Raw genomic sequence first — 144,179 nt, 5'->3', positions numbered from 1 at the left:
ATGAGTCAATCAGTGAAGAGCTTTTGGATTGTCCAAATGAGCACAAGATGTTCCTTAAGAGAATTGCAACTAGTGATGAGACGTTGGCCAACAATAGGTTGGGAAATGTTCTGTCAGACCACAAAAAGTTCATCATGTGTGGTCAAATGTCAAATATGTGCTGATAGTTTTCTTTGACTATCGGGATTTGAGTGGCACCTGAAAAAAATGTGAGAAGGAAATGGCCTGAAATGTGGCGAGACAATTCATGCCTCTTGCATCACAATAATGCACCCTTACATTCATCCCTGTTGGTGCTTGACTATTGCACAGAAATCGAAATCACTGTGCTGCCTTATCCTCTCTACTCTCCAAATCTGGCTCCTGTGGACTTTCTTTATTTCCAAAGTTGAAAAACCTCGTTAAATGAATGGAGATTTGCGATAGACAAGATAAAAGAAAATTTGCAGACGATGCTTCACGTGATCCAGCAAGAGGCGTACCGAGACTGCTACCAGAAGTGGGAACAGCACTGGGAGCGGTGATTGAGGAGGAGAGTATTTCCAAGGAGACCATGCACAATAAGTGAAAGGTAAGCCTAGAAAAATTTTGTGGCCAAAATTACAGAATTTTTTGAACAGACGTCATAAAACCTGTAGTTTGTGCATGACACAGATGTCATCAATAACAGAAGACCATAAACAGTGACAATCACAGAGCACATTCAGTGTTCACCCTTCTGCACTTGCACACGTTATCAGTGTTTAGCACGTATGCACTAATTCGTGGGTGTTTAGAACTGCTGTCTATTTCCACACGGGGATAATGTCTCTGGTAATTCCCTTTGTTCCATCCTGTCTACCGCCGGGTGGCTGTTGGTCTATACTTCTGTCACTCTTGGCGGATTGTCCAATAATATCTGGTCAGATGAATAAATCTGTAGCACCCAGTCAGCTTGAGTTGACAGTTCCTTATGATGACATGAATCATGAATCTCTGTGAAAGACAGCAGTTGCTTAAATGCTCAAAATAGATGATTTGTAAGTTTCAAATATTCCAATTTCTCTTAAACTGCTATGTGTGTTTCAAAGATATAAATGGAATTGAATTCATTTCCATTAGAACCACAATATTAGTAGCAGAAATTATTGTAATGTAGTTACAGTTGAAAAGCTGAAATTGACTTAAGGATCTCTTTAGTTTAGTGAGGACTTTTACACAGTTCATATGGATGGAAACTGAAGCACAATATCTTAAAACAGGTTCAGAAATATTTGACATGAACAGCTTACCTGAATCACGCTGTATATTTCCTATCGTGTGATATTGCACTGTTGTGACAAAGCTTTATGATGCAGTTTTTCTGTAGTTCTACAGTATTATCCCCAATGGCACAGAGGACGACAATAAAACTGGAGGCAGTGGCAGTCTGGTTACCAGAGTCAGTCTCCCTGCAGAAATGGGCAACACCACACAAGGCACCATCAAGCAGGAAGCATCTTGCGAGATCAACAGCAATTCACAACATTTTGAGTACAAGTGCAATAACTGCAAAAATACATTTGCAAGAGTTGAAGGAACGCAAACATGTGGAGGTTCATGATTTTCTGCATTCATGCAGTGTGTGTCACACAACATTTACAAGTAGTGTTGACTTGAAGAAGCATTCATATGTGCACACAGATAAACATTCCTACAGATGTGGACTGTGTCACAAGGTGTTCATGAGCCTTAATGTGCTGGAGATTCGCGTACAAGTGCCCACAGGCTCATATACGCCATACGCTTTTTGTGTGTGTCCCGAGACATTCACACAGAGAAGCCATCTCAATGCTCATTTACAACAGCACACAGGGAAAATGCCCTTTTCTTGCACCATTGTCACTAGCAGTTATGGTATAGCTCTAGTTTGAAGATCCATTTCCATGTGCACACTGGTGAAAGCCCATATGTCTGTGAACCTGCCACAAGACATACACACGAAGTTCTGCCCTTAAGGCTCACTTGAGAATGCACACAGGGGAAGAACCCTACATTTACAGACTTAGTCATGAAAAATTTTCAAGCAAAAGCGGTGTGAAGAGTCATTATCGTGTTCACACAGAGGAACGCCCATATAGTTGTGATTTGTGTGAGACAAGATTTACGAGAAGTGACTGCCTCAGGCAACTCTTGGCAAGTCACACCACTGGCGAACGCCTGTACAGTTGTGATGAGTCAGAAGAGATTCAAAAGCAGACGCGGCCTCTGGATATGGTGTCTGCCGCAGTACATACTCAAGAAAGATACAAGCCTGATGCGACACTTGCTCCCACACTTGAGATAATGCCCTTTTGGCGGTGACATATGTCATAACAGGTTAAAGACCAAACATTGTATTAAGACTCCCATGGAATCTCACATCTAGAGAGGTGGAAGAGCTCATTTCACGTCTTGAAGTACTATGTAACTTATTTGTAAAGATTTTTCCAAGAATAGCTCTTACTTGCATCTCACATAAGGAAAATAAATGTTATACTAAACTATCTGATTTTTGGACTTCAGATGCAGAGCAACTGAGTCATAAGTGTCCAGTCTATTTGCTTTAAATAGAATGAATATCACAAGCTGTTGGTACCACATGTTTATCAAAATTCTAATGTACAGCAGCACAGCAACTCACTTTTTATTCTGTATTCATTTGATACGTTAACTGTTATTTGCAATTAACTGTTAACTTGAATGGTTGTTGCGTGTACTGTCATTATTATGCATTATAAAACAAGAAACTGAAACTATATAAAGTTATATTCTGCAAAATATAAATACAAAATGTGTGAACATTTTACGTTATTGATATGAGCATCTTCCAGGTACAAATTTATCATTTTATATTATTCTTTAACGAATGTCCAGTGCTCAATGACATATTCCCTCTCAACTCAGGGTAGTGGGGAATGGCCTTGTGCCGTGGTGTGCCTGTCCTTGCCTCACACTGGATCAAAAAGTAATTTGAAAGTACAACAATGCCTGATTGACCACTTACCCAAACAGGTGCTATTCTAAAAGATGTTTACACAAAACGTTTACAGCTTGTTTGTACATTCTCCTGACAAAGAAAGTTTATTTATAGAGACATCAAATAAAATTTTTACTGTGGTAATTTGCAGTTGCATTATTGTATGTTACTCTAGTATTTTCTATGTTATGTGTTGGGTACTAGAGTAACACAACACATAGCACGAGACTCGTAAGGTATCACAAGTGCACAGCTTGAAAAGGCAACAAAGCAAAACTATGATTCATGTGTGAAGCCACTAGTATTACATTCAACCCCCCAACCCCTGTTGTGCCATGAATTTTCTGGACTCACGAAAAAAGACATGAGAAAGTACTAGCTTATGGTAGCTGATGTACAAAAATTTCTCGAAATATGCCAAAACTTTTTGTATTGGCTTTGTCAATTTTGTAAATGTAGAACTTCAGTACCCGTATAAAGTCACGAAAAAAATTAAATACAGATATTATCCAAAATATATTACATAAAAATCTGTGACGTGCAATGTTTTGTCCTGAATACTTCGTGAAAACTTTATACATGAATGAACAATTACTCATGAGAAATTATTCTTTACTGAGTCTAACAATATGAATAAAATACGTGCTTAACAATTTTCTTACTTATTAGTTTACCACCATTTAAACAACCTCTTCTTAAGCTTCATAAATTTCAGTTTAAGTAGTTAACTGAATTTTAAGTCATCATGATAAACTCTACATTCATTAAGAGTACTCTAATTAAATTTTTATTTTGCAAATTCTGACACTTATGATTGAGGAGCGTTTGTAATAAAAACTGAAATAGTTGATCCAATAAATTTCTTGTACATAAAATACTCTCGCTCAAACCTCTTCCATTACCAGTACTTTGTATCCCACACAAGATTGCGTTCTTTCTTTTACACCACAAAGCACGTCTGTTTCCAAAATAGCTAACAAAACACATTAATTTCTTTGTCCTTGGAGTCTTTAATGGCAGTGTGCCTGGATAAAATCTTCAGTGGCACTTTTCCCCTTATACAAACGCAACTGCAGCATCTGCCACTCTTGATATAAAAAGACAGATTTTTTAACGCTTGTAGGGCAGTGACAGCACCAGTTACAAAAATGGCGCCAGCCCCTGGCACCACGTGACACTACAGGTTCCACAGGAGACTGTAACTGCTGTGTGCTGCACTGCTCGCCTTACATGCGGGCATTATTTTGTGCCTCTCAGATTGGTGCCAGATGCTGCAGTACTGCCAATGTAAGTGGAAAACAGTGCCAGCGCTGGTTCAAATGGCTCTGAGCACTATGGGACTTAACTTCTGAGGTCATCAGTCCCCTAGAACTTAGAAATACTTAAACCTAACTAACCTAAGGACATCACACACATCCATGCCCGAGACAGGATTCGAACCTGCGACCGTAGCGATCACGCGGTTCCATACTGTAGCGCCTAGAACCGCACGGCCGCCCCGGCCGGCCCAGCCTTGGTTATCTGTGGTTTCTTGCCCATGACAACAATGGGTGAGACAGCTGTAGAAAGCTGAAGTGTTTTATTCAAAATGAGTGGCCTGAAAACTGACCCCTTATTTGCTGATTTCACATCCGGCTTCAGCCTCAAATCACCGCCGATAGGCAGCAAAGCTAGGCCTGCTGCGGCAGGAAAAATCCTGTCCCACACCACCAATACTCTTAGTACCTCCACAGCAAGTAATAATCATGGCGAGTCACCCATTATCATGGCTAAGTTTATCATTATTAAAAAGTGCAAAATTCAACATACCAACTACAAGAACGCAAGGACAGTCGGGAACAAAAGCTTTTCACCTTCACTTTATTTTTCCTTGAACCCAGTAATAAAAATTCTAAGTCGCACACCACAGGAAACTTACCGCTCTGAGTTGCGATACACAATCCAGCTGCTACTTAAAGAGATGCGCAGGGCGCCTCACACAGAGAGCATTCGTGGGTGCTCCTGAGAGCTACAACACCAACAGACTTCTCGGCTTTTGGCAAGACCGATGTGTAGTTTCTTTTGCGTGGGGGATCAGAGTTCTTCATTTATGATAATATACAGTCAAATCACCAACAAGGCATACATACTCTCAAAACCTCCACAGCGAGGAGTAATCATGGTAAGTCATCCCTTATCATGGCAAAATATGTTATTATTACTAAGACTTGTTGATGATCCCCCTCCCCCCCCCCCCAACAAAAAAACGACTCATCTTGCCAAAAAGTGAGAAGCGATTCTTGGTGTTTTAACTCATAGGGCAACTGGGAATGCTCTCAGTGTGAAGGAGCACTGTGCATCTCTGTGAGTCACAGCTCCGTTGTGTAGCACATAGTCCTATAAGATTTCACACACATTTGAACAATTTTTTGAGAAAATATGGGAAATTAGAAGTCAGATTTGCCGATAATCATTTTTCCCACGCGCCATTCGCGAATGGAACAGGGTAAGGGGACCTGATATTGGTACCAGAAATACCCTCCGCAATACACCGGAAATTGAAATGCAGATTACAGATCTAGATGTACACCTGGCTCAAAATGACTTACGAGTACGTGACGCCCTCCATCGGCAATGCTGGAATTCAATATGGTGTTGGCCCACCCTTAGCCTTGATGACAGCTTCCACTCTCGCAGACATACGTTCAGTCAGGTGCTGGAAGGTTTCTTGGGGAATGGCAGCCCATTCTTCACGGAGTGTTAAACTGAGGAGAGGTATCGATGTCTGTCGGTGAGGCCTGGCAAAAAGTCGGCGTTCCAAAACATCCCAAAGGTGTTCTATAGGATTCAAGTCAGGACTCTGTGCAGGCCATTCCATCACTGGGATGTTATTGTCGTGCATTGTGAAGTGCTGCCCGATCGTGTTGAAAGATCCAGTCGCCATCCCCGAATTGCTCTTCAACACTGGGAAGCAAGAAGGTGCTTAAAACATCAATATAGATCTGTGCTGTGGTAGTGCCACGAAAAACAACAAGGGGTGCAATCCTCCTCCATGAGAAACACGACCACACCATAACATAACCGTGTCCTAATTTTACTGTCGGCACTACACACACTGGTAGATGACGTTCACCAGGCGTTCTCCACACCCACACCCTGACATCGGATTGCCACATTGTGTACGGTGATTCGTCACTCCACACAACGTTTTTCCACTGTTCAATCGTCCAATGTTTACGCTCGTTACACCAAGCGAGGCGTAATTTTGCATTTACCGGCGTGATGTGGGGCTTATGGCAACCGCTCGACCATGAAATCCAAAATTTCTCACCTCCCGCCCGTCATAGTACTTGCAGTGGATCGTGATGCAGTTTGGAATTGCTGTATGGTCTGGATAGATGTCTGCCTATTACACATAACGACCGTCTTTAACTGTCGGCAGTCTCTGTCAGTCAACAGGCGAGGTCGGCCTGTACGCTTTTGCGCTGTACGTGTCCCTTGACGTTTCCATTTCGCTATCACATCGGAAACAGTGGACCCAGGGATGTTTAGGAGTGTGGAAATCTCAATATATATATATATATATATATATATATATATATATATATATATATATATATATATATATGTTCAAATGTGTGTGAAATCTTATGGGACTTAACTGCAAAGTCATCAGTCCCTAAGCTTACACACTACTTAGCCTAAATTATCCTAAGGACAAACACACACACCCATGCCCGAGGGAGGAATCGAACCTCCGCCGGGACTAGCCGCACAGGAAATCTCACGTACAGACGTATGACACAAGCGACACCCAATCACCTGACCACATTCGAAGTCCGTGAGTTCCACGGAGCGCCCCATTCTGCTCTTTCAGGTTGTTTAATGACTACTGAGGTCGCTGACGTGGAGTACCTGGCAACACAATGCACCTAAGATGAAAAACGTTTGTTTTTGGGTGTGTCCGGATAATTTTGATCACATAGTGTAGATGTAGCTATGTATATGAGGCTATATGCCAAGAAAAACGCGAGTAGGTTACTTGCTACTAAAAGAAGAAACTGTAGGTTGCAGCTGTTAAAGATTAGAGAATATGTAAACCATGTTACACTGGGCATCAGCTTAGAAATTTTTGTTCTTTAATCGGTCTGCCAGCGTACCCTATAAAATAAACGGAATTAGTCGTGTAACGGTCCTGATTTGCTTTAGAAGTTAGTGCACTCATTTTCTGTGCTTTCTTTTCATCCGAAAATCTGATTCGCACGGCCAGTGAGTATTCATTTCATGCTAAGAGGTCCGGTTTAGTCACCCTTTTGCGCAAAAGGACTTGCAGAACTTTCAAAAAAAAAGTGGCTATTTTTCGAGGGAGAAGACAATTACAACATGTTACATTCCAATGAACAAGATAAGAAGCAAATTATAATAAATAAAATACCGGAAAACAAACACCCTCAAGGATAAGTTCATTCTATTAACAAGTGAGGTGACAGGTTGTTCATCACTGTAGGTGTTATATCCTAGCCAGTAATGCCACCCGAGCCCGCTGCCAAAAAGGTTGGCAGCATCAAAGTCCGGACGCCGTCCTCATAAGCAGCGCCAGCGAGACAGGAAATCGCCGCAAGTCTGCGCGCGCCACCGCTGGCTTCTGGTTTCTTAAGCGCTGGAGTCGCGAGCGCTAGGACAGTTCTGTATTCGCCGCTCAGTTGTATACTCGCCACCTAATTGTGTACTTGCTAGTCAGTTGTGTGTTCATCGCAGCAGAGTTGTTGTTTGTCGTCAGCCGACGCTGACCTAGCCGCTCCGACTCGAACTAGACAGATTTCTGTAGACACGGAGTTCACTACTGTGTTTCTGTATCTTCGTTAATAAAGATAAGTACCGACTTTTATTTAATCAGAGCGTTTGGGTTTTCATCTTTCTGTTCACTGTTCCAGCGGACCGGTCAGCCCGCTATTAAAAGTGTGGCGGTGACTTCGTAAGCCGTTTCTACAGCGAATTGCTTGTCGCTACGAACGCCGCCACAAAAGTAGGAGTACGTGATATCAAATCCGGACCAAATGAAACACACGTGTCACGCAAAAGGCTGTCCAAGCAGCCTCTCCTTTTCACACCGTACCCCCGTCCCCCATCAGTGTTGGCAACTCAGGCATGTATTTCAGCATACAGGCGATCACAAAGGTGCCGAGTGACGTCCTGTGACAGACTGACCCAAGCATCTTGCGCTTCAGCAGTTCTTCTTGCACGCCCTGGAGAGCGACTTCATTTCCCGCTCCATCGTGTCCCGTATGCGTTCAGTTGCAAACACCTGGTGATCTCGCTGGCTAGGCCAGCCGAAGAACACGTTTCTTTGCTAGAGCTTTATGTTGTTGTTGTTGTGGTCTTCAGTCCTGAGACTGGTTTGATGCAGTTCTCCATACTTCCCTATCCTGTGCAAGCTTCTTCATCCCGCAGTACCTACTGCAGCCTACATCCTTCTGAATCTGTTTAGTGTATTCATCTCTTGGTCTCCCTCTACGATTTTTACCCTCCACGCTGCCCTCCAGTACTAAATTGGTGATTCCTTGATGCCTCAGAACATGTCCTACCAACCGATCCCTTCTTATAGTCAAGTTGTGCCACAAACTCCTCTTCTCCCCAATTCTATTCAGTACCTCCTCATTAGCTATTTGATCTACCCATCTAATCTTCAGCATTCTTCTGTAGCACCACATTTCGAAAGCTTCTATTCTCTTCTTGTCTAAACTATTTATCGTCGATGTTTCGCTTCCATACATGGCCACACTCCATACAAATACTTTCAGAAACGACTTCTTGACACTTAAATCTATACTCGATGTTAACAAATTTCTCTTCTTCAGAAACGCTTTCCTTGCCATTGCCAGTCTACATTTTATATCCGCTCTGCTTCTACCACCACCAGTTATTTTGCTCCCCAAATAGCAAAACTCCTTTGCTACTTTAAGTGTCTCATTTCCTAATCTAATTCCCTCAGCATCACCCGACTTAATTCGACTACATTCCATTATCCTCGTTTTGCTTTTGTTGATATTCATCTTATACCCTCCTTTCAAGACACTGCCCATTCCGTTAAACTGCTCTTCCAAGTCCTTTGCTGAATATGACAGAATTACAACGTCATCGGCAAACCTCAAAGTTTTTATTTCTTCTCCATGGATTTTAATGCCTACTCCCAACTTTTCTTTTGTTTCCTTTACTGCTTGCTCGATATATAGATAGAATAGCATCTGGGAGAGGCTACAACCCTGTCTCACTCACTTCAGAACCACTACTTCCCTTTCATGTCTCTCGATTCTTACAACTCCCATCTGGTTTCTGTACAAATTGTAAATAGAGTTTCGCTCCCTGTATTTTACCCCTGCCACCTTCAGAATGTTAAAGAGAGTATTCCAGTCAACATTGCCAAAAGCTTCTCTAAGTCTACAAATGCCAGAAACGTAGGTTTGCCTTTCCCTAATCTTTCTTCTAAGATAAGTCGTAGGGTCAGTATTGCCTCACGTGTTCCACCATTTCTACGGAATCCAAACTGATCTTCCCCGAGGTCGGCTTCTACCAGTTTTTCCATCCGTCTGTAAGGAATTCGCGTCAGTATTTTGCAGCTGTGACTTACATGGAATTGAATTGTCACGCAGAAATGCACTTCAGTTTCCTGTCGAATAAATGGCAGTATCACGGGGACTACTTTCTGCGCAGTACAGTGGCTACTCTGTAGGAATAGGAATATGACCGCGAGGTGGAACTGACTGGCCTCTACACCGTGTAGCCTGGAGTCCGACCTCTGTGTTGTGGGCGAATGCTCTGAACAGGCTGCTCACAGCTCTACACCATACAGTGCTCGTCCCTCACATGCGTACAGACAGAACCGACCCTCATCACTGGAGACAGCAGAGCGCCATTACACTCTCCAGTCAGCTCTCTCAAGACATCACAGGAGCCGTGACTATTCGTCTAGTCAGTGGTAGCCTGGCCAGATTGACACATGTTGTTAGTCCTGATGCAAGCAGACGGTTCCGAGAGGTCGCTGATGAGGCAGCAGGCGGAACACGTGCCCAGGTTTTGTCCCTGATGTAAGGTTGGCTACGCTGTTCACATAGTGGGTCGATCTCGAGACGCGTCAGAACGCAGTGCACAGCCGTGGGAGTGTTCCACAGAGCAGCGCCGATACGTCGTGTTCCATATAGGCAGCACTCCATCCATATAAACTACTGGCCATTAAAATCGCTACACCACGAAGATGACGTACTACAGACGCGAAATTTAACCGACAGGAAGAAGATGCTGTAATATGGAAATGATTAGCTTTTCAGAGCATTCGCACAAGGTTGGCGCCGAAGGCGACCCCTACAACGTGCTGAATGAGAAGCGTTTCCAACCAATATCTCATACACAAACAGCAGTTGACCGGCGTTTCCTGGTGAAACGTTGTTGTGATGCCTCGTGTAAGGAGGAGAAATGCGTACCATCACGTTTCCGACTTTGATAAAGGTCGGATTGTAGCCTATCGCGATTGCGGTTTATCGTATCGCGACATTGCTGCTCGCGTTGGTCGGGATCCAATGACTGTTAGCAGAATATGGAATCGGTGCGTTCAGGAGGGTAATACGGAACGCCGTGCTGGATCCCAACGCCCTCGTATCACTAGCAGCCGAGATGACAGGCACCTTATCCGCGTGGCTGTAACGGATCGTGCAGCCACGTCTCTATCCCTGAGTCAACAGATGGGGACGTTTGCAAGACAACAACCATCTGCACGAACAGTTCAACGACGTTTGCAGCAGCATGGACTATCAGCTCGGAGACCATGGCTGCGGTTACTCTTGACGCTGCATCACAGACAGCAGAGCCTGCGACGGTGTAGTCAACGACGAACCTGGGAGCACGAATGGCAAAACGTCATTTTTTCGGATGAATCCAGTTTCTGTTTACAGCTTCATGATGGTCGCATCCGTGTTCGGCGACATCGCGGTGAACGCACATTGGAAGGATGTATTCGTCATCGCCATACTGGCGTATCACCCGGCGTGATGGTACGGGGTGCCACTGGTTACACATCTCGGTCACCACTTGTTTGCATTTACGGCACTTAACAATGGACGTTACTTTTCAGATGTGTTACGACCCGTGGCTCTACCCTTAATTCGATCCCTCCGAAACCCTACATTTCAGCAGGATAATGCACGACCGCATTTTGCAGGTCCTGTACGGGCTTTTCTGGATAAAGAAAATGTTCGACTGCTGTCCTGGCTAGCACATTCTCCAGATCTCTCGCCAACTGAAAACGTCTGGTCAATGGTGGCCGTGCAACTGGCTCATCACAATACGCCAATCACTACTCTTGATGAACTGTGGTATCGTGTTGAAGCTGCATGGACAGCTGTACCTGTACACGCCATCCAAGCTCTGTTTGACTCAATGCTCAGGCGTATCAAAGCCGTTATTACGGCCAGAGGTGGTTGTTCTGGGTACTGATTTCTCAGGATCTATGCACCCAAACTGCGCGAAAATGTAATCCCATGTCAGTTCTAGTATAATATATTTTTCCAATGAATACCCGTTTATCATCTGCATTTCTTCTTGGTGTAGCAATTTTAATGGCCAGTAGTGTATCCATCCAGCTTCCCACAGGTCCACAATGCCGTCAGATTCAAATGTCTGAAGCTGTTCAGCGGAAGTCTGTACTCGTCGTAGAGGCAGGGTTTTCTAAACACAACGCAGTTAATTCATCGAGTGTCGAAACAGAGGAGAGCCCTCCTGAGCTCCACCTGGTCGCCGATGGACGTCCCAAATGAATCACTAACGTTAAAAACCCTCCGTATGCACATATAACAAGCTGCTACTACTCAACACACTCTTCGAGTGCCTCGAATTTTTTCGGCAGTGTACAGGTGAATTCTAGCTCCTGTATTTTGGTAGTTTCAAGCAATGGACTGGGGCAGTTTCTGCCACCACAATACTATTTCCTTGTTTTTTAGCAACATACTTGACAGTTTTACCAGAATTCGCCAGCTATACATTTAATGTTCTCGGCCATACACAAAAAGAATAATTTAAAAGAAAAGGTAAACGAAAATGACGTTGTTTGGTATCAACAAATGACGATATAGCTCTAAAACTAAGTAGATATATCTGTCTGGTATAAATAATCACACTACTCAGACTTCGCTCACGTGACCCATGGGACACTGGGATTATAGTTCCTAGTTTCAAAATAGATAGAGCTGTTCACATGTGCCTAAAGTTATTAATTTGCACGCAGTACTACTTGACACATAACGGTACATTATCACACAAAATATTTCAGTAGTGTTCAATTAATAAGTCATTTTTTCATCAATATTCTGAATGGTTTGATGCGGTCCACGACGAATTCGTTTCCTGTACTAACCTCATCATCTCAATGTACCGTTGCAACCTACGTCCTGAATTACTTGCTGGATGTACTCCACTCTCTGTCTTCCTCTACAGTTTTATTCTCTACAGCTCCCTCTAGTAAGCTTTTTAACACACAGCCCACCGTCACGGCTCTTCTTCCTGTCAGTGATTTTCACTTCACCAGTTCGACGGAGTTTCTCCATATCACGTATGTTACAATTCCATGTAATTTTAAGCATCCTCCTATAGAACCACATCCCAAACACTTCGATTCTCCTCTTTTCCTCATTTCCATCATTCGATGATTGACCTCAACGCCATGCTGTGCTCCAAATATAAATTGTCAGAAATTTCTCTCTCGAAGAAAACCGAATTTTGATACTAGTAGACTTCATTTAGTCTTCTTCACCTGTGCTATTTAGCTTGTTATGTCCTCCTTGCACCGTGGGTCATCTGATATTTTGCTTGCAAGGTAGCGCAATTCCTTCAGTTCGTATTTTTCTTGGACTCCTATTTATATGTTAAGTTCATCGCCACTCTCCCTCCTGCTATTCCCTATAACCCTCGTCTTTCTTCGTTTCACTCTCAAATGTTATGCTCAATATACTCTCCACCTACCTGCTCTATCCTCGGAGTTTAACACTGCTATTCCAATTGCGCTCTTAGTATTGATGTCCTTGCTTTTAATCTGACAGAGGATTATTATCTGCGTGCTGATTTAGTGTTTCTGACGACCGTTCCTTTTTCGATTTCTTCCATTTTCTTGCATCCATTTCACCTTGGCTTCCCTGCTATCCCTAGTTATTTCATTCCAAAGCGATTTATATTGCTGTACTCCCAACTTTTCCTGAACATTTTTGTAATTCCTTCCTTCTTCAGTCAACTGAAGCAATTCTTCCGTAACCCAAGGTTTCTTCGCAGTTACCTTCTTTGTGACTATGTTTCTCTGTTCAACTTCCGTGATTGCTGTTTTTATTGATATACATTCTTCTTCGACTTAACTGACTACTTTGGTAGTAAGTATGGCAATTTCTAACGTCTTACAGAGCTTTAATCATATATCATTGTATCTCAGTGCTCCAGAATTCCTTGCACAGTGATTCTTCTAGATGATTGTCTTAAATTCAGACAACTATCACTAAGCTGCATTCCGAGTCTATATCAGATCAGAAAGCGTTAAGTTCCAATATCTGATTTCGGGATTTCCATCTGGCCCTGTTACAATCCAGCTGGAATCTTGCCTTGTCTCTGGGTCTTTACAAAGTAAACATATTCCTCTTATCTTGAAAATACGAAATTTATTGTAGAACTCATTTAGCCTTTCTCGTTTCTCATTCCTCCCAGCAAACCCATAATCTCCTGCGTCTCCGTCTTCTGCTTCTTCCCATACTATTCTATTCCAAAACTCCATATTTATTTGATGATCATCACCTTTACGTGCTGTATTACCTGTGCAACATCCTCATATACTTTCTCCATCTCTTCATCTTTTACTTGCGACGTTGCCATATGTATCTGAAATATTGTCGTTAGAGTTGTTTTGCTGCCGATTTTGTTCAGAATGACCATATCACTCCACTGTTCACAGTAAGTGGCTCTCTGGCTGTCTTAAAGTTTTTGTAAGCTCTTCATTTCCTTTCTTCATGAGCTACGAAGTACGTTCTTTTTTCAAAATCTATCAGATTCGCTTCACCGAATTAGTCGTCTGCGAATAAATCTCGTTTCTGCGGGTTCTAGTGGTTCTACGATACAGTTGTTATGCAAAAGTAATTGACTCTAAATTTTGTTGCTCTGTGACGGCTCAACCGCAAGCCTTGTAGTGTCGGATAGATTGGATATGTTTGAGATATATTTAATTCGTCGTCTGGGAGAAATTTTTCATCAGTACAGATTCAAATCGGAATTATTATGATACTGATCTTTCATTATTTTGCGTGTGTACCTGGGAACGTGTCACAAAATTGTGATTACCAATGTCATCGACAGTAGGAATCACAAGTAGCAGGAAATCTAAATTACCGTGGCGCAAGCAGGATAGAAAACGGGAAGCAGTCGTTCAGCCAATACGACGCACAATCGCTTCGAGGAAAACACTGTTCAAGCAAGAGGTTATCTCGGGGTCGACGCTGCCAAATACACTCAGGGTCACCTCCTGCCTCTCCAGCGGGAAACTGTGGGACGCTTTTTACGCGCCTTACGCTCGACTAGTAAGTGTTTCACGTAGTGCGATCTACCTCTACATCCACATGTACGTCTCCACTCTGCAAGTAACCTGACAGTGTCCAGCGGAGGGTACTTCTGCGGGGTGCGATTGTTCTGGAAAGCATGTAATTCTCAGGGCATTACGTTTTATCTGAATCACAAATTTTAAAATGTTTAATATTTGAGAGAATCTTATTTATATGAATATTATTCCGTATAAACTATCAGTATTTAAAAATGGTTTATTGCTAATGTACCTCAGCTGAGAGGAAAAGAGAAGTCGTTATCGTGGAATGCTCCCCATCCCCTGTCACTCATCATTAATTTATCAGGACATTCTTCTTTGCATTTTACATTTGCGAACGGCGCTTTAGAAGACTGAATGTCGGTAAAAGTACGTACTAGCTCTAATTCCCCGGGTTTTCTCGCGGTGGTCATTTCGGAAGATGCTTTTGGGAGGACGTAACACGTTCTCCTAGACTTCCTGGTACGCACTCTCTCGGAATTTCGACCGCAGTAACACAGTATATCCGTGATGCACAACGCCTCTCTTGCAGCATCTGCCAGCGGAGTTCGGTAGGCGCCCCGCTCCGACCAGAAGACACCGTGGCGAAACGCGCCGCTCTCCGTTGGATCTTCTCCAACTCTTCTACCATTCCTACCGCGTAAGAGTCGCACATTGACAAGCAGTATACAAAAAAGCGTGAACGAGTTACATTTCCTTAAGATTCACGCTGTGAATCTCAGTCCGCCATCTGCTTTTCGTACTATTTGTTTTACGCGATCATTTCACTTAAGGTGGCTCTGTTACTCCTAGGTATCTTACGGTTGACACTGTTTCCAACAACTTGTCATCAGTGTTGTCGTACAGTCAGGGATTTCTTTCCCTGTGTATACGCAGTACGGTACACTTATATACGTTCAAGGTCACTGCCAGAGCCTGCACCATTCATGAATGTTCTGTAGGCCATTTCGGAAAGTGATATTCTGTTTTTGCGCTGCTGCTTTCTTATAGATAACCGGATCGTGTGCGAACAGTCTTATAGAGCTTCTGATGTTTTTTACTAGATCATTTATATACAATGCAAACAGTAACAGTCCTATTACACTTTCTTGGGCAATTCTGGAATTTACCTTTACATCTTTCGATTTTATTCCGTTGAGGGCGACACACTGAGTTCTGTCTGCGAGGAAGTATTGAATCCAGTCACAAATCTGGAAACCTGGTCAGATACTCGGTGAACTCGTTTCCCGCTAAAGGGCAGTGTGGGACGGCGTCAACGTGAACGCTGGTGTGTACAGCCGTGTGGCTCTCACAGAGGAACACAGCGAACTGAATTTCGCAAGACGGCGTTGACTTTTATAGAGGAAATATATGTTCTTCGAAAACGACGTAATATTTGAGCCTGGAACACGTTCCATAATTCTACAAGAGATCTAAATTTATTCACGTCTCTGGTCGAAAATTTTTTGTCATCACACTATCGGTTTCGGTCTGTAATGACCATCTTCAGGTCTATTTTATAAAAACACGTCCTAATATACATCGTCAAATGCTAAACACAAAAGCAGCGGCAGCATCGTCAAATGCGTATAAATAATGGTATATACAAGAACCATCTCGTCAACAGCCCTACTGTTTCAAACCAAACTGCCCAAAGGTATATAAATAACAGTATATACAAGAGTAATCAAAAGCACTTCTGTTCAAAGCAATCTGGGCAGTTCGCTTTGAACAATAGTGCTGCTGACGAGATGGCTCTTGTATATACCATTATATATACACATTTGATGATGCACTGATTTTTTGTTTAGCATTTGACTATGCTGCTATGGCTCTAGGGTATTAGGAAATGTTTCCATAAAACAAATCTGAAGATGGTCATTATACAACGAAACCGACAGTCTGGTGACAAAAAATTTATGACCGTAGACGTGAATGCATGGAAATTTATTCTAATTTCGGGTCGCTGTTCAATTCGCGACTACGTCGCAGCTTGTGCTACAAGAGATCTGCGTCAGCTATATAGGCCTATAATTACGTGCATCGGTCCTACGACCCTTCTCGTATAGCGGAATGCCCTGCGATTTCTTCCAGTCACCGTGTGCCCTTCAGTGCTCCAGCGTCCCGCGATACGCTGCAGATAGAAGGGGAAGAAGTTCTTTCACGTAATCTCTGTAGAACTCATAGGTGTCGTGTCGGACAGATGCATTTCGACCACCTATCGATTGTAGCTGTTCTTCTGTTCCACGATCACTTATCACAATATCTGCCACTTCCTCGTTGATGTAGTGATTGAAAGAAGGAACTGTTTTACCGTCTTCCGTGGTGGAACAATTCTGGAAGACCGAATTCAGTATTTCGGACTTGCATGGGCAATCTTCAGCACGGTGACTACGTGACTAGGCGACTGACTAGACTGTTCAGCCCCCTTACTGATTTTACACTACTGGCCATTAAAATAGCTAAACCAAGAAGACATGCAGATGATAAACGGGTATTCATTGGACAAATGTATTATACTAGAACTGACATGTGATTAAATTTTCACGCAGTTTGGGTGCATAGATCCTGAGAAATCAGTACCCAGATCAACCACCTCTGGCCGTAATAACGGCCTTCATACGCCTGGGCATTGAGTCAAACAAAGCTTGGATGGCGTGTACAGGTACAGCAGCCCATGCAGCTTCTACACCATACCACAGTTCATCAAGAGTAGTGACTGGCGTATTGTGACGAGCCAGTTGCTCGGCCACAACTGACCAGACGTTTTCAATTGGTGAGAGATCCGGAGAATGTGCTGGCCAGGGCAGCAGTCGAACATTTTCTGTATCCAGAAAGGCCCATACAGGACCTGCAACATGCGGTCGTGCATTATCCTGCTGAAATGTAGGGTTTCGCAGGGATCGAATGAAGGGTAGAACCACGGGTCGTAACACATCCGGAATGTATCGTCCACTGTGACCGAGACGTGTAACCAATGGCACCCCATACCATCACGCCGGGTGATACGCCAGTATGGCGATGACGAATACACGCTTCCAATGTGCGTTCACCGCGATGTCGCCAAACACGGATGCGACCATCATGATGCTGTAAACAGAAACTGGATTCATCCGAAAAAATGACGTTTAGCCATTCGTGCACCCAGGTTCGTCGTTGAGTACACCATCGCAGACGCTCCTGTCTGTGATGCAACGTCAAGGGTAACCGCAGCCACGGTCTGCGAGCTGATAGTCCATGCTGCTGCAAACGTCGTCGTTGTTGTCTTGCAAACGTCCACATCCGCTGACTCAGGGATCGAGACGTGGCTGCACGATCCGTTACAACCATGTGGATAAGATGCCAGTCATCTCTACTGCTCGTGATACGAGGCCGTTGGGATCCAGCATGGCGTTCCTTATTACTCTCCTGAACCCACCGATTCCATATTCTGCTAACAGTCATTGGATCTCGACCAACGCGAGCAGCAATGTCGCGATACGATAAACCTCCTTACACGAGGTATCACAATAACATTTCACCAGGCAGCGCCGGTCAACTGCTGTTTTTGTATGAGAAGTTGGTTGTATACTTTCCTCATGTCAGCACGTTGTAGGTGTCGCCACCGGCGCGAACCTTGTGTGAATGCTCTGAATAACTAATCATTTGCGCATCACAGCGTCTTCTTCCTGTCGGTTAAATTTCACGTCTGTAGCACGTCATCTTCGTGGTGTAGCAATTTTAATGACCAGGAGTGTATTTAGGACCAAACTTGTTAGGACTCTCGGCCAAATTTTATCGGCGAACTCATTAAGCGCTGTCACGGTCACGTGACCCCGGCGTCTGCCTTGTGAGGCGTCGAGCAGGAGTAGTTGGCACGTCAGCCGCGTGGAGAGGCGGCGGCGGTGGCGGTGGGGACCGAGGGGCGGAGGGGTGGAGCACGTGGGGGGCGGTACTCGGGGCTCATAGGCACCAGCGCCAGCTCAAGCACCAGCAGTGCACGGGCAGCCGCGGCGAGGGAAGTGTTTGGTGAGTGGAGTCTCTGCGTGACCTTCCCCTTGTCACTGTTACCGTATCTTGACAGCGGTGGATGCAAAGGACCAAGTTTTATTCCTCTCTCTTTGTCTTTAAAGAAAGATCGCAACACCGAAAAATAATTAACGCAGATTAATGAAAAATATGCGTCCATTTTGTCGTACCAGTGCTGGATGTTAGTTTCATCCGGGTCTCTTGCACTCGATCGATCGATAAGGGAACGGTTAACGCTGGTTTTGGTTAACGCTGGAGTTTCGTTTGATGGTGTCTCACATGTGGTCGACTGGAGACAGGTCTGGTGACGGTGTAGGCCGAGGCAGCATGTCAACGCTGTACAGAATATTGGGTTACAACAGTGCTATGTGGGCGATCGTTAGCCCGTTGGACAACACTCTGCAGAAAGCTGTTCGTGAATGGAGGCACAACTCGTCGAATCGACAGTCTGACGTACGAATTTGCAGTCAGTGTGAGTGGGATAACCCCGATAGTGCTCGTGCTGTCATACGAAATCGCTTCCCAGACCATAGCTCCAGGCTGGTTGATTGATTTGGGAGAAGGGACCAAACATCGAAGTCACCGGTCTCATCGGATTATGGAAGGATGAGAAGGAAGTCGACCGTGCCCTTTCAGAGAAACTATCCCGGCATTTTCCTGAAGCGATTTAGGGAAATCACGGAAAACGTGAATCAGGATGGCCGGACACGGGTTTGAACCGCCGTCCTCCCAAAAGCGAGTCCATTGTGCTGACCACTGCGACACCTCGCTCGGTGTAACTCCAGGTGTAGGTGCAGTGTCTGTAGCACGTAGACAGGTTGGTTGCAGGCTCTCAGCACACGGCCAGCACTCACACCGAGGCACAACCAGTTTTCATCAGAGAACACAACAGACCTCCACCCTGCACTCCAACGAGCTGTCGCTTGACACCACTGCAGTCGCAAAAGGTGGTGGTTCGGGGTCAGTGGAATGCACACTGGTTCGGAGCTGTCCTTGAAGTGAAATATAACAGTTCCTTGTGTCACTCTGGTGCACAAATTGCTGCTGCAGATGCATCACGACTCGACGAGGGCCATACGCCGAACACGACCGTCTTCCGTCTCTGCACTGCCATGTGGACGGCCGGAGGGCAGTTTTCGTCTTACCGTGTTGTTGTTGTTGTGGTCTTCAGTTCTGAGACTGGTTTGATGCCGCTCTCCATGCTACTGTATCCTATGCAAGCTTCTTCATCTCCCAGTACCTACTGCAACCTACATCCTTCTGAATCTGCATAGTGTGTTCATCTCTTGGTCTCCCTCTACGATTTTTACTATCCAAGCTGCCCTCCAGTACTAAATTTCTGATCCCTTGATGCCTCAGAACATGTCCTACCAACCGATCCCTTCTTCTAGTCAAGTTGTGACACAAACTCCTCTTCTCCCCAATTCTGTTCAATAGCTCCACATCAGTTATGTGATCTACCCATTTAATCTTCAACATTCTTCTGTAGCTTCACATTTCGAAAGCTTCTATTCTCTTCTTGTCTAAACTATTTATCGTCCATGTTTCACTTCCATACATGGCTACACTCCATACAAATACTTTCAGAAACGACTTCCTGACACTTAAATCAATGCTCGATGTTAACAAATTTCTCTCCTTCAGAAACGCTTTCCTTGCCAATGCCAGTCTACATTTTATACCCTCTTTACTTCGACCATCATCAATTATTTTGCTCCCCAAATAGCAAAACTCCTTTACTACTTTAATCGTCTCATTTCCTAATCTATTTCTCTCAGCATCACCCGATTCAATTCGACTACATTCCATTATCCTAGTTTTGCTTTTGTTGATATTCATCTTATACCCTCCTTTCAAGACACTGACCATTCCGTTAAACTGCTCTTCCAAGTCCTTTGCTGTCTCTGACAGAATTACAATGTCATCGACGAACTTCTAAGTTTTTATTTCTTCTCCATGGATTTTAATTCCTACTCCGAATTTTTTTTTGTTTCCTTTACTGCTTGCTCGATATACAGATTGAATAGCATCGGGGAGAGGCTAAAACCCTGTCCCACTCCCTTCCCAACCACTGCTTCCCTTTCATGTCCCTCGACTCTTATAACTGCCATCTGGTTTCTGTACAAATTGTAATTAGCCTTTCGCTCCCTGTATTTTACCCCTGCCACCTTCAGAATTTCAAAGAGAGTATTCCAGTCAACATTGTCAAAAGTATTCTCTAAGTCTACAAATGCAAGAAACGTAGGTTTGCCTTTCCTTAATCTTTCTTCTAAGATAAGTCGTAGGGTCAGTGTTGCCTTACGTGTTCCAACATTTCTACGGAATCCAAACTGATCTTGCCCCTTAGCGTACATTCCCATTAGCATCTCTGCCAGCGAATGATGTGCAGTGGCTACATTCCGCCACGTCTTTCTACAATATCACAGGACGAAGGTCCGGCTTCTCGTAGTCCAATTACAAGACGTCGTACAAAGTCAGTGAGGCGTTGATGATGTTATCTTTGTCACCTTACAGGCATTCTTGACTAATATCATTTCACCACGTCCAGTCTGTAAGGTGACAAAAGCTCATGACAGTCAAGGCGTGTATTTAAAGCAGACGTTATTTGCATCATCATAGCGACGCTTCTAGCGCCACTGTTACGTGAATGGCACGAAATATGAACGGACGTCATCTACCAGATGTACAGGGTGGCGCACGAAATGTGTTACCAATTGTTTCTTTCAGAATTTACGACAAACATTAGCAGAGCTTGGAAAATCAAATGAGTTACGAAATGACGTTTAATTCACGATACTGCCGCTAGGAGACTAGTAATCAGCAATGGCTGACAATGGAAGACTGACGACACAGGAACTATCGGCAATTGTGTTACTTTTTCATGAAACTAAAAGCCTTGTTGCGACTCAGAGGAGTTTTCGACAATAGTTTAACACACGATGGGTCCCTCGCAAGAAGACCATCCACAGGTTGTACGATAAATTTGTACAGGAAGGAACAGTATTGAAAGCGCAGCGACCTCGGCTTAAGCCTGTTTGTTCGCCTGAGAATATTGAAGCGGTACGAGTTGCTGTACAGAGAAGTCCCGGGAAATCGTGTAGAAAGGCAGCAGTGTAACTGGGAATATCCAGACGCTCCAATCAACGCATTCTTAAAAGTGACCTTCATATGTACCCATACAAGATGACTTGTGCACAGAAGCTCACTGAAGAACACAAGCAGCAGAGACTACTGTTTGCGCCGGCCGCGCTGGTCTAGCGGTTCTAGGCGCTCAGTCCGGAACCGCGCGACTGCGACGTCGCAGGTTCGAATCCTGCCTCGGGCATGGATGTGTGTGATGTCCTTAGGTTAGTTAGGTTTAAGTAGTTGTAAGTTCTAGGGGACTGATGACCACAGATGTTAAGTCCCATAGTGCTCAGAGCCATTTGAACCATTTTTTTGAACTACTGTTTGCTCAGTGGGCGGAGGATAAAGAAGAAACTCTCAACAACGTTTGGTTTTCAGACGAGGCGCATATTCATTTAGACGGTTAACAAACAAAATGTACGCTTTTGGGCTACTGAAAACCCACAAGTACTTCATGAACGATAACATTACGCTCCGAGGATTACAGCGTGGGCAGCAATTTCCAGTTACGGACTTATTGGACCCTTTTTCTTTGAAGAAACTGTGAACAGCGAGCGTTATTTGAGCACGCTTCGCAATAACTTCATTCCACAGCTTCTTGCTACTGCATTGCCCTTCCACACGCAGTGGTTCATGCAAGATGTTGCAAGGCCACATACTGCAAACACTGTGTTGGAGTTTTTACACGAGCATTTCGACCTGCGAATCATTTCACTCAGGTTTCCAGGTCGCTTCAATGACGGACAAAATTGCCCCCCCCCCCCCCCCAATAGTCCAGACCTCAATCCATGTGACTTTTGTCTTTGGGGGTACCTAGAGGAAAAAGTTTTCCCGAAACGTCCATGTGATTTAATGGAGCTCAGAAGACTTATTCTTCAAGCTTGCAGTGAAATTACGGAAGATATGTGCCGTAGGGAAATCACTAACTTCAGTGTTCGTTTAAAGGAAGTTAGGAAACGAAATGGTGGACATATTGAGCATGTGCTGAGTTAGAACAAATCTCCATGGACGGCTCTTCATTGTAGTATATGTTCCTTTCAGATTGTACTGACAATAAAGTTTATATTCACGAATAAAATGGTAACACATTTCGTGCGCCACCCTGTAGAAACACGCCTACCTAGTTTCTTTTTTATTGTGAGTCTCCTTCTTGGTGCTGCGATTTTTTCCACCGTCAGTGTATTGTCCGTGACTTGTGGAGCAGCAGCTCCTCCGAGGCATCCCTGTATCGTCCTGGGTGAGGTCTGGTGTGGCCTGTGCCAGCCTACTGCGTCTGACAGCTTAATTAAAGTAATATTACTGCTCCTACATACTTACTATTGTTACATCTTGCGCGTTTTTGAAACAGGTTCCTGAACGAATGTGTCTCTTACTGTAACAGTAGAAACAGTCGGGACCGCTTCGTAAAGAAACCACGTAAATGAGCTGTATTTGCCAGTTGGCAGAACACCTCGTACAAAGCGTTCATCATTGTTTTTGCTAAATAAGTAAAAATGTGGAAGAAAGTTTGACATTGATAGTATTACAGTGTACATGGTGACACTCAAGATTGCGCACAAAGTTGATACAGGTCTTAAAAGACAAGCTTGGGGGGTAGGAATTTAAGGTATTTGAAGCAATCCTGTCACAGGGAAAGCTTTCGATAGTCAGGAGCCACATAGACAATCACCATATGCGCTCCTCAAGCTCAGAAAAGATAATGTATTGCTTACTGAACAATTTTGACGTTCCAGGAAGTTTTCATAATGGCGACTTGGTGGAGCGCCTGCACACTTTTCTTTGCGTGTTTGAAATCACGTAATGTGAATCAGTGCCCAGTACATATCGTTGTGGGGCCTCATACGTTAGTTTCAAGCCATACTGATGTTAGTTTCGTGCCTGTAACATCCTGTGATTTCTGTTATGAAGTTGAGGCTCCATCTGTGGAGAAGGGGGTGCATTAATGCCAGAACTCATTAGTTTGCCAAGTGGAATAATGTGATCCACCCAATCAAAGACTCTGGAAAGGTCACATAATATACGAATAGTGTAATTTATCTTGCTTGGCTCTGCAGCCGCTTAATTTGTGAAGTGCTGTACTGATTTCTCTGTAGAGAAATGTTCACGAAAGCCAAACTGTGAGGCATTTAAGAAGTTTTGGTCATTTAAATGAGTTAGTATTCTGTCACAGCTACTTTCTCATAGGAGGAGTTAAATAAGTCTGCAATTAAAGATATTTTCCTTACTTGCAGTTTTATAAAGCGCTGTTCCTACGCACATTTATATCTGTAATCATGTCATATGATATCTCTATGTATTAGTCGTTGCTAAATCTATATCATAATGTTTGTATACTGCCCTAGTGCTTACATTGTACGATGCCAAGCTACTGTCTGTATGTTAGCTGTTGACGGGGACTGTTTTCCTTAACACTACATTTGAGGGATCTTTGACTAGCGTAAACACTTGTGTGTGTCTGTAGTTGCAAAAGTCTTTCAAATAGTGGTTCACAAGTTACCGTTGTATAGATAAAGTAACGGAAATCGCTCAACAGAGGGAAGGCCACTGCATTGGCGGGATACCAATACGTATCTACGTAGAGTATGCGAATGAATCCATCCCTCTTCTAGCAGCACTCTGCCGTAGGTCTTTGGAGCAGCGAAGTGGTTCTGACGATTGGAAAAAAAGGATAGGTGACTCCCATTTTCAGGAAGTGTCGTCAAGAAGACACACAAAACTGTAGGCCTATATCTGTGACGTCGGTCAGCTGTAGAATTTGTAACGTGTTTTATGCTCGCGTACGAGAGTAGTTTCAAAAGTTCTCGGAACAGAATAGAAAGAAAGTACTTAGATCACTGGAACTTCTTCTGTTTTTTAATGTAGTGTGCTTGTAGATAAATGCACTTGGTCCAACGATGTTCGAGTGCCTTGATCCCATCTCGAAAATGTGTTTCCTCCAGGCCTGCAACATAGTTGTCAACTCCGGCTATCAGTTCTTCGTCTGAAGTGAGTCTTCGGTCACCAAGAAAAATTTCAGTTTTAGGAAGAGATGAAAGTCGGACGGAACCATATAAGGTGAATAAGGTAGGTGTGGCAACAATTCATACCTTAGTTCGTGTAATTTTGCCATTGCCTTGCTAAACGTGGCTTTTTTTCCCGTATCTTTTGTTGCAATTTGTCCAGGAGTTAGCATAGTATTCTCCAGTAACTGTTTGGCCAGTGGGGAGATAATTTAGAAACAGAACCCCCTTCGCATTCCAGAACAATGATGCCACGACCTTTCCCGCCGAAGGAATTGCCTATGCTTTCTTTGGTGGCGGAGAATCAACATGTTTCCACTGCTTTGACTGTTATTTTGTCTCTGGGGTTTCATCTGTGGTCACAAACCGGTGTAAAAAATTTTGTTCGTTTCTCCTAAAACGGGCCAAAAATTGTTCCGATGTGTCCATTCTCAAGCGTTTTTGTTCCAGCGTCAAGAGTCGCGACACCAATATAGCAGATTTTTTCATTTATAAATAAAATATTTGCCACCTTTTTGCTGGTCGTCGATCACAGAATCGAGACGCACGCACTGCAGTATTTCTCAAACGATTTTACAGAAACTATAAAAAAAAAGTTTTTGTTTCACTCATAGCTTTATATGCAAGGATCATTATGATGATGCGCCCATCATTTCGTTAACGGTCATAGTTATTGTGATACATGGAAGTAACACACTGCGCGCAATTCGAAAAAGTTTGCAATGAAAAATGGGGGTCGCTATGGTTTTGCGTCTTGTAAAAATTACATAATATATTGCTGCGTATGAAATTTCGCTAACATATCGAATTCTTCTTAAGACTTGGGTGGAGGTCTCTATCTGTCACGAACCTCTAGAAAGTTGATCTAATGTAACACAGTCATTTGCGATCGCACCGCGTCTGCGATGAATCCAGAATGAAATATCCACAACATTCTTCATATTTCATAAACAGTTTCAAATGCTCCAAACGGCTCTAAGCTCTGTGGGACTTAACATCTGTGGTCATCAGTCCCATAGACTTAAAACTACTTAAACCTAACTAACCTCCATGCCCGAGGCAGGATTCGAACCTGCGACCGTAACAGCAGCGCGGTTCCAGACTGAGGCGCCTAGAACCGCTTGGCCACATGGCCCGGACATAAACGGTTTGAGATATCGAAATGAGATTTTGGCAAATGATAGCACAGAAAGAGGAAGGTATTTTTTCCATTCGGTTATTGTGCAAAAGTTCATTCTCTGCCATGTTATTCCACCAACTACAGACTTACTCGATGAAAGAATGTAATGTTTAGGGGCCATCAATAGCTGTTGAAACGAGAAATGCTATGGGCTTTGGAGCAACATAAGTCTCTATACGTATATTTTTTTCGAGAACGTGCTTTTTCGATAAAATATTGACATTACTTTTCCTCAGTTCCACACTTAAACTTAATAAGTCACTGTTTTAGAATTCTCTCGCAGTTGCCTCTGTACATGTTGGAGAGATGACACTGTGTATACTACGCTGTGTTGTGGCAAAATAAGCAAATTTTAACATGGCAACCAGAGAAACGTGTTAAGTTTTACTCAAAATTCGCTTCTGTGAAAGGTACAAATGATTAACAAGCCAAGTGAAAATAAATCGCTGTGTTTTCAGGGGAATTCTTTTTAGAAGCAGACTTAATGCACTACTGGCCATTAAAATTGCTACACTACGATGATGACGTGCTACAGACGCGAAATTTAATAGACAGGAAGAAGATACTGTGATATGCAAATCATTAGCTTTTCAGAGCATTCACGCAAGGCTGGCGCCGGTGGCGACACCTACAACGTGCTGACATGAGGGAAGTTTCCAACTGATTTCTCATACACAAACAGCAGTTGACCGGGCGTTTCCTGGAGAACCGTTGTTGTGATGCCTCGTGTAAGGAGGAGAAATGCGTACCATCACGTTTCCGACTTTGATAAAGGTCGGATTGTAGCCTATCGTGATTGCGGTTTATCGTATCGCGACATTGCTGCTCGCATTGGTCGACATCCAATGACTGTTAGCAGAATATAGAATCGGTGGGTTCAGGAGGGTAATAAGGAACGCTGTGCTGGATCCCAACGGCCTCGTATCACTAGCAGTCTAGATGACAGGCATCTTATCCGCATGGCTGTAACGGATCGTGCAGCCACGTCTCGATCCCTGAGTGAACAAATGGGGACGTTTGCAGCAGCATGGACCATCAGCTCGGAGACCATGGCTGCGGTTACCCTTGACGCTGCATCACAGACAGGAGCGCCTGCGATGGTGTACTCACCGACGAACCTTGGTGCATGAATGACAAAACGTAATTTTTTCGGATGAATCCAGGTTCTGTTTACAGCATCACGAGGGTCGCATCCGACATCGCCGTGAACGCACATTGGAAGCGTGTATTCGTCATCGCCATAATGGCGTATCACCCGGCGTCATGGTATGGGGTGCCATTGGTTACACGTCTCGGTCGTCTCTTGTTCGCATTGACGGCACTTTGTACAGTGGACGTTACATTTCGGATGTGCTACGACCCGTGGCTCTACGCTTCATTCGATCCCTGCGAAACCCTACATTTCAGCAGGATAATGCACGACCGCATGTTGCAGGTCCTAACGGGCCTTTCTGGATGCAGAAAATGTTCGACTGCTGCCCTGGCCAGAACGTTCTCCAGATCTCTCACCAATTGAAAATGTCAATGGTGGCCGAGCAACTGACCCGTCACAATACGGCAGTCACTACTCTTGATAACTGTTTTATTGTGTTGACACTGCATGGGCAGCTGTACCTGTACACGCCATCCAAGCTTTGTTTGACTCAATGCCCAGGCGTATGAAGGCCGTTATTACGGCCAGAGGTGGTTGTTCTGGGTACTGATTTCTCAGGATCTATGCACCCAAATTGCGTGAAAATGTAACCACATGTCAGGTCCAGTATAATATATTTGTCCAATGAATACTCGTTTATCATCTGCATCCGCCTTAACATTCACAGAAAATGTGAGCCCAGGGTAGAGTTTAGAGCGGCACTTCCCCTGCGGCGGCTGCCGCAGCCCCACGCGTGCCCTGCCCACTGCACATCTGCCGGTCGCGGTACTCTGCGCGACGTGTTCCACTTGTGAGGCGCAGCTGACACCACGAAAAGGGCAGCACTACTGACAACCAACAAACAACAAAAGCGTAGATTTCGTAATGGTCAGCCACTTGTCCGCGAAAATTCACTATTTGTAGAAACAGTACAAGGAAATTTGCAATTTTTCATACCTAGCGTGTATTTAGATATCACTGTAGGTAGTGGGGCCGGGCGTGGTAACTACGACGATAAACCATCACTCGCACTTCTGCCACTTACTATGAATACTTTTATTCTCACAGCGTATGCGCAATGCGTCAAGCAAAGAGCGCGTACTTCAGAGAACTGATCTGGCAAAGATACAGCTGTTCGTGCTGTGGTAGAGCAGCCATATTGTTGGGGGTAGGGGAGGGGGGGGGGGGGGTACAGCCAGTGGTACTACGTCCCGACATCACAAAATCCATCAAAGACGAACTGAGAAAAGCTGACGCCGTGGCAGCGTATAATAAAGCAGTTTGCCGTGCAGGATTAGCCGAGCGGTTTAAGGCGCTACAGTCGTGGACTGTCCGGCTGGTCCCGGCGGAGGTTCGAGTCTTCCCTCAGGCATGGGTGTGTGTGTTTGTCCTTAGGTTAATTTAGGTTAAGTAGTGTGCAAGCTTAGGGACTGATGACCTTAGCAGTTAAGTCCCATAAGATTTCACACTTTTTTTTTTATATATACTCAAAGAGACAGTGTGGCGGATTGGAGGCGCTAGGACTCACTCGGCAGACAGAACAACACTAACGAGAAAAACTTCACACAAGCGACGCTGCGGCAAGTGAAATAAACAAGAACCTTCGTGCCCGGCACTCGAAGCGAAACTGTGCTTATTAGACAGAAATGCCAAACATTACACCACCGCAGCACTACAGTCAGTGTTGCTGACGAACGACAGAAGTCCATCATTATCGTAGATAAAGATGAGACTTAAATGTCTCGGGGAAAATCGCTGTAAGATCAGCTACGGTATACGATTTTCCCATTACGTCCAATGTCGGGGTGCTATTCCAATTATGGAGAGCCCTGTACGGGGAAATTAAGATGAAGTATGAACTGAAGTTTGTGTTGGAGAGGGCAGTCGACTTGACTAGTTCGTGTAGAACTGCTGGCCATAGCGCTGTGGTGGGGTAATGGTTAGCATCTCTGCCTTAGTAAACAAGGAGATTTGGGTTCGCGTGCCGGCCGTGGCAAGAATTTCAGTTCCTTTCTTCAGCTTCCGTCATTATCGTAGGGAGACCTTTTTCTTTCGAATTTGTTCAATTACTGAAACGTACATTTTCTTCATGTTGTCAGAGAGGAAAACTACGTATTTCGTTGATTTTTGATGAAGCACTTGTTTACATATACGAAATGATCATTCACCCTAGCAATTTATAGGCTGGTTAGTAAATTATTTAAAAAATTAGTTGAGTTAATACATCCAATAGGAATAGCAATGTTTACTAGTGCAGTACTATTGTAATTCGAATGTAGTAAATGTTTATTGATTATCTGCAAATATCACTACGAAAGTGCACTTGAAAACATCCGGACTCAAGAAGCACTGAAACTTCCTGTCATATTAAAACTGTTTGCCAGACCGAGACCGAGACTCCCGAGTTCGAGTCTCGGTCCGGCAAACAGTTTTAATCTGGCAGGAAGTTTCATATGAGCGCACACTCCGCTGCAGAGTGAAAATCTCATTCTGGAAACATCCCCCGGGCTGTGACTAAGCCATGTCTCCGCAATATCCTTTCTTTCAGAAGTGCTAGTTCTGCAAGGTTCGCAGGAGAGCTTCTGTTAAGTTTGGAAGGTAGGAGACGAGATACTGGCAGAAGTAAAGCTGTGAGTATCGGGCGGGAGTCGTGCTTGGGTAGCTAAGTTGGTAGGGCACTTGCCCGCGAAAGGCAAAGGTCACGAGTTCGAGTCTCGGTCCGGCACACAGTCTTAATCTGCCACCAAGTTTCATATCAGCGCACACTCCGCTGCAGAGTGAAAATCTCATTCTGTCAAGAAGCACTGTTCCTGCATTTAACACGACGCCGGAGACTGAGACATAATTTACACTAGCTACTTTCCTTTACATCTTGTTGAGAGGAAATGAGTTGTATTTATTCACAAAATTACAGGTTGCTCAAGAGCGTGCAAATGCTGAAGATATTTGGCGCGATCAATGACAAACAGTTGTAGCAAAACTGTCTACGTCCATTGCTGCATCGCTTCTCACAATTGGAAATTTAAATTTCATATAAGTTGGGAAGGAAAACATAGGTACAAAGAAGGTAGCTGCGAAGAAACCATGGGTAACAGAAGAAATACTTCAGTTGATTGATGAAAGGAGGAAGTACAAACATGTTCCAGGAAAATCAGGAATACAGAAATACAAGTCGCTGAGGAATGAAATAAGTAGGAAGTGCAGGGAAGCTAAGACGAAATGGCTGCAGGAAAAATGTGAAGACATCGAAAAAGATATGATTGTCGGAAGGACAGACTCAGCATACAGGAAAGTCAAAACAACCTTTGGTGACATTAAAAGCAACGGTGGTAACATTAAGAGTGCAACGGGAATTCCACTGTTAAATGCAGAGGAGTGAGAGCAGATAGGTGGAAAGAATACACTGAAAGCCTCTATGAGGGTGTAGATTTGTCTGATGTGATAGAAGAAGAAACAGGAGTCGATTTAGAAGAGATAGGGGATACAGTATTAGAATCGGAATTTAAAAGAGCTTTGGAGAACTTACGGGCAAATAAGGCAGAAGGGATAGACAACATTCCATCAGAATTTCTAAAATCATTGGGGGAAGTGGCAACAAAACGATTATTCACGTTGGTGTGTAGAATATATGAGTCTGGCGATATACCATCTGACTTTCGGAAAAGCATCATCCACACAATTCCGAAGACGGCAAGAGCTGACAAGTGCGAGAATTATCGCACAATCAGCTTAAAAGCTCATGCATCGAAGCTGCTTACAAGAATAACATACAGAATAATGGTAAAGAAAATTGAGAATGCGCTAGGTGACGATCAGTTTGGCTTTAGAAAAAGTAAAGGGACGAGAGAGGCAATTCTGACGTTATGGCTAATAATGGAAGCAAGGCTAAAGAAAAATCAAGACACTTTCATAGGATTTATCGACCTGGAAAAAGCGTTCGACAATATAAAATGGTGCAAGCTGTTCGAGATTCTGAAAAAAGTAGGGGTAAGCTATAGGGAGAGACGGGTCATATACACTATGTACAACAACCCAGAGGGAATAATAAGAGTGGACGATCAAGAACGAAGTGCTCGTATTAAGAAGGGTGTAAGACAAGGCTGTAGCTTTTCGCCCCTACTCTTCAATCTGTACATCGAGGAAGCAATGATGGAAATAAAAGAAAGGTTCAGGAGTGGAATTAAAATACAAGGTGAAAGGATATCAATGATACGATTCGCTGATGACATTGCTATCCTGAGTGAAAGTGAAGAAGAATTAAATGATCTGCTGAACGGAATGAACAGTCTAATGAGTACACAGTATGGTTTGAGAGTAAATAGGAGAAAGACGAAGGTAATGAGAAGTAGTAGAAATGAGAACAGCGAGAAACTTAACATGAGGATTGATGGTCACGAAGTCAATGAAGTTAAGCAATTCTGCTACATAGACAGTAAAATAACCAATGACGGACGGAGCAAGGAGGACATCAAAAGTAGACTCGCTATGGCAAAAAAGGCATTTCTGGCCAAGAGAAGTCTACTAATATCAAATACCGGCCTTAATTTGAGGAAGAAATTTCTGAGGATGTACGTCTGGAGTACAGAATTGTATGGTAGTGAAACATGGACTGTGGGAAAACCGGAACAGAAGAGAATCGAAGCATTTGAGATGTGGTGCTATAGACGAATGTTGAAAATTAGGTGGACTGATAAGGTAAGGAACGAGGAGGTTCTACGCAGAATCGGAGAGGAATATGTGGAAAACACTGATAAGGAGAAGGGACAGGATGATAGGACATCTGCTAAGACATGAGGGAATGACTTCCACGGTACGAGAGGGAGCTGTAGAGGGCAAAAACTGTAGAGGAAGACAGAGATTGGAATACGTCAAGCAAATAATTGAGGACGTAGGTTGCAAGTGCTACTCTGAGAAGAAGAGCTTAGCACGGGAAAGGAATTCGTGGCGGGCCGCATCAAACCAGTCAGTAGACTGATGACCAAAAAAAAAAAAAAAAAAAAAAAAAAAAAAAAAAAAAAAAATAACTGCTCAAAATCGCTCATTGAGGCAAACAGTTGTAGCAAAACTGTCTACGTCCATTGCTGCTTCGCTTCTCACAATTGCAAATTTAAATTTCAAATAACTGCTCAAAATCACTCACTGAGGCTGCGTTGAGAGTATTTGTAATCCTGCTGAAAGCGACGATGTGAGGCTGAGCTCAGTTGAATTACGCCAAGTTCGACGCTTCGCACACGGGAAGCGCTGCTGTCACTCGCGGCCCAGACACTGTCTGCAGGATTACCGCGCTTCAGCTCCCCGGAATGACTCGCCACCAGGAGACACCCCTGCCGAAACCCGAACGACGGGAAACACGGAAAGCGGAGAGGACGACGGTGTGCGGCTGTCGCTGCCCTCCGTCACGTCTCACACCGCTGCGTCCCAGTTTGATCCGAGAGAAACACTCAGAATTAGAGCTTTCCTCAAGTATGCATCACATTACAATAACTTTACATTCGTCACTGTCATTTTGTGGCCTCTCTAGACGTGAACTACACAATACTACGTAAGGTATGAACGAGAATCTTGCTCACATTCGGTTTTTAGCACACAGAAAGTACGCTAAGTAAAGTTGTTGTTGTTGTTGTTGTGGTTTTCAGACCAGAGACTGGTTTGATGCCGCTCTCCATGCTACTCTATCCTATGTAAACTTCTTCATCCCCAAGTACCTACTGCAGCCTGCATGTTTCTAATTCTGCTTAGTGTATTCATCCCTTGGTCTCCCGGCCGGCCGGTGTGGCCAAGCGGTTCTAGGCGCTTCAGTTTGGAACCGCGCAACTGCTACGGTCGCTGGTTCGAATCCTGCCTCGGGCATGGATGTGTGCGATGTCCTTAGGTTAGTTAGGTTTACGTAGTTCTAGGGAACTGATGACCTCAGATGTTAAGTCCCATAGTGATCAGAGCCATTTGAACCATTTGAATCTTGGTTTCCCTCTACCATTTTTACCCTCCACGCTGCCCTCCAGTACTAAATTGGTGATCCCTTGATGCCTCAGAAAATGTCTTACCAACCGATCCCTACTTCTATCAAGTTGTGCCGCAAATTCCTCTTCTCCCCAATTCTATTCAATACCTCCTCATTAGGTACGTGACCTACCCATCTAATTTTCGGCATTCTTCTGTAGCACCACATTTCGAAAGCTTCTATTCTCTTCTTGTCTAAACTGTTTCACTTCCACACATGGCTACACTCCCTACAAATACTTTCAGGAAAGACTTCCTGACGCTTACCGTAAATCTATACTCGAAGTAGCAAATTTCTCTTCTCCAGACAGGCTTTCCTTGCCATTGCCAGTCTACACTTATATCCTCTCTACTTCGACGATCATCAGTTCTGTTGCTCCCCAAGTAGCAAAACTCATCTTCTACTTCAAGTGTCTCATTTTCTAATCTAATTCTCTCAGCATCACCTGATTTAATTCGACTACATTCTATTATCCTCGTTTTGCTTTTGCCGATGTTCATCTTATATCCTCTTTCCAAGACACTGTCCATTCCGTTCAACTTCCCCTTCCAGGTCCTTTTATGTCTCTGATAGAATCAAAATGTCATCGGCAAACCTCAAAGTTTTTATTTCTTCTCCATGGAATTTAATTCCTACTCCAAATTTTTCTTTTGTTCCCTTTGCTTCTTGCTCAATATACAATATACAAATAAAGTCATACGAATACATGTGGCAAGCTTAGAAAGAGCATCCCTCCGCCCTCCACTCATTTGTGCTTTTAGATTTCACATAGCGTGTAGCATTTGATTTTTATTTAGCAATTTTAGCAATCCCCATTTGCATAAACAATGAACTAATGATTAAATACAATTAAACTTTCAATATTCGTCATCTGGAATAGCTAGTAACTGAACTGGATAACTCATACTGCCTTTCTATTACATTCAGACGTGGCAAATTCAGAATAATGACACATTTCCCCTACGATACTGTTATAAAATCGGCTGTACTTTAAGATTAACTAATAGAAAAGAAATGTGACTTCTATAATTTTTAGTGACACTCTCAGCTTTCATGTGATAGCCCATATTCTATGGCAGTTAAAACAGTAGCCATTAATTTTCTATTGCCTGTCACAATATCCATAATCACAAATATTGGTAACTCTTCTCATATTTATTGCAAAAGAAGTTCGTATCGTCGACACAATTTCCGTCGTGTCTTTGTTTCTGTTTCTGTGTATTTAGAGGGCGGCAACAGTCGTACTAGAATCAGCTCTCTGTAGCTGCCAGTATATGCCTCAGGCCGTAGTTTCCCCCACCACTTTGCGCTGTTCTTGCCTGCTCAAGGCTCGCTGCTGCTTTAAGTAAAGCACACCAGCATCCCCTCATCAGCTCGTAATTTCATTTAAGACAATTTCATTCGATGTCATTTCCTTTCCGAAATACTTGAGGTAAACGGCTTAGCTGAGGCAGAAACTATGTATTGGGTAGAACGAAGTGAAAATTCATTTTTGAAACAGATATTATCCACTATAGCTTGATAGATTAATTTACACTAGCCACTTTCCTTTATAGCTTGTTGAAATAAAATCTCATGTAATTGTATTTGTTTATAAAAATACAGGATACCCAACAGCGTGCACGTGCCGAACACATTTCGACGGAGAAGACGCTTTTTCTCCTCCATCATGTCTTGCAGAAGCGCTAGTTGGCTCATCCGCGTCTTTATGGTAGTAGCCATAGCAGCTGACTACAGTGGCTTGAAGTCCACGACAGGTAAAAAATTTACTTTTTTCAATTGATACACACTGAAGCGCCAAAGAAACTGCTATACGTATGCGTATTCAAATACACAGATATGTAAACGGACAGAATACGGCACTGCGACCGGCAAATGTCTGGTGCAGATGTTAGATCGGCTACTGCTGCTATGATGGCAAGATTTAGGTGAGTTTGAACGTCACGTTACAGACGGCGCATAAGCGATGGGGCACAGCATCTCCGAGGTAGTGATGACTTGGGAATTTTCCCGTACGACCATTTAGAGAGCGTACAGTGAATATCAGGAATGCAGTAAAGCTTCAAATCTCCGACATCGATGCGCCAGGCAAAAGATCCTATAAGAACGGGACCAACGACGACTGAAGAAAACCGTTCAAAGTGACAAAAGTGCAACTCTTTCACAAATTGCTGCAGTTTTCAATGCTGCACCACCAACAAGTGCCAGCGTGCGAACCATTCAACTACACATCGTCGATATGGTCTTTCGAAGCCGAAGGCCCACTCGTGTACCCTTGATGACTGCACGACGTAAAGCCTTACGCCTCGCCTGGACCCTTCAACACCGACATTGGACTGTTGATGACTGTAAACATGTTGACTAGTCGGACAAGTCTCGTTTCAAATTATATCGAGTGGATGGACGTGCACGGGAATGCAGACAACCTTATGAGTCCATGGATCCTGCATGTCTGCAGGGGTCTGTTCAAGCTTTTGGAGGCTCTGCAACGCTGTAGAGCGTGTGCAGTTGGAGTGATTGGGACCCCTGATACGTCTAGATGCGACTCTGACAAGTGACACGTACGTAAGCATCCTGTCTCATCATTTGCATCCATTCATTTCCATTGTGCATTCCTATGGATTTGGGCAATTCCAGCAGCACAATGTGGCACCCTAGACGTCCTGAATTGCTACAGAGTGGCTCCAGAAACGCACTTCTGAGTTTAAACACTTCCGCTGCTTCCAAACTCCCCATACATGAACATTTTGGGCATATGTGGGATGCCTTGTGACGCGCTGTTCGAAAGAGATCTCCAATCCCTCGTACTCTTACGGATTTATGGACACCCCTGCGGGATTCATAGTGTCAGTTCCCTCCAGCACTACTTCCGACGTTAGTGGAGTCTAGATGCGATTGTGACAAGTAACACGTACGTAAGATTCTTGCTTCAGAACTCTGCGTTCTCACAGGGGCTATCTACAATATTAGTAGCAGTTTCTTTGGCTCTTCAGTATATATCCCGGTATGATAATGATTAACAGATTTATAGTAAATGAAGCTCAGCTTGGATTCAGGACAAATGCAGGAACCCGCGAGGCAATACTGACCCTACAGCTTCTCATAGTAGATACGTTAAGGAAACGCGAACATATGTTTAAAGCATTTGTATAGTCAGAGGAAGCTTTTGACAATGTTGACTGAATGCTCTCTTTGAAATTCTAAAGGGGGCAGGGGTAAAATACAGGCTGCGAAAGGCTATTTAAAATTTGTACAGAAACCAGATAGCAGTTATAAGATTCGAGAGGCACGAAAAGGAAGCAGTGGTGGTGAAGCGACTGAGACAGGGTTGTAACCTATCACTGATGTTATGCAACCTGTATGTTGACCAAGCAGTAAAGGAAACAAAAGAAAAATCTGGAGTAGGACTTAAAATCCATGGAGAAGAAGTAAAAACTTTGAGGTTTTCCGATGGCATTGTAATCAGATGAACGGAATGTACAGTGCCTTCAGAGAAGGATATAAGATGAACATCAACAAAAGCATAACGAGGATAATGGAATGTAGTCGTATTAAGTCAAGTGATGCTGAGGGAATTAGATTAGGAAACGAGACACTTCAAGCAGAAGATGGATTTTGCTATGTAGGAAGAAAAATAACTCATGATAATTAAGCTACGAAGGATAAAAAATGCAGACTGGCAATGGCAAGAAAAGCGTTTCTGAAGAACAGGCATTTGTTAACATCGAGTATAAATTTAAGTGTCAGGAAGTCCTTTCTGAAAGTATTTTGAAAGGAATGTAGCAATCTATGGAAGTGAAACATGGACAATAAATGGTTTAGACAACAAGAGAACGAAGCTTTTGAAATGTGGTGCTACAGAAGAATGCTGTAGATTAGACGGGTAGATCACATAACTGATGAGGAGGTACTGCATAGAGCTGGGGATAAGAGAAATTTGTGGCACAACTTGACTACAAGAAGGGATCGGTTAAAAGGATACATTCTGAGGCATCACCAGTTTGGTACCAGTGGAAAGCAAGGGGACGGGGGGGGAGGCGGGTAAAAATCATAGAGGGAGACCAATAGGTGACTACTACAGTAAGCATATTCTGAAGGATGTAGGTTGCAGTAGTTACTCGAAGCTGAATAGACTTGCACAGGATAGAGTATCATGGAGAGCTGCATCAAACCAGTCTTTGGACTGAAGACCACAACAACGACAGCAGTAAGTGATATAATACAGGTCCAATATTTTCTCATTGAGATTTATGTGAATTTCTTTTTTAGGATCAGATCATGCGGTCACAGTCAATAGTTTAAGAATCGACAATCCTGAGAAGTATTTACTCTCCATTTTTCTTAGAGACATTTTATGGTTCAAGATATTCATTTGATGCTGACTTATCTCATTAGGTTAGTCTTACCTCTTGATTTAACGACTTCTTTGCCTACAGTCTAATCACATTCTAAATGTGAACGAACTGTAGAACATCATTCACTTTCAGTATATCACTGCTTTTGATGCTGTACACTACACTACCTGGGATGACATTTACTTACTCGTTGTATACAATTTCCATAGATCATTACAGCGAACTCGTCACTGAGAATTACGTGTACAACCGATGTCAGTATAGAACGTCAGCAAACAATAACACTGAAGACGCTACTGTCTTACGAACGCAGTGCTAACATTCATGCATTGCGAACTCTTCCAACATTACGGTTGCACATGTATAACCTATGCAGTGACCCCATAATAAGCACCTTAAGTACACAATAATTACATAGCCAAATTGAAAATACATAGCTGATAACGGCAATAATTTATTTTGCACTGTTGTTGTTGTTGTGGTCTTCAGTCCTGAGACTGGTTTGATGCAGCTCTCCATGCTACTCTATCCTGTGCAAGCTTCTTCATCTCTCAGTACCTACCGCAACCTACATCCTTCTGAATCTGCTTAGTGTAGTCATATCTTGGTCTCCCTCTACGATTTTTACCCTCCACGCTGCACTCCAATACTAAATTGGTGATACCTTGATGCCTCAGAACATGTCCTACCAACCGAGCCCTTCTTTTAGTCAAGTTGTGCCACAAACTCCTCTTCTTCCCAATTCTATTCAATACCTCCTCATTAGTTATGTGATCTACCCATCTAATCTTCAACATTCTGCTGTAGCACCACATTTCGAAAGCTTCTATTCTCTTCTTGTCCAAACTATTTATCGTCCATGTTTCACTTCCATACATGGCTACACTCCATACAAATACTTTCAGTCGCGACTTCCTGGCACTTAAATCTACACTCGATGTTAACAAATTTCTCTTCTTCAGAAATGCTTTCCTTGCCATTGCCAGTCAATCCTCTCTACTTCGACCGTCATCATTTATTTTGCTCCCCAAATGGCAGAACTCCTTTACTATTTTAAGCGTCTCATTTCCTAATCTAATTCCCTCAGCATCACCCGACTTATTCGACTACATTCCATTATCCTAGTTTTGCTTTTGTTGATGTTCATCTTATATCCTTCTTTCAAGACACCGTTCATTCCGTTCAACTGCTCTTCCAAGTCCAGTGCTGTCTCTGACATAATTGCAATGTCATCGGCGTACCTCAAAGTTTTTATTTCTTCTCCATGGGTTTTAATACCTACTCCGAATTTTCCTTTTGTTTCTTTTACTGCTTGCTCAATATTCAAATTGAACAACATTGGGGAGAGGCTACAACCCTGTCCCACTCCCTTCCCAACCACTGCTTCCCTCTCATGCCCCTCGACTCTTATAACTGCCATCTGGTTTCTGTACAAATTGTAAATAGCTTTTCGCTCACGGTATTTTACCCCTGCCACCTTCAGAATTTGAAAGAGAGTATTCCAGTCAACATTGCCAAAAGCTTTCTCTAAGTCTACAAATGCTAGATACGTAGTTTTGCCTTTCCTTAAATCTCTTCTAAGATATGTCGTAGGGTCAGTATTGCCTCACGCGTTCCAATATTTCTACGGAATCCAAACTGATCTTCCCCGAGGTCGGCTTCTACCAGTTTTTCCATTCGTCTGTAAGGAATTCGCATTAGTATTTTGCAGCTGTGACTTATTAAACTGATAGTTTGGTAATTTCCACATCTGTCAACACCTGCTTTCTTTGGGATTGGAATTATTATATTCTTCAAGTCTGAGGGTATTTCGCCAGTCTCATATATTTTGCTCACCAGATGGTAGAGTTTTGTCAGGACTGGCTCTCCCAAGAATGTCAGTAGTTCTAATGGAATGTTGTCTACTCCCGGGGTCTTGTTCCGACTTAGGTTTTTCAGTGCTCTGTCAAACTCTTCATGCAGTATCATATCTCCCATTTCATCTTCATGTACATCCTCTTCCATTTCCATAATATTGCCCTGAAGTACATCGCCCTTGTATAGACACTCTATATACTCCTTCCACCTTTCTGCTTTCCCTTCTTTGCTTAGAACTGGGTTTCCATCTGAGCTCTTGATATTCATGCAATTGGTTCTCTTTTTCTCCAAAGGTCTCTTTAATTTTTCTGTAGGCAATATCTATCTTACCCCTAGTGAGATAAGCCTCTACATCCTTACATTTGTCCTCTAGCCATCCCTGCTTAGCCATTTTGCACTTCCTGCTTCATTTACTGCATTTTTATATCTTCTCCTTTCATCAATTAAATTCAATGTTTCTTCTGTTACCCAAGGATTTCTACTAGCCCTCGTCTTTTTACCTACTTGATCCTCTGCTGCCTTCACTACTTCATCCCTCAAAGCTACCCATACTCCTTCTACTGTATTTCTTTCACCCATTCCTGTCAATAGTTCCCTTATGCTATCCCTGAAACTCTCTACAACCCCTGGTTCTTTCAGTTTATCCAGGTCCCATCTCCTCAAATTCACACCTATTTGCAGTTTCTTCAGTTTTAATCTACAATTCATAACCAATACATTGTGGTCAGAGTCCACATCTGCCCCTGGAAATGCCTTACAATTTAAAACCTGGTTCCTAAATCTCTGTCTTACTATTATATAATCTATCTGATACCTTCTAGTATCTCCAGGCATCTTCCATATATACAACCTTCTTTCATGATTCTTGAACCAAGTGTCAGCTATGATTAAGTTATGCTCTGTGCAAAATTCTACCAGGCGGCTTCCTCTTTCATTTCTTACCTCCAATCCATATTCACTTACTACGTTTTCTTCTCTCCCTTTTCCTACTATCGAATTCCAGTCACCCACGACTATTAAATTTTCGTCTCCCTTCACTATCTGAATAATTTCTTTTATCTCATACATTTCATCAATTTCTTTGTCATCGGCAGAGCTAGTTGGCATACAAACTTGTACTACTGTAGTAGGCGTGGGCTTCGTGTCTATCTTGCCCACAATAATGCGTTCATTATGCTGTTTGTAGTAGCTTACACGCACTCCTATTTTTTTATTCATTATTAAACCTACTCCTGCATTACCCCTATTTGATTTTGCATATATGACCTTGTATTCACCTGACCAAAAGTCTCGTTCCTCCTGCCACCGAACTCTGCTAATTTCCACTATATCTAACTTTAACCTATCCATTTCCCTTTTTAAATTTTCTAACCTACCTGTCCGATTAAGCGATCTGACATTCCATGCTCAGATCCATAGAATGCCTGTTTTCTTTCTCCTGATAACGACGTCCTCTTGAGTAGTCCCCGCCCGGATATCCGAATGGGGGACTATTTTACCTCCGGAATATTTTACCCAAGAGGACGCCACCATGATTTAACCATACAGTAAAGCTGGATGCCCTCGGGAAAAATTACGGCTGTAGTTTCCCCTTGCTTTCAGGGGTTCGCAGTACCAGCACAACAAGGCCGTTTTGGTTAGTGTTACAAGATCATATCAGTCAATCATCCAGACTGTTGCCATTGCAACTACTGCAAAGGCCGCTACCCCGCTTCAGGAACCACACGTTTGTCTGGCCTCTCAACAGATACCCCTCCGCTGTGGTTGCAAATGCGGTACGGCTATCTGTATCGCTGAGGCACGCAAGCTTCCCCACCAATGGCAAGGTCCATGGTTCTTGGGGGGGGGGGGGGAGGGGAGGGGGGGCGGTATTATGCACTCGTGTTTACAAATTTACGAATGGAGTACAAGAAGCTATCATACAGGAAGAGTTGCATTTAGGTAATGCCTTCTCTGTTTCTGACACATTTGAGTCCAGTCGGTACAGAATTGTGGTACCATTACATCTAAAGTCTTCATTCACCAGCGGCAGATTTTCGTGTCTGTAGTATGTGCCGTTACTGTGGCTCACCTGGACTTTTATTTCATATACATCAGAGTTCGTGACAACAATCCTGATAAATTGTGAAACAATGTGAAGAATTCTCAACTGTTAACAGAATCTTCCGTCGATTCTTGGTAGAACTACATTATAATAAATGAAAAGCACCAGTTTGCTTTTGTTTATCTGTTCTTTTATAGAACAGAAGCAAACTGCTGCTTTTCATTTATTAATTCTCAACTGTCTACACGATTCGCAACAAGAGGTCCTTGGACTTATTTTACAAATTATTCTACTCACTATTTTCTACATAATGAAGATTATTTGAAAAATAAAAGTTTTTCCTTAAAAATTATTTAAACACTACACAGTGGAATGCACACTTTATGACTCCCTGATCACTAACGATATAAAATCAATGAAAAAGCAAAATCCATCACCTATCTTGTTCAGAATGTGAAGTATGATTTGTTTCCTGTTTTGTTTTTAACCTGATGAAGTTTTTGCGATGACCTTACCGTACGTAAGTTGTGGTGTCACCGCCAGACACCACACTTGCTAGGTGGTAGCCTTTAAATCGGCCGCGGTCCGTTAGTATACGTCGGACCCGCGTGTCGCCACTATCAGAGATTGCAGACCGAGCGCCGCCACACGGCAGATCTAGAGACACTTCCTAGCACTCGCCCCAGTTGTACAGCCGACTTTGCTAGCGATGGTTCACTGACAAATTACGCTCTCATTTGCCGAGAGGATAGTTAGCATAGCCTTCAGCTACGTCATTTGCTACGACCTAGCAAGGCGCTATTTACCAGTTACTATTGATGCTGTAAAACATGTACCGTCAAGAGCGATGTTCACCTATTATGGATTAAAGTTAAGTATTCTACCAGATTCCTCCTTTTTTCTGAAGTCTAAACTCCTTTAACTGTTCCAGACCTCACGCCAGCCTGCATGCGCTTAAACGCGTCCCTTTCGGCTTCCTGTCATAGTGGATTGGCTGTCTTGCCAGTCCACAACATAAGTTCTTCTAGATTTTTCTTGCCAGGGAGAAACTGAATGTCGTTGATGTGACTTATGTTGGTTGAAAGGGAACTTACAGTTAACATGATGGAAAACAGGGAAAGGAAGTTACTGGTGTACGCATCTGACACATTTTTAATCACCATATTGGTCTCATCTGAAAGGAAATAATTGAATTCACAGTTTCATAAGGTTGCTGTGAGCGGGTTGCTACCAGAAATTGGAAACAAAAGGGAAGACAAGACGGAACACAAAAATACATAACTCCCTTGTCTGATGCCACATAGCGTCGGTTTCAGCGAGACGAGATGTCAGAAGTGTAGCTGATGAGCCACTGACGCTATAGTGTTGAGCGTTTGCTAGTAGCAGTTCATGACCAACACAGACCGCCAGTCAAATCACACCATGTACCTACTGCCAACCAATCTCTGGTCAGGATCTCTGAGGTATCATTCACAGCTGTAAAGACGAACATCCTTAGGAAAGCCAAACTGTCTTTTTCATTAATTATTACAAAACATTCTTCTCGTATGAATTAGTCATTCGATTAATTTTGAAAAGATATTAAGAATCGAGACGAGTCGGTAATCGGAGGTCCACATAGGTGTTGTACTTTTCGTGTGGTCGTCTTGCGAAACCCGAGAGGTACTCAGGAGTAACACTGCGTTTATTGTCTCAGTGAGGTTCAAACGCTGATTATGATGTGTCGGGATATCACTTCTTCACGCACTGATTGTTGCTGATGTTTCTGTTAAACTTCAGCCTACTCTTCATGATTACTAAATTGTGGTATGAGTCCATCTGCTCCTGACTATGCCTTACAGGCCAATAACTGATTCGAAATTACTGCCCCACAGTGACGTAATCCGGCTGGTGTCTGCCCGTGCCTCCAGGGCCTCCCCCAGTATACATGTCTGTCTTCTGTACTTACAGTTACTGATTGAATTTTATTGCAGAACTCAGTTGGTCATACCTCTGCTCTCATTTCTGCCAACAAACCCGTATCCTTGTGTAAGTCTGTCTCTCGTTCCTTCATATACTCGTAGTATTTCGCTCTAATCCCGCTCTGTTACAAATGTTGCATGGTCCTTCAGACACGCAGTTACCCGTTCAGTATCCTCTTAGACTCTCTCCACGTCTTCATCTTCTGCCAGTGATGTCGACACGTATAGCTGAACTATCGTTGTTAGCGTCCCCAGATCACTGTCGACTCTGATGAAAGTCCTGTCTCTCAACTGCTCACAGCAGCTCACTCTCTGCCCTAACTTCTTGTTTGTAGGGAGTCCTGCTACAGCTATACCACTTTCTATTGCAGTTGACGTATCCTACATTCATCTGAGCAGAAATCTTTCCTTTTCTATTGTCCTTTACTGAGCCCCGCTATAGCTACGAAGGTTGTTCAATAAGTAATGCCGCACATTTTTTTAAAAAAAGCTATTAATAAACATAGACCAACGTTCTTGTTGGTTCTTCACATTTGATGTTTGTTCTGTGCGCCGGTGAAATTTCGCACCGTTGTGGCAGGTGGTAGGGCCGTACTACAGCGTCAAAGTGGCGTCTACATACGACTCACGTTACATGCAGCGTGCTGTTATTGAATTCTTGTGTATAGGAAAATAAAACCATAGTGAACATCCAAAAACATTTGTGTGCAGTATATGACGATGCTGCAGTTGATAGGAGTACAGTTGCCGCGCAGTATGAAGCGCGGTTTCACGCATTGTGCGGCCCCTCCCGCCGAAGGTTCAAGTCCTCCCTCGGGCGTGGGTGTTTGTGTTGTTCTTAGCATAAATTAGTTTAAGTTAGTTTCAGTAGTGTGTAAGTCTAGGAATCGATGAGCTCAGCAGCTTGGTCGCTTAGGAATTCACATACATTTGGACATCTTGAGTACAGTTGGGCGACAGGTAAAGAAAGTTACAGTCTCAGGAAATGAAGAAACAGATCAGCCACGCTCGGGACGTCCTGTCACAGCCACTGCTCCAGACGTGCTGAATCGTGTGGATGCCATTATTCGTGCCAACCGGCGCATCTCAACTCGACAGTTTCCTCTACAGTTGTCGGCCATCGTTGGAAGTGCGTCTGAAATGATCGAGACTCTCGGATATTCAAAGAGGTGCTCACGATGGGTTCCACGAATGCTCACAGCGGACTACAAGATTCATAGAAAGGCCATTTCATCTGCATTGGTGGAGCGTTTTGAGACCGACAGAGAAGCTTTTCTGTCACGGATCGTTTCGGGGGACGAAAGCTGGGTGCACCACTTTGCACCGGAAACAAGAAATGAGTGGCATCATCTTCATTCACCACAAAAGAAGAAAATTCAAGACAATCCCCTCTGCCAAAAAAGTCATGGTGACATTGTGATGACATTCTCGTGCATGTGATGCCAAGAGGGTCAACCATCAATTCAGAGGCACACGTGAGGACTCTGAATAGACTCAAGAACAGTTTCGGACGTATTCGATCGGACAAGAACCCATCAGAAATCTTGCTCAAACACGATAATGCACGCCCACACACAAGTCTGAGATCCCGGGAACACGTCGCCAAATTGGGTTGGACATCACTGCCTCATCCACGCTACAGTCCAGTCCTGGCAACCTTGGACTTCCATGTTCGCGCCGCTTAAAGGTTCTGTACGGGGAATACACTTTGAAGATTCGAGTGTGTTAGTCACGCAGTAAAACATGGCTACGCCTACAGGACAAGAGTTTTTACCACCAGGGAATACATGCTCTTCCACAAAGTTGGCGTACGGCCATAAAACGTGATGTAGACTACGTAGAAAAATAGGAAATGGACGAAACATATTGATGTATATTGTCAAAAAATTCTGACTCTTACCAATAAATGTGTTCTCAGAAAAATGTGGTTCATTATTTATTGAACGACCCTTGTAGATCGCGCCCTTGCATTTCCCTTTTCAGATTTTCTAGCTTCACTACCGCATTAACATTTCTTACATTCTACGCTCCGGCGAATAACCATTTCGTTGAGTATGGTACTCGATGTTTTTCTCATTGTCACCGTGTGATTGGCAGTCCACTACCAGAGAAAGGTATGGAGAACTAATCCAATATCTTTTCCCAATGGAAAGTTCATCACCATGACATATGTGTGACTTACACGTTACGTGACTTTAATGCAGTGGTTACCACTGCCTCCTGCATCCGCATGCCGTTACTCTTTGGCGGCTGGGTACGGGTTTGACGAACCTGGCACCGCTGAGCTACTGCCGCCACTATTCCCCTGCAGTCCTGGGCCCTGCTCTGCCAGAGCGCAAAACGCGCTGGGATGTTGGCGATCGTACCTCAGCTGTCTGAATCTGTAGGACGACACAGTCCTCTGTTACAACCACGTACTACCAGTTCTGCAGCATGCGGACCGCTTCAGCGTAGACAGTGTTCCCTTTCTATAAAGAGGTGACTAATATTTCGCCGGGTGAGCTTACAAACAAAATAAAGTCAAATGGAAACAGTACGTGTGACGTTATACGCGTATTTTTGATCATGGTAGCACAAATCAAGAATCTCACTTCGCTGAGGCAAAGTATTTGAAAGATCTCCAGATATTATTACTAATAATTACTAATTAACAGAGATATTTAGGTTACGGTCAAAAAATACGTTTCGTCCATAGCAACGATTACACGTCGATCGCGTGTTTCCAGTTGAACTCTGACTGATAAAAAGTGCTACCCTTCCAACAAAATATCGCCACAGCTGGTTCGAAATGAGTGTCTACGGCTTCAATACATTAGTATTAGGGCTTATCGATAAGAACACTGTCGTACTATCTTTGGAGCGACCGCTAGTATTTCCGGGTTGTCGTGTTTGGCGCGTTCCGTCGGGACGGAGCAGCAGTGCGGTCCGGACAGCCATGTCTTACTCGACCGTTGCTGACACGCGACCTGAGTGGGGACGACCTCGGTTGGTCGTTCGGTCGGTCGTCTCATGGGACGACATGTATTTGGTCGCCGACCGCTTCTGGGTTCTCTATGTGTATCGACTTGTGATTCGTCCTTGTTGTTCCACAGTGACTGTTTTAGTATTCTTCGAGTTCTTCAACTTTTGTAGTCCTGTCTTCCTCAGTTGCGTGTAATGTTACGGTATATTGATAATTTTTACTTATGGACCGTCTGACAGCAACTGAGTAAAACACAATTTTAGTGCCATACGCGTATCGCCTTTATTTTCTGCAAGGCATCATCAGTGGCCTGGAATATGTACATATGTTAGCTATTTAATTTACATTTTTGTCACTGTGCCTATAGGTTATAAACAGTTCTGGTGGCTGGTATTTCCTATTAAGTAGTAATTTTTTGAACTGTACTTACAGGCTGCGTGGACAATTTCTTACATATTACGCTCCTGTTGCATTTTTGGTGTTGTTCTTCTTCTTATGAACGCCAATTTGCGGTTTTTTCCACATTCCACAGCACTAGGCACTGAACGCTTGTTTTAATGCAATGTTTTGGTTTCTGTTGTCGACTGTCAAATGTTTTAGCCAAAGACCGAATGTTATTGCCAAACTTATGAGTGTAACTATTAAAGTATCTGTGGTCTGTTCGTGTATGCATTTGTGTGTGTGTGTGTGTGTGTGTGTGTGTGTGTGTGTGTGTGTGTGTGTGATATAATTTTTTTGTGTGTGTGTGTGTGTGTGTGTGTGTGTGCGTGTGTGTGCGTGTGTGTGCGTGTGTGTGTGTGTGTGTGTGTGTGTGTGTGTCTGTGTCCAGATGGTGTGCGGAAGACTTTTTTTGTTTTATGTTATCATTTCCTTTATTAAGTGTAGTAGGGAGCCTGTGCTGATGTGTGTTTATTCATTTATCACATGTTTGTTTTCAGACGGTCCATAAGTAAAAATTATCAATATACCGTACTAATTCTTCGAGTTGTTTGTGGAAGTGTTTTCGCGCAACTGTGTGTAGCTTCTGTGGTTTTGCCTGAGCAGTTATTTTAATGCTGTCTGTGTGCTGGATTGAGTCGGTCAGTTAGGACAGAGCAGCAAGTAAGTCTCCACGGTGCGGGGTCAGGCCGGGACCACTGGCGGCGTGCACGCGCGGTCGGATTGTGAGGCGCTAGCTGCGAGAGCTGCAAAGATCGTTGCCCACTCAACCTGGACACTGCAGTTGAGCGATCAGTTAACCTGTAATGAAACCTCAACTGCTGCGACATATCTTTGAAACTGATAACGGCCCGCTGCACAACCATAACCTGATCTGCTCTATCCTGCGAAACCAGATTTCACATTTCTCTATTCCTAATGTTAAAGAACGTATTCCTCCCCTGGTTCCTTTGTTTTACCAGAAGCCAAACTGATTTTCGGAATGCATGATGGCTTTCACTTTTTGAGGACAATCGAAATTATTGTTTTAGGATGCATTCACAACTAGACCGAGCGTTCTGTAATTTTCGCGTTTTAAGATGTTCGAATTTTTGTGGATGGACGCTTATGGTTCCTCAAGTTTTACGGAATTACTTGAGATTAATCTATTGAGATGAATATTCCAACTACTGATGTTGTCTGATATAAAGTAAGTACAATAAGAGAACAGTGATTTAAACTCTTATTTAAAGAATAACCGCGACATTTTAGATGTTGAGTGTGCACTGGAGGAAGAATTACACCATATAACTGGGAACTGAAAATTTTTTTGGAAATGTGTGCTATGTTCCTATGGGGCCAAAGTGCTGAGATCATTGGTTCAAAAAATGGTTCAAATGGCTCTGAGCACTATGGGACTTAACTTCTGAGGTCATCAGTCCCCTAGAACTTAGAACTACTTAAACCTAACTAACCTAAGGACATCACACACATTCATGCCGGAGGCAGGATTCGAACCTGCGACCGTAGCAGTCACGCGGTTCTAAAGTGAAGCCCCTAGAACCGCACGGTCACCGCGGCCGGCTGATATCATTGGTCCCTAGCATTACACACATCTTAACTTAACTTACACTAAGGACAACACACACACCCATCCCCGAGGGAGGACTCGAACCTCTGATGGGGAGAGCCTTGTGAACCGTGGCAAGGCATCTTGGGATGCCTGTGAATGGTGCGAAAATTGGCACTTCACCCCAAATAACATAAGGGTGAAGACAACCACATGAGTGCTAAAAGGAATCCATTAAACTTTGGTTACATCATAATCAGTCAAATCTAAAGGCCGCAGATTCAACTAAATACCTAGGTATTACAATTACGAACAACTTAAATTGGAAGGAACACACAGAAAATGTTGTGGGGAAGTCTAACTAAAGACTGCGTTTTATTGGCAGGACACTTGGAAAAGTAACAGATTTACTAAGGAGACTGCCTACACTACGCTTGTACTTCCTCTTTTAGAAAGCAGCTGTGTGGTGTGGGATCCTTACCAGATAGGGTTGATGGAGTAAATCGAAAAAGTTCAAAAGAAGGGCAGCATGTTTTGTATTATTGCGAAATATGGGAGAGAGTATCACTGAAATGATACAGGATTTGGGCTGGACATCATTAAAACAAAGGCGTTTTTCGTTGCGACGGAATCTTGCCCTTCACGGGCAAGCGCTCAACCGTGAGAGCTTCTGTAAAGTTTGGAAGATAGGAGACGAGGTACTGGCAGAAGTACGGCTGTGAGGACGGGGCGTGAGTCGTGCTCGGGTAGCTCAGTTACGCACAAATCGCCGGGGCCCGACGGGTTCCCGTTAGAGTTCTATCGTACATTTAAAGATCTCATGATTCCACGATGGACTGCCATGTACTGCGAATTGATGTCTCCCGACGTGACTCTTCCACCCTCCTTCGTGGAAGGAATGATCATCCCCATCCACAAACCATCTGGCGGCACAGGGATACAGGCCTACCGGCCACTGACCCTTCTTAATTGCGACTACAAGATCTACGCCAGGATCCTTGCAGCACGCTTTCAACGCGTGATACGCCAAGTGATTTCACTCGACCAAACCCAGCTAGGAGGAGCTAGCAATATACAAACGGCACTCAGCGACTACCGCGATGTTATCGCACTGGCTTCGACATGTCGTCTCCGGGGTGTATTGGTATCGATAGACTTCGATCGCGCATTTGACAGGCTGAGTCATGCTTATCTCACGAACGTGATGACGAAAATGAAGTTTCCGGAAAGTTTTGTCACCGTCGTCATGAGACTACTCCACGGAGCCGCATCCAAAGTGCTCATCAATGGACGCTTGGTGGGGCCCATCACCATCTCACGATCGGTCAGACAAGGGTGCCCGCTGTCAACGATATTGTATGCCATCGCTGTCGAGCCGCTGCTTTGTGGGCTCCGGAATCGACTCCAAGGAATGACGATAAGGCACAACACGTTTATATGCCGAACATACGCAGATGACCTAGTGTTTTTAGCAAGGTCAGGCGACGAGGCAAGAGTGGCCTTGCATTGGATTAATTTGTATTGTTTGGCTACGGGCAGTCGCCTGAACATGGCAAAGTCAGGAGCGATGAACATCGGGAGGGGACTCCCGACAGGAAGTGTAGCACCATTACAGCCGATCAACAAGATGAAATGCCTAGGAATTATCTTCACTACAGACGTTCGACGCACGGCGGCACTGAGTTACAGACATCTTCTGCAAACAATTCGTGCGAGTGTCCGAAGTCACAGGTTAAGGGCACTGGATATGATACAACGGGTCACCTTTGCCAACACTTATCTAGCCTCTCGCATCCCCCACCTGGCACAAGTTCTTCCTATGCCGGTGGTGTTGGCCCGCCGAATCCTGGCGGCACTAGGATATTTTGTGAGCACAGGTCTGCTTTTTAAGGTAGGATACGAAACCCTCACCCTTCCTCGTAGTCGTGGAGGTCTTGGACTCGTCCACGTACGCGACCGCGCAGTGGCTATTTATGTAACCACAATGATAAAGATGTGGACACGACACCAGACAAGTCTGACGGGCAGCTTGATAGACGAACTCGCTCCAACTTCTCTTTCGGCTCCGGTAGCGGTGGCTCACATCTCACCATCGCTTGCCCATATGCGAACCTTCTTTGTGGAACACAGTTATGTACATATGGAACTACCGACTTCCAGGACGGCGACGGCACGTGATATATATCACATCTTGACTCGACGACGGCCGAATAACGCCGTAGAGTGCCGCCAACCAACAGTTACGTGGTCAGTGGTATGGCGTACAGTGCACCACCCACACCTTGATACGGGAACGCGCGCACTGTGGTATCAGGTGGTAAATGGGAAATACGTGACTCGTTCCAGGTTGCATAAAATTCAAATGGCGGACGAGCCACTGTGTCCGCAGTGCAATGTTATAGACACTGAGGAGCATCGCCTGATATGCGGTCCTTCGGCGGACGTATGGTGTTTGGTCAAAAAAATGATCGCCTTCCTCCTTCGGGTGGGGCCGCAAACAATAGAACCACGCACACTACTTCTCCCAGGTAGGACATATTATCCCCGCACGAAGACAAACGCAGTGACTTGGATTCGAGGTTTGGCTGTGCGTTATCTTTTCCGAGACGGCAGTAAGAATGTGCTTGACTTTTGGGCCTTACTACAGGAACATCACTCACAGCTTATGAGACATCCGAGATATCGACCATATTACGCCAATTTTTTAGGGAGTGCCTTGCTTGATCCCCCACCCAGTTGGGGTGTCCCGGGTAGGAGAATGTAATTATTGTCTATATAAGTATCAGAACACGAAAGGACCAGGACAGTGGAGAGGATCCACAAACACACGTGAAGACGTACCCGACACCAACGCGAGGTATGACGGGATTAGTGAGGTACACGCCTAAAAGAGGAACGTAGAACGTTATTGTTTTGTACTGACAGAAGAAGGATATTTTATTTTATTTTTTTCACTATTATGTAAAAAAAAAAAAAAAAAAAAGAAGTCCACTTATTTACGTTTCCCAGCAACTTTTATTTTATAAAGTTATCGTCTTACATATTTAAAAACAAAATGCTAGAAGCAGTTTATGTTTGTATTTAAAAAAAAAAAAAAAAAAAAAAAAAAAAAGTTGGTTGAGCACTTGCCCACAAGAGCCAATGGTCCCGAGTTCGAGTCTCGGTCCGGCACACAGTTTTAATCTGCCAGGAAGTTTCATATCAGCGCACACTCCGCTGCAGACTGAAAATCTCATTCTGGAAACCTAGAGCTTTTCGAGCAAACAAGCAGTAAATACAATAAACGGTTTAGTTTAAGATTTTGCAGCTGTTCGCCTGTGCCACCTGTTTAAGACATAGAAAAGATATCACACACTTACAGCACAGAGCAACTTTTGCTAGATGTTGATCTGCCTGTGGCTCGAGCAGGTGCAGAGGGCACACACACGTCCGGGCCGTGTCAGGGCCGAGCGTCGGACGAGTGACGGCCGTGCTCCGGACCGTTCCTGCAGGGGCCACACATGACTGGGGCACGTCCGTGTCTCTGTTGTTCCTTGTAGTGACTCGGACGCGGTGATCTGGGTTTCTGTTTGTGAAATCTGTAAAACATGTTCACTAATTTTCGTAATAGTGAATTAGGACTAGATGGAAAGCACATAACAATACAGGCTCCAAAGAACTCAGGAAGTCTCTATTGGAATTACAAAAACACATATTCCATTGTGCTTCTTGCTCTGGTTAACCCATGTTATAATTTTATTGCAATAGACGCGGGAGCGTACGGAAAAAACTCTGATGGAGGCATTCTAGTAAATTCAAACCTTGGAGAGTCATTGGAAAACAATACACTTAGTGTCCCAAAGAGTAAAACCTTACCCGGAACTGATGTTGAACTTCCAATGGTAATTGTAGGCGATGAAGCTTTTTCTCTCAAAACATACTTGATGGGATCATATCTCGGCAGGAACTTAACAAATGACAAGGCTATTTTTAATTTATCGTTTGAGTCGGGTAAGAAGAATATCCGAAAATGCATTTGGTATATTGAAACAGAAATTTCGAATATTTAGAAGAATCCTTCAGGGAGATCCTAATAACCTTACAATGATTGTGACGGCTGCGTGTGCACTGTACAACTTTATTCGAAAAATGGAAGGTTGTAGGGTGCCCGAACAGATGATGGATCTAAAGGAAACTGCTTAGGGATCCAGAAGATCATCAAATCTTCGAAACCAACCTGGAATTCGTGGGAGATCAACAGACGCTGCATTTGCTGTACGAGAACAACTCAAAAAATTCCTGAATCATCCACAAGGGACTGTGGAATGGGAAGAACATGTCACCTTGGCGATATAACGATGACATAAACCAAACATCTGTTTGTAAAATAAAAAGTAAATAAATTTCTTTCGGGTATTAAAACTTGTATAGTTTTTTTCTTACCTTTGGCTTTTAGATCTGTTGCAATTGTCTTCCAAACTCTGTCTTTGTACTCGATATTCCTGTAGTTTTCACTTCCCTGATCGTAAAGTACAGGAAACTTACGAACTTGTTCTATTAGTCGTTCCACATCCATGTTTTGTACACAGAACTGTCTTGCGCAGTTGCACAGCTCACAAGACAATTCTACCGTCAGGCCGTGTCCGTCACTGAAAAGTTAAACACGGCAAATCCCGCCCGGCCCGGCTCCGGCCCGTTGACGTTCCCCGTGCACGGCCCGGTCAAGTGGGGCCCGCTACATTCGTTTTAATGATGTATTTCGTTGTCCAGGTGACGGCCGATACTCGGACGTGTCTCGGTACGGACACGGTCCGGACATGTGTGTCCCGACCTTATGGGAAGAGAGCTGCTCAGTGGCGCCGTGTTTCAGACTCGTCCACCGTGTCAGCAGTCGGTGAGGACGGGGTGACGGCGGCCGCGGACCTGGCTGACCTGCTGGACGCGAGTAGCGGCGCTGTGGTGACTCTGGTGGCGGGCGAGACGCGCCTGGTGGCGCACAGGGCTGTCCTCGCCGCCAGGTGCCCCGTGTTAGCCGCCATTTTTGTCCACGACGCGCCGAAGGCCAGCGGCGGCCAGGTCAGCGTCGCGGACGTGGAGGGCCCGGCGCTGCGCCACCTCGTGGCCTACTGCTACACCCTCCGGGCCCCCCAGCTGCGCGGCACGGCCCACCAGCTGCTGGCCGCCGCTGACAAGTTCGGCTTGCCAGCTCTCAAGTCTGCCTGCGAGCAGCAGGTGGCCGCGCAGCTGTCTGCGGAGACTGCGGCGGCTGCAGCTGTGGTCGCAGTCAGGCACGGCACTGACAGCCACAGGCAGGCCGTCGTGGCCTTCGTAAAGGCCCACCTGCTCCACGTGATGGCCACCCGGGGTTGGGCAGAGGCGATGCGAAGTCACCCCGAGGACTTGCTGGAAGTGATTCGGCTGATGTCTCGTCCGTCAAACGAGACCGAGTAAGTATCCGACGAGCCACCCTTCTGCAGTTTTACAGATGTGTGCATTTCCATACCTACAGTTTTTGCTACTAAGTTTCCCCAGATGAGCCAGTGCTCTAAAATACACCACCATAGATCATTACGGTTTTATCGACATTTCAGTCCACAGTTCGTGGTCTAGTGGCTAGCATCGGTGCCTCCGGATCGGAGGGTCCCGGGTTCGATTCCTGGCCGGATTGCCGATTTTCTCTGCCCAGGGACTGGGTGTTTGTGTTGTCCTCATAATTTCATCATCATTGTCATCATTCATGACAGTAACTAGAATGGATTGGGTAAAAATTGGACTGTGCAAAAATTGGGACTGTGTAGTTGAGGGCCCTACAAACCAAACATCGCCACTGACATGTCGTAATAAGTTCATCAAATGTCTGAACGGAGCAGTGTTTACCAACAAATAAGTTATCAACTGTTTTGATCTACATCTACATCTACACGATTACTCCGCAATTCACATTTAAGTGCTTGGCAGAGGGTTCATCGAACCACAATCATACTATCTCTCTACCATTCCACTCCCGAAAAGCGCGCGGGAAAAACGAACACCTAAACCTTTCTGTCCGAGCTCTGATTTCTCTTATTTTATTTTGATGATCATTCCTACCTATGGAGATTGGGCTCAACAAAATATTTTCGCATTCAGAAGAGAAAGTTGGTGACTGAAATTTCGTAAATAGATCTCGCCGCGACAAAAAACGTCTTTGCTTTAATGACTTCCATTCCAACTCGCATATCATAACTGCCACACTCTCTCCCCTACTACGTGATAATACAAAACGAGCTGCCCTTTTTTGCACCCTTTCGGTGTCCTCCGTCAATCCCACCTGGTAAGGATCCCACACCGCGCAGCAATATTCTAACAGAGGACGAACGAGTGTAATTAGTGTAAGCTGTCTCTTTAGTGGACTTGTTGTATCTTCTAAGTGTCCTGCCAATGAAACGCAACCTTTGGCTCGCCTTCCCCACAATATTATCTATGTGGTCTTTCCAACTGAAGTTGTTCGTAATTTTGACACCCAGGTACTTAGTTGAATTGACAGCCTCGAGAATTGTACTATTTATCGAGTAATCGAATTCCAACGGATTTCTTTTGGAACTCATGTGGATCACCTCACACTTTTCGTTATTTAGTGTCAACTGCCACCTGCCACACCATACAGCAATCTTTTCTAAATCGCTTTGCAACTGATACTGGTCTTCGGATGACCTTACTAGATGGTAAATTACAGCATCATCTGCGAACAACCTAAGAGATCTGCTCAGATTCTCACCCAGGTCATTTATATAGATCAGGAACAGCCGAGGTCCCAGGACGCTTCCCTGGGGAACACCTGATATCACTTCAGTTTTACTCGATGATTTGCCGTCTATTACTATGAACTGCGACCTTCCTGACAGGAAATCACGAATCCAGTCCCGCAACTGAGACATTACCCCATAGGCCCGCAGCTTTATTAGAAGTCGCTTGTGAGGAACGGTGTCAAAAGCTTTCCGGAAATCTAGAAATACGGAATCAACTTGAGATCCACTGTCGATAGCGGCCATTACTTCGTGCGAATAAAGAGCTAGCTGCGTTGCACAATAACGATGTTTTCTGAAACCATGCTGATTACGTATCAATAGATCGTTCCCTTCAAGGTGATTCATAATGTTTGAATACAGTATATGCTCCAAAACCCTACTGCAAACCGACGTCAATGATATAGGTCTGTAGTTCGATGGATTGCTCCTATTACCCTTCTTAAACACTGGTGCGACCTGCGCAATTTTCCAATCTGTAGGTACAGATCTATCGGTGAGCGAGCGGTTGTATATGATTGCTAAGAAGGGAGCTATTGTATCAGCGTAATCTGAAAGGAACCTAATCGGTATACAGTCTGGACCTGAAGACTTGCCCGTATCAAGCAATTTGAGTTGCTTCGCAACCCCTAAGGTATCTACTTCTAAGAAACTCATGCTAGCAGCTGATCGTGTTTCAAATTCTGGAATATTCCATTCGTCTTCCCTGGTGAAGGAATTTCGGAAAACTGCGTTCAATAACTCTGCTTTAGTGGCACAGTCGTCGGTAACAGTACCACCGGCACTGCGCAGCAAAGGTATTGACTGCGTTTTGCCGCTTGTGTACTTTACATACGACCAGAATTTCTTCGGATTTTCTACCAAATTTCGAGACAATGTTTCGTTGTGGAACCTATTAAAGGCATCTCGCATTGAAGTCCGTGACAAATTTCGCGCGTCTGTAAATTTTAGCCAATCTTCGGGATTTCGCGTTCTTCTGAACTTTACATGCTTTTTCCGTTGCCTCTGGCTGGTTCAAATGGCTCTGAGCACTATGGGACTTAACATCTGTGGTCATCAGTCCCCTAGAACTTAGAACTACTTAAACCTACCCAACCTAAGGACATCACACACATCCATGCCCGAGGCAGGATTCGAACCTGCGACCGTAGCAGCCGCGCGGTTCCGGACTGGGCGCCTGAACCGCTAGACCACCGCGGCCGGCCGTTGCATCTGCAACAGCGTTCGGACCTGTTTTGTGTACCATGGGGGATCAGGTCCATCTCTTACCAATTTATGAGGTATGAATCTCTCAATTGCTGTGAAACTTCCTGGTAGATTAAAACTGTGTACCGGACCGAGACTCGAACTCGGGACCTTTGCCTTTTGCGGGCAAGTGCTCTACCAACTGAGCTACCGGATCACGACACACGGCCCGTCCTTACAGCTTTCCTTCTGTCAGTACCTCGTCTCCTACCTTCCAAATTTTACAGAAGCTCTCCTGCGAACCTTGCGGAGGCCCTAGTCACACGACATATATATTTATTTATTCCTTTCCCTCAGCCCATATTCACCTACTACTTCTCCTTCTCTTCTTTTTCCAACTATCGAATTCCAGTCCCCTAGCATAATTAAATTTTTGTCTCCCTTAACTATCTGAATAATTTCTTTTAGCTAATAGTATGTTTCCTCAATCTTCTCCTTATCAGCGGAGCTAGTTGTCATATAAAGTTGTACTATTGTGGTGAGTGTGGCTATGTGTCAATCTTGGCTACAATAATGCATTCACCGTGCTGTTCATAGTAGCTTATCTGCATTCCTTATTCATTATGAATCGTACTACTGAATTACCCCCATTTGATTTTGTATTTGTAACACTGTATTCGGCTGACCAGAAGTCCTGTTCTTCCTGCCTCAGAACTTCACTAATTCCCACTATATCTAACTTTAACCCATCGATTTCCTTTTTTAAATCATCTAACCTACCTGGCCAATTAAGGGATCTGACATTCCATGCTCTGATGAATAGAACGCCAGTTTTGTTTCTCCTGATAACGACATACCCCCGGTAGTTTCCCCCCCCCCCCCCCCCCCTCAAGAGATCCGAATGGGGGTTCATTTGATCTCCGTAACATTTTACCCAAGAGGATGCCATCATCATTTAACCACACAGTAGAGCTACATCCCCTCGGGAAAAATTACAGCTGTAGTTTCCCCTTGCTTTCAGCCATTCGCAGTACCACCACAGCAAGGTCATATTGGTGGTTTTAACAAGGCTAGATCAGTCAGTCATCCAGATTATTGCGCCTGCAACTACTGAAGAGGCTGCTGCCCCTCTTCAGGAGCCACACGTTTATCTGACCTCTCAACAGATACCACTTATTTGTGCTTGCACCTCTGGTATGGCTATCTGTATTGCTGAGGCACACAAGGATCCCCACCAATGCCAAAATATATGGTTCATGGGGAAGATAATACACTACCTAAATTAAATAGAGTCCCTTCAGTAATTCCTGATCGTCATCTACTTCATTGCCTCAGGCTTCACAAATTTTTGAATGGTCAGCTTATTGTAAAAACAATTTCTCATACAGCTTCTGTTCCCATCTTCAGGATCTACGTGATAGGCTTCATTTTGAGTCAATCGTAAATTCATAGCACAATAACGTCCCACACCTTCAATACCATATGCGAATGTCTCAATTGGTTAGTGTCATTAAATATTGCTTCTATAGTATTCACACAACTTTTAACTGTTTATTTTCTTTTGCCATGACTATACTGCTTCATTATTAGCTCATTAATGAATTATATGTTTAATTATACTATCATCCACACTCCTCTCACAGTTGTTTCTACTTGTCACAACATTACATACAAACTTCCGTCAAGTGGCTTACGTAGTATAGCTCCCGTGTCAAAAATTCCTACTGTGCTTTTGCACTGCACTGAGAGAATAACTGCCAGTCCCATACTTCGTAACGTCTTACCTCGAGCGCATTAGTAGCATTAATTTAGTAACTACTGATACAATATATGTCGTCTACTGACAAACCTACAGTAGTCACGTGACTGAGCACACAATATGAATAAACTTATTTTTATATACCCTTACAATAGCCACATTCAAATGACACGGGTGAAATGCTGACCTTCAAAGTGGAACTCGAAGCTGCAGCAATTCACGTCTGCAGACAACCCACAGAGGCGACTACACGACTAAAAGGAAATCGCCTATTTTCGACGTCAACGTGCAACACCCACGCTGCGGCATAAGCTGTGGAGGGCAAATGAAACGTGTTGAATGAACGAGGAAACAGTACAGTCGCTACCACAGTGTAGAAAGGGAGCGATTTATCTGACGTCCAAACAAGCACGAGCATTGGCTTTCCGGCCAAGAAACATTTTCGAAACTGCCAAGTTTGTAAACTGTATGTGTGCTATCGAGTTATTATTTCCAAAAAGGAAAGTTTTCTCTATTGTGGGTAGTGCTCTTTAGTGGTAATGGAAAAATCCATTTTGATAAGAGGAAATTAACTGGAGTGCCATTAATTAAAAGAAGCAGCCAAGTAAAAAGAATGATATGACAGCAAACGATGTGTACCACAGTCTCGCAGTTCTCCTAACTGAGACATAGACAAGTTGGCAGGCAAGGCTAATGTTGTTGAAATGAAACATTGGTTCATATACTGACGATACCTTTACATAGATAAGTACTTTACACACCTTGAAAATATCTTTCAAGTTCAACTGCCTACCACAAAATCATTCGAGAGAGCGACCATTAAGAGCGATCGACAAGAGCGGAGACACCGGAAGAGAGCGGGCCTCAGGAGAGAGAGAGATATCGAGAGAGACCGATCCAGACTCCGATCGTGTTTATATACAAATAGACAACTGAAGGCAACTCCACTGTCATTCTTACTCAGTCTCTTACTGCTCTGGAAGTCTCTTGCGGGGGAAAATGTTCGAGAGACTTCGCTGCGCACCTTTCTGGTGCGACCGATCGCACCAAATTTGGTTGTTGACGCCGCTTGCGTTGCATTTGATGCATTATTATCAATTAAAAAATACAGTTGCTCTCTTTCGCTAGTTTTGACATCTGTATGCTCTCTCACATTTAAGAATTAATTGCAATTTTACATTATAAGACAACTTAGAAATAATACGCGGAATTCATACAAAAATACGACCTTTCTGACGTAGGTTTTCATAAATTATTCAGTTTTGGGACTGAAATTTATTTACAAATGAAAAGAAACATTTCACCGTCCTGGTTAAAGCACAACCTGCGTGGCATAATGGCGCAATCAAAAACAGGTCCGGGTTCGATTCCCGGCGGGATCGGGGATTTTCTCTGCCTCGTGATGACTGGGTGTCGTGTGCTGTCCTTAGGTTAGTTAGGTTTAAGTAGTTCTAAGTTCTAGGTGACTGATGACCATAGATATTAAGTCCCATAGTGCTCAGCGCCATTTGAACCATTTCCAAAACAGGTGCCAAGGGAACTGTGGTGCATTGCGTGTCATGGATGACAGTGGTGAATGATGGCTGCAGAGACGTGTATGAGCTGACAGATATGCAGCCATTGAGCAGTTGACTGCCCAGATGAACTAAGGGGATATCAAAAGTGCTTATTCAATGATCACTCAGCGAATGTTGGTGCATATGGTCCTGCTGTTCATCAGTGACAAAGGATGGAAGTAGCATGGGAGCACCAGAACTAGGTGTACACTGAATGGCGACAGGTGGCTATTTCGGAGAATGTTTCCGTTGCACTCATTGGATGAACTCGTCATTCTGGAAGGCACAAAGGATCGGCACAAGTATGCATCTACCCTTGGGGATCATGTCCACCCCTACAAGCTGTTTTTTCTTTCCTCGTCATGATTGCATCTACCAGTAGGACAATGCAACTTGTCACACAGCTCGCAGTATATCTACATGGTGTGAAGAGCATCAGGGTGAGTGGCCTGTAATCCCCTCGCCATGAAACTAGCGGATTTCAAACCAAACGAGAATGTACGGGACCACTTTCATCAGACAGTCTGTGCCACGGATTGTCAACTGAGAAACTAAGCACAGACGGCCACGGCATGACAGCAAGTGTCTCTTGGAGCCTTTTGGAACGTCATTGGTTCTCTTCCTGCATGTCTCGCAGTTGCCCATGCGGTTATTTAGCCTATTCAGTGTTTTGACAGGTGATCATATTAATGTAACTGGACAGTGTTGCATGTATATAACAAAGAGTTTAGGGGTACGACTGCAAACATTTTTATTGATGACTGAGGTTAGTGAATGCACAATATTATGCGGTATTTAATTCATTTGCAGTCTAATAATAACAAATATTAGGAATAATATGGTTTTAGGTTGGTTAGTATGTCCAAGTAGATGTGTCAAGAGCAGCAAGTCAGGTGCTGAAGTGTGGTCATGTGGATGCAAAATGTTTAGTCTGTACTGGCAAGTGTAGTCCACTTAATGGTGCAGCAGTTGTGGCCATGCGAAAACATCAGGAAGTACATTATGTGACTTATTTTTGGGAATACTGTTAGACACAGAGGAAAAATAACTAGCACACAGGAGTGGGTAGACGTTAAGGTATCAATGATCACAATATCTGCTCTTTATACCCATTTCCAAGCGTAAATGTATATATGCGTTGTCTCTGTTTTCTTTACTGACCTTACTCAGACACTTTGCAGTCAAATGATATTCAACATTCGCCTGTTCATTGAGGGTGCTCGTTGGCTAATATTAATCAAATACAGGCTGTTGTGTACATAGTTCCGTGTAGTCAGCGCGTACACAACTTTCCCACTTGAGCGCGCCCCGCTAAGCACAACAGCGCAGGCGCAGCGCTCGTCCGTCTCCGCACTACAAGATGGCGCTGCCATAGAGATGGACCAAATTCTGCGTAACGCATCCAGAACCAAGTTAAGTAATTTTTATGCTTGTTATTATTTTAATAAATGTGTGTGAAAATTAATCAAGTTCTGTTTAAAGTTGGTCACTGTCAATCTGCTACTCCAAGCGTACAGGTGGCATTACATCGTCGGACCTAACGGCAGAAGATAAACACGCCACGATAAGACAACGAGACATATCGCTGACACTCGCCTGCTTCGTTCGAGCTACTAGTCAAATAATTTGATGGTGTGTGTACTGAAGGTATTACAGTACGCACACCACACAGGCAGTGGGAAATGTTTCAATTTCTGTGATAATAATTCTTGCAACAATTAAATGGTTTACTGGTATGGCTTCATAATATCGCTAATTTTGTACCCCTTGCTTCCCTGGACGCCCTCCCCACTAGTTCAAAAGCTGCTCTCCTCGTTTTGCACCTGTGGCTTTACAGCCCGTCCGTGACACATGTGCTGGGAACGTCATTCAGTGACTACAGTGTCCAGTCAGTTTATTTAAAGTTGTTCCAGTTCTAGTTTCTGTTTTATTGTTGTTTTTATGTATTCAAACTGTGCTGTACAATAGTTATATCACTCTACGATAACTGTTGACCCTTGTATATACCTCTCATTTGCATATTATGTTGTACAACATGTATTTTGGTATGCAACGGAATTGTTGTGAGAATCTGAGGAGAAGCAGTGTGTGAAGTAGAACGATATTTTCACTCTGCAGCGGAGTGTGCGATGATATGAAACTTTCTGGCAGATCAAAACTGTGTGCCGGACCGAGACTCGAACTCGGGACCTTTGCCTTTCGAGGGCAAGTGCTCTACCAACTGAGCTACCCAAGCACGACTCACGCCCCGTCCTCACAGCTTTACTTCTGCCAGTACCTCGTCTCCTACCTTCCGGCACACAGTTTTGATCTGCCAGAAAGTTTCGTATGAGCACACACTCCGATGCAGAGTGAAAACCTCATTCTGGAAACATCCGCCAGGCTGTGGTTAAGCCATGTCTCCGCAATATCCTTTCTTTCAGGAATGCTAGTTCTGCAGGTTTCGCAGGAGAGCTTCTGTAAAGTTTGGAAGGTTGGAGACGATGTACTGGCAGAAGTAAAGCTTTGAGGACGGGGCGTGAGTCGTGCTTGGGGAACTCAGTTGGTAGAGCACCTGCCTGCGAAAGGCAAAGGTCCCGAGTTCGAGTCTCGGTCCGGGACACAGTTTTGACCTGCCAAAAAGTGTCAGTGTCTGAAGTGATTAGCTCGATGGCAAGGCACTCACCTTTGTGGTCACACTACAGTCGTTGTTCCATTGTTAAGAATGACAATCCGTTAGCAGTAGTTCTTGTAGTGAGGTGCCCCCCGGCCTCCTCGCTAACACGGTGTCTCCCTCGGCCCAGCTCTCCAGCCACTGGAGACAGCAGGGCCACGGCGGCTACCAGCTCCAGCGAGAGCAGCAGCACTCCCATGGCAACCACGCCACCAGTGGAAGCCTACACCACTCCACCTCCTGGTGACGCTGAAGTCTCTCGCATGAGGTGAGTTCCGTCGCGACGTCTGTACGTTTTCCACTTTAACAGGGGGCGTCAGCCAGTAGTTACAGACAAAAAAATCTCACTCCATTTTATTGCATTTTTTGATAAGGGAGATGGGAGACTCTTAACAGTACTTGTTTCAGTCGATCTCTACATACTTCTTTGCGTTCACAGAGTCAGTAGCATTCAGCTTGAAGATTAAATGTCAACCTTTGAATAACCATGTATATTTCTCAATTCACCATTAGATTAGATTAGATTACATCCGTAATTCCGTGGATTCTGTTAAACGCCTTGATAGCTTCAGGTTGGATGAGTCAGATATCATGGTGAGTTTTGACGTCGTTTCCTTGTTTACGAGGGTACCCCTGCGAGAGTCACTAGAATTGATTAGTCAGACGTTTGACGAGAAGACCACTGCACTTTTTAGGCATGTCTTGACTTCCACGTATTTTCTTTTTAATGGAGAATACTGCGAACAAACGGAGGGAGTCGTCATGGGTAGCCCACTCTCACCGGTGGTAGCGAATTTGTACATGGAGAACTTCGAGGAGGAAGTCCTGTCGTCATCCGAATGGAAACCTACTTGCTTTTTCCGTTACGTGGACGACACGTTCGTCAACTGGCCACATGGTATGGATAAGCTCCTTGACTTCCTTACACATCTAAACTCCGTACACCCCAACATCAAATTCACTATGGAGACTGAAACGGAGGGTAAATTACCTTTCCTTGACATCTTGGCCAAGAGAAGGGCTGACGGCACCCTAGGTCATGGGGTGTATCGGAAGACAGCGCACACTGATCCGTATTTGCATACAGACAGCTGCCACCACCCTTCACAGAGGAATGGGGCACTTAAAACTCTTGTACATAGGGCGCGCACTATCTCCGACGCAGAGAGTCTACCCCAGGAATTGGAACATCTGAGAACTGTATTTCGAAAAAATGGGTACTCAGAGTGGCAGATTCAACGTGCTCTCCGCCCAACCACTACAGCACAACCTGTGGAGATGGATGAAATCACGAGGAGGAGGTAGGCACTGCGTTTATTCCATATACAGGCGCACTCTCGGGGAAAATCGCTCGCATTTTGAAGAAACACCCGGTCGGAACTGTGTTTTGTCCTACGAATAAAACTCGTGCATTGGTGGGGATCGCCAAAGATGACCTCTATTTGAGGAAGGCCGGCGTGTACCAGATTCCGTGTCAATGCGGCAAGTCGTATATTGGTCAGACGATGCGTACCGTCGAGGATCGATGCCGTGATCACCAGAGGCACACTCGACTGATGTATCCGAGCAAGTCGGCGGTCGCTGAACATTGTTTGTCGGAAAATCACGCTATGGAGTATGAACGCTCGAGGATTCTGGTACAGACGTCGAGATACTGGTACAGCGTTGTTAGAGAGGCCATCGAAATCGCACCAATGACGACCTCATAAACCGTGACTGTGGCTATAATCTTAGCAAGGCTTGGGAACCAGCGATTGGGTTAATCAAGAGTAATTCGAGCAAACGTATAGTTGTGACGACCACGGCGGACAGAGCCATTACTCCGACGTCATCTCAGACGCCGTCGCAATCTGTTCCACCGCGCGAACGTGGCGCGGGGCGCGGACAGCGGAGGGAGCGACCCGCGGGAGGAGGGTATTTAAATCGGCCGCCGCCGCGACCGAAACCGGTTCCCTCCGAGGAGTCATAGCGTACGGATCTCCGTGCCGGCACGTTCACAGGTGCTCAGTCCGTCAGTTCACCTGATGATGGAGACATGTATGATCGCCGAAATATTGTGCCCGTTGGACACTAGACCGTCAGTACGCCCGTGGATATTTTGATTACATTAGATTAGTACTTGTTCCATAGATCATGACTACGACACTTCGTAATGATGTGGAACGTGTCAGGTTAATAAAAGGTGTCTATACAAGATTTTACATTAGACAAAATATTGCATGACACTCAATATTTGTAATTATTTTTTGTTATGGGGTTTGGGAAATTACCCACTTATTATATCCAAAAATTCATCTAATGAGTAGAAGGAGTTGCCATTAAGAAATTCTTTTAATTTCCTTTTAAATGCTATATGGCTATCTGTCAGACTTTTTATGCTATTAGGTAAGTGACCAAAGACTTTTGTGGCAGCATAATTTACCCCCTTCTGAGCCAAAGTTAGATTTAACCTTGAGTAGTGAAGATCATCCTTTCTCCTAGTGATGAAGCCATGTACACTGCTATTACTTTTGAATTCATTCGGATCGTTAATAACAAATTTCATAAGTGAATATATATATATATAATGTGAGGTTACAGTGAAGATTTCTAGCTCTTCAAATAAGTGTCTGCAGGATGATCTTGGATGAGCTCCAGCAGTTATTCTGATTACACGCCTTTGTGCAATGAACACTCTTTTACTCAGTGATAAGTTACCCCAGAATATGATGCCATACGAAAGCACAGAATGAAAATAGGCGTGGTAAGTTAATTTACTCAGATGTATATCGCCAAAATTTGCAATGACCCTAATAGCATAAGTAGCTGAACTCAAACGTTTCAGCAGATCCTCAGTGTGTTTTTTTCCAGTTCAACCCCTCATCAATGCATACACCTAGAATATTCTACCTAAGCTGCCAATTTCTGATCGAAGTCTATATTTATTAATGGGGTCATTCCATTTACTGCGTGGAACTGTATATACTGTGTTTTGTCAAAGTTTAATGAGAGCCCATTTGCAGAGAACCACTTAATGATTTTCTGAAAAACATCATTTACAATTTCACCAGTTAATTCTTGTCTGTCGGGTGTGATAGCTATACTTGTATCATCGGCAAAAAGTACCAGCTTTGAATCTTCGTGAATATAGAATGGCAAGTCTTTAATATATATTAAAAACAGCAGAGGACCCAAGACCGAACCTTCCAGCACCCCATTCTTGATTGTTCCCCAGTTTGAGAATTCACCAGTTTTTTGCATATTATGTGAACCGTTTATTTCAACTTTCTGCACTCTTCCAGTTAGGTATGATTTAAACCATTTGAGCACTGCCCCATTCATACCACAGTACTTGGGCTTATCTGGAAGTATTCCATGATTTACACAATCAAAAGTCTTTGATAGATCACAGAAAATCCCAATGGGTGACTTCAGGTTACTCAGAGCATTTAATATTTCATTTGTGAAAGTATCTATAGCATTTTCCGTTGAACAACCCTTCTGGAAACTAAACTGACATGTTGTTAAAACTTTATTTTTACAAAGGTGTGAAGCTACTCTACAATACATTACTTTTTCAAGAATTTTGGATAAGGCAGTCAGAAGAGAGATTGGGCAGTGGTTGTTGACATCAGACGTATCCCCTTTTTTATACAGTGGTTTAACAATGGCATACTTCAGTCTATCTGGGAAAATACACTGCTTCAGAGAGCTATTACATATGTGGCTAAGAATCCCACTTATTTATTGGGAACAAGCTTTTATTATCCTGCTGGAAATGCCATCAATTCCATGTGAGCTTTTAGTCTTGAGAGAGTTTATTATCTTCCTAATGTGGGTGTGTAAATTGCCTCCAAAAATGTTCAAATGTGTGTGAAATCTTATGGGACTTAACTGCTAAGGTCATCAGTCCCTAAGCTTACACACTACTTAAGCTAAATTATCCCAAGGACAAACACACACCCATGCCCGAGGGAAGACTCGAACCTCCGCCGGGACAGGCCGCACAGTCCACGACTGCAGCGTCCTAGACCACTCGGCTGATTCTGCGCGGCAAATTGCCTCCCCTCTGTTGTTTTATAGTATGCAACGTTTGTAAACAACATCAGGTCTTGACAGACCATGTTTATCCGTTGCCTGGTCCTTATCCTCGTGGGTCATTAAAGTACCAACACGAAGGAAAAAGGCTTGCTACAGCCAGCTATTGCTTCAGTGGCTGAAACTGGTGGAGGCTGAAAAACTGGCCATGGATGGAAGGTCACTGAAACATAATTGTTTGGTGTTATATTGAAACGTCCCCTTAGAAAAATTTATGAATGACTGTGCTGATAAACCTCTTACGTTATTTGATTTTCAAACAGCTGAGCAGAACTGAAAGTACTCAGACATTTCTCTCTTCACTTATTCTGATCAACACTAAACTGACACAATATTTTTAGCGCAACGCAGTCTGACTTTCAATAATCCCTACAAAAGAATGGCCCTGACTAACATTAACCTATATCTTTCACGAATCACTTACCTCACAAAAATCTTAGTTACTCGAACTACTGCAATACAGCGAGCGCCACTACTGCCAGCTAAACAAAAGATTCTAACTAATGAAGGCACTAACTACTGATAGGCACACTCAGCAAATGAAAGATTTTGATAGAGAACAAACAATGTATTTACCTTAATAGTGTTCAAAAGTCATTATATGCTCTCTCTGATGGACACACGTCCAGATCATCTGCTCCGCCACCTCACCCCCCCCCCCCCCCCCCCCCACATCCACCGCTGCTGGCGGCTCACCTCCAACTGCGCAACGCTACGGGCTGTTAACAGCCAACTGCCCAATAGCGAATATTACAACGATGCCAACCAGACACAGATTGCACAAAGCACAACCAGTGATTTTCATACAGAGCGCTAGGTGACGTTACCAACATAAAAAAACCTAAACAGCCTACTTACAATATATCTGCTTCTAGAGCAGGACAATAGATTTTTTGTATTCTAGGATATGTAAATTGAGTCTTTGTTGTTGTGGGAAATGAGGCACAAGTGGCTGGACAGAAATGACACGTTGGATGGCGCCAGTGTGTTTGGCACGAAAGCAATGGCTCCCGCTGTGCACGGACATAGACGTCACCTGCTTTTTGTGTTGAGTCATCTGGCTGGCCTACTGACGCCACCTGTGCAGCCTCTGGGTTGTTTGTCACACATCCACATCACAACTCGGTGTCCGGAATGCGTGGCGTTTGGCGCTGCCGCCATCTCGGTTCCAGGGGAGAACTGGCTGCAGTCCCAGTGTGCTCTCTCGGCACGTAGCTCTCGCTGGCCGTTTCTTGGGTCACCAGTAGTGTCAGGAAGCGACCTCACACAACATCCTATCACTGGTACAATTTACCCATTCGTATTCTTATTTCCCATTTTTTTCGTAGTTTGTATTATTTCGCAGTCTTTCTTGCATCCTTCTACAGCCCGGTTCTCGATAGAAGCTGCAGACACCATCGGAGGATCATAGTACCACTTAAGTACCTCTAAAGGTTCTTGCCGGTCCACCGTGACATTGAATGCCGCGTGGTGGGGTTGAGAGCACATGATGCGGTAGCAAAAGTATGTAAGCAGAGCAGACGCGGAAGGGGGAACACACCAGCGACGATAGGGGCTGCAAATGGGAAAGTCCATTGAGACAAGCGACTTTGACAAAGAGCAGATTAAACTACTGGCCATTTAAATTGCTACACCACGAAGATGACGTGCTAGAGACGCGAAATTTAACCGACGGGAAGAAGATGCTGTGATATGCAAATGATTAGCTTTTCAGAGCATTCACACAAGGCTGGCGCCGGTGGCGACACCTACAACGTGTCGACATGAGGGAAGTTTCCAAACGATTTCTCATACACAAACAACAGTTGACCGGCGTTGCCTGGTGAAACGTTGTTGTGATGCCTCGTGTAACGAAGAGAAATGCGTACCATGACGTTTCCGACTTTGATATACGTCGGATTGTAGCCTATCGCGATTACGGTTTATCGTATCGCGACATTGCTGCTCCCGTTGATCGAGATACAATGACTGTTAGCAGAATATGAAATCGGTGGGATCAGGAGGGTAATACGGAACGCCGTGCTGGATGCCAACGGCCTCGTATCACTATCAGTCGAGATGACAGGCGTCTTATCCGCATGGCTGTAACTGATCGTGCAGGCACGTCTCGATCCCTGAGTCAACAGATGGGGACGTTTGCAAGACAACAACCATCTGCACGATTAGTTCGACGACGTTTGCAGCAGCATTATCAGCTCGGAGACCATGGCTGCGGTTACCCTTGACACTGCATCACAGACAGGAGCGTTTGCGATGGTGTACTCAACGACGAATCTGGCTGCACGAATGGCAAAACGTCATTTTTTCGGATGAATCCAGGTTCTGTTTACAGCATCATGATGGTCACATCCGTGTTTGGCGACATTGTGGTGAACGCACATTGGAAGCGTGTATTCGTCATCGCCGTACTGGCATATCATCCGGCGTGATGGTATGGGGTGCCATTGGTTACACGTCTCGATCGCCTCTTGTTCGTATTGACGGCACTTTGAACAGTGGACGTTACACTTCAGATGTGTTACGACCCGTGGCTCTATTCCTCATTTGATCCCTGCGAAACCTTACATTTCAGCAGGATAATGCACGACCGCATGCTGCAGGTCCTGTACGGGCCTTTCTGGATATAGAAAATGTTCGACTGCTGCTCTGGCCAGCACATTCTCCAGATGTCTCACCAATTGAAACCGTCTGGGCAATGGTGGCCGAGCAACTGGCTCTTCACATTACGCAGTCACGCCCCAGAACGTGGGGCTCGGAGGCCTGTCTGCTCTGTAAAGTAACGTAGATAGCGATCTGTGGCATCTGTGCCGAAAGAGCACAATGCAGGCGTATGCTGATGTGCTTCGGAGTACACCATTCATGATACATTGTTGGACATGCAGCTCTGCAGCAGACCACCCCTACGTGTTCAAATTTTGACCCAGCTACATAGTCAATTACGATAGCAGTGGCCACACAATCTTAGGAATTCGACCGTCGATCAATCGAAACGAGTCGGCTCTTCGGGTGAATCACAGTTTTCTTACACTGGGTCCCTGGTCGTCTCCATTAACGCCGTCTTCGAGGTGAACGGCGGCTCGAAACGTGCAGCGCGCTACGGGCGCAGGCTGTTGGCAGCAGTATTACCCTGGTCTAGGAGTAGCGTCTTTGATTCATAATAAAAACGTCTTCGGTCCCGGGTTCGATCCCCGCCACTGGCTAAATGTTGATAAATAATCAGCACTGGCGGCCGAAGACTTCCGGCATATGAAGTCAGCCTCATTCTGCCAACGGCCTTGTCAAAGAGGGCGGAGTAGCGGATAGAGGTTCAGGGAACTCTCTTGTCCTAGGGGTGGGAAATTGCCCCTAAAGGCGGAAGAATCAGCAATGATCAACGACATGAGGATGCAGAAGGCAATGGAAACCACTGCATTAAGGACACGTAACGTGTATCCGCAGGACGTGTGGCCTGTAATTGAAGAAGTGTCATAATGATCTCTCCATTGGCAAAAGTCCCCCATTCGGATCTCCGGGAGGGGACTGCCAAGGGGGAGGTTACCATGAGAAAAAGATTGAATAATCAACGAAAAGATAACGTTCTACGAGTCGGGGCGTGGAATGTCAGAAGCTTGAAAGTGGTAGGGAAACTAGAAAATCTGGAAAGGGAAATGCAAAGGCTCAATCTAGATATAGTAGGGGTCAGTGATGTGAAGTGGAAGGAAGACAAGGATTTCTGGTCAGATGAGTATCGGGTAATATCAACAGCAGCAGAAAATTGTATAACAGGTTTAGGATTCGTTATGATTAGGAAGGTAGGGCAGAGGGTGTGTTACTGTGAACAGTTCAGTGACCGGGTTGTTCTAATCAGAATCAACAGCAGATCAACTCCGACAACGATAGTTCAGGTATACATGCCGACGTCGCAAGCTGAAGATGAACAGATAGAGAAAGTGTATGAGTATATTGAAAGGGTAATGCAGTATGTAAAGGGGGACGAAAATCTAATAGTCAGCCGGCTGGAGTGGCCGAGCGGTTAAAGGCGCTACAGTCTGGAACCGCACGACCTCTACGGTCGCAGGTTCGAATCCTGCCTCGGGCATGGATGTGTGTGATGTCCTTAGGTTAGTTAGGTTTAAGTAGTTCTAAGTTCTAGGGGACTTATGACCACAGCAGTTGAGTCCCATAGTGCTCAGAGCCATTTGAACCACTTTTTCTAATAGTCATGGGCGACTGGAATGCAGTTGTAGGGGAAGGAGTAGAAGAAAAGGTTACAGGAGAATATTGGCTTGGGACGAGGAATGAAAGAGGATAAAGACTAATTCAGTTCTGTAACAAGTTTCAGCTAGTAATAGCGAATACCCTGTTCAAGAATCACAAGAGGAGGAGGTATACTTGGAAAAGGCCGGGAGATACGGGAAGATTTCAATTAGATTACATCATGGTCAGACAGAGATTCCGAAATCAGATACTGGATTGTAAGGCGTACCCAGGAGCAGATAAAGACTCAGATCACAATAAAGTAGTGATGAAGAGTAGGCTGAAGTTCAAGACATTAGTCAGGAAGAATCAATAAGCAAAGAAGTGGGATACGGAAGTACTAAGGAATGACGAGATACGTTTGAAGTTCTCTAACGCTATAGATACAGCAATAAGGAATAGCGCAGTAGGAGGTACAGTTGAAGAGGAATGGACATCTCTAAAAAGGGCCATCACAGAAATTAGGAAGGAAAACATGGGTACAAAGAAGGTAGCTGCGAAGAAACCATGGGTAACAGGAGAAATACTTCAGTTGATTGATGAAAGGAGGAAGTACAAACATGTTCCAGGAAAATCAGGAATACAGAAATACAAGTCGCTGAGGAATGAAATAAATAAGAAGTGCAGGGAAGCTAAGACCAAATGGCTGCAGGAAAAATGTGAAGACATCGAGAAAGATATGACTGTCGGAAGGACAGACTCAGCATACAGGAAAGTCAAAACAACCTTTGGTGACATTAAAAGCAGCGGTGGTAACATTAAGAGTGCAACGGTAATTCCACTGTTAAATGCAGAGGAGAGAGAAGATAGGTGGAAAGAATACATTGAAAGACTCTATGAGGCTGAAGATTTGTCTGATGTGATAGAAGAAGAAACAGAACTCGATTTAGAAGAGATAGGGGATCCAGTATTTGAATCGGAATTTAAAAGAGCTTACGGTCAAATAAGGCAGAAGGGATAGATAACATTCCATCAGAATTTCTAAAATCATTGGGGGAAGTGGCAACAAAACAACTATTCACGTTGGTGTGTAGAATATATGAGTCTGGCGACATACCATCTGACTTTCGGAAAAGCATCATCCACACAATTCCGAAGACGGCAAGAGCTGACAAGTGCGAGAATTATCGCACAATCAGCTTAACAGCTCATGCATCGAAGCTGCTTACAAGAATAATATACAGAAGAATGGACAAGAAAATTGAGAATGCGCTAGGTGACGATCAGTTTGGCTTTAGGAAAAGTAAAGGGACGAGAGAGGCAATTCTGACGTTACGGCTAATAATGGAAGCAAGGCTAAAGAAAAATCAAGACACTTTCATAGGATTTGTCGACCTGGAAAAAGCGTTCGACAATATAAAATGGTGCAAGCTGTTCGAGATTCTGAAAAAAGTAGGGGTAAGCTATAGGGAGAGACGGGTCATATACAATATGTACAACAACCAAGAGGGAATAATAAGAGTGGACGATCAAGAACGAAGTGCTCGTATTAAGAAGGGTGTAAGACAAGGCTGCAGCCTTTCGCCCCTACTCTTCAATCTGTACATCGAGGAAGCAATGATGGAAATAAAAGAAAGGTTCAGGAGTGGAATTAAAATACAAGGTGAAAGGATATCAATGATACGATTCCCTGATGACATTGCTATCCTGAGTGAAAGTGAAGAAGAATTAAATGATCTGCTGAACGGAATGAACAGTCTAATGAGTACACAGTATGGCTTGAGAGTAAATCGGAGAAAGACGAAGGTAATGAGAAGTAGTAGAAATGAGAACAGCGAGAAACTTAACATGAGGATTGATGGTCACGAAGTCAATGAAGTTAAGGACTTCTCCTACCTAGGCAGTAAAATAACCAATGACGGACGGAACAAGGAGAACATCAAAAGCAGACTCGTTATGGCAAAGAGGGCATTTGTGGCCAAGAGAAGTCTACTAATATCAAATACCGGCCTTAATTTGAGGAAGAAATTTCTGAGGATGTACGTCTGGAGTACACATTGTAAGGTAGTGAAACATGGACTGTGGGAAAACTGAAACAGAAGAGAATCGAAGGATTTGAGATGTGGTGCTATAGACGAATGTTGAAAATTAGGTGGACTGATAAGGTAAGGAATAAGGAGGTTCTACGCAGAATCGGAGAGGAAAGAAATATGTGGAAAACACTGATAAGGAGAAGGGACAGGATGATAGGACATCTGCTAAGACATGAGGGAATGACTTCCATGGTAGTAGAGGGAGCTGTAGAGGGCAAAAACTGTAGAGGAAGAGAGAGATTGGAATACGTCAAGCAAATAATTGAGGACGTAGGTTGCAAGTGCTACTCTGAGATGAAGAGGTTAGCACAGGAAAGGAATTCGTGGCGGGCCGTATCAAGCCAGTCAGTAGACTGATGACCAAAAAAAAAAAAATTTATCCTACGGGAGACGTTCTCCTGAACTTGCATGGGAACTGTGGTAGTACTCGAGGGTGCGCCGACAGCTGCGAACCACCTGCATCCCTTCGTGCTTGCTGTCTCCCGCGACGGCGACTTCATCTTTCAGTAGTATAATCGTCCGTGTCTCGGAGCCAGATTAGCGCTGCAGTGGTTTGAGGAACAGTATAGTGAAACCACGTTGATGCCTCGGTGGGCAAATTCGCCTGATGTAAATGCCACGAAAACCATCTGAGTGTAGATGTACGACTGCATATATTTATATTGATAACTGAAGTCAGTGAATGCACAATATTATGCCATATTTAAATCATTTGCAGTCTAATAATAACAAATATTAGGAGTAATATGGTATTAGGTTGGTTAGCACGTCCAAGTAGATGTGTCAAGAGCAGCAAGTCAGGTGCTGAAGTGTGGACATGTGGATGCAAATGTTGAGTCTATACTGGCAAGTGTAGTCCACTTAATGGTGCTGCAGTTGTGGACATGCGAAAACATCAGGTAGTACATTATGTGACTTATTTTTGGGAATACTGTTAGACACAGAGGAAACATAACTAGCACACAGGAGTGGGTAGACGTTATGGTACCAATGACGACAATATCTGCTCTCTATACCCATTGCAAAGCGTAAATGTATATATGCGTTGTCTCTGTTTTCTTTACTGATCTTACTCAGACACTTAAACTTTGCAGTCAAATGATATTCAACATTGGCCTGTTCATTGAGGGTACTCGTTGGCTAATATGAATCAAATACAGGCACTGGGAAATGTTTCAATTTCTGTGATATTAATTCTTACAGCAATTAAATGGTTTACTGGAATGGCTTCATAATATCGCAAATTTTGTACCCCTTGCTTCTCTGAACGTCCTCCCCACTAGTTCAAACGATGCTCTCCTCGTTTTGCACCTGTGGCTTTACAGCCCGACCGTGACACACGAGCTGGGAACATCATTCAGTGACTACAGTGCCCAATCAGTTTATTTAAAGTTTGTTCGAGTTCTAGTTTCTGTTTTATTGTTGTTTTTATGCATTCAAATTGTGCTGTACAGTAGTTATATGGCTCCACGATAACTGTTGGCCCTTGTATGTACCTCTCATTTGCATATTGTTTTATACAACATGTATTTTTGGTATGCAACGGATTGTTGTGAGAATCTGAGGAGAAGAGGTGTATGAACTGATTAGCTCGATGGTAAGGGATTCACCTTTGTGATCACAGTACAGTCGCCGGCAGTGTATGTTCCATTGTTAAGAATGACAATCCCTTAGCAGTAGTGCCTGTAGTGAGGTGCCCCCTGGCCTCCTCACTAACACGGTGTCTCCCTCGGTCCAGCACTCCAGCCACTGAAGACAGCAGGGCGACGGCGGCCGGCACCTCCAGCGAGCAAAGCTGTACTCCCGTGGCAGCTGCACCACCAGCCTGCCCCACTCCACCACCTGCTGACGCTGAAGTCTCTCGCATGAGGTGAGTTCCGTCGCAACGTGTCCACGTTTTTCATATTCACAGTATGAATTACGGGGGCGTCAGCCAGTAGTTACAGACAATAAATCACACACCATTTTATTGCATTTTCCAATAAGGCAGAGGGGAGACTCTTAACAGTAAAGTACTTGTTTCAGTCGATCTCTACATACTTCTTTGCGTTCACAGAGTCAGTAGCATTCAGCTTGAAGATTAAATGTCAACCTTTAAATGATCATGTATATTTCTCAATTCACCATTAAATTAGCTTAGATTACATTAGCACTTGTTCCATAGATCATGAATACGACACTTCGTAATGATGTGGAACGTGTGAGGTTAATAAAAGGTGTCTATACAAGATATTACATTAGACAAAATGTTGCATGACACTCAATATTTGTAATTTTTTTTTTTGGGGGGGGGTTTGGGAAATTACCCACTTAGTATATCCAAAAATTCATCTAATGAGTAGAAGGAGTTGCCATTAAGAAATTCTTTTAATTTCCTTTTAAATGCTATATGGCTATCTGTCAGACTTTTTATGCTATTAAGTAAGTGACCAAAGACTTTTGTGGCAGCATAAATTACCCCCTTCTGAGCCAAAGATAGATTTAACCTTGAGTAGTGAAGATCATCCTTTCTCCTAGTGTTGAAGCCATGTACACTGCTATTACTTTTGAATTCATTCGGATCGTTAATAACAAATTTCATAAGTGAATATATACATATTGTGAGGTTACAGTGAAGATTTCTAGCTCTTTAAATAAGTGTCTGCAGGATGATCTTGGATGAGCTCCAGCAATTATTCTGATTACACGCTTTTTTGCACTGAACACTCTTTTACTCAGTGATAAGTTACCCCAGTACATGATGCTATACGAAAGCACAGAATGAAAATAGGCGTGGTAAGCTAATTTACTCAGATGTATATCGCCAAAATTTGCAATGACCCTAATAGCATAAGTAGCTGAACTCAAACGTTTCAGCAGATCCTCAGTGTGTTTTTTTCCAGTTCAACCCCTCATCAATGCATACACCTAGAATATTCTACCTTAGCTGCCAATTTCTGATCGAAGTCTATATTTATTAATGGGGTCATTCCATTTACTGCATGAAACTGTATATACTGTGTTTTGTCAAAGTTTAATGAGAGCCCATTTCCAGAGAACCACTTAATGATTTTCTGAAAAACATCATTTACAATTTCACCAGTTAATATTTGTCCGTCGGGTGTAATAGCTATACTTGTATCATCGGCAAAAAGTACCAGTTTTGCATCTTCGTGAATATAGAATGGCAAGTCATTAATATACAGAGTGTCCCAGCTGTCTTGTCGACCCAAAATATCTCTGGAACAGTAACAGCTATTGGAAAACGACTTTCACCGGTATCAATGTAGGGCTGGGGCCAATGAATGTACATATTTGGAAACATTCTAAAACGAAAGCATATGTGTTTTTCAACACAAACCTTTGTTTTTTTAAATGGACCTCCTAGTTTTTTCAGCAATCCATAGCATGACAAAACACATACACAATGGCGTTGATTGCATCGCAATATTCCCATTACATCCCGAGATATTGAGACGCGAAGTTGACACTTGAAACACCCGACATGCGCTGCTAGCCCACGTCCTGAGGCTCAGGCGTGAACCCCATTCTGCCCGTAATCGCAGCAGACCGTATTATTCGTTTCGGACCTCTTGATAAGTATGGAGGTGTGATTACACATGTCAATCACATCGCGATTACGGGCAGCATGGGGTTCACGCCTGAACCTCAGGACGTGCGCTAGCAGTGTCATGTCGGGTGTTTCAAGCGTCAACTTAGCTTCTCAATATCTCGGGATGTAATGGGAATATTGCGAAGCAATCAACGCCATTGTGTATGTGCTTTGTCATGCTATGGATCGCTGAAGAAAAAATACAGGAGGTCCACTAAAAGAACGTAAGTTTGTGTTGAAAAATACATATGCTTTCGTTTTAGAATGTTTCCAAATATGTACATTCATGGGCCCCAGCCCTACATTGATACCGGTGAAAGTCGTTTTCCAATAGCTGTTATTGTTCCAGAGACATTTTGGGTGGACAAGATAGCTGGGACACCCTGTATATTAAGAACAGCAGAGGACCCAAGACCGAACCTTGCTGCACCCCATTCTTGATTGTTCCCCAGTTTGAGAAATCACCAGTTTTTTGCATATTATGTGAACTGTTTATTTCAACTTTCTGCACTCTTCCAGTTAGGTATGATTTAAAACACTTGAGCCCTGCCCCATTCATACCACAGTACTTGGGCTTATCTAGAAGTATTCCATGATTTACACAAGCAAAAGCCTTTGACAGATCACAAAAAATCCCAATGGGTGACTTCCGGTTACTCAGAGCATTTAATATTTCATTTGTGAAAGTATCTATAGCATTTTCCGTTGAACAACCCTTCTGGAAACCAAACTGACATGTTGTTAAAACTTTATTTTACAAAGGTGTGAAGCTACTCTACAATACATTACTTTTTCAAGAATTTTGGATAAGGCAGTCTGAAGAGAGATTGGGCGGTAGTTGTTGACATCGGACGTATCCCCTTTTTTATGCAGTGGCCGTCCTTCACAGAGGGCGCTAGCCAACCAGGACGCTGCAAAGCGCGTAACTAAACTGCCGAGAGCATCGCGAGAAGTCACGGCTCATATAACAAACGTAGCGAGGTTTCAGGAGTATTTGTTCTTTTGTTCAGCATATCCCGGACAGGATTAAAGGAGAAAATACAAAAATGCACTAAATGAAGCAGGCAAAAATGAATACAAACGTCTCTAAAATGAGATCGACAGGAAGTGCAAAATGGCTAAGCAGGAATGGCTAGAGGACAAATGTAAGGATATAGAGTCTTATCTCACTAGGGGTAAGATAAATACTGCCTACAGGAAAATTAAAGAGACCTTCGGAGAAAAGAGAACCACTTGCATGAATATCAAGAGCTCAGATGGAAACCCAGTTCTAAGCAAAGAAGGGAAAGCAGAAAGGTGGAAGGAGTATATAGAGGGTCTATACAGGGGCGATGTTCCTGAGGACAATATTATGGAAATGGTAGAGTAAGTAGATCAAAATGAAATGGGAGATATGATACTGCGTGAAGAGTTTGACAGAGCACTGAAAGACCTGAGTCGAAACAAAGCCCCGGGAGTAGACAACATTCCATTAGAACTACTGACAGCCTTGGGAGAGCCAGTCCTGACAAAACTCTACCATATGGTGAGCAAGATGTATGAGACAGGCGAAATTCCCTCAGACTTGAAGAAGAATATAATAATTCCAATCCCAAAGAAAGCAGATGTTGACAGATGTGAAAACTACCGAACTATCAGTTTAATAAGTCACAGCTGCAAAATACTAACGCGAATTCTTTACAGACGAATGGAAAAACTGGTAGAAGCCGACCTCGGGGAAGATCAGTTTGGATTCCGTAGAAACGTTGGAACACGTGAGGCAACAATGACCCTACGACTTATCTTAGAAGAAAGAGTAAGAAAAGGCAAACATACGGTTCTAGAATTTGTAGACATAGAGAAAGTTTTTAACAATGTTGACTGGAATACTCTCTTTCAAATTCTGAAGGTGTCAGGGGTAAAATCTAGGGAGCGAAAGGCTATTTACAATTTGTACAGAAAGCAGATGGCAGTTATAAGAGTCGATGGACATGAAAGGGAAGCAGTGGTTGGGAAGGGAGTGAGACACGGTTGTGGCCTCTACCCGATGCTGTTCAATCTGTATATTGAGCAAGCAGTAAAGCAAACAAAAGAAAAATTCGGAGTAGGAATTAAAATCCATGGAGATGAAATAAAAATTTTGACGTTCGCCGATGACATCGTAGTTCTGTCAGAGACAGTAAAAGGACTTGGAAGAGCAGTTGAACGGAATGGACAGTGTCTTGAAAGGAGGGTAATAGATGAATATCAACAAAAGCAAAACGTGGATAATGGAATGTAGTCGAATTAAGTCGGGTGCTGCTGAGGGAATTAGATTAGAAAATGAGACACTTAAAGTAGTAAAGGAGGTTTGCTATTTGGGGAGCAAAATAACTGATGATGGTCGAAGTAGAGAGGATATAAAATGTAGACTGGCAATGGCAAGGAAAGCGTTTCTGAAGAAGATAAATGTGTTAACGTCGAGTATTGATTTAAGTGTCAGGAAGTCGTTTCTGAAAGTATTTGTATGGAGTGTGGCCATGTATGGAAGTGAAACGTGGACGATAAATAGTTTGGACAAGAAGAGAATAGAAGCTTTCGAAATGTGGTGCTACAGAAGAATGCTGAAGATTAGATGTGATCGCTCTAAGCTTGTTGATACCAGTGCTACCAATTTTAATTGTATATTACAGCACTGAGGATGGTCACTAAGTGACCGAAAATCGATTTTGCGGATAATAAACAAAAAAATACGACCAATGCTCTTTCTCCTTCCAATTGTGGTGCTCAGAATACTCCATGGAGTCGCCAATCAATTAGATGGGTAGATCACATAACTAATGAGGAGGTATTGAATAGAATTGGGAAGAAGAGGAGTTTGTGGCACAACTTGACTAGAAGAAGCAATCAGTTGGTAGGACATGTTCTGAGGCATCAAGGGTTCACCAATTTTGTACTGGAGGGCAGCATGGAGTGTAAAGACCGTAGAGGGAGACCAAGAGATGAATACACTAAGCAGATTCAGAAGGATGTAGGCTGCAGTAGGTACTGGGAGATGAAGAAGCTTGCACACGATAGAGTAGCATGGAGAGCTGCATCAAACCAGTCTAAGGACTGAAGACCACAACAACAACAACAACATGAGTGCTGTCGAGTTATTATTTCCAAAAAGCAAAGTTTTCTCTATTCTGAGTGGTACTCTTTACTGGTAATGGAAAAATACATTTTGATGAGAGGAAATTAACTGGAGTGCCATTAATTAAAAGAAGCAGCCAAGTAAAAAGAATGATATGATAGCAAACGATATGTACCACAGTCTCGCAGTTCTCCTAACTGAGACATAGGAAAGTTGGCAGCAAGGTTAATCTTGTTGAAATGAAACATTTGTTCATATGCTGACTATACCTTTTACATAGATAAGTACTTTACACACCTTGAAAATATCTTTCAAGAACAGCTGCCTACCACAAAACCATTCGAGAGAGCGATCATTTAGAGCGATCGACAAGAGCGGAGACACCGGAAGAGAGCGGGCCTCAGGAGAGAGAGAGATATCGAGAGAGACCGATCCAGACTCCGCTCGTGTTTATATACAAATAGACAACTGAAGGCAACTCCACTGTCACTCTTCCTCAGTCTCTTACTTCTCTAGAAGTCTCTTGCGGGGGAAAATGTTCAAGAGACTTCACTCCACTCCTTTCCGGTGCGACCGGTCGCATCAAATTTGGTTGTTGACGCCGCTTGCGCTGCATTTGCTGCATTATTATGAATTATAAGATACAATTGCTCTCTTTCGCTAGTTTTGACATCTGTATGCTCTCTCCCATTTAAGAATTAATTGGAATTTCACATTATAAGACAATACGCGGAATTCATACAAAAATACGACGTTTCTGACGTAGGTTTACATAAATTATTTCAGTTTTGGGACTGAAATTTATTTACAAATGAAAATAAACATTTCACCGTCCTGGTTAAAGCACAACCTGCGTGGCATATTGGCGCCACCCAAAACCGGTGCCAAGACAACTGTTGTGCATTGCGTGCCATGGATAAGAGTGGTGAATGATGGCTGCAGAGACGTGTATGAGCTGACGGATATGCAGCCATTGAGCAGTTGACTGCCCAGATGAACCAAGGGGATATCAACAGTGTTTATTTAACGACCATTCAGTGAATGTTGGTACATATGGTCCTGCTTTTCTTCAGTGACGAAGGATGGAAATTGCATGGGAGCACCAGAACTAGGTGTACACTGAATGGCGACAGGTGGCCATTTCGGAGAATGTTTCCGTTGCACTCACTGGCTGAACTCGTCATTCTGGAAGGCACAAAGGATCGGCACAAGTATGCATCTGTCCTAGGAGACCATGTCCATCCCTACAAGCAGTTTTTTTTTCCTCGTCATCACTGCATCTACCAGTAGGATAATGCAACCTGTCACACAGCTCGCAATACATGTACATGGTGTGAAGAGCATCAGGGTGGGTGGCCTGTAATCCCCACGCCACGAAACTAGCGGATTTCAAACCAAACGATAATTTACGGGACCACTTTGATCAAACAGTCTGTACCACGGATTTTCAAATGAGAAACCCAGCACAGATGACCATGGCATGACAGCACATGCCTCTTGGAGCCTATCAGAACGTCATTGGTTCTCTTCCTGCATGTCTCGCAGTTGCCCATGCGGTTATTTAGCCTATTCAGTGTTTTGACAGGTGGTCATATTATTGGACAGTGTTGTATGTATATAACACAGAGTGTAGATGTACGACTGCATATATTTATATTGATGACTGAAGTCAGTGAGTGCACAATATTATGCCATATTTAATTCATTTGAAGTCTAATAATAACAAATATTAGGAGTAATATGGTTTTAGGTTGGTTAGCAAGTCCAAGTAGATGTGTCAAGAGCAGCAAGTCAGGTGCTGAAGTGTGGACATGTGGATGCAAATGTTGAGTCTATACTGGCAAGTGTAGTCCACTTAATGGTGCTGCAGTTGTGGACATGCGAAAACATCAGGTAGTACATTATGTGACTTATTTTTGGGAATACTGTTAGACACAGAGGAAACATAACTAGCACACAGGAGTGGGTAGACGTTATGGTACCAATGACGACAATATCTGCTCTCTATACCCATTGCAAAGCGTAAATGTATATATGCGTTGTCTCTGTTTTCTTTACTGATCTTACTCAGACACTTAAACTTTGCAGTCAAATGATATTCAACATTGGCCTGTTCATTGAGGGTACTCGTTGGCTAATATGAATCAAATACAGGCACTGGGAAATGTTTCAATTTCTGTGATATTAATTCTTACAGCAATTAAATGGTTTACTGGAATGGCTTCATAATATCGCAAATTTTGTACCCCTTGCTTCTCTGAACGTCCTCCCCACTAGTTCAAACGATGCTCTCCTCGTTTTGCACCTGTGGCTTTACAGCCCGACCGTGACACACGAGCTGGGAACATCATTCAGTGACTACAGTGCCCAATCAGTTTATTTAAAGTTTGTTCGAGTTCTAGTTTCTGTTTTGTTGTTGTTTTTATGCATTCAAATTGTGCTGTACAGTAGTTATATGGCTCCACGATAACTGTTGGCCCTTGTATGTACCTCTCATTTGCATATTGTTTTATACAACATGTATTTTTGGTATGCAACGGATTGTTGTGAGAATCTGAGGAGAAGAGGTGTGTGAACTGATTAGCTCGATGGTAAGGGATTCACCTTTGTGGTCACAGTACAGTCGCCGGCAGCGTGTGTTCCATTGTTAAGAATGACAATCCCTTAGCAGTAGTGCCTGTAGTGAGGTGCCCCCTGGCCTCCTCACTAACACGGTGTCTCCCTCGGTCCAGCACTCCAGCCACTGAAGACAGCAGGGCGACGGCGGCCGGCACCTCCAGCGAGCAAAGCTGTACTCCCGTGGCAGCTGCACCACCAGCCTGCCCCACTCCACCACCTGCTGACGCTGAAGTCTCTCGCATGAGGTGAGTTCCGTCGCAACGTGTCCACGTTTTTCATATTCACAGTATGAATTACGCGGGCGTCAGCCAGTAGTTACAGACAATAAATTACACACTATTTTATTGCATTTTCCAATAAGGCAGAGGGGAGACTCTTAACAGTAAAGTACTTGTTTCAGTCGATCTCTACATACTTCTTTGCGTTCACAGAGTCAGTAGCATTCAGCTTGAAGATTAAATGTCAACCTTTGAATAACCATGTATATTTCTCAATTCACCATTAGATTAGATTAGATTACATTAGTACTTGTTCCATAGATCATGAATACGACACTTCGTAATGATGTGGAACGTGTGAGGTTAATAAAAGGTGTCTATACAAGATATTACATTAGACAAAATGTTGCATGACACTCAATATTTGTAATTTTTTTTTTTGGGGGGGGTTTGGGAAATTACCCACTTAGTATATCCAAAAATTCATCTAATGAGTAGAAGGAGTTGCCATTAAGAAATTCTTTTAATTTCCTTTTAAATGCTATATGGCTATCTGTCAGACTTTTTATGCTATTAAGTAAGTGACCAAAGACTTTTGTGGCAGCATAATTTACCCCCTTCTGAGCCAAAGATAGATTTAACCTTGAGTAGTGAAGATCATCCTTTCTCCTGGTGTTGTAGCCATGTACACTGCTATTACTTTTGAATTCGTTCGGATTGTTAATAACAAATTTCATAAGTGAATATATATATTGTGAGGCTACATTGAAGATTTCTAGCTCTTTAAATAAGTGTCTGCAGGATGGTCTTGGATGAGCTCCAGCAATTATTGTGGTTACACGCTTTTGTGCAATGAACACTCTTTTACTCAGTGATAAGTTACCCCAGAATATAATGCCATACGAAAGCACAGAATGAAAATAGGCGTGGTAAGCTAATTTACTCAGATGTATATCGCCAAAATTTGCAATGACCCTAATAGCATAAGTAGCTGACCTCAAACGTTTCAGCAGATCCTCAGTGTGTTTTTTTCCAGTTCAACCCCTCAGCAATGCATACACCTAGAAATTTTGAATATTCTATCTTAGCTGCCGATTTCTGATCAAAGTCTATATTTATTAATGGTGTCATTCCATTTACTGCGTGGAACTGTATATACTGTGTTTTGTCAAAGTTTAATGAGAGCCCTTTTGCAGAGAACCACTTAATGATTTTCTGAAAAACATCATTTACAATTTTACCAGTTAATTCTTGTCTGTCAGGTGTGTTAGCTATACTTGTATCATTGGCAAAAAGTATCAGCTTTGCATCATCGTGAATATAGAATGGCAAGTCATTAATACATATTAAGAACAGCAAAGGACATAAGACCGAACCTTGCGGCACCCCATTCTTGATTGTTCCCCAGTTTGAGAATTCACCAGTTTTTTGCATATTATGTGAACTGTTTATTTCAACTTTCTCCACTCTTCCAGTTAGGTATGATTTTAACCATTTGAGCACTGCCCCATTCATACCACAGTACTTAAGCTTATCTAGAAGTATTCCATGATTTACACAATCGAAAGCCCTTTATAGATCACAAAAAATTCCAATGGGTGACTTCCGGTTACTCAGAGCATTTAATATTTCATCAGTGAAAGTATCTATAGCATTTTCCGTTGAAAAACCCTTCTGGAAACCAAACTGACTTGTTGTTAAAACTTTATTTTTACAAAGGTGTGAAGCTACTCTACCATGCATTACTTTTTCAAGAATTTTGGATAGGGGAGTCAGGAGAGAGATTGGGCTGTAGTTGTTGACATCAGACGTATCGTCTTTTTATGCAGTGGTTTAACAATGGCATACGTCAGTCTATCTGGGGAAATACACTGCTTCAGAGAGCTATTACATATGTGGCTAAGAATCCCACTTATTTCTTGGGAACAAGCTTTTATTATCCTGCTGGAAATGCCATCAACTGCATGTGAGCTTTTATTCTTGAGAGAGTTTATTATCTTCCTAATGTGTGTGTGTAAATTTCTTTCAAAAATGTTCAAATGTGAATGAAATCTTATGGTACTTAACTGCTAAGGTCTGCTAAGGTCATCAGTCCCTAAGCCTACACACTACCTAAGCTTAAGTATCCTAAGGACAAACACACACACCCATGCCCGAGGGAGGACTCGAACCTCCACCGCGACCAGCTGCACAGTCCACGACTGCAGCGCCCTAGTCCGCTCGGCTAATCCCGCGTGGCAAATTGCCTCCCAAATGGTTCAAATGGCTCTGAGCACTATGGGACTTAACATCTATGGTCATCAGTCCCCTAGAACTTAGAACTACTTAAAACTAACTAACCTAAGGACAGCACACAACACCCAGCCATCACGAGGCAGAGAAAATCCCTGACCCCGCCGGGAATCGAACCCGGGAACCCGGGCGTCGGAAGCGAGAACGCTACCGCACGACCACGAGATGGGGGCAATTGCCTCCCCTCTTTTGTTTTATAGTATGCAACGTTTGTAAACAACATCAGGTCTTGACAGACCGTGTTTATCCGTTGCCTGGCCCTTGTCCTCATGGGTCATCTAAGTACCAACATAAAGGAAAAAGACTTGCTACAGGCAGCCATTGCTTCACAGTGGCTGAAACTCGTGGAGGTTGAAAAACTGGCCAAGGATGGAAGGTCACTGAAACATAATTGTTTGGTGTTATATATCTGCTTCTAGTGCAGGATAATCAATTTTTTGTATTCTAGGATATATAAATTCAGTCTTTGTTGTTGTGGGAAACGAGTCACAAGTGGCTGGACAGAAATGACACGTTGGATGGCGCCAGTGTGTTTGGCATGAAAGCAGTCTCTCCCGATGTGCACGGACATAGACGTCACCTGCTTTTTGTGTTGAGTCATCTGGTTGGCCTAGTGGCGCCACCCGTGCAGGCTCTGGGTTGTTTGTCACACGTCCACATCACAACTCGGTGTCCGGAATGCGTGGCGTTTGGGGCTACCGTCATCTCGGTTCCAGGGCAGAACTGGCTGTAGTCCCTGTGTGCTCTCTCGGCACGCAGGTCTCGCTGGCCGTTTCTTGGGTCAAGTGGTGTCAGTAGTGTCAGGAAACGACCTCACACAACATCCTATCACTGGTAAAATTTACTTATTCGTATTCTTATTTCCCATTTTTTCGTAGTTTGTATTATTTCGCAGTCTTTCTTGCATCCTTCTACAGCCCGGTTCTCGATAGAAGCTGCAGACACCGACGAAAGATCATAGTACGACTTAAGTACATCTAAAGGTTCTTGTCGGTCCACTGTGACATTGGATACCGCCTGGTGGGGTTGCGGGCTCGTGATGCGGTAGCAAAAGTATGTAAGCAGAGGACACGTGGAAGTGGAAATACGCTAGCGACGATAGGAGTTGCAAATGGGAAATTCCATTGAGACAAGCGACTTTGACAAAGAGCAGATTACACTACTGGCCATTAAAATTGCTACACCATGAAGATGACGTGCTACAGACGCGAAATTTAACGACAGGAAGAAGATGCTGTGATATGCAAATGATTACCTTATCAGAGCGTTCACACAAGGCTGGCGCCGGTGGCGACACCTACAACCTGCTGACATGAGCGAAGTTTCCAAACGATTTCTCATACAAAAAACAGCAGTTGACCGGCGTTGCCTGGTGAAACGTTGTTGCGATGCCTCATGTAAGGAAGAGAAATGCGTACCATGACGTTTCCGACTTTGATAAACGTCGGATTGTAGCCTATCGCGATTACGGTTTATCGTAACGCGACATTGCTGCTCCCGTTGATCGAGATACAATGACTGTTAGCAGAATATGAAATCGGTGGGATCAGGAGGGTAATACGGAACGCCGTGCTGGATGCCAACGGCCTCGTATCACTATCAGTCGAGATGACAGGCGTCTTATCCGCATGGCTGTAACGGATCGTGCAGCCACGTCTCGATCCCTGAGTCAACAGATGGGGACGTTTGCAAGACAACAACCATCTGCACGATTAGTTCGACGACGTTTGCAGCAGCATTATCAGCTCGGAGACCATGGCTGCGGTTACCCTTGACGCTGCATCAAAGACAGGAGCGCCTGCGATCGTGTACTCAACGACGAATCTGGCTGCACGAATGGCAAAACGTCATTTTTTCGGATGAATCCATGATCTGTTTACAGCATCATTATGGTCGCATCCGTGTTTGGCGACATTGTGGTGAAAGCACATTGGAAGCGTGTATTCGTCGTCGCCATACTGGCGTATCATCCGGCGTGATTTTATGGGGTGCCATTGGTTACACGTCTCGATCGCCTCTTGTTCGTATTGACGGCGCTTTGAACAGTGGACGTTACATTTCTTATGTGTTACGACCCTCATTTGATCCCTGCGAAACCCTACATTTCAGCAGGATAATGCACGACCGCATGTTGTATGTCCTGTACGGGCCTTTCTGGATATAGAAATTGTTCGACTGTTGCCCTGGCCAGCATATTCTCCAGATGTCTCGCCAATTGAAAACGTCTGGGCAATGGTGGCCGAGCAAATGGCTCGTCACAATACGCCAGTCACTTCTGTGGTATCGGGTTGAAGCTGCATGGGCAGCTGTACACGCCATCCAAGCTCTGTTTGACTCAATGCCCAGGCGTATCAAGGCCGTTATTACGGCTAGAGGTGGTTGTTCTGGGTACTGATTTCTCAGGATCTATGCACCCAAATTGCGTGAAAATGTAATCACTTGTCAGTTCTAGTATAATATATTTTAATGGCGAGTAGTGTATTATTACACAGAGCCTGTGAACGAGTATCTCGGAAACAGTGAAGCTGGTCGAATGTTCACATTCTACTATTGTGAGCATCTACGGGAAGAGGTAGAAGGACGGTTAAAGTACCACTGGGCGCTAAATGGTTGGATGTCCACGACCGTCCCCAGAACGTAGGGTTCGGAGACTTGTCTGCTCTGTAAAGTAACGTAGATAGCGATCTGTGGCATCTGTGCCGAAAGAGCACAATGCAGGTGTATGCTCAAGTGCTTCGGAGCACACCCTTCATCGTACATTGTTGGACATGGAGCTCTGCAAGAGACCACCCGTACGTGTTCAAATTTTGACCCAGCTATATCGTCAATTACGATAGCAGTGGGTACAGAATCTTAGGAATTCGACCGTCGATCAATCTCAACGAGTCGGCTCTTCGGGTGAATCACAGTTTTCCTACACGAGGTCCCTGGTCGTCTCCATTAACGCCGTCTTCGAGGTGAACGGCGGCTCGAAACGTGCAGCGCGCTGCGGGCGCAGGCTGTTGGGACCAGTATTATGCTACGGGAGACGTTCTCCTGAACTTGCATGGGACCTGTGGTAGTAATCGAAGGTGCGCCGACAGCTGGGAACCACCTGCATCCCTTCATGCGTTATGTCTCCCGCGACGGCGATCTCATCTTTCAGTGTCTCGGAGCCAGAATAGCGCTGCAGTGGTTTGAGGAGCAGTATAGTGAAGCCACGTTGATGCCTCGGTGGGCAAATTCACCTGATGTAAATGCCACGGAAACAATCTGGATTGTATCAGGTGACATCACCGCGTACGAAAATCAGCGGCTGGTTATCTATGCGAATTTCATGACCTGCGCGCAGACAGCTAATGCCACATACGTCCAAAAACCTACGAACAAACTGCTGGGTCCCTGATACGCACAATCTGTGTTGTACTCCGGTCCAAAGACGGAAAAATAACTTGTTTTTGGTCATCAGTGTATATTCAGTTTCAGAAAGAAAGTGTACGATATTCGAGTGGAACAGATGCTAAAGGAACTACAAGATGCGAAATAATAACATTGCAGCGAGTGCTGTATCTCTTCTGGTCTAAGAAAGAAAACTACACTGATGGCATAGAACTGTGGACAGCAGATGGCACAGGTATGGAGATTACGAGAGCTGTGTTGTGCTACAGAAGATTTCTGTTCCTTTTAAACTCTACTTGTTTTGACAACAAGAGCGCAAGACAAGAAAGAAGAGTAACTGACAAACTTACAGTATTTCAATAACGAAAACACGACTTTGTGGTTTAAGGAATGACTAGCGAAAATCAGTGTGGCTACACGGAGCAATGACATCCAAATGCTCCACCATAAAATGACTCACCATTTAGAGCTAGTCCAGGTGCTCACCGTAAACGTGCACGCCAGGGTAAGCTCCCGCGCTCTCCTCAGGATTCCATATGGGCACGACTCGTGACTTTGTTGACGGGTGACTGCTTCCGCACTCCAGTTCCACTGGCCGCCGGAATGTCAGCCCGTGCGTCCTCGCAGTACACCGAGAGCCGGGTGACTACTCGCGTTGCTCCGTGCCTTGCCTGCCCTCTGTCACTGCCGTCAACCGACGCTCTTCACCTCGTGAGACGTGGCCGTGCTTCACAGAGGGCGCTAGCCAACCAAGACTCCGCAAAGCGCGTAACTATCCTGCCGAGAGCATCGCGAGAAGTCACGGCTAATATACCTAAATAAGCGAGGTTTCAGGGGTCATCGTTCTTTTGTTCAGCATATCCCGGACAGCAATAGGGGAAAGGAATACAGTAGAAGAAGAATGGGTAGCTTAGAGGAATGAAATAGTGAAGGCAGCAGAGGATCAAGTAGGTAAACAGACGAGGGCTAGTAGAAATTCTTGGGTAAAAGTAGAGATATTGAATTTAATTGATGAAAGGAGAATATACAAAAATGCAGTAAATGAAGCAGGCAAAAAGGAATACAAACGTCTCAAAAATGAGACCGACAGGAAGTGCAAAATGGCTAAGCAGGGATGGCTAGAGGACAAATGTAAGGATGTAGAGGCTTATTTCACTAGGGGTAAGATTGATACTGCCTACAGGAAAATTAAAGAGACCTTCGGAGAAATGATAACCACTTGCATGAATATCAAGAGCTCAGAAGGGAAAGCAGAAAGGTGGAAGGAGTATATAGAGGGTCTATACAGGGGCGATGTTCCTGAGGACAATCTTAAGGAAATGGAAGAGGATGTAGATAAAAATGAAATGGGAGATATGATACTGCGTGAAGAGTTTGACAGAGCACTGAAAGACCTGAGTCGAAACAAGGCCCCGGGAGTAGACAACATTCCATTAGAACTACTGACAGCCTTGGGAGAGCCAGTCCTGACAAAACTCTACCATCTGGCGAGCAAGATGTATGAGACAGGCGAAATTCCCTCAGACTTCAAGAAGAATGTAATAATTCGAATCCCAAAGAAAGCAGGTGTTGACAGATGTGATTATTACCGAACTATCAGTTTAATAACTCACAGCTGCAAAATACTAATGCGAGTTCTTTACAGACGAATGGAAAAACTGGTAGAAGCCGACCTCGGGGAAAATCCGTTTGGATTCCGTAGAAACGTTGGAACACGTGAGGCAATACTTACCCTACGACTTATCTTAGAAGAAAGGTTAAGAAAGGCAAACCTGCGTTTCTACCATTTGTAGACTTACACAAAGCTTTTGACAATGTAGACTGGAAAACTCTCTTTCAAATTCTGAAGGTGGCAGGGGTAAAATACAGGGAGCGAAAGGCTATTTACAATTTGTGCAGAAACCAGATGGCAGTTATAAGAGTCGATGGACATGAAAGGGAAGCAGTGGTTGGGAAGGGAGTGAGACAGGGTTGTGGCCTCTCCCCGATGCTATTCAATCTGTATATTAAGCAAGCAGTAAAGCAAACAAAAGAAAAATTCTTAATAGGAATTAAAATCCATGGAGAAGAAATAAAAACTTTGAGGTTCGCCGATGACATTGCAATTCTGTCAGAGACAGCAAAGAACTTGGAAGAGCAGTGGGATGGAATGGACAGTGTCTTGAAAGGAGGATATAAGATGAACATCAACAAAAGCTTAACGAGGATAATGGAATGTAGTCGAATTAAGCGGGTGATGCTGAGGGAATTAGATAAGGAAATGAGACACTTAAAGTAGTAAAGGGGTTTTGCTATTTGGGGAGCAAAATAACTGATGATGGTCGAAGTAGAGAGGATATAAAATGTAGACTGGCAATGGCAAGGAAAGCGTTTCTGAAGAAGATAAATGTGTTAACGTCGAGTATTGATTTAAGTGTCAGGAAGTCGTTTCTGAAAGTATTTGTATGGAGTGTGGCCATGTATGGAAGTGAAACGTGGACGATAAATAGTTTAGACAAGAAGAGAATAGAAGCTTTCGAAATGGGTTGCTACAGAAGAATGCTGAAGATTAGATGGGTAGATCACATAACTAATGAGGAGGTAGTGAATAGAATTGGGGAGAAGAGGAGTTTGTGGCACAACTTGACTAGAAGAAGGGATCGGTTGGTAGGACATGTTCTGAGGCATCAAGGGATCACTAATTTAGTACTGGAGAGCAGCGTGGAGGGTAAAAATCGTAGAGGGAGACCAAGAGATGAATACACTAAGCAGATTCAGAAGGGTGTAGGCTGCAGTAGGTACTGGGAGATGAAGAAGCTTGCACAGGATAGAATAGCATGGAGAGCTGCATCAAACCAGTCTCAGGACTGAAGACCACAACAACAACAACATCTCGGACAATCTAGTGTGGAACGGGGTACAGGTTTCTGAACCGTGAATTTACTTTCAAAATGAGCTACCGAAGCACGAGAGCTTCTGTAAAGTTTGGAAGGTAGGAGACGAGGTACTGGCAGAAGTAAAGCTGTGAGTACCGGGCGTGAGTCGTGCTTCGGTAGCTCAGTTGGTAGAGCACTTGCCCGCGAAAGGCAAAGGTCCCGAGTTCGAGTCTCGGTCGGGCACACAGTTTTAATCTGCCAGGAAGTTTCATATCAGCGCACACTCCGCTGCAGAGTGAAAATCTCATTCTGGAAACATCCCCCAGGCTGTGGCTAAGCCATGTCTCCGCAATATCCTTTCTTTCAGGAGTGCTAGTTCTGCAAGGTTCGCAGGAGAGCTTCTGTAAAGTTTGGAAGGTAGGAGACGAGGTACTGGCAGAAGTAAAGCTGTGAGTACCGGGCGTGAGTCGTGCTTCGGTAGCTCAGTTGGTAGAGCACTTGCCCGCGAAAGGCAAAGGTCCCGAGTTCGAGTCTCGGTCGGGCACACAGTTTTAATCTGCCAGGAAGTTTCATATCAGCGCACACTCCGCTGCCGAGTGAAAATCTCATTCTGGAAACATCCCCCAGGCTGTGGCTAAGCCATGTCTCCGCAATATCCTTTCTTTCAGGAGTGCTAGTTCTGCAAGTTTCGCAGGAGAGCTTCTGTAAAGTTTGGAAGGTAGGAGACGAGGTACTGGCAGAAGTAAAGCTGTGAGTAGGGGGCGTGAGTCATGCTTCGGTAGCTCAGTTGGGCAGCTCAGTTGTAGTCTGCGTTCGGCAGGGCAGCAGTGCGCACCGCGCTCGGCCGTCCACGCCGCTGCGCGCGCGGAGTGTTTTGTTTACTTCCTCGTCACCGCGCTTCTCAGTCGAACAAGCTGTAATGGCCAACTCTTACAGGAAGAACACTCTTAAGTTCACCTTCTCAAACGAATACGCACGACCCAAAGCACTGGCCGTCGAACGCTTCCTACGCGAAGACGTGAAGATCCCGCGTGACGAACTCATCGGCATACACCTATCGATCATTAGCAGCGTCGTTTATGTTAAGATGACTTCCGACGCTGCCTGCAACGAGATCATTCAAAGGACGCGACATGGACTAAAATTTCGGCATTCCGACGGAAACGTCGGGCCTGTGGATGTCGACCATGCAGGACTTGGTCTTCGGACGATCCGTGTATTCGAACTGCCTTTCGAGGTGGCTGAAGATGAAGTCATCGCGGCGCTAAGTCCGTTCGGAAAAGTCCAGAGCCACGTAGCCGAGACATGGGCACAGTTTACGACGTATCCGGTGCTTAATGGTGTGAGACAAGTCCGAATCGATCTCAAACGGCACGTTCCATCGTACATTTCTATCGGCGGCTGCCGTGCGGTAGTCATTTACGACGGACAACCTCGAACATGTTCCGGTTGTGGCCAAGAAGGCCACGTCCGTAATGAATGCCTGCAACGCCGCATCACACAACTAAGGCCCGACGATACGAACACCGACAGAACCACGACCACCCTTCCAGTCACCTATGCGGCGACACTGCACGTCCAGCCCTCACAAGGCGCCGTTCACGAGCGTCTCTCTGGTCCGATACACCCGGAGGCGTCCCAGCACCTTGACACCGGCGATGCCGCCCGTGAACACGTCCAACAGCCGGACACACCCACGCTAGAAGATCACAAGGATACCAATGAGAGTGTTCTGGAGAATGAAGACCGCATCATAGCACCCGCGGCTTTTGTACCGGAACGACGTGAATCTCTTCCTTCCTCAGACACCGAAACTCATTGCCGAAAGCAGAAGTCGCCCAAACGACGAAAAAAACGCCGCAAGACATCAGAATCGACCATTGAGCCCCCTCTGCAGGACGAAGAAATGCCACATCACTCCGACGGAGAACACGATAACACTTTCTCCTCTGCCACGGAGACGCGTCATCCACAAGACGGTGAACCGTCCGACAGAGATCGTGCGCAAGCCCCGCGCCCAGACGCCATGGAACATAGCACGCCTGTTGTCACCGACGCCATTGAGCCGACTCGGCCAGCGCTGCCACCTCTCGCCGATGTCAAACCTGTCGGACACCTTTCATGGGCGGATGACACGGATTTCCCACCTCCATCTGATGCGGAAATGAGATCTGTTTCTCCGTTCGACCAAAACTAAAATGGGGGAAGTTTCTACGGCGAATCCTGCGACTTCTATGGACTTCCAGCATCCACAACAACAATCTTCACCAGCTACGACCTTATCAACAGCACGGATCTCCCATCAGGCGTACCGAATAGCTACTATCAATACTAATAATATCGGCTCCCATGCTAAACTTCAACTGCTCCGTGACACGCTAAGAGCAGCGGACATCGACATCGCCCTGTTACAAGAACTGAGGACAGCGACTTGGACTGGGTGTTATGGATATGAGACGTACGCCGCCCCTGTAGCTATGGAACACACAGGCGCAGCCATCCTCCTCCGAGAGGGAATAGCAGTTTCCGATGTCGCATACCTCCCAACAGCGCGAGGGGTGGCCATAACAGTTGAAGGACTCAAAATCATAAATCTCTACGCCCCATCGGGCACTGATAAACGGAGGGATCGCTCCCAGTTCTACGCAGAAGATATCACGCCTTTATTCCTCGGTCGATACGATCATCTCATCGTAGGTGGAGATTTCAACTGTGTTCTCGAGCGCACAGACCAATACCCCCATTTCACCACATGTCCCGAACTTCGCTTCCTCGTCCGCCGCCTTCGTCTCCTCGACACTTGGCGAGTGATACACGGCGACCGCCCGGGGTATACACACATCACGAGCCACTCCGCCAGCCGACTTGATAGAATATACATCTCTAACGCTCTAAAATCAGTACTCCTCGACGCGGAACGTTGGCCGTCTGCCTTTTCGGATCATGACATCTATATCTGTACCATGAACCTACGTCGACAATCTATATGGCGCAGTGCAGGACCCTGGAAACTCAATGTGGCGCTACTGCGGGACCCTGAATGTCGACAACAGGTCACCGACACGTGGCACACCTGTGTTCAACGCATTATGCGTTACAAGACCACACTGCAGTGGTGGTTGCTGTGCGCCAAACCGGCCATCCGACGCACATTGACACACTATGGCAGAGCAAAAGCCAGGTGGAATCACCATACAACTGATTTCTACTATAGCGCTCTACGTGAACTCATGGATCATCCTCCATCCCCGGATCGCCTCAAAGAAGCTCAACGCATCAAGGCAAAGATTCTGTCCTTGACCAGATGCCGTCTAGAGGGAGCCATTGTACGAGCCCGCAGCCAAGACAGGATTAATGGTGAAGAACCTTCTATGCATCATATTGTTCAAAATGTTCGTCGACGCCGACAGGCTTTAATGACAACTTTAGACTTACCTGATGGACGACGGCTGACTTCGCAAGCTACCATTGCGGATGCATTCACAACGCACTATAGACTTTTCTATCAAGAAGTACCTGCCGGTGCAGAGGCCATTGCTGAGGTTGCCCATGAGACACTTGGTACTCTAAACGCAGCAGCTGCAACCCTCCTGACTGCTGAAGTGACCACCGACGACGTCCAGGGCGCTGTGGCCAAGGGGTCTCTGAATCGATCTCCCGGCCCGGACGGTTTACCTCTCGAATTTTACAGAACCTTCCAAGATTTGATGATGCCACGATGGAGGGACATGTACTGGGAACTTTTGTCCGGCGCGGCGAACCCGCCACCAATGTTCATGGAAGGCTTACTTGTACCAGTCCCGAAACCCGCAGGAGGAACACGACTCGACAGTTATCGGCCGATCACGTTACTCAATTCGGACTTCAAGATTTTCACACGCCTTCTGGCAGTGCGACTCAAACATGTATTACGGGACATTGTCTCCCACGAACAAACATCCTTAGGCGGCGATCGTAATATACAGACGGCCCTCAGTGAATATCGAGATGTGATCGCTGTGGCAACACACTCGCGACTGCCAGGCGCTTTAATCTCCATCGACTTCAAACAAGCGTTTGACCGCGTCAATCATGCATTCCTCAACGCAGTGATGGACCGAATGGCAATTCCCCCGACGTTCACGCAAGTGATTATGCGGCTCCTTCGTGGAGCAACGTCCAGACTTCTCGTCAACGGCAGACTTACAGAACCTATACGGATTGAACGCTCAGTTCGGCAGGGTTGCCCTTTGTCGACGGTACTTTATGCCATTGCGATGGAACCACTCATTTGCGGATTACGGCGACGTTTGACAGGTATTCCACTCCGGGATCATATGTTCCGCTGCCGAGCTTACGCGGACGACTTGGCCCTCGTCGTACGTTCAGCGGCTGACGTACAAGCTGCGATGCAGTGGATTACCCGTTACAGTGCAGGGGCAGGGAGCGCTATTAACGTGGCAAAATCATGCGCCATGAAGATCGGCCGCGGCCTTCCCGCAGACAGCGTAGCTCCATTTCAACTGGTAGACACCATTCGTTGTCTCGGATTGGTGTACACGCGAGACATTCGCCGCACCTCGGCGATCAATTTTCGTGCGCTACTGCAACGCATCCGGGCCAACATACAAAATCACATACTACGCCCGCTGAATATGTGCCAGAGAGTCACCTTCGTCAATACCCATCTGGCAGCTCGGATACCCCATATAGCGCAGATTCTGCCCATCACTGCGACAATGGCGGCCAGGTTACAGGCGGCATTCGGCTATTTCATTTGTTCTGGACACATCTTCAAAGTCCAGTATGAAGCTCTCACCTTACCGAAGCGGGACGGTGGCCTCGATCTGGTTAATGTGAGAGCCAGGACAACGGCACTGTACACCAATACTATGCTCCGGTTATGGAAAAGCCAAAATGCTAGTTTTACTGGAATGTTGACCACCGAGCTCGCACCTGTTTCGAGACGCCCACCGACGTCTTTGGCACACATCCCACCTCCGATGTCACATATCGGCCGTTTCTTTTTGGAGTACAGCTACATATGCACCGAGCTCCCCAGGACCAGGAAGACGACCACCCGCGACATCTACCGCCTTCTCCGAAAGTCTCCACCCCGCAACCCCGTCGAAACACGTCACCCCCAGGTTTCATGGCCTACAGTTTGGAAAACGATCCACCAACCATATCACACCACTGACACCACCTCTATGTGGTACCTTCTCGTCAACGGCAAGTATACTACAAGACAGAAACTGCATCGCATCGCACTGGTGGACTCACCCCTGTGCCTCAAGTGCAATGTCGAAGATACAGATTTACATCGTTTTGAGTGTGGGCCAGCAGCAGTTGTCTGGACCCTCGTACAGAAGATTGTGGCTTTCTACCTCCGAGTACCACCACATCACGTTTCTCCCACTATGATGATATATCCCGACACGACCTACTTTCCATCGGCTAAGTGGCACGCCATCACATGGATCAGTGGCATGGCTGTCGACTACCTCTTCCGAGACGACATCGTCGATCCGGCGGACTTTTGGACACGCCTCCAAGTGTATCACCACACCCTTCGCCGGCATCGACACTATCGGGCCACTTTCGCGAACTATTTACAGAGCATTTTCACCAACCCGCCTCAAAGCTGGAATCTCAACGAACCGTGCCAGCTAAGGCTGGACGATCCCACGTTCCCTTTCAATGGTCAATGATAGAATGCATTTTGTTCTGCTGGCGCGCCAAAGTGGAGCATGGCGCGGAAAGTATTCCTATTTTATTTCAGTTCTCTTTCCTCCTCCTCTTCTAAGTTTTTTTTTCTCCTTACACATGTTTATCCCTTTCACAACTAGCTCTCTATCTGCAGCCTATTTGTTTTCTTTCTCTTGTGCTCCAAAAAAAAATAAAAAATAAAAAAATAAAAAAATAAAAATAAAAATAAAAATAAAAACAAAAAAAAATAAAAAAAGAAATGCTGCTGATGGTGAGACTGTACACTCATTAAAAAAAAAAAAAAAAAAAAAAAAAAAAAAAAAAAAGTTGGTAGAGCACTTGCCCGCGAAAGGCAAAGGTCCCGAGTTCGAGTCTCGGTCGGGCACACAGTTTTAATCTGCCAGCAAGTTTCATATCAGCGCACACTCCGCTGCAGAGTGAAAATCTCATTCTGGATACTTTCAAAATCTTTTCTTAAAGAATTTACTTTATTTACTAGCGATTCATCAAGAACATTAACACATTTAATCACACTAGGTGAGAGTGGAAGTAGTAACTGATGAAAATGAAATTACCTTTAACAAATGGGAATTTTATTCATAAAAGCCTTTTCAAAAACAGATTTAAAATTTATAAGCAGAAAAGGACCCTCGAAATATCAAGTTACCATTTTATTAAGAGGCAGAAAGTGTAATATTGACAGTATGAGCCTTCGGGCTGAGAATCTTACCGCTCCCTTTCAACACGGCCGCAGTCACGACCGCTCACAACAACCTCAACACTGGTGCAAATCTGCAACACACCAGATTACTTTAAACTAAAAATTTTAACAACTCACATAAAGACATTAACTATGCAGCCCGTAAGAGGGATGGAAATGGTACAAATAAATTATTTGCCACCGCAAGTGCAATTTGTTTTTGAAAGTACTCTGACGGTGGAAGGGTGGCAACTATATAAAAATGACTATTTAAATAAAAGCCATCAAATTCAGACTTACATAAAATGTATAACATGCTCTACATTACACATATGCCGCCTCGCAAGATGATAGGCAAGATAAAATCATATTTCAGGAATTCGGCCTTTACACCTTAATTCTATAAATTCGTTAACAGCCAGTCATGAGAGAGGCAGCTATTAACGAACGGCAGACCGACCGACAGACAGACAGACACTAACTGCCTAACAAATTCGGACGAGAGACAGACGAACAAGCTGAGAACGAGAGACTGACCAAGAAAACAAGTAGAATTCAACAAGTAAATAAAACAACATATCACGGATCACTTAACTTCTAATAAACTGCGATGTCTGGCGATGACCTGGAGCAGCACCCCCAAAACGCTCTCCCGAACCGTCCGCTGCCAGCCGCTTCAACGGACGCAGGAAGGCGCGTCGATCTCCCGTCTCATGGCGTCGCAGCTCGCCCCGGCCAGACCGATGTCGTGGGTTGACTCCTGTTGCTCTCGTGTCGGCCGCGAAGTCACTATCCCTCGCTATACGGCGCGGTCCACCGGACTGACGTGGCGACCTCACATGCGCCGACGCTCAAGACGGACAAGTCATCTTGTGTCTCAGTGCGCGACCGACCAACCGATCGATCCAACCGCCAATGACCATTGCCTGAATAAACTCGAGCAGACTGGCGGCCTAACAGATACTAGCACTCCGGACGACAGACAGATACTGACTGCCCCACACTGACCCGGCTGACCAACTGACCAGACTCACCGAGACTGACACACTGCCGAGTTCATAGCGCTCCTTAAATGCACGTGAATAGGAAACCTTTCCCCTTTCTTATCATAGGGAGACGCCAAAGCTGCGATTGCCACAGCGCCGCCACCGCCAGAAACGGAGGGGACTGCTTCACATCACGTGCTGCGGCGCGCTCTTCAAAACAGCAAATTTTACCACGGCTCAGTTTTTGTTACAGCAGATGCTGAAGCATTCCTCAGAAGTGATACTGAAGTCTCTTGTGGGAAACGACCTACATGACCAAAAGATGCTTCCATTTCTGCCTCTGATGTAGGTAGGCTTATTACTCACTCAGGGGGCTTCAGAAACCATACGATGGTAAACTGGTACATCAGATGCTCCTTTAGCCATCTCCTTGTTGAAAAAGCGGCTAACATGTATCGGTACACTGACAAAAAATAAACGTAAGATGCCACAACAATTTTTGCTTAAGAAATCTAGGGATTTCCATTCCCGTCTGTTTGGTTTCCGGAATGATATAATATCAGTTTCCGATTACCGGAAAAAAGAAGGCAGTTTTATTGGTTTTAGCTTTGCAAGATTCTGAAACTTTTGACTAAGCTACAGGTTAACCAGGGATAGCTTTCAATTACATTGTTACAGCTCTAATGGATATAGCAGGAATCAATAATCAAATAATTTTTCATGCGAAAGAGGTAAATCCAAGAAAGAAAAGAAGGATTTTCCATTATAAACCTTGAGCTAGTGCAAAGAGCTAAGATTCTTTCACTTCGTACTGACGCACCAATGGCCGGCCGGTGTGGCTGTGCGGTTCTAGGCGCTTTTGTCTGGAACCGCGTGACCGCTACGGTCTCAGGTTCGAATCCTGCCTCAGGCATGGATGTGTGTGATGTCCTTAGGTTAGTTAGGTTTAAGTAGTTCTAGGCGACTGATGACCTCAGATGTTAAGACCCATAGTGCTCAGAGCCATTTGAACCATTTTTTGACGCACCAATTTTCCTCGAGAAATAGAAAGAACCGTGGGTTGAAAGAATTGAGGAGAGTGCCACCGAGAAAAGATGGCGGAGTGTGTCACACGGACGAGCGGAAAACACCTCCATCACCATCAGATGGCACTCATGCCGCAGCTTTGTTTCCAAAAGGAACGTGAAAACAATGCATACGTGTGGGAAGCGTCAAGGAGCTCTCGAAAATGCACAAGAAAATTAGTGGTAACTGTGCAATCAAAAGAAAATGTGACTACTCATACTGCATCAATATAGAGACCCTATGTGGTTTTGTTTTGCAATGACAGAGTAGCGTTGTGCACTGTCTGCTGAAGAAAAGAGTTGGGGAAGATTGACCGCGACAACACAGTGACATAATGTAAGTTCATTTTTTTATTGTTGAATTAAACAGCGATTCAGCTCACGTAACGTAAGTTTAATTTACCGTTGTATATGGGAACGGTATCTGTATATTGAGCAATCAGTAAAGGAAACAAAATAAAAATTAGGAGTAGGTATTAAAATCCGTGGGGAAGAAAAAAAAAACTTTGAGGTTCGCCGATGACATCGTAATTCTGTCAGAGACAGCAAAGGACTTGGAAGAGCAGTTGAACGGAATGGGCAGAGTCTTGAAAGGAGGATATAAGATGAACATCAACAAAAGCAAAACGAGGATAATGGAATGTTGTCGAGTTAACTCGGGTGATGCTGAGGGAATTAGATTAAGAAATGAGACGCTTATAGTAGTAAAGGAGTTTTGCTATTTGGGGAGCAAAATAACTGATGATGGTCGAAGTAGAGAGAATATAAAATGTAAACTAGCAATGGCAAGGAAAGCGTTTCTGAAGAAGAGAAATTTGTTAACATCGAGTATAGATTTAAGTGTCACGCAGTCGTTTCTGAAAGTATTTGTATGGAGTGTAGCCATGTATGGAAGTGAAACATGGACGATAAGTAGTTTGCACATGAAGAGAATAGAAGCTTTCAAAATGTGGTGCTACAGAAGAATGCTGAATATTAGATGGGTAGATCACATAAGCAATGAGGAGGTATTGAATAGAATTGGGGAGAAGAGGAGTTTGTGGCACAACTTGACAAGAAGAAGGGACCGATTGGTAGGGCACGTTCTGAGACATCAAGGGATGAAAAATTTAGCATTTGATGGCAACGTGGAGGGTAAAAATCGTAGAGGGAGACCAAGAGATGAATACACTAAGCAGATTCAAAGGCATATAGGTTGCAGTAACTACTGGAAGAAGCTTGCACAGAATAGAGTAGCTTGGAGAGCTGCATCAAACCAATCTCAGGACTGAAGACAACAACAACAACAACAATGGGAACGAAGTTTTTCGCGGCGGCACTTACGTAAAAAGCATTCTCGGTATTTTTGCCGCGTCAGTTCTGCATAAAATATCGAGCTCTTGACGATTACCTCCAGCGTCATCGTCAGTAACTGACTGTCGTCACTACTGTTTTTTTTCTTTTTTCCTTTACTGTAATTTTAATCACCTATACAGGCGGGCTTTCAGCAGCATATTACGCTGCTCTTCAGCCTTAAGTGGAACAAGAACATGACAGAGAGGTGATACAGACAATACAAAAAACGGCGGGCAAAAAATGGAGATGCAAAAAACATGCACTGCTGCTGTGGTAGCCTTATTTATAGGCCGTGGACGGCTTCTGATTGGTCGGCTTATCATTGGTCGGCGATTACGTACTGCTGTCGCAGACGATGTCACAGTGTGCGCCGGTGGCGCCACCGCTTCCGTTGGAACGTAAACCTTGGAAGGAACGTCTCTGCTGCTTCTCTGCATCAAGCGCTCGTTTCCATGCACAGCTCAGATGGTATCCGCTATCGCGTTTAATGTTATTTTGGCTCATTCTTATTTCAACAGCCTCCTTTATAACAGTATCACAGTACTTGGAGGTATGGGACAGAATTTTTGTTTCATCAGGAGGAAAAAGATCCGCCAGCATTTTCAAAGTGTCCTCCACAGGAACTTTTGTGAACATCGCTACCACATCCAGGCTGACTAAAATCTCCTGTAACTATAAAGTTGTTCCGGCACGTGATGACGGCCACCTACTTCTTGTATGGTAACAAATTTTATGAAATGACGGACGGTATGGCGATGGCCTCTCTGTTGTCTCCATCACTGGCTAACATTTTTATGGAGAATTTTGAAGAACGTGCATTAAATTTGGCTCCCTCCGTCCATCCTTATTTTATCGTTACGTTGACGACACATTTATGATCTGGCCACACGGCGCAGAGCTCTCGAACGATTCATGGAACACACGAACAGGATACATTCGAACATCCAGTTCACTATCGAGATGGAGAAGGAAGGGGACTGCCTTTCTTAGAAGTTTTAGTACAACGACAGGCGGACGGGCGTCTTGGCCACTCTCTGTACCGCAAGCCGACGCATACCGGTTTATACCTGAATGCACAGAGTTTCCATCATCCAGCTCAGAAGAGAGCCGTTTTGAACACGTTGGTATATAGAGCAAAAACTGTTTCTGACGAGGACCACTTAAGGTCCGAGATTAACCATTTGAAGTACGTGTTCCGAAAGAATGGCTATGGTACACGCGATATAAAGGCAGCGTTCTCCAAAAAAGGGAAACGTGAAAATGCTGCACGCTCAAAGGATGAAACACCGATTGCGGTTCTTCCTTTTTGTGGCGCGATTTCCAACAAAATAAGAAGACTCCTGCGTAGACGAGATGCAAGACCTATTTTTCGTCCTTCTAAGAAAATTAAGATGATGGGCCCTGTTACGGACAATATCAGCCTCAGGATCCCTGGAGTTTATAAAAATGGTTCAAATGGCTCTGAGCACTATGGGACTCAACTGCTGAGGTCATTAGTCCCCTAGAACTTAGAACTAGTTAATCCTAACTAACCTAAGGACATCACAAATATCCATGCCCGAGGCAGGATTCGAACCTGCGACCGTAGCGGTCTTGCGGTTCCAGACTGCAGCGCCTTTAACCGCACGGCCACTTCGGCCGGCCCCTGGAGTTTATAATATACCCTGTGAGTGTGGAATTAGTTATATAGGTCAGACGATTCGTATCGTTTCTGACCGCTGTGCAGAACACCAACGCCATATTAAAAATATAGAACTGGAGAAATCAGCAATTGCAGAGCACAGCCTCACGAACAAACATAAAATTTTGTTCGATGAAACAAAAATTCTGTCCCATACCTCCACGTACTGGGATTCTGTTATTAAGGAGGCTGTAGAAATAAGAATGAGCCAAAATAACTTTAACCTCATCAGCGCATACCATCTGAGCTGTGCATGGAAACGAGCGCTTGATGCGGAGAAGCATCAGAGACGTTCCTTCCACGATTTTCGTTCCAAAGGAAGCGGTGGCGCCACCGCCCCACACAGCGTCTGCGACAGCAGTACGTAATCGCCGACTAATCAGAAGCCGTCCACGGGCTATAAAGAGGCTACCACAGCAGCGGCGAAGACATAAATCCCTCCAAATCCTTGAACGCCATGCTCTCCGCCTTGCCTATCGCATCCGTCTCCCCTCCCCCACGTGGATCCTGTATGATCTCATCCCCTTCCCCCACCTCCTCCTTTTCCTTGCAAGGATACGGATCCTGTACACCTCCCGTAAACTTGATCCTCCTCACCCGCTCGTATCCCCGATCCTCTCCCACCCCCGCCCGCTGCTGCTCCTGTATTCCCACGTCCCACCCGGTCTCCATCTCTCCACCCTCCTTACTCTCTCCCAAGGTGGCTTCCGCCAGCTCCACCTCCCTGATGATGTCCTCCTCCCCTCCATCTACCCCTCCTATCAACTTTGACCCTGCCCCCCCCACTTCCGGTGTCCTTTCCCTTAGGCACCCTCCCTCCCTTCTCTTCCCCTCCCTTCTCTTTCCTTTTCCCCCATCCCCTCCCTCCACCCCTCTTCCCCCGGGCTTCCCCTCCCCCTTCCTCTCTCCCCCCCTCTCACCCCCCTGCCTGTAGCGTCTCTGCTCTCCCCTCTCGCTCTCCCCCTGCCCCTCCTCCTCCTCCTCCTCCTCTCCTGGCAGGTCCCCGGACTCGCACACGCATTGTGAACATTCGCGCGCCGGAGATCGTCGCCCTCGGTTTAGTGTCTGTGCCGTCGTGTTTGTGCATCAGTGTTTTTCGCCGTCCACGCTCCTTCGTTCACATGTGTCGTCTAACTCGTCAGTGTTTGTGCACAGTGCCGACAGTTTTCTTGTTTGTTTCGTCGAGTGTGAACGGCTTCATGTTTTTTAATTATTGTATCTACTGTTTTTTCAAACCGCCAGTCTGTTACTTTTCTGTCTCCCTTTCTCTTTTATTGTACTGCTTATGGCTGAAGAGCGGAGTACACTTTTCCGCTGCCAGCCCACCTTGTATGGGGTGTTCAAATTACAATAAAGAAAAAAAAAAAAAAGCGGCGAAGACAGTCGCCCCCCAACGATGACGATGGAGGTAATCGTCGAAAGCTCGAGATTTTATCCAGAATTGACGTGGCAAGAATACCAAGAATGTTTTACATTTTCCATTGTATAATTAAACGAAAAGTGTACTGTTATTGAGCTCATACAGGGTTACTTTGGGAACATAGAGACCGCTACTCTTGAGTACAAAGTTCGTCGCTCGCCCGTCAGTCTTATGGGTAACGGCGCGCCCGCTCCAGGGCCGACAATGAGTGTGCCTCTGCAGGGCTTGTAATGCCGTGCACTACAGAGGACGACGTATGGAGCTGGATGATGGGGAAAGTGCTGCAACTGAATTCAACCGATCATTCTGACACTGTCATTATTTTAAGGGATAGTGAGGTTAAAGACACTTACACGTAAGGGATAAAGAACACCTTTCAACTGTTTCTCAAAGCTGGAGATCAAATAAACGGTTTCGATAACAGCTCACGCTAACAAAAAATTTCGATTGTAGTCCTCTTCTGACACAAATTTAAAACCATCATCTCAGATCTATCATACCCCCCCCCCCCCCCCCCAAATTCATACGTCCCTCCAGAACCTTGAGCGTCATGCACTCCGCCTTGCCTTCCATATACGCCTCCCATCCCCCATGCGGATCCTCTATGACCTCATTCCTTTACCCCATCTGCTCCTATTCCTCGAACATATCCGCATACTCTACACCTCCCGCCACCTTGATCCCCCTCACCACCTGGTTGCTCCTCTCCTCTCCCGTCCCCACCCCCTGCCACTCCTTCACTGTTGTGTCCCCCCTGCCCTCCGTCTCTACACCCTTCATCTCCTTTCCCAAGGTGGCTTCCATCAACTCCCCCTCCCGGATGATGCCCTCTCCCTCCATTTATCCCTCCTATCAACTCTGATCCTCACCCCCCCCTACTTTCCCCCGTCCATTCCCTGGGCTCCCTCTTCCCCCCATCCATCCTGTGTTTTCTTCCCACCTAACTTCTCCCAGCAGACCACCACCGACAACGATAGTTCAGGTATACATGCCGACGTCGCAAGCTGAAGATGAACAGATAGAGAAAGTGTATAAGGATATTGAAAGGGTAATGCAGTATGTAAAGGGGGACGAAAATGTAATAGTCATGGGATGCGGAAGTACTAAGGAATGACGAGATACGTTTGAAGTTCTCTAACGCTATAGATACAGCAATAAGGAATAGTGCAGTATGCAGTACAGTTGAAGAGGAATGGACATCCCTAAAAAGGGCCATCACAGGAGTTGGGAAGGAAAACATAGGTACAAAGAAGGTAGCTGCGAAGAAACCATGGGTAACAGAAGAAATACTTCAGTTGATTGATGAAAGGAGGAAGTACAAACATGTTCCGGGAAAATCAGGAATACAGAAATACAAGTCGCTGAGGAATGAAATAAATAGGAAGTGCAGGGAAGCTAAGACGAAATGGCTGCAGGAAAAATGTGAAGACATCGAAAAGATATGATTGTCGGAAGGACAGACTCAGCATACAGGAAAGTCAAAACAACCTATGGTGACATTAAAAGCAACGGTGGTAACATTAAGAGTGCAACGGGAATTCCACTGTTCAATGCAGGGGAGAGAGCAGATAGGTGGAAAGTGTTGTGGACTGACAAGACAGCCAGTCCACAGTGACGGGTAACCAAAAGGCACGCGCTTAAACTCACGCAGGCTAGAGAGGTCTGAAACAGGATACGTGATGAATGCTATAAAGAAAAGTACGTAGCTTCTGGAATACTTAACTTTAATCCATCATTGTTGTACATCGCTCTTGACGATACAAGTGAGACACTGTAGATTCATGCAATGTAATGCTAATGGCGCCTTGCTAGGTCGTAGCCATGGACTTAGCTGAAGGCTATTCTAACTATCTGCTCTGCAAATAAGCGAGGCTTCGTCAGTGTGCATCGCTAGCTAAGTCGTCCGTACAACTGGGGCGAGTGCTAGTCCGTCTCTCGAGACCTGCCGTGTGGTGGCGCTCGGTCTGCTATCACTGACAGTGGCGACGCGCGGGTCCTACATGTACTAATGTACCGCAGCCGATTTAAAGCTACCACCTAGCGAATGTGGTGTCTGGCGATGACACCACAGAAAGAATACATCGAAAGCCTCTATGAGGGTGAAGATTTGTCTGATGTGATAGAAAAAGAAACAGGAGTCGATTTAGAAAAGATAGGGGATCCAGTACTAGAATCGGAATTTAAAAGAGCTTTGGAGGACTTACGGTCAAATAAGGCAGAAGGGACAAATAACGTTCCATCAGAATTTCTAAAATCATTGGGGGAAGTGGCAACAAAACGACTATTCACGTTGTTGTGTAGAATATATGAGTCTGGCGATATACCATCTGACTTTCGGAAAAACATCATCCACACAATTCCGAAGACGGCAAGAGCTGACAAGTGCGAGAATTATCGCACAATCAGCTTAACAGCTCATGCATCGAAGCTGCTTATAAGAATAATATGCAGAAGAATGGAAAAGAAAATTGAGAATGCGCTAGGTGACGATCAATTGGGCTTTAGGAAAAGTAAAGGGACGAGAGAGGCAATTCTGACGTTACGGCTAATAATGGAAGCAAGGCTAAAGAAAAATCAAGACACTTTCATAGGATTTGTCGACCTGGAAAAAGCGTTCGACACTATAAAATGGTGCAAGCTGTTCGATATTCTGAAAAAAGTAGGGGTAAGCTATAGGGACAGACGGGTCATATACCATATGTACAACAACCAAAAGGGAATAATAAGAGTGGACGATCAAGAACGAAGTGCTCGAATTAAGAAGGGTGTAAGACAAGGCTGTAGCCTTTCGCCCCTACTCTTCAATCTGTACATCGAGGAAGCGATGATGGAAATAAAAGAAAGGTTCAGGAGTGGAATTAAAATACAAGGTGAAAGGATATCAATGATACGATTCGCTGATGACATTGCTATCCTGAGTGAAAGTGAAGAAGAATTAAATGATTTGCTGAACGGAATGAACAGTCTAATGAGTACACAATATGGTTTGAGAGTAATCTGGAGAAAGACGAAGGTAATGAGAAGTAGTAGAAATGAGAACAGCGAGAAACTTAACATCAGGATTGATAGTCACGAAGTCAATGAAGTTGAGGAATTCTGCTACCTAGGCAGTAAAATAACCAATGACGGACGGAGCAAGGAGAACATCAAAAGCAGACTCGCTATGGCAAAAAAGGCATTTCTGGCCAAGAGAAGTCTACTAATATCAAATACCGGCCTTAATTTGAGGAAGAAATTTCTGAGGATGTACGTCTGGAGTACAGCATTGTATGGTAGTGAAACATGGACTGTGGGAAAACCGGAACAGAAGAGAATCGAAGCATTTGAGATGTGGTGCTATAGACGAATGTTGAAAATTAGGTGGACTGATAAGGTAGGGAATGAGGAGGTTCTACGCAGAATCGGAGAGGAAAGGAATATGTGGAAAACACTGATAAGGAGAAGGGACAGGATGATAGGACATCTGCTAAGACAGGAGGGAATGACTTCCATGGTACTAGAGGGAGCTGTAGAGGGCAAAAACTGTAGAGGAAGACAGAGTTTGGAATATGTCTAGCAAATAATTGAGGACGTAGGTTGCAAGTGCTACTCTGAGATGAAGAGGTTAGCACGGGAAAGGAATCCGTGGCGGGCCGCATCAAACCAGTCAGTAGACTGATGACCTAAAAAAAAAAAAAAAAACTTTTCCCTAACTCGCTTCTCCCTCCAGAGTCCTGTTGTATTCCCGTCCTCTGCCTTCCCTATTCCCTGTTGTGTCTGCCCAGCACCCCCACCCCTCTTATGGGTCCTCATCCTCCATTGGCTCCTTTCCCTCCTCCCCCCTTCGCTTTCCCTCACCTACCCCCCTTTTTTATTTTCCCATCATCTGACCAGATTTCCCCCACCTGCTCTCAACTGTGGTGTGTCACATTTCAGTGCAGTGTTCCAGTGATTGTTCAGTGTTGTTTCGTCGTTTCCATGTTGCGAACAGAAACCATGCTGTCGCTGGGTGTGAATTTTATGTCTTTTGCGAACAGAAACCAGACAGTCGCCGTGTTTTTTAATTGTCTGTCTATTATTTTACCTGTCTGCTTCATATGTATTTTATTAGCATCATCATCCCTTTGTTCTCTGTTTTAAGTTCCTCGATTTTGTTTTTCGCCATGTTACCCTTTGTCTCCGATTTTGTCGCCTGTTTTCTATTATATATTATCTTCTCCTGTTTTAAAACAAAGTCTGTCGGCTGAAGAGCGGCATACTAAGCTGCTGCCTGCCCGCCCCCTTCGGGGGGAATCGAGATTCAATAAAGAAAAAAAAAATCTATCATACGAGGGTTGGAACTTAGACAGTGGCAACTCATTATTCACAACTGATACAAAAGAGTTATATGTTTGCACTTGTTACTGTCCATCAAACTAGTCAACAGCAATGTGCAGAACCCGTTCCCAGTTATGTGGAAGGCGTAGTATACCATTAGCAGAGCCTGTTCTGTTGATGGTGCGAATGGAGCCCGTCGAATCTCTGGAACAGTTCTGAAGCGAACGCTACGAAGTGGTTCCTTCATCTTCGGAATCAAATCAAAGTCACAAGGACTTACGTCCTGGGAGAATGGTGGATGGTACAGTACTTCCCAGTCCCATCGACCGAACAGAGCAGCCACAGCTTGCGCCGTATGCGCCCGCGCATTGCCGTACAAAATGATGGGTGGGTTGCGCAGAAAGCGTCGCCGCATCTTTTGCAAAGCTGGTCGCATGTGATGCTCCAAGAACGAACAGTAATACTGTGCATTGACGGTCTGCCATGGACGAACATAATGCATTAGGATAACACCATCACAGTTGTACACATGAATCACGATAACTTTCGCCATACTGGGGCTCTGACGCACTTTCGACTTTCGCGGCGATCCATAATGACGCCATTCGTTGGATTGGAGTTTCAGTTTTGGCTCGTGCGATGTGGCCCATGTCTCATCTAGTGTTAACATACGGTGTAAGAAAGCCTCTCCTTCGCTCTCATAGCGCTCCAAGTGCGTCTGAGCAGCGTCGAAACGCATCCATTTCTTCATTTCCGTCAATTCATGCGGAACCCATCGTGATGCAATTTTTCGCATGCCCAGGCGTTCCTTCAGCACCCGAAGCACCGTCGTATGCGCTAATCCGGCTTCATGGGCAAGCTCATGAATCGTACGGCGTCGATCACTGCTCACTAACGCGGCTACAGCATGCACTTCTTCTTCTGAGACGCTAGGACTATCTGTCCGATGCATGTCTGCCACAGTTTGCCGACCTTCGTTGAAGGCTTTTACCCAACGTGCCACTGTTCTGAACGGCAATGCCGATTCCCCGCACCCCTTGATGACACTGTCGCGCTGTACGAACTGTAGCACATCAACTCCGTGCGCACGCCGGTGACGTGGGTCGGGCGCGTCCATTTACTCGGAGGTAAGGTAGGTATGTCAACAACGTGTGCTATCAGCGACAATAGTAGATTCCATTGCATAGTGTATCCACAGCAGTGTTGGCAGTGTGTTCCAGCCTACGTATTAAGCTGCAGGTGCAACGTTTGCACTGGCATCATTTCATTTCAGTGCACATTCACTGGTTCCATCGCCAAAGACTTATTCGTCAGTTTTCAACGCATTAAAATGAGTTCACTTATATTACTGCTTGTGTAAGGTACCGCTTCTCGGTACAACTCAACACAACTGAATGATATCTTAGCGTTTGATGCCTGTAATTATGACAGCAACGACTGTATAATAGTCTACAATAACATAGAGAGGAAAATGTGAGCCATACTTTATAAATGAAAAAAAAAATTGTTCCCAGAGTATCATCAATTTTTTATGTCGTGTTCTTGGTACTTTTTCTGATTAAATCCTAAGATACACACATCTCGTATTAGTGTTCCTACATACATTAAACGAAATATAGCAGAGCCACCTGGAATATGTACACTCACTTTCAGAGAAAACAGAACATCTTGAGCGACTACAAGTAGGACGTTCATATTCACAGGATATGTACGTTACTATGTTCTGCAGACACGATTAGCATTTGAACCATGTCGGCCAGCAGGTTCAAGGCCAACATCGATATCGCGTCGCAACACCACCTACCGGTAAAGTATGCCTGCCGCTCTCGTTGTCGCTGTAAAATAAACGTAAGGGATCAGTGTAACATGATCAGACGTGCAGCACGCCTCGCAGACGTGTGAGCGATCCGTACCGTCAAATCAGTGAGTTCGAAAGAGGGCGCATTGTTGTCGTGAGAGAACGTGATGCATCAATGCGGGAAATTTCTGTTCGTGTGGCAATGCAGGACAGACCTGCATCCTTCTCGGCTCCGCATCAACAGTGGAAAAGTGTAACAAATCGTACACTACCAGAGATGACCGTCACCGTTTATTACAGCATGAGTTACGTGCCCGTCGTCCACTTTTCTGCCTGTCTTTGACGAATGTGCAGAAAGGTTCTAGACGTGAATGATGCATGGACCGACGTCGCTGGCGACAAGAATGGCATCCGATAGTGTTTTCTGACGAATCTAGTTTCTGTTTGTCTGAAAGTAATGGCCGCATTTCGGTTCGCTCCAGAGAGTGGGAGCGGCATCACAGTGACTGCATTGGCACGAGACATACACGGCCGACTCGAGGCCTTATGGTGTGGGGGTGGTGTTGGGTACAGCCATAAATCACAGTTTGTGTGTGTCCAGCACACTGTGACTGTAATGCCACTTCCTCGGACGAGAAATAAAAAATCAAAAATTAGCTCCCAATACCCCAAAGATTTCCCCCCAAGTCCCAAATTCCCAGAAAAGTGAATAAGCGAACGAAGATCCATTTATCACTATGATTAGGACAATAACAAGTAATTAAATCAGGAATCAAAGACTTGACAATTTAGCAATCTACGAAAGAAAGATTAAATTTCAGTAAAATTAAAATCAAAATCATAATAAATCGCAAAATTAGCATAAATTAACATTCGCAAAGTAGAACCAACGATCCCAAAGAATGCTCCGTGTGAGTGCTCTTTGGGAATCGTGAGTAATGACTAAGTATAATTCAATGCATTGTCACTACGTTACGAGAGTTAGCCGAAGCAGGTCATACATCTGAATGCTCGTACATGTAGGCGCGCTTAGAATGTTTTTGAAATTGAATAATTGCGATCTATTATGACGCTGTAATACGATCTTCTGACTTCAAATATCACGGCATTATAATTCGAACGGAGGACTTTTATCCACTACAATAAAGTGAACTTTTAACTAGATAATTGAACTAAACATTACTTAGACAGTGATTTAGGCAACGAACACTGATAGACAATTTTCATTCATAATAGCCAGTGGTTTATGGAACTTCAGTGATAGGTCCGAAGCATATAATTTAAATCCCCCCAACACCTGGGAAAGTTTTCTTGTCAAGGCTCGGTTAGGAAGTGACTGATATTGTGCAATAAAACATCCTCTCGTGCCAAGTCGTGCATTTGTGATTTAAAATTCTATCAAATTCTTGACAAGAAACTCCCGAGTAATAATTACGCGCGGCGATAATATTTGACTGTAGCGCTCGGCACTTGTGTAGAATCTTTGACTCAAATAACAAGCCCACAGTTACGATTTCTTAGATACTTGAAATTGCGACCAGCTTGTAGGGAATTTGTTGTGGATGTGACTGCATTGGTTTTATCATTAATATTTCGTCATTAATCAGTTAAACATCGATTACGAACGATTAATTACTATTATTGGTGAAGTAAATATCTCACGCACGTCGACATTTCGTTTGTGTACCGTCGTCATCGTAACTTGATAACGATCTCAACACTGTACCGACTGTAGCCGAGCTTTAGCCGAGTCCAAGTACAAATCAAGCCAAATCATCAAGGAGAAAAGCCGTTATATGACCTTCGTGAATGACATTCTGCGACCCGTAGCTGTACTCTTTGTACACACTGCCCCAGTCACCATTTTCCATCGAGATAACGCACGACCACATTTTGCTGCATGAACGTGTGCCTTCCTGGTGCCGCAGGATGTCAGCCTTTTGCTCTGACCCGCCAGATCAGCAGTCTTGTCGCCAATCGAAAACGTGTGGGATGTGGTGAAGCGACGGGCGCACCGCCATCACCCAGTGTCGACCACCATAGATGAACTTTGGAACCAGGTGAATGAAGCGTGGATGGCTATACCACAGGACGCCATTCGCGCCTTATATGCCTCGATGCCATCACGCATGGGACAAGTTATCAGGGCCCATGGCGGACCCTGTGGCTACCAGGCAGCAGGACATGTGCTGAACTGAGGCGACTGAAATGCTAATCATTTCTGCAGTACATACTAGTGTACATGCCCTATGAATATCACATCTCTAATCAATGCGGGAAATTTCTGTTCGCGTAGCACTGCAGGACTGACCTGCATGCTTCTGGGCTCCGCATCGACAGTGGAAAAGTGTAACAAATCGTACATTACCAGAGGTGACAGGCGTTCGCTTCTTACAGTTTTTAAAGCAATAGACAACATATCTATTACTACCAAGGATTTCGTAGACACCCAAGTCATCTTGCATGGTCCATCGGTGTTTTGCGGTGGGGCTTTGAACTTCACTCTCGCTAACAAGGACACGAATGAACACGGTAACGGCTGGGTCACCGTTGCTCTCTTTTCTGCGCACGAGGGTACAAGCATACTGGTCATTACAATGTAATATTTTGGACTGAATCATTGTTACTAAAGAAGTTGATATCCACGTGGTATCTGCGAAAATTTTTACAGAAAGTGCTAAGCAACCTCTCAATCTAAGAATTTTCATTTTTATACGGTACATACACTACTGGCCATTAAAATTGCTACACCACGAAGATGACGTGCTACAGACGCGAAATTTAACGGATAGGAAGAAGATGCTGCGATATGCAAACGATTAGGTTTTCAGAGCATTTACACAAGGCTGGCGCCGGTAGCGATACCTACAACGTGCTGACATCAGGAAAGTTTCCATCCGATTTCTCATACACAAACAGCAGTTGACCGCCATTGCTTGGTGACACGTTGTTGTAATGCCTCGTGTTAGGTGGAGAAATGCGTACCATCACGTTTCCGACTTTGATAAAGGTCGGATTGTAGCCTATCGCCATTGCTGTTTATCGTATCGCGACATTGCTGCTCGCTTTGGTCGAGATCCAATGACTGTTAGTAGAATATGGAATCGGTGGGTTCAAGGGGGCGATACAGAAAATGTTCGCTTGCTGCCCTGGCCAGCACATACTCCACATCTCTCACCAATCGAAAACGTTTGGTCAATGGTGGCCGAGCAACTGGCTCGTCACAATACGCCAGTCACTACTCTTGATGAACTGTGGTATCGTGTTGAAGCTGCATGGGCAGATGTACTTGTACACGCTGTCCAAGCTCTCTGTCCAAGCTCTGTTTGACTCAATGCCCAGGCGTGTCAAGGGCCGTTATTATGGCCAGAGGTGGCTGTTCTGGGTACCGATTTCTCAGGATCTATGCACCCAAACTGCGTGAAAATGTAATCACATGTCAGTTCTAGTATAATATATTTGTCCAATCAATGCCCGTTTATCATCTGCATTTCTTCTTGGTGTAGCAATTTTAATGGCCAGTAGTGTATGATACTGCAGTGCCCATGTTACTCTGATTACGACGCAAAGGAACAGCGACTACAGTCCTTATGAAACGCTTTACATGTATTCGCAGTGGCGAATATGGACAACCATCAGCTGTAGAATGGAATCATCGGACAGGGACTCAAACCCGGATTTCCCGTTATATCGGGAGCGGTCGGTTCACCATTTGGCACCACCAGGGCCAGTCCCAAACCGACATATGTCGTCAACCTCGCGTCTACGACCTGTACTCGTACATCCGTTATTTACATTGCCGCACGGGCCACACGCTGTACAATAAAGTCGCTAACCCGGTATCGGCGGATAAATGTGATACTGCAGTGCGCGTGTTTCTCTGATTACGAGCAAAGTTCCTTTGGAAATGTTTGCAGGGCTGGAGGAATGTCGGCGTTCTGGCTTTGACCTCTGCCAGTGCTCTGTGTGTTTTAAAGCTATGTGGCACCATTACTAGTATTCTGTGTCAGACTGTGGGTCAGTGTCGACAGTAATTCACATCAGAGGCAGGCTGAAGTGCATGGTCTCCACCTTTTAAAGCACTGTGCAACCTTTCGTCGTTGGCCACTGTAGAGGCATCCTGAGTTTACATTTATTGCTTCGTTAGTGAATAGGAAAGATGAAGAATCGAGAAACGAACAGCTGTGAGAACACTACGATCCATTTTGAGTGTATGCAGTGTACGATTTTCACTTCAAACAGCGGCAACAGCACTTTCATTTGGGCATTATATTTTATACCAGTAAAAAGTGGCCATTTGATTGGTTGACAGAGGGTGGGTTTCTCATGTGGAACACTTCACTCGGCAGAGTAACAAAATAAATTTGCTGTTAACTCCATTCACTTATAAAGAATTTGTTACATTTTACATCTGAGGAAAAGCAACACTCAGCTGTTACGGTCGTTGTACAGGGGGCTTCAGATACTTATGACATGACGTCCATCTTTTTTTAGTATCTACAGCGGCGTGAGAGGTCTCCGAGGTGTTCAGGAAGCTCAGATTCACTTCGAGCAAATTTTCATATCGTAAATTAGACAAATGCATGGAATGTGCATTTACTCTTATGACCTACATGTTTTGCTGTTACCTTGAGAGGCATTGCCATCACAAGAATTAAGGCTGCAAGTCTGTCTGTGTGTGTGTCCTATTATTGTGCAGACGCTTTTATCTGTGCAAAGTGCATGTGTGCATGTGGCAACATGTGTGTTTGCGGAGGGATAGTAGAGGAGAGTTAGTATTGTTGCTAAATGTGAATCATTTTGGCTAAATGGTATCTTGTATCCCTGATGATGGTGTGTCAAGATATTTGCGAATAAAGGAGCTGAATTTTTGCTACCACGGCAGAATAGTTTTTGTAAAAACCTGGAGATGTGATTAGCTTCGTCACATTTCCAAGTGTCGGAAGGGATTACTACAGGCAGTATTGGCTGCGTGCTCTTTCACTGGAGGCCAACGACTGCTTAACAGTGACATCCAGAGAGCAAAGGAACATAGTGGCAGCAATCAGCATGACAAAAGTGGGACAACTGAATTAGATGGAATGTAGGACTTTTCAGTGCAGAGTGGATGAAGATTTTGTGAGCGAGATACATTTGTACCTTAATATACAGAGGAAGTCCAAGTGCTCTGCATCACTGAAGGGAGAGAATTGTAGATTCATCGTTTGTCACTGCAGATGTGTTGGTTGATTGGTTGATTCGGGGGAGGGGACTAAACATCGAGGTCATCAATCTCTACGGATTAGGGAAGGATGGGGAAGGAAGTCGGCCATGCCCTTTCGAAGGAACCGTCCGTGCATTTGCCTTAAGCTACTTAGGGAAATCACGGAAGACCTAAATCAGATTGGCCGGGTCAGTGTTTGAACCGCCGTCCTCCCAAATGCGAGTGAAGCGTGCTAACCTCTGCGACACCTAGTTCGGTTTGCACATGTGTGCTTTTACACTACTGACCATTAAAATTGCTACACCAAGAAGAAATGCAGATGATAAACGGGTATTCATCGGAAAAATATACTAGTACTGACATGTGATTACATTTTCACGCAATTTGCGTGCATAGACCCTAAGAAATCAGTACCCAGAACAACCACCTCTTGCCGTAATAACGGCCTTGATACGCCTGGGCATTGAGTCAAACAGAGCTTGGATGGTGTGTACAGCTACAGCTGCCCATGCAGCTTCAGCACGATACCACAGTTCATCAAGATTAGTGACTAGTATATTGTCACAAGCCAGTTGCTCAGCCAACATTGACCAGACGTTTTCAATTGGTGAGAGATGTGAAGAATGTGCTGGCCAGGGCAGCAATCGAACATTTTCTGTATCCAGAAAGGCCCGTACAGAACCTGCAACATGCGGTCGTGCATTATCCTGCTGAAATGTAGGGTTTCGCAGGGATCGAATGAAGGGCAGAGCCACGGGTCGTAACACATCTGAAATGTAACGTCCACTGTTCAAAGTGCCGTCAATGCCAACAAGAGGTGATCGAGATGTGTAACCAGTGGCACCCCATACCATCACGCCGGGTGATACGCCAGTATGGCGATGACGAATACATCCTTCCAATGTGCGTTCACCACGATGTCGCCAAACACAGATGCGACCATCATGATGCTGTAAACAGAACCTGGATTCATCCGAAAAAAGGACGTTTTGCCAATCGTGCACCCAGGTTCGTCGTCGAGTACATCATCGCAGGCGCTCCTGTCTGTGATGCAGCGTCAAGGGTAACCGCAGCCACGGTCTCCTAGCTGATAGTCCATGCTGCTGCAAACGTCGTCGAACTGTTCGTGCAGATGGTTATTGTCTTGCAAACGGCCCCATCTGTTGACTCGGGGATCGAGACGTGGCTGCACGATCCGTTACCGCCATGCGGATAAGATGGCTGTCATCTCGAGTGCTAGTGATACGAGGCCGTTGGGATCCAGCACGGCATTCCGTATTACCCTCTTGAACCCACCGATTCCATATTCTGCTAACAGACATTGGATCTGGACCAACGCGAGCAGCAATGTCGCGATACGATAAACCGCAATCGCGATATGCTACAATCCGACCTTTATCAAAGTCGGAAAAGTGATGGTACGCATTTCTCCTCCTTACACGAGGCATCACAACAACGTGTCACCAGGAAATGGTGGTCAAGTGTTGTTTGTGTATGAGAAATCGGTTGGAAACTTCCCTCACGTTGTAGGTGTCGCCACCGGTGCCAACCTTGTGTAAATGCTCTGAAAAGCTAATCATTTGTATATCACAGCTGCTTCTTCCTGTCGGTTAAATTTCGCGTCTGTAGCACGTCATCTTCGTGGTGTAGCACTTTTAATGGCCAATAGTGTAGATGTGATTCCGTGATCAGATGTGTGTATGGCAACGTGTGAGAATGTCTTTGTTTTGTGCAGGAGACTTTCGGGAAGAGAGAAGGGCAGGAGGCTGCTGGAAGCAGCTCAGCAGTCACGAATGTCAGAAATGCAAGCCGTGCTGGCTGCAGGTGCGGACGTGGGGGCGACGGACAGCGACGGTTGGACCGCCCTGCACTGGGTGGCAAGAAACGGACAGGTGGAGATGGCCAAGTGTCTACTGGCTGCAGGGGCAGACGTCGAGGCCAGGGGGCAGTGGAAATGGACCGCCCTGTTCTGGGCAGCACGACAGGGGCAGGTGGAGGTGGCGAAGGCTTTGCTTTCCGCAGGGGCTGACCTGGAGGCGAGGGACATCTGGCAGAACACGCCCCTGTTCCTGGCTGCAATGACTGGACACACGGCTGCCGTGCGCTTTCTGGTGGCGTCCTGTGCCGACCCCAACGCCACGGATGCGAATGCGACGACTCCGCTGCACTGGGCAGCGTACAATGGGCACGCAGATGCAGCAGCTGCACTGTTGGAGGCAGGCGCCGACAAGGGGGCCAGGAACAGCTCTGGGCGCACCCCTCAGGATAATGCCAGGAAATGGAACGACCGGCAGCTGATAAACATGCTTAGTTGAAGCTGGCACTCCAGAAAAATGACTGTTGTGTATAAACAGCTGCGTTTTTTAAAAATAAATTATACAAAAATATTAGCCTGTTCTCAATATTTGCACCCACATTTACATAGTACATGTGTGTAACAAGATGGCAACAAAAGGGACGTAGGAGATTTCTATTTCTTGGTTCTAAAAGGGCCAATGTGAAGAATCTTAGTTTGTTTCTGAATATTTTCTGTCAATTTTAGACAACTATTAACAGTATGAAACTTCCTGGCAGATTAAAACTGTGTGCCCAACCGAGACTCGAACTCGGTACCTTTGCCTTTCGCGGGCAAGTGCTCCACCATCTGAGCTACCGACCGGGCGTGAGTCGTGCTTCGGTAGCTCAGATGGTAGAGCAGTTGCCCGCGAAAGGCAAAGGTCCCGAGTTCGAGTCTCGGTCGGGTACACAGTTTAATCTGCCAGGAAGTTTCATATCAGCGCACACTCCGCTGCAGAATGAAAATCTCATTCTATTAACAGTATATTTGGGGCTGGTTCAAAAATGGTTCAAATGGCTCTGAGCACTCTGCGACTTAACTTCTGAGGTCATCAGTCGGCTAGAACTTAGAACTAATTAAACCTAACTAACCTAAGGACATCACACACATCCATGCCCGAGGCAGGATTCCAACCCGCGACCGTAGCGGTCGCTCGGCTTCAGACTGTAGCGCCTAGAACGGCACGGCCACTCCGGCCGGCTATTTGTGGCTATTTCTTACCATCATTATAGTAAATCATCTTAAGTAAAGCTTATTTTTAAATAATAAATTTCTAGAATATTCAACTTCAGAATTAAAGGCCTTACGAGGATATTGGCCTGCTTTAAAATCATGAACTCTCTTAAATTATTTGACATTGCCCATTTGGACATCAGGGTCAGGTACACTGAATAACCAGAAACAGGTAGTTTTAAGATTAATTAAATCACTTTATTCATTCCTCTGCAATTTAATAACTGATAGCAACTGTTACATGTTCCAAAAGACACATTTTATCTCCGTAAATCATGAAAACACTGTTCGGTCTCGTAAGCAGCGGGGAAACTTTATTCAAAATTCTTAATATCATTCAAATAATTTGGATATACTATGGTTGACACTATAGAAGGGGGGACAGAAAAAATATATCACTCGTTTCCGTCGTCACCATCCTCATCCTCCCTTCGTAAGATATCTGTTTATCTCTTTCATCTGACTGTCTATTGGCTCTCATTTGATTGATGAACTGCATGTAGAATGGACGACTGCTTACATTGATGTACGGAAAGAGATCCCGTAAGTCCTATAATTTCTTTTCTGAAATAGGTATGATGTCTTCAGAAATAGGTGCAAGTTTTGGCATAGACAAGCATCGAGTTTTCTTTCTGTTCAGATTTATAATCCTGAATGGTTCTTCTGAGGAGTAACTGTGTTTGTAGGAGACAATTCCTGGCATACCTGAGTGATACTTCATCTATTTTATCTTGTTTCAAACAATAGGATTCCTTCTGTGTTAATTTTCTTGCAGATAATGGCTTCTCATCAGGTCTTTAAGTGTGTAGAGGTCCTTTTGTTCCAGGTCTATTGCTGTTATGGGTGGCTTTCGGGGACCATGCGCATTAATTTGGCCCAGTCTCTTGGCAGTTCTACTTCAACAGTTGTTGTTTTCTTGTCTTCTCAATGGCTGCGTGAATTGAGTCAACTTCCAAGTCAGTATGTCCAAATTCAAGAAACTTGTGGTTGATTTCCAAACGTCTTCCCTGAATTATGAATTCTTCCACTACTCTCAGAAACAGGATGGCAATAAAAATATTACTGTTTTGTGTGGTCCACGAATCGCTGTACAGGTGTACCTTTCGTTGGCCAGTTTCATCAAATAATCATATAGACAAGAAGCTATTTCTGATCGTAAGCAGCCTAGGATAAATCCAAATGTTGCTGTTCCATTTCAACGTTACAACTTTCAGCATCATCAGTACAATTCTTGAGCATCATAACGTGTTTGTCACATTTTGCACAAGTGTCAGTCTTCGGTTTGTGGAAGCTAAGATTGAAACAGGTCAATAAAACTCTTCGGTTACACGCTTCACTTCTTGGCTTCATACCTTTGGTTTTGAAAAATTCTTGACAGAGCCGGTACATTGCTGAAATATTCAAGTCTGGAGATAAACATTTTTTAGAAGAATGAGATTGAGAATAATGGCTTACGTAGGAAGGAAATATGTTAATGTGTTCCTTTATGAAATCAATGTCGTCAGATGGAACTTTCGGATGATTAGAATGTTTACCACGTCCATCTTCAGAACACACTCCTCCTTCAGAGCCGCGTCTTTTCTCCTCGATTATTATTACCTTCTGTTGTGTTAAAGAAAATGTGCTAAGGAACATATCCTGACATACTTCTATCTTAGTCTGCAAAGAAGGACTGTAAAGAAAGTTCTTCCTGGAATATTTTCGCCTGCTTGCAGTTCCTTCAGGTTTGTTCCTTAAACGCTCCACATGTTTCTTTTCCTCAGACACATATTAGCTATGAACTGATTTTGAGCTTCTGGGGACAATTCGGAATATTCTATTTAACAATTTCTCTCTCTCTCATCGTCATTTACTTTTCCTTCACAATTTTTCCTGGACTTGCACGATGGTTTCAGAACTTTAGCAGGTATAACTTTTCATTTCGACGTCACATATTCATTTCCTGCTGTTTAAAATTCTTTACTTCAATTTTTCTCCCATAATTTTTCGTTTCGCTTTCTTTTTCTGGCTGATCCTCTGGATCACATTTCTTCCTCCACCTTCCACTGAACTTTGTTATTTCATTGCCAGGCTGCGGTTGAATTAGATCAATTTCTTCGTCCTTGAAGATTTTTTAACTGTCTTTTGTACGGCTATATTCCCTCAGTCATTGCTTTCATCACTACTTTCGCCACCTCTTGGAACATATTCATCAGAATCTTCAAAAACATCTTCATCAGAACTTGAAATCACGTCTGCCAATAATGACAACCATGAATTTCCTTCTGTAGTGGTACTGGGATGACCTTAAAGAAAATAAAAATGAAATAAATTTAAAAGGCGGATGATAATATTTTAGATTGGCATTAAATAGAGATACCAGTTAATTTATGGTCTTGTTTTGGAAAAATTAGGGATAAATGCTCCTGATACTAGTTTATTTTGGTAAACTTATCTTCAAGGCAACGTGATGACTTCAGCGGTGATATTTAAGATGCAGTTTGTTCCTCAAGTTCTTCCTTATCGCCTCTGTGAAACATGCTTGTGTCCACCATGACTGTCTAGACTCCTCACTAACAATGTGCCGAATAGTAAGGGGAATTGTTGAAGGAACAACTCTTATTATTGTGTATTCCCGCCAGATTTAAGTCCAATGCCAAAGCATTGTTTCTGTTGTTGAAACCATCCGTCAGCAATAAAGGCCAAGGGCAAGATTGGCCCTTTTCTGCCGATTGGAAACTTAATAAAACACTTTGGGGCTTACAACTTAAAACCCCTAGTATCTCTCATCCTATGGGGCTTAGACATTGGCCGTTTTAACAATATGAAGGGCTGTGAAACTATATAGCGTACACCAATAAAACCAGTTTTGACGAATATTGACATTGGCCCTTTCAGAACCAAGCACAGATTTATAAGAATTAATGTAAAAACAGGCAGGCTTCCGGTTTTGAAAACATCAAAAATGTGTGAGTACTCAATTACTAACAAACACCGGTTTTCTACGTACAAAACTTGATTACTGAAAACTAGTTGCCAATAGCTTGTTTGGTGCCATGTCAGACTACTGTAGTAGTATAGGTATGGGCGTTCTAGCACAGCTAGAATCCATACAGACACAATCTTGAACTCAATCATGGAGCTTTTTTCAAGCTCTGATGACCTCAGATGGATGGCGTTATAAGTTCTATTATCGCCCATATCAGTGGGTGACCACAACCTCTGCCCCCTCCTGAGCCATGGTGTCCCTTTTCTGGCACACCAGATCTTTGGCACGACTATCAAGTACCCGGGTGTACTACGACCTTTGCCTCTGTTGTGATCTGGTGGCGGGTATTTGCGGTTGGGGAGTTGGTAGTCGGACTCGCTACGACTTTCTTAGTCACAATTAGTAGCAGTGCGTGGTATCAATCCACGGACATCTACAACTACATCTACATCCATACTCCGCAAGCCACCTAATGGTGTGTGACGGAGGGTACCTTGAGTCTCGCATTTCTATTCCAGTCTCGCATTTTTCGTGGAAATAAGGATTGTTGGTATGCCTCTGTGTGGGCTCTAATCTCTCTGATTTTATCCTCATGGTCTCTTCGTGAGATACACGTAGGAGGGAGCAATATACTGCTTGACTCCTCGGTGAAGGTATGTTCTCAAAACTGCAACAAAAGCCCATACCGAGCTACTGAGCGTCTCTCCTGCAGAGTCTTCCACTGGAGTTTATCTATCATCTCCGTAATGCTTTCGCAATTACTAAACGATCCTGTAACGAAGCACACTGCTCGCCATTGGATCTTCTCTATCTCTTCTATCAACCCTATCTGGTACGGATCCCACAATGCTGAGCAGTATTCAAGCAGTGGGCGAACAAGCGTACTGTAACCTACTTCCTTTGTTTTCGGATTGCATTTCCTTAGGATTCTTCCAATGAATCTCAGTCTGGCATCTGCTTTACCGACGATCAACTTTATATGATCATTCCATTTTAAATCACTCCTAATGCGTACTGCCAGATAATTTATGGAATTGACTGCTTCCAGTTGCTGACCTGCTGTATTGTAGCTAAATGTTAAGCGATCTTTCTTTCTATGTATTCGCAGCACATTACACTTGTCTACATTGAGATTCAATTGCCATTCCCTGCACCATGCGTCAATTCGCTGCAGATCCTCCCGCATTTCAGTACAATTTTCGATTGTTACAACCTATCGATATACTACAGCATCATCCGCAAAAAGCCTCAGTGAACTTCTGATGTCATCCACAAGGTCATTTATGTATATTGTGAATAGCAACGGTCCTACAACACTCCCCTGCAGCACACCTGAAATCACTCTTGCTTCGGAAGACTTCTCTTCATTGGTAATGACATTCTGCGTTCTGTTATCTAGGAACTCTTCAATCCAATTACACAACTGGTCTGATAGTCCATATGCTCTTACTTTGTTCATTAAACGACTGTGGGGAACTGTATCGAACGGCTTGCGGAAGTCAAGAAACACGGCATCTACCTGGGAACCCGTGTCTATGGCCCTCTGAGTCTCATGGACGAATAGCGCGAGCTGGGTTTCACACGATCGACTTTTTCGAAACCCATGCTGATTCCTACAGAGTAGATTTCTAGTCTCCAGAAAAGTCATTATACTCGAACATAATACGTGTTCCAAAATCCTACAACTGATCGACGTTAGAGATATAGGTCTATAGTTCTGCACATCTGTTCGACGACCCTTCTTGAAAACGGGGATGACCTGTGCCCTTTTCCAATCCTTTGGAACGCTACGCTCTTCTAGAGACCTATGGTACACTCTGTGTAAAATCGAACTGGTATCCCATCAGGTCCAGCGGCCTCTCCTCTTTTGAGCGATTTTAATTGTTTCTCTATCCCTCTGTCGTCTATTTCGATATCTACCAATTTGTCATCTGTGCGACAATCCAAAGAAGGAATTACAGTGCAGTCTTCCTCTGTGAAACAGCTTTGGAAAAAGACATTTAGTATTTCGGCCTTTAGTCTGTCATCCTCTCGATCCACCTACCGCTTTGACATAAGACCAAAATTTCTTAGGATTTTCTGCCAAGTCAGTACATAGAACTTTACTTTCGAATTCATTGAACACCTCTAGCAAAGCCCTCCTCACACTACATTTCGCTTCGCGTAATTTTTGTTTGTCTGCAAGGCTTTGGCTATGTTTATGTTTGCTGTGAAGTTCCCTTTGCTTCCGCAGCAGTTTTCTAACTCGGTTGTTGTGCCATGGTGGCTCTCTTCCGTCTCTTACGATTTTGCTTGGTACATACTGATCTAACGCATATTGTACGATGGATTTGAACTTTGTCCACTGATCCTCAACACTATCTGTACTTGAGATAAAACTTTTGTGTTATGCCGTCAGGTACTCTGAAATCTGCATTTTGTCACTTCTGCTAAACAGAACGATCTTCCTACCTTTTTTAATATTTCTATTTACGGCTGAAATCATCGATGCAGTAACCGCTTTATAATCGCTGATTCCCTGTTCTGCGTTAACTTTTTCAAATAGGACGGGTCTGTTTGTCACCAGAAGGTCTAATATGTTATCGCCACGAGTCGGTTCTCTGTTTAACTGCTCAAGGTAGTTTTCAGATGAAGCACTTAAAAAAATTTCACTGGATTCTTTGTCCCTGCCACCCGTTATAAACGTTTGAGTCTCCCAGTCTATATCCGGCAAATTAAAATGTCCACCCAGAACTATAACATGGTGGGGAAGTCTACTCGAAATATTTTCCAAATTATTCTTCAGGTGCTCAGCCACCTCTGGGTTATGGGCCCAGCACGCTCCCACTGCGCCACTCTGACTTTGAAATGTCAAGCCCCAATAATGTCACTCCTTAAACACAACTAATAAATAAATAAATTAACAATTTATTCAAGACCACATTTATAAAACAGCTAACATACAATCAACACGTGGCCGTCTTAAAAACTATATCCAAAATGACCAATAGTTTCCTTCTCAAGCAAGCAGAAAATTAGAATTACTTAATGAACAATAAATCTGAAGTAATTTAAAAAGGTGGATAAGATAAAAATTTTCTCTGAGCAATAACGCAACCAGCACAATACATTACACTTAATATAATTCATTGGTAAACAAAATTAAAATTATTTTTTTAAGTACATGAGAGATGTTAAATGTTTATCAAATGGGCAGTGATGTGAGGGTGCCCTGGGCAAAAGGTGACTTAACTTAAAATGGCGGAAGCAGCAGACCAGCCGTCCAAAACAACACATAAACGCCGGGGCCCATTAGTCGGCACATCACAACTTCTGTGCACCGAAGCGGAACGTGGCGCCGCTCCCACGCACCCAAACTCGCAGAAAACATGGGAAACACCAAGCAAACATCAATTAATATAAGTTAAGAGATCAATAAACAATGCTGTTATTGTTGTTGTGGTCTTCAGTCCTGAGACTGGTTTGATGCAGCTCTCCATGCTACTCTATTCTGTGCAAGCTTCTTCATCTCCCAGTACCTACTGCAACCTACATCCTTCTTAATCTGCTTAGTGTATTCATCTCTTGGTCTCCCTCCACGCTTCCATCCAATACTAAATTGGTGATCTCTTCATGCCTCAGAACATGTCCTACCAATCGATCCCTTCTTCTAGTCAAGTTGTGCCACAAACTCCTCTTCTACCCAATTCTATTCAATACCTCCTCATTAGTTATGTGATCTACCCATCTAATCTTCAGCATTCTTCTGTAGCACCACATTTCGAAAGCTTCTATTCTCTTCTTGTCTAAACTATTTATCGTCCATGTTTCACTTCCATACATGGCTACACTCCATACAAATTCTTTCAGAAACGACTTCCTGACACTTAAATCTATACTCGATGTTAACAAATTTCTCTTCTTCAGAAACGCTTTCCTTGCCATTGCCAGTCTACATTTTATATCCTCTCTACTTCGACCATCATCAGTTATTTTTCTCCCCAAATAGCAAAACCCCTTTATTACTTTAATTGTCTCATTTCCTAATCTCATTCCCTCAGTATCACCCGACTTATTTCGACTACATTCCATGATCCTCGTTTTGCTTTTGTTGATGTTCATCTTATACTCTCCTTTCAAGACACTGTCCATTCGGTTCAACTGTTCTTCCAAATCCTTTGCTGTCTCTGACAGAATTACGATGTCATCGGCGAACCTCAAAATATAAGTTAAAAAACTGTAAGTGCTTTCAATAGAAACTACTTAAATTTTGCAGCAATATCAATGCTGTAAATGATTTAAACTAAGACTTGTACACAAATGCAATGCTGTAAAATAATATTAGACCTTTACACTCATAGTTTACCCAACAATATTTACACATATGATTAAGGCCGACAATGTGTACAAAGATGACACGGAAATAATTTAAAGATAATATTACATTATTCAAATGCACAACTTCACAACAAAACTAGGTTTGTGCACTTTAATTTGGTTGCATAGGTCTGTAATGTAACTGGCAACTGTGTAAGCATGGTATGCATAAAATCAGAACTAGACTATGAGCTAGTATCTTTAATACCTTACAGTTACTACATATTTTGGGGACCCTGGTTTCCTTAAAGGAAGTAGTGACAGCTGGTCTCCATGCGATCACACACCTTGCTCTTACTTCAACAGCACATACATTAGAGCAACCAACAAGTGATAGTCGCTACAACGCAAATAGTTCCACCAAACAAAGGCACCAAAACCACTTCCACCTTCAATGGAGAAGCGTTGTCCGAGAAAACAGGCACCAACGCAATGCGACAAGCGTCTCCTGGAGTTTACATCAGGCAAGGGCCCCACAAATTCCTGACCGTCCTGCAAGGTAGACTGCTGCTGGCCACCCGTGTTTTACTCCTTCGTCCCCTCAAGCACGTCCTAGCACCTCATAGCGAGTCCGACGACCAACTCCCTGACTGCAGATACCCACCACCAGATCACAATAGCGGCAAAGATTGTAGTACACCCGGGTAAGGCCGGTATTACACTATCAAATATCTTTGTCAAAGATTTGATCAAGGATGTGATCAAATATTCCGTCAAATGTATTTGACAAAGATCTTTGACGTAGCGCTGGAAGGGGTATTACACTGTCATCATATTTTTCGTCAAAGTTCAAGATGGCTGACAACAACAACTTGTTATTAACCGCAGCAGTTGCATGTACCGCAATTGCACTGTGTGCATATGCAGAAAAGAAGCAGGGGAAAAAAAAGGAAACATACCTGGGTGAAGCCGTGGGTTTTACGACGACACGATAAAAGCATTCAACAAAACTTGTTACGTGAGCTTATAGTGAAGGACGTCAAGTCATACATCAATTACTCAAGAATGGATGAGCATACATTTCTGTACGTGCTCAATGAAGTGTATCCTCATATCACAAAGCACAATATACACTTAAGAACTGCTACATCTGCAGAAGACAGGCTCACTGTAACACTCCGATTCCTTGCTATAGGAGAGGGTTAGGTTAGGTTACGTCAGGTCTCCAATCTTCGTAATCTATTTTTGGATTCAGCGTGCCTCACGTTGTAAAGCACCTCATCTGCTTCATACATCTCTATTAATTTTGTAGTTGTCGGCACACATCAATCGTATTTACCCGCAATGTTTATAAAAATACAATAGATGACAGAATGCAGCGATGCTAGCGCTCCATGTGGTAACATGTCACATTGCAGTGAACAGAAGACAAGCGACTTATTTGATCAAATCTTCAGCGAGGCCCTAGATTTGATCAAATATTGGACGACATTTGACAAAGTTCCCTATTACACCACCAAATATCTTTGACAAAGATATTGGACAAAGATATTTGACAAAGAAATTTGATAGTGTAATAGCATCCTAATGGATAGTCGTGCCAGAGACCTAGTGTGCCAGAAAAGGCGCACCATGGCTCAACCTCCCCCACTCAAACCTGACCAGCCTCCTCCCCCTTTGTCTTACCACCACAGAAAGAAGGCAAAGAGACTTATCTAACAGGCTTGATTTGACTAAGGTGCACTCTAAACCTCTTCCCCATTGCAAGCTCCTTAACTAACAAATTAACAGGACCTAAGACTCTAGTGACAACACACGGTCCGAAGAAACGCTGCACAAATTCACAAGTTTCCATACCACGAGCTTTCCGACCAGCAACACCTTATCCCCGGTCTTAGCCTGAAAAACGCTTCTGCCTTGGTTATAACATTCGGCTTGCCGTCGATGGGCTAACTCCATGTTGTTTCGAGCACGTTGCCAATTTTGCCTAAGGGTATCCGGAGGAATGGAAAACGGCAAAAAGTTATTGATCTGCCAAAGATTGGATAGAGGCGAATTGACTGGATACGCCAACATTAACTCAGCCGGAACTACCCTAGAAGTTTCATGCTGGGCCGTGTTGAAACCGGAATTTAACCACGGGTGTGTAGTATCCCACCTACTGGGGGATTTGGTGTGATAAATTACAAGCGCTGCCTTTAGGTTACAGTTGACCCTTTCTGCCAAGGATGCTTGGGGATAATAAGGGTTAGTAGTAATATGCCCGATTCCACTATGGAAGCAAAACTGTTTAAACTCTCTTGACACAAAGGCAGGCGCATTATCGCTAACAAGTTGATTCAGGGGGGCTAAACCATAAGAAAATATGGGTCAGATGACGTACGGTTATACTCGTAGCGACCCAGGTATTGGGCAGCAACCATACAAAACGCGAAAAGTCATCCACGGCGACGAAGATGTAACGGTACCCTCCCTTAGTTCTAGGCATAGGTCCTACAAAGTCGATAAACATATTATCCATCGGTCGCTGCTCTCTTTGAGATTGAAGTAGACCCAAAGGGGTGTGAGAAATGGCCTTGCTCCTTCTACAGCTGTCACACTGACTGACGCGACGCCGCACATCGCGGTACAGAGATGGCCTCGTCACATGGGCCCACACCTTGGTCAAGGGTTTATAGAAGCCAAGGTGCCCTCCTAGTATAGAATTATGGAAATACTGAAAGAGAGGTGAAACTAAATCAAGTGGTAAGCAAATTCTATCGTCTCCAGACTTACGAACTTCTTTACAGAGTATTCCATTCCTTAAAGAGTAACAGGGCAGGCCAGCAGTCACCTTCCGCTTGATCGGACCCAAATACAGATCCTCATTCTGCTTGATTTTAAGGTCAATGAATAATTGAGGGATCTCTGTGAGGACACTATTCACCACTTGACTACCAGAGTCATGCTCTCTCCCTAGCTGAGATTCGAGGTCTTCACTAAACATCCTGCTAAGGGCGTCAGCTATCTGATTGTCGGAGCCTCTAATACCACGCACCTTAAAAGGAAAGGCGGAAATACGGACCGCCCACCTAGCAATCCTCCCGGTTTTTAGAGGTCGAGCTAGGACCCACCCAACTCTATGCTTGATTGTGGGTTTCGAGTTAGAACTCCCTATGTTCCAAATAAAATCGAAATTTGTCTAAGGCGAAGAGCACTGCAAGAGCCTCACACCACAAACAGAATAGTTTAACTCTGTAGCGGTGAGCTTCCTTGAAGCAAAGGCAAAGGAGTGCTTCACGCCCTGATCCTCTTGAAGAAGGACGGCTGCTATCCCGGCTTTGGAAGCATCGGTTTGGACTACAAAACGTTTCTGGAAATCGGGAACTACCAAAACGGGAGGGTTCGCAATTGCGGTCTTAATCGCCTCGAAAGCATTTTGTTGGCTGTCTCCCCAGGTAAACTCTTGGCCTTTCTTTCGCAAGTCATTGAGAGGGGCAGCCAACTGTGCGAAATTAGGAACGAAGCTGCGAAAATAATTCGCCATGCCGATAAAACGCTCGACCTGCTTCTTTGTCCTTGGGGTCAGAAATTTCTTAATCCCACTGGTCCGCTCTTGATAGAGTCTAACTCCGTCGCCTGAGACAAGATGGCCTGAAAATGAAACTTGGTGTCTAGCAAGAGTAATCTTGACTGGCTTAAAGGTCAATCCAGCAGAACGAATTCCACGCAACACCTGTTCAAGATGGGAAAGGTGTTCTTCGAAGGTTCGGCTATACACCACAACATCATCCAGATAGTTGTACACACACTTAAGTTTTAAATCTCCCAAAAAACGGTCCAACGTGACAATACTGCGGCCCCAGTAGCTAAACCAAAGGGAACTCTGTTAAATTCAAAGAGATTCCAGTCTTTGTAGAATGCGGTAACATGTTTTGATTCCTCAGTAAGGGGAATCTGATGATAAGCTTGATTAAGATCAAGAGCAGTGAACCATCTCGCCCCTGAAAACCACGTAAAACAATTATGAATATCGGGTACGGGAACGGATTCCAACATAACCTTCTTATTCAATAACCAATAATCAATTACAGGTCTATAATCCTTACCGCCGGCTTCAGGAACAAGAAATAGTGGTGAAGCGTAAGACGAGGTCGACGGCCTGATAACGCCCTCCTGCAACATAGCGTCCAATTTTTCCTTTAGGGTTCTCATTTTGGGTGGAGATAGTCTATACGGCGACTGCCTAACCGGTAGCCCATCATACAAATGAATGTGATATTCAATCAGGCTAGTTACACCAAGTTTGTCAGGAAGGACGTCAGGAAACCCATCTAACAATTCTATTAACTGGGCCGCGCGATCATCAGGAAGGCGACTAACCCCAAACCTGTTGGCTTTGCTGCCCACCATATTGACCAAGTTAGAATGATCACATGCACACAGCGCTATGTTTTCCTCCGGTCTGAACTTAATGCTTAATGTGCGACTAGCGTACTCTAATACCAACCCGGTATGCTGAATGAAATCACAGTTCAGGAGTAAGGGTACGGCTAATCCCTCAACCACCAACATGGTAACTGGCCATGTAAAATCACAGATTGATAGGCTACGCTGCACTTCCCCCACCACAGGCAACTCTTCCCCAGTTGCAGCTCGACAATTCTGCCAGGTAGATCTCACAACAGATAACCTATTCAATCGATGAAACTCCAAATCAATCAAGGACACCGACCTTCCGGAATCAAGCACTCGATGAAGCGGCTCTGTTCCCTCCCGAGGACAAACTTAGGGCAGAGGGGGCCTACCGGGAGCACAGATGTGTGCACATCAGAATAGTAGCTTACGATCCCCACCCCCTCTCTTCCTATGGCGTCGAGGTTTGCCTGCGATCCCTTAGGAATAGAGCAATTGCGCACTAAGTGATTAGTGCCGCCACAGCGAAAACAATGCTTCCTAGTCTGCACAACAGGCTCAGCGCGTAACCTGCAATTCACTGGAACTAAAGATAGTGTCCCTGCTCTTTAATTAGTACTACGCTGGGAATCAGCGAACGCGAGGGCCTGAATTTACTCCACTACTTGGTCCAGCTCCGAAAGGTCAGCCGGCCGGCTAGCAAAATCTAGCCATGACCAATCATCAGGGCGCATCCCCTCAAGAATGTTAGATATGACATCAGACTCAGACTTAGACATATCCAGAGCCAACATTGCGTTACGAACTCTCTCCACGTATTGTTCTAATGTTTCAGCAGAACCCTGCACTTGCCAAAGAAACTTGCGCTCAAGTTCGATTCGCATTCGAGCTGACAATTACCTAGCTATAATTAAAGTCCTCAGATATTTAATAGACTGCCGACTCGTCAAAACTTCCTAAACTAATACATTTAACACTCCTTAAGTTAAGGGATACAGTAGCGGGAGCATTACCTTGTGCAGGACACGGAAGGTATCTGCCTGAACCTCCAACTCGGCTAATAACCACAAAAGCTCTTGAACCTGACTCAAATTATCGACAGATAATTCCGATAATCCAGTAGATAAACACATAATTGGATTGGGCAGCTTAGCAAACCAGTCGAAGGCTACCTGACTGCGAACCTTTACGTCACAATTCTGAGTGTCGCTGACTACCAACGTCCCCTTGTTCCGAACTAGCGCCTTCCATGTTTAAACTTAGGGCTGCGGTTCTGCTTTGCAAACCGTGCACATGACTCGTAACTTGTTTTATTTGCTGCCGCTCGGCGTCTTTAACTTCCACACAATCAAAATCTCTTAAGTGGTTCCCCAAATGAACTAACTGGGGGGTGGGGGATGTGTGTGATGTCCTTAGGTTAGTTAGGTTTAATTAGTTCTAAGTTCTAGGCAACTGATGACCAGTCGCATAGTGCTCAGAGCCAGCCAACTAACTGGGACTGTATACAAGATATCTGCCTATGTGTTGGCTGGCTATCCTCTAAAAAGGCAAGGCTCCAGTCTATCTTATCAATGGCGCTCAAAATAAATTGCAAGGCATCACCTACCTCACCAATCATACCCGCCGTAAAGGATATCCGTATATCCGAGACCCCGCACAACCAAGCTGTGAACTCTGGAACGCTGCCCATTAAAGGTTGTTCATGAATCCTCAATTCATACTGCAAGAACTCCTTCTTGAGATAACCAATTCCTGGACACCCCTTCGAGACCATGTCACCTGAGAACAATAGAAAATGCAATGGAATCACAATAAGCATAAATTTTTACTAAACAACAAATGACCTATTAAGGAGTGACACAATTGAAAGGAAGGCAAATCTATCCCCACTGCCAACTGAACGTAACCACGCTCTGGATTAACAATTCTTATCTCCAACCAATTCAAAAATTTAAAAATCCCTCCTCTCTACATATTTCCCAACAATCGCACGGTGCACTGCACCTTATTCTCAGCCAGCTACACTACATGACAAAAATCAAAGACGGTAGAAATATCACAACTGTGGTAATGGAAGATTTAAAAATTTCTCTTCTCCATATAAGGGATCATGGACCAGTTGTGAACTTTATACACCAGCTCCCCTCACCTTTTTCCTACCAATCACAGGATAGTGTGTAAAACTGGTGACGAATTACACTACTTTTCATAGACACACCAAGTCACACCCCCTCCCCCTCCCACTTACCTCCAGAAAATCATAGTACAGTATTATAAACACAAAATGGTGGAAATATTGCAACTGTGTTAATGGAAAACCCTTACCTCCTTGCATGGAAACAAAGCAATTGACCGCTCCATTTCCTCTTTTCCCATCCAATTAGAGCAAAGTATTTAAATGCTGTGCCAGATACTTATTATAAATTACATAACCTCCATTTAAAAGTCAAAGACATTCATTATTTTTTTGAAAATAAAAAAACTATTTTACCTGCGATTTTTATTATTTCCTTGAAAGTCAAAGGTATTCATTCTCTCCAGCGTAAAATGGTTCCGAGTCATAGTATTTATTTACAGACCAGTTGTGTGCTTTGTAATCCCAGCCCCTCATCTACTCAGCACCCCATTCTACTAAATGCTAATGGTAAATGGTAAACATTAAATGGTAAATGACGAACAGTAAACACAGGATGGTAAACACTTAACACTAAACAGATAATGGCAAACAGTAGATGCTAAATGCTATACAGTAGAAGCCACACTGGTAACACGGGTTCACATCAAACCATGGGCCTGGAAAGTACTTGCATGGGTGATCATTCAGGTCTGCTGAGCACTGCTGGCCAGTGGGGTGCACTCAGCCCTTGTGAGGCCAATTGAGGAGTCAATTAAGTAGCAGCTCCTGTAACGAAAACTGACAACCACCAGGAGAGCAATGTGCTGACCATTTTCCCCTCTGACCATTTGCCCCACCATAGTCGCATGCAGTGATGCCTCTCAGCAAAGATTGACACAGCGAGTGGTTGGAAACCATTGGACCTTCTGAGGACTGTTTGGATGAAGTATTAGTTTAGTTAGATGGTAAATGGTACATGCCAAATGGCAAACACTAAATGGTAAGTGCTAATAACTAAACATTGAAAGGTAAACGTAGAATGATAAATGTTAAACAGTTAGGGTTGAATAACAAATGCCTAATCCTAAACAGTAAATGCTATAGGATTAGCAGTAAACATTAAACAGTTATCAGTAAATGGTAACAGTAAATGGCAAATGCTGTAAGTTAAACACTAATTACTTAACAATAAATGCTAAAGAGGGTATGCTAAAAGCCAAATGGTAAAGGCCTTATGCAATGCATAATATCTATAAATTACTGGCCATTATTGATCACTGAACTACTGACCACCATTGATCAATGACCATCTGTGATCAGTGACCGTTAGTGATCAGTGACCATCGTTGATCACTGTAATCATAATTACAGATCTCTATGAAAATTTATTATGGTGTCAAATTTAATTACTTTTGTGAATGTAAAAGATGACTCTGTATGTAAGCATATCTCTGGCATAATATTAAAAAAATATTTCACAGTCAAAATGTTATGCATAATTTATGTACACAGATCTCTCTATGTTCCTTACACCAAATATATTTTACAGGAAAAAGAAACCAATAACTGAGGAAAGGGACTGTAATTCCTGTAAGGTATTGTAGGAAACAGGAAGAACTAGGAGAATATAGTGAATATGGTGATGAAGTGGAGTTGGATCCTAAGGGATTAGAATGGATTTGTGCTGAAATAGAAATATTGGTGGACATTTTACATGAGCTAGATATGATCTGAGGATAAATACCTCAGAAGTCATTGCACTATTTAGAATGCTAGGCTACTGACAATCATCAAGTACTTGAGTTACTGGCAATAATGTTTAGTTTTCCTTTCATATTGTCAATATTCCTCTTCTATCATTCTGAAGGATTTGTCATCTTTTATCTACTTAGCTATCGAGTGAAATGCAGAGGTATCAGAGGTTTTGAAATGTTGAAGTTGTCCATGGAGTGGGTGAAGAAATTTGGAGAGAAGAGTTAATGGATTTTGGAGACTACATGTAATGGATGCGATTGATGCACAAAGTAATTAATGGGTAATAAAGGGATTTGATGCTTAGCACTCTGTACTGTTGTGTTGAAAAATGGGAGTAGTGAGGCAGAGATTACCTTATGTGACCAATTAGTAAAATAACTAGTATATGGAAACGACTAATTCAGTAGGGTGATTAGAAGCATATGTTGTTGCCTTGAAAATTGATTGAAAGATTTAAGAATAATAATGTAAAACTTTTTGTACTAATGAAAGGAGCTAATTGCTGTCTGCGAACGAATGAGGAAAAAGGTACCTAGTTGTAGGAAGATGCGTTGTTGATATGAAAAATATATAATGAAATGTGACATAGTAATATGGAAAATTACTGAGTATGGCTTTTGAAATAAACTGAACAGTATGGTGACTTAATGTGACTAAATTTTGAAAGAATCAGTATGAAAGAAAGAGATGCAAAGAGTATTGTAAATAATTTCATGATTTTGGATGTAGTCTGTTTCCGTATTAGGTCAAATATTTTATTGTGGTGATTGTGAGAAGCAGTGAGTAGGATATTTTAGTAGGTTCTAGCTCAGTTCTAGCTAACTCACTCATACCTCCTGAGCTAGCTCAGTAGAATTTACCTAGAACCTACTGAAATATCCAACTGTAATCCACTTTTTCATGGTGTACCTCACATATTTCGTTTAAATTACTCAGAAAAATTAATAAAAGTGAATATTTTTTCATATCAAGTTCACAAATTTTCAGAATAATTATGTTTTCATACAAAAGGTGAATGTTAGAAAATAAAATTTAATATTTTTTTATAAAAGGTGAACTTAGGAAAACAAATCAAATGAATTATATTTAGTGTAAAAAGTAAGTAAAAAATTACTTATCAAAATTTTCACATTGTGAATTCAGTACCATGAAATTCATTATTTCTATTTTTAGGTTCCTTCATTCTTTTATATTTCATTTTCATCTACTCATTTTCAGTTAATGGAAAATCCCAATTAGTAATTAATTTACAATACCTATTGGCAAAATAATCTGAAACTTATTATTAAGCTGCAAAAAAATTTTTCACTGTCTTTGCACATATACATCAGTTAGGTGACAGACACGAAAATTTCTCTTGCGATTTTCTCAGAACTGCAAGAGTAGTGCACCTTACTACATGTACATTATGTTGTTTTAGTAGTCTACTAAAGGTTTACAAAGGATGCAGTAGATCTGTTATCCCAATGTCAGGGCCTGCCTTTGTAAGTATTATTACAATCTGTTGACTGGCTAACAATATGAGCCCCTGACTACCAGTCCATTCTGTGAAAACTGCATTTTCATAATAACTCTGGTCCAAGTTTTAGGTGGGTCACCCTGTACAGGAAATATAAAACTATAAAGGATTACATTGTCTCAGGCTACCTAACTTTCTCCCACATTCAGAATTACTCTGGTGCTGCCATCATGTAGCGCAATTTTAACTTACATCTTTAAATGTTGTTGTTTGCAGGTGAGATGACATAATACTAAAATCTTTACACAAAACAGAATACAGTGCCTTTAGTATGGAGTATTAGGTAAGGCAGCAGTGTGGTTTTACTTTTTCAAAACTCCTCAGTAAAACTGAAATAAACATTAACTGGTTCCCACCACCAGCTGCTGAGAGACCACATCACTGCCAGATGGAGGCTGGCTAAGCTTGGCTTGGCTCAGATTAGCTCGGCTCGGCTCAGCTTGGCTCAGATCAGCTCGGTTAGGCACAGCTCAGCTGGGCTGTGCTGGGCTGGGCTCAGCTCGCCTTGGCTCGGCTGGGCTGGGCTGGGCTCACCTCAGCTGGGCTGGGCTGGGCTGGACTCGGCTGGGCTGGGCTTGGCACAGCTTGGCTGGGCTGGGCTGGGTTCAGCATGGCTTGGCTGGGCTGGGCTGGGCTCGGTTTGGCTCAGCTGGGATGAGCTGGGCTAGGCTCAGCATGGCTTGGCTGAGCTGAGTTCAGCTTGACTCGGCTGGGTTGGGCTGGGCTGGGATGGGCTGAGCTTGGCACAGCTTGACTGGGCTGGGCTGGGCTTGGCTCAGCTGGGCTGGGCTGGGTTCAGCACGGCTTGGCTGGGCTGGGCTGGGCTGGGCTCGGCTCATCTGCGATGGGCTGGGCTGGGCTCAGCATTGCTTGGCTGGGCTGGGTTCAGCTTGACTCGGCTGGGTTGGGCTGGGCTGGGTTGGGCTGAGCTCGACACAGCTTGGCTGGGCTGGGCTGGGATGGGCTCAGCTGGGCTGGGCTGGGCTCAGCATGGCTTGGCTGGGCTGGGATGGGCTAGGCTGGGCTGGGCTGGCCTCGGCTCAGCTGGGATGGGGTGGGTTGAGCTCAGCATGGGCTGGTTTCAGTGTTCCCTCTGAAATTCGGACCCCATCCAGAATGGATGCAAAGTGCCTGCACACTTATGCGATCAGCAACCTGATGACATTTTTTCGACTATTTGTTATACTTCTAGGTCAGTGTGAAGGCACAGCAAAGAGAAAAATCACCATAATTCACACGCAGGAAGTTGGGACAGTTTCTCCAACCTGGAGTATTGTAATCCACTGCAACGACATCGTTATCATGGATAATACAGTGTGATGGTGCACAGCCAGTTATGGGATCCACATTAATGTTGATCGCTTCTAAAGAATTCTTATCTTTGTTGGTAATATTGGGCCACAGTAACATTCCACATCCAAAATTAACAACAGCATACCCACATAGTACACATCTAGATACCCCGTTGCTGCAGATATAGCAAAAGAAAATTGTGCATTTTCTTTTCTCAAAAGATCAACAACGACCAACACGGGTGTAGTCGAGAGAGAAGCACCATAGAGGCCACTGACAAATTTCTTAAATACAATCTGGCATGAGTGTGATATGATAGAATGAAATGTAAGTTCATCTGAAATTGGTCATGTGATGACCCTTGCGCTCTGTGGAGAGAGTTCTTTATTTAGACTGCCAAATTCGCAAAAATGTTGCTAAGAAATGAGAATGCTATGAGAATCGCTGATTATAAGTTCTCTGGAAAGAAGTATGATATAATTAACAGTTAACTGTGTAGTTTTTCTAATAAGAATTAACTGACACATATACAAGACCTCTTAACGATTTTGGTCTTCTACATTTTATTTCAGATTATAGACGAAATATGGGTTTGTGGAAGGCACTGTGCGGAATATATGGTTTCAGTTTTACAATCAGGAAGGATTTGTACAGACATTTGCACGTGTACCCCACACAATAAAAAACATGCTTTTAGTTTTACATTTCTTACCGCACTTTTAAGTAATTGTACACAGAGTGGTGTTTTTTACATGCAGTACCAGACAAGAGTTAAAACAGTAATGGATTGTGAATATGGAATGAATCTGAAAACACAAGAAATCTAGTTTGATTTGTTGGGACAAAAACGGAGAAATCTCCTCTGATCTTAGGCCTTCGAAGATGATATGCATAGGACAAACTGACTGAACTGTTTCAGATATGAACATGCTGGGTATCCAGTACTTTTAGTGAATAGTGAATCAAAGCAGGTCTAAGTCTTTTGTAATCAGATGCAGTAAAGCCCACCCCACTGATGAGTGTGTCTGTACCAAGTTTTTTAAAAGAATATCAACATTGTAACGGTAATGCCCTCCCTCAATGTTAATTACTGGTGTTACAAAAATTATAAGACTTTTGTAAGTCCTAGCAAGGCTGTAAAGTTCTAAAATTTCACCTACTGGCTGTGACAGAACATCAGCTTGTTGCTCATTTGTGCTGACATACATTAACACAACTTCTTCACAAAAGCTTTCCCTCCTCACAAGCAAAATTTTGACATAAATATGCTTAAGTTTTATGGAGCTGTGGGTTCTTGCAAAAGCTTGTTACGGGCATATTATCTTCATGCAGAACAACAGCTCTTTGACTGCCAGAGACATTATGTTACCTACTACTGTGCTGACAGCCTTCACTATTCGCCATACTTAAGGCTAAAAATTCTAATTCTCTTGATGACAAGGACACTGTAGGTTGTTTCTTAGATGCCCAAGAAACTCTGCAACCCAAAACTTTGAAAAGATAACCACTTGTGGACTTCTATGTCCTCTGTGACCAGCCCAGTCAGAGTGAACATAACCAATTATGGTATCAGTACAGTTTTATTCCTTAGCACAAAACAAGCTCATTTTATGGTTCACTTAATTTGCTGCAGAACAAATTTTAAAACATTCCATAAACACAGACTAGATTATGTTTGGTACCTGGTCACAATACTTATTGCTACATGAATATCTGGTATGGAACCTAATGTGACATACATCAATGATCCCATTAATTTTTTACTTCAGTTCTCAGTGTCTTCATTTTCATATTAATCTCTTTTCAACACACTTTACTACACGGGAATTGAAACAGAATTACACTAATATACATAAAAAACTTTTAATACTTTTCAAAGACAGGAACCTTTACAATAAGTAACAGTACCCTTCATTAAATTTTAAAAATTTTCATTTCCAGATAGTTCGTAATCAGACCTCAATCCTTAATTTTGAAGTTATCACTTTTTAACGTCTTTAAGTCATCTATTCCACTTTGGGAAGTTGAAGCTACCAGCAGATCATCAATGTAAACAAGTACATTTCATTGCTCTTTTCAGACTTAAATACAAGCAATCCTCATAATCACTGCTCACAGATCCTAAGTCAGCTATTACTTTGTCAAATTTAACATTCATAATTTGAGGGAGTGCATTAAACCTTACAGAGTCTTTCTAAGTTTACAAACTTTACCATCCATTTTATTGTAACATACAGTAGGTAATTTAAAGCAAGTCTCCAATTATCTCCCCATATCGAAGAGTAATACAAACATCCAGGAGATACCTGGTAGAGTTATTCTCATGTGTAGTGTGTCTACAAAAAGAGTTCACAGAAGTCCCAAAAAACTACTAGAAAATTCATGTCAATTGATTTACAGAACATACAAAAAATCCATCAACTAGTCTTACCTTTAAATAGTGTTAGTCACATATATGTAATTAACTCTGAAATAAATTTGTAAGCTCTACAGTTACTGTATCCCACACATACCACATCAAAACTACCACAGGAATGAAACAGTAAAGGTGAATACCAGTCTTGGAATATATTTTGGATACAAACATAATGAGGTACAATGGCCTTCTATGTGCCAACTAACACCATTTTCGAAATCATCAGTTGTTCAAAATCTGACTTAAGCTTTACTCACATTACATCTTGAAAGCCATGGATTTAAGCAGCTAAGCATAAATCACAACAGGTTTTTCACCCAGGAAAAGCTAAGTTGAAATGGGCAGACATGTTGCCACATCTGAATAAATTTATGTACAATCTTGAATTAAAGTAGGAGGAAATTTTGTTCATGTATTCAATGTTGATTTACAGGTATTCCCACGGTTACTGCAGTAGTTTGGTTACATTTATCCTGTAAATTGTGGATTCTTCTTAATTGTCAGCCAGCCACATTTTCCTGAGTTCTACAGTCTTGTACAGGTTATTCTCTTTAAATTTTACAACAGAGACCATGTCACAGGTATTGTTATTTCAATGATAATGTACGTGACAATGGGAGAGGGAAGAATAAGATGTTATGTATAAATCCATCATTCAACCATCACTTGAATATTGTTTCTTGTTATGGGAACTTTTCTAAGTTAATTAACTGTAGGGACAGAAAAATTCAGAGAAGAGTTGTTGTGACTGTCTCGTGTTTGCTTGGGCAGCATTTGAGTGTCACAGAAATGCTCAAGAAACCACAGAGGGAGACTTCACAAGAGAGACATATAAGCAAAAGAAGCCTTACTCTTGAAATTTAATTACCACATGTTCCAAAATGAAATCAGGTGTGTTATTCCAACATAAATATAACATAATGACACTGGCTGCAAAATTAAAATAACTCAGGCTCATTCAGTGTTGTAATGACACTCTTTGTATATTACAGTAATACTACTTTTCTGGTTCATTCAGATAAAAGGAATGATTTGAGAATATTGCTTACCACTTGGAATGTGTTAGTTATGAACCAACCACACAGGCATGACCTACCTACCAGGTCATGTGTGACTAAATTAGTGATTAAGATAATCTCTGACATAAAGGATGTTTGTGGAAAATTTGATTATGCAAATGTAATAGACGTAAGCACTCTTGAAAAATCTGTGCTCACCAGACATGGACTTCATCGAACTATGCTGGTAAACAACACCTAATGGAGAAAATATATAATTTTGTAAAGCATTACACTAGAAAACTTACCAGTACGTTGGATAACTGACTCATAACAGGCAATGAAAGCCCAAAAAACAAAGCAGAACATGTTAAAGGGGTCCAAATTGAGTCACCAGGAAGGATGAAACCCAAAGAAAGAACGAATAACACAAAAATGGTCCAAAACACGTTGGATAAATGGCTGGGAAGAAACACACATCAAGGGACAGGTAGATGTTTTTTAGAGTAGTTGAGGGGGCCACAGCAGAATGTGTTACAAAACAAACTTATACATACACTTTGAAAGTCGTTCACCAAAATGTACAGTACCTACTAAACAAACTTGATGAAATAAATGTGCTTCTTAGCAATAAGTGGAAGGAGGTATCAGTTTTACGTTTTTGTGAGCACTGGCTAGACAAGGACCATTTATAGAATTCAAACATAACCGGCTTCACTATGGCAAACTACTTTTGCAGATCAATATCAAAGCTTGGAGGAAGCTACATTTATGTAAAAAAAAACATAGACTATAAGATAATAGACTGTGTAAATCACTTAGAAAGTGAAAAACACTTTGAAGGCTCAGCTATTGAAATAACATCAGAAAAAGCAATAATAATGTGTGTTTACAGATCATCCAACAGCAATGTAAACATTTTCTTTAAAAAAACTTGAACTTGCACTAGGGAAACTTAAAAATACTTGCAAAACTATAGTTCTGTCTGGCAATTTTAATATTAAGCTTTTAACACACAGCTCCCAAAAAGAAAAATTCCTTAATATTATTCAAGAATGTAACCTGTGCACTAAAACAAACTCCCCTACACTCATAACACAAACTAGTGGTACGCTTATTGATCAGATCTTTGTAAACACAGACATGAACACCTCAGAAACCTTTAATACTGGCTACAGTGACCACAATGCACAGCTACTTGCCATATGCAGAAGCATTGGTTTGTCTAGGAATGGAAGTGGTATCTGCAAGAGAAAAATCAGCATGCAAAATATTGAGCACTTCAAACATATGCTAAGTACCCACCCGTGGAATAAAATCTACAACAGTTACAACACAGATGAAAAGCTGGATAATTTCATGAAATTTACACGCATTGTTTTGAAATTGCATTTCCCAAAAAGAAAATAATTTGTAAAGGCCCCAGCAAACCCAAAACTTGGATTACGTCAGGGATCAAAGTATCATGTAGAAGAAAAGGAGAACTTTTTGCACTATCAAAAACAGATAGCAGCCCTGAATTTGCTCACTACTTCAGAAAATACAAGTTAACTCTGAGTCGTGTAATAAGGGAAGCAAAATTAAAGGAAAAAGACAAACTTATTATGGAATCATCAAACAAAGCTAAGACAATGTGGAACACGGTACAGAGACTTATTGGAAATGTGGAAACAAAAAAAAATATTGTATTGTCACAGGTGGGCAACAAGATCACTGATCCAAAACTAATTGCTAACCATTTCAATACTTACTACACCAATATTGCTGGTGAGCTAGTGAAGGAACAAATGGGAAAAACATCAAACAAAATATTACAGGAAATTTCTGGAAATAGTGTAACAAATACATCCATGTTCCTTCGACCAATAAGTAGGGAAGAACTGATAAACACCACAAAATCATTAAAAAATTAATATTCAGTTGGAGTTGACGATGTGCCAGACTATATTATAAAAATATCAGCTGAACAGATACTCGCACCACTCTTAGATATATACAGTTCTTCACTATCAAGTGGTATTTTCCCACAACAGTTAAAAACTGCAAAAGTTGTACCCCTATACAAAAAGGGCAATCAGCAGCAGATGGTCAACTAGAGGCTTGTGTCACTCCTCTCAGGTTTTTCAAAAATCATTGAAAAACTAGATCTGCCACAATTAACTGATTTCTTCAACAAAAAAATATGATCTCAGGATGTCAGCATGGCTTCACGCCTCAGTGTAGTACTGAAACAGCCGCTTTTAGCCTCATAAATCGTATTTTAAATTCAGTCGATAATCACAAAAATGTTTCGGGGATTTTCCTGGATTTAACAAAAGCATTTTATTTAATAGACCATGAAATTCTCCTAAGAAACTTTGTGTGATATGGTGTAAGAGGTATGCCACACAAGTGGCTGAAATCCTACCTAGAAAATCGTTCTCAGATAACAGAGGTAAGACACATGGGAAAAACGAACTCCAAGCTTATCAACCGAATCCTTCCACATTAGCCCACGGTGTACCACAAGGCTCAATTTTAGGTCCCTTTCTTTTTTTAATTTTCATAAACGACTTCCCCCTACATGTTCAACACACGAACCATTGCTATTTACAGATGACACGAGCATATTAATTGAAGGTGAAAACAAATTGGCTCTAAGTTTAAATGCTAACATCACAAATGAAAATGTCACAGAGTGGTCTATGAGGAATAAATTACTGATAAACCCTCAAAAAACAGTCGTCTTACACTTCCATACACAACAAAATAAAAACCCATTAAAACCAAATATGTCCATGGAAAAGAAAAGAATTAGCAGTGTGACTGAAACAAAATTTCTTGGCATCTATTTACGAGACAATCTTAAATGGAATTCCCACATCACATCATTTAATTCTAAACTATCAAAAACGACTTATGCGATGAGGATTATATGGAATAACAAAAGTCCTGAAACAGTTAGAGTGGTGTATTACACTTGCATACACTCCCTATTGAGATATGGCATCATATTCTGGGGAAATTCTCATCATAGCATAACAACATTCCGGAAACAAATAAAGACTGTGAGGATAATGAAAAATGCTAACAGCCGAAAATAATGCACAACTAGCCATACTAAATTGTATCATACAAAACATTTGAATAAATGAACAAACAACAGAAACTTTCAATGCAGCCTTACAAAAGATTGATTAGAAGGATGTATATAACGTGAAAGACACAAATTCCAGTGAGGTGAATGTATTTATGTGCTGGTTTCCATCAAGCTCTAGCAGCTGCTTTCCCAATGAAATGACAGAGTATGGTTCAAATAAGACATAAAAAAGCCCTGGATTACAAAAAGAATCAAAATATTAGCAAGAAAAAGGAAACTGTTTGAAATGATAAAGTAGGACTGACTTTGTATTGCGAGAACCAGTGTACTGTACTCAAGAAAGAGATCAAAAATCTCTGTGTACTGACTGAAATCAACATCTGAGATAGTAAAATTAAATCTATATGAGCTACAGCTGAAGGAGAAATCAGTTAAGCAGTGTGATGACTTCAATAACAAAGAAAGTAGTCCATTAATACAAGATAGCCAGAGAGGCAATGTACTTAACAATCACTCCCTTGAAGTATGAGGGTTGATCGCGATGTAAGGTTCCCTTCATTTTTACAAACAGACAACACTGATTATTTTCATAGAAATTTACACTGTTAGAAAGAAGAAACTTTTTAGCACTATTTTTCCACATAATTGCCACTTTTTCCATGCATTTTTGTAGATGGTGCTGCAATTTCTGATTCCCCTTGCCGTAGAACTCCACCACCAACCCGCTGAGGCATTTCACCTCTTCTTTTGCTTCATTGTCGCTCCAGAAGCAGTGGCCATCCTCATGATCCTTTAACTTGGGAAATAAGTGTTAATCGCAAGGCACATGGTCTGCACTGTAAAATGGGTGGGGCATGAAAGTCCAACCAAAGTTTGTCGAAAGTTCCTGACTTTGGTGGGAGACATGAGGTCGGGCATTATCGAGAAGCAGCATTACACCCTCTGCCAGTTGTCCTCTCTGGTGGTTCTGCATAGCTTGCCTGAGTTTCCCTGCTGTTTCAATGTAACTGTATGAGTGATTGTTGTCCCAGGTTCCTTGAAATCCATCACCAATATCCCCTTACAATCCCAAAAGAGAGTCATCCTGAATTTGCCAGCAGAAGGGTTTTTTTGAACTTCTTTGTGACTGTTGACCCTGAGTTACACCACTGTTTATATTCTTCTTTCGCTTTGGGAGTGAAATAAGCACCCACATTTAGTATTCCATGACTATGGAGTCCAACAATCCGTCCTTATCTTCTTGAAACTGTTGAAGAAACTGGCCAGCACGGCAAAGTCATATATCCTTGAGTTCTGCTGTCAGAATACATGGTGCCCATTGAGGGCAACAATTGTGATACCCCAATTTTTCCACCAAAGCTCTTTCAACTGCACTGTAAGAACTCCCAGGAATCCGAGCAAATTGTTCACGGATGGCGAACCACCTGCTTTGAAGCATTTTTACGTAGACCATTTTGATAATTGCCTCAGAAGCTGAACCTCTTTCACTTTGTTCTTCATTGTGGATCTCCTTCTGACGGGCACTAAACTCCATGCTCTATTTTTAGATGCATTGAATGGAAATACACTTGTCACCATACACTTGTGTCAACTGATGATGAATATCCATGCATGGCCCCTTACATGTG

The 144,179-nt window shown here is 43.8% G+C and overlaps 1 protein-coding gene and 1 non-coding gene across 2 annotated transcripts; one reads left to right on the top strand and one right to left on the bottom strand.

Annotated features, from left to right (window-relative positions):
* Positions 1-34,649: 34,649 nt before the first annotated feature.
* Positions 34,650-117,034, top strand: LOC124551218 (poly [ADP-ribose] polymerase tankyrase-1-like). Its single transcript, XM_047126207.1, has 6 exons — positions 34,650-34,755; positions 53,014-53,590; positions 62,212-62,349; positions 74,166-74,297; positions 81,846-81,977; positions 116,382-117,034. Exons 1-6 carry the CDS (start codon positions 34,668-34,670, stop codon positions 116,959-116,961), a joined length of 1,647 nt encoding a protein of 548 aa, XP_046982163.1. The 5' UTR covers positions 34,650-34,667; the 3' UTR covers positions 116,962-117,034.
* Trnas-cga lies at positions 61,591-61,665 on the bottom strand. Its single transcript has one exon. It is a non-coding gene; the product is annotated as a tRNA-Ser (tRNA).
* Positions 117,035-144,179: the final 27,145 nt, after the last annotated feature.

Source organism: Schistocerca americana, chromosome 9, assembly GCF_021461395.2.
Source record: "Schistocerca americana isolate TAMUIC-IGC-003095 chromosome 9, iqSchAmer2.1, whole genome shotgun sequence".
NCBI classification, from domain to species: Eukaryota; Metazoa; Arthropoda; class Insecta; order Orthoptera; family Acrididae; genus Schistocerca; species Schistocerca americana.
Note: the sequence above shows the minus strand (reverse complement) of the source record. Positions and strands in the feature narration are given on the sequence as shown.

Excerpts from the sequence above, each read along its gene's own strand:
- LOC124551218 (XM_047126207.1), top strand. The coding sequence starts at position 34,668 with ATGTCTTGCAGAAGCGCTAGTTGGCTCATCCGCGTCTTTATGGTAGTA. Across the intron at positions 53,591-62,211 it reads CGTCCGTCAAACGAGACCGA|CTCTCCAGCCACTGGAGACA; the intron begins GTAAGTATCCGA and ends CCCTCGGCCCAG. Across the intron at positions 62,350-74,165 it reads GCTGAAGTCTCTCGCATGAG|CACTCCAGCCACTGAAGACA; the intron begins GTGAGTTCCGTC and ends CCCTCGGTCCAG.